The sequence below is a fragment of the Procambarus clarkii genome, unplaced genomic scaffold (assembly GCF_040958095.1).
Source record: "Procambarus clarkii isolate CNS0578487 unplaced genomic scaffold, FALCON_Pclarkii_2.0 HiC_scaffold_318, whole genome shotgun sequence".
Lineage (NCBI taxonomy): Eukaryota > Metazoa > Arthropoda > Malacostraca > Decapoda > Cambaridae > Procambarus > Procambarus clarkii.
In genome coordinates this window covers 5,552-148,402 of record NW_027189351.1, presented here as the reverse complement: position 1 = coordinate 148,402, position 142,851 = coordinate 5,552, and the positions used below count along the sequence as shown (strand labels likewise).

The following is a 142,851-nucleotide window of genomic DNA, read 5'->3' as shown; positions in this document are numbered from 1 at the left end:
CACAGGAAGGGTATGGGGTCCAATACCACCCACAGGATGAGTATGGCGTCCACTACAACCCACAGGATGGGTATGGGGCTCCAACCACCCATAGAATGGGTATGGGGCTCCAACCACAAATAAAATGGGTATAGGGTCCAATAACACCCACTGGATGTTTAAGGCGTCCATTGCCGCGCGTCGAGCTCGAAAACCGCAGCATTCATCTCAGAACCATGCCTATTTCACACAGATTCCTTAATAAACGTAAGAGTTTTATATGTCACAAGAAAGATAGAAATATAAGCTTCATTCTAAATACCTTACCATGGGCATATTTAAATTTAAAGCGAAGATACGTGTACTTTTATAATAGCCGAGCTTTAACCCCGGACAGATTGATCGACCGAGCAACTCTCTCTCAGAACAATGTTTATTTCACGTGAATTCGTTAATAAACATATATGTTTTATATGTCTCAAGAAAGGCAGACATATAAGCTTCACTTTAAACACTTTACCATAGACATATTTAAAGTTCTAATGAAGATACATGTATTTTAAAAATTACGGAGCTCCCACCCCGTACAGACTGAACGACAGAGCAACTCTCTCTCAGATCAATGTTTATTTCACGTAAATTCGTTAATAAACACAAATGTTTTATATGTCTTAAGCAAGATAGAAATAAGAGCTTCATTTTCAATACATTACAATAGACATATTTATAGCTCAAGTGAAGATACATATGTTTTTATAGTAGCGCTCAGTAGCTAGTCGGGCATGGAGTGCAGACGCCTACGCACTTGCCGATATATTGTATAATTATCAAAGATACGCTAATAAAGCCTAAAATCTTATATGCCTCCAGAAAGACCGATATATGAACATTATTATGATTTCACCAAATGAAATATATCATGTTCGAGAACAAAGATATATCAATTTTAAATTAAGTTTCGACTCTTGCTCGGGCGAGAGAGAGGGAGCGACTCTCGCCCCATCTATTGGAGATTCTGTCCACTAAAGACCCAAAGCTACTCAAACCCTCCTAGCATTATTTAAGTAATGAAGTAATATGGTATATTTACTATAATGTGGGTGCTGAATGCAGAACATGAGAAAACATATATTTACTCCAAACTAAAATAATTTCATTATGAAATAAGTAAATAAGTAGCATCAAAGGAAGTCGACGGTCCAAGCGTCAATGTTGTGGAACGACTTATCCAAGATATATCGTTGTTTGGAAAGTGTTTGTTGGCATATCCAGTTGTCGCACTTCTCTGCACAAATTATCACAAATTTAAATTATAATGTTAACAAGTAGAATACGTATTTTTAATAAAATCTAACATAGCTAGCCAGAAAACATTTAACATTTATTAAAAAAATATATGTTTGGAAGTTAAATCGACTTCATAGGACAATAGTGTTGTTATATATACTCGTTATTCGTTGACATGCGTTCGCTACTTAAATTACCATGTACTGTACTTATGTGAAATCTCCCATGTCTCTTCGCTCATCTCACCGAACCCTACAGGCTCTGTGATATATTGCTTAATTAATTGAGATTCACAAATAAAGCTTATAATTGTATATGTTATAAAAAAGGCAGAGCTTATTTTAGTTCATTTATTATGCACCCCATACCCATCCTATGGGCGATAGTGGAGTGTTACAGAGGCGCATAATGGGCTCAGGGACTGAGCCCCACAATTCATATAGCCAAGGAAGTTATAATCTTGATAAGCTAGTTACAAAAGTCAATGCACATTGTCACATCAACAATGGGCTCGAGACCGACCACAAGTACAGTTTATAATTTAAGCAACTGACATATATGGAGGGCTAGTGTCACAATTGATTTGTTTATCCTACACATAACCCCCTCTCCCCCATCCAATGGGCAGCGGTGGATAGGTTACAATCAAGTCGTTTTTTGCGTTTTATTCAGAGATTAGATCTTATTGGGTGAGGAAAGATATTCATATTTTAAAGAAGGCTTCTTGGCTGATGCTCTCCATTGATGGAAAATATACATCCTTTTGAAAATCAATGTTAGTTTGATCTAGATATTGTAATTAACGAAAGTATTTATGTCATCTGAAAGGTAGAAATATAGGCTACATCTAAAATCCTTTGTCATAAATATAACTGAAGTGAAAACGAAGATATATGCGTTTTGATAGTTACTTGATGGCTAGCTCTGAGAGTGTGAAGCCCTGCACACCAGCCAATAAATTGTATAATTAGTTTCCATATATTTTAATTAATCTTAAAAATCTATATGTCAGAAGAAAGGAAGATGTAGCCGTTAATGTGACAACATTTAAAAATATATATATCTTAAGTTAAATAAATAATATCACCTTATCGCCGGTGTCCGGACACATAAAAATTACCTAGGTATCAGTATCCAGCCAGGCGGGGATCACAGGCTGCACAATACTGATAAATTATGTAATGCACTACTTGTGGTACATCTCGAACCCATTTATGATGTGACGACTTATAGTGAATTTTGTAACTAGCTCATCAAGATTGTAACTTGCTTAGCTAAATGATTTGTGGGGTTCGGTCCATTCATTTTCTTTCTTTATTATGCACCCCATAATACACATCCCGTGGGCGGTGGTGTAAAGGATTACAGAGGCACATAATCGGTTCAGGAACTGAACCCTCTAGTTCGTTTAGCTAAGCAAATAACAATCTTTTGACGCTAGTTACAAAATTATTAATGTACACATACTTATGCATACATGTACATATTCATACGTATACATATATACATACACATACATATTTAATCACCACCACAAATACACACATCAGTAATCTTTTGTGTCACAAGTGATTCAACAAGAGGCTCACAACAGTCACTATACAAGGTACTTTACATTTATGGTGAGTCACACAGTTACTAGTCTTGCTCCACACCCACCCAACTGGGCGGCAGCTTTACAGTCATGTGCTCCACACCCACCCAACTGGGCGGCAGCTTTACAGTCATGTGCTCCACACCCACCCAACTGGGCGGCAGCTTTACAGTCATGTGCTCCACACCCACCCAACTGGGCGGCAGCTTTACAGTCATGTACTCCACACCCACCCAACTGGGCGGCAGCTTTACAGTCATGTGCTCCACACCCACCCAACTGGGCGGCTGCTTTACAGTCATGTGCTCCACACCCACCCAACTGGGCGGCTGCTTTACAGTCATGTGCTCGACACCCACCCAACTGGGCGGCAGCTTTACAGTCATGTGCTCAACACCCACCCAACTGGGCGGCAGCTTTACAGTCATGTGTATGCATTACCTACAGTATTTCGCTAAGATTTCGGGCAGCGCATCATTATGAATGAAGTACTTACACATTTCATGGACACTATTGATGTTGTTATCTTTAAATTCCGCTATTTTTCACATTCCATTATATAATGACTCAAAGTATGCGAATAGTTCTGCTGACAGAGTTTACATTTAGTCAAATCTAGATCATCAGATGTTACAAACTTCCAGAGGTACTTGTAGCCGAGCCTAAACCTAGCAGTGGTAACATCTAGAAGTCTGCTAACATTATTGGATGACCCATAGACGAGCGGTTCATCAAAGTTTATACAATATTGTGAAATTGAGGGTCAGTGTAGTAACATAAATTGGTAAATAATAAATATTGTAAGTTAAGAATCTGATGCATGTGTGTGTGTTGGGGGGGGCGGGGGTTATACCCTTGGTAAGCGAGAGTGGAAAGTAACCTTAGACGTACTGTGGTCAATGTGGAGGGGGAGGGGGAGGGAGGGTGGGAGAGTCAAATCCACCCTCCAACATCTGGACATAGTACCAGCAGCCTCCACAACACTCCATCAGCCTCCAGCTGATGCTTGTAGATGCCTCATCTAACCTCACCTATGTCACACATTAACCTACAGTTCCTGTGATATTTAAACTCCTCATCACAGTGGCGTCTCACCAATATAAACTGTATTGGATTTTGTCCCGAAATAGCTATATGCTGACTGGATGTGTATGTATGTATGTATGTATGTATGTATGTATGTATGTATGTATGTATGTATGTATGTATGTATGTATGTATGTATGCATGTATGTATGTATGTATGTATGTATGTATGTATGTATGTATGTATGTATGTATGTATGTATGCATGTATGAATGGATAGATGTATGTATGTACGTATGCATGCATGTATGTATGCATGCATGTATGTATGTATGCATGCATGTATGTATGTATGTATGTATGTATGTATGTATGTATGTATGCATGTATGTATGGATAGATGGATGGATGTATGTATGTACGCATGCATGTATGTATGTATGTATGTATGTATGTATGTATGCATGTATGTATAGATGGATGGATGCATGTATGTATGTATTTATATATGCATGTATATACGCATGTATGTATGTATTTATATACGCATGTATATATGCATGTATTTATATACGCATGTATGTATGTATGTATGTACGCATGCATGTATGTATGGATGTATGTATGGATGTATGCATGTATGTACACATGTATGTACGCATGTATGTACGCATGTATGTACGCATGTATGTACGCATGTATGTATGTATGTATATATGTATGTATGTACGCATGCATGTATGTATGCATGTATGTATGTATGTATGTATGTATGTATGTACGTACGTACGTACGTATGGATGGATGGATGTATGTATGCACGCATGCATGTATGTATGTATGTATGTATGTATGTATGTATGTATGTATGTATGTATGTATGTATGTACGCATGTATGTATGTATGTATGTATGTATGTATGTATGTATGTATGTATGTATGTATGTATGTATGTATGTATGTATGTATGTATGTATGTATGCATGTGTGTATGTATGTATGTATGTATGCATGTGTGTATGTATGTATGTATGTATGTATGTATGTATGTATGTATGTATGTATGTATGTATGTATGTATGCATGTGTGTATGTATGTATTCCCAATCACGTTAAAGACTCCCCCTCTATCATCCAGTTAAAGAGAAAAACAACTATACTAAATAATCAACTCCTTGTAACTTTAATTATGCTGACCTTCCTGTCTGTATTCAGACTGAGCCTACCATCATTAAAGGTGATTATAACGCTAGACATAGGAATATTGGTAATTCGCAGTTCAGTAATCGTAACGGCAGCCAACTGGTGTCACTATTAGGTAGTCACGATGATGCACAGATTGTGGGTGACCTTGAACCAACGCATATCTACGGAGGTATTCTTGGTCTATGTCTCGGTGTCAACGTCTCCCACACCGTGTGTGCCTCGTCAATAGTGCCAGATATGGCGTCTGATCATCTGCCCATATTAGCCACTGTAAGCATTGGCAGCTCTATCCTCCCTGGTGGAGTGTTCAAGCGGAAGAGGCTGGCTGTGCCCATCGATCAACGAGACAATCTTGTTGCTCATGTGTCAGATTGGTGCAGTTCATCTGAGCCTTCATCAGTTGAAGATTTTAACAATGAGCTCACAGGTACTATCGAGCAGTTTATAGAATCACTTGATTCATCGTCCAGGCCACGTAACCCAAATTACACTGGTCATAGCACTTATGTTTATTATAATGATTCTAAATTGCATGCACTAAAACGCACTGCCAGAATAATTGGACTAGCTTGTAGAAGGACCCGCACTGCTGAAATGCTTCGGCTCTTTCAAGCGGCTCTGGCTAAGGCCAGGGAACGTATGGTGGAGCTGAGGCAGACAGACTGGGAAACTTTTGTCCGTGGTCTCAATTCTCACACGCCACTAAGTCGAGCATGGAAGGATATCAACAAGATCAAAGGGAAAAATGCTGCAGAGATCTCGTACCCTAATCCTCTGCACAGAGCAAATGATCTTGTTGATGCTTGGGCCACGACTTCCAGCTTTGACAGTCTTCCTCTACCCTCACAGAATGAATTAAATGATAGATATACTGATAGGGCAAGGTTCCTTGACTTCATGCGTCATCAAGAGGATGACTGTGACATGCTTTTTACTGAATACAAACTAGATTCTGCTCTACATAAAGGCAAAGCTACATCACCCGGGGAGGATGGAGTTACTTACGGCATACTGCTTATGCTTCTGCTAGTTCCAAGGAATACCTTTCTTCAATTGTATAATATGAGCTATGTAACTGGGGAGCTTCCTAAGTCATGGACCAACAGTGTTATTATTCCCATTCCTAAACCTCACCAGCCGAGTGCTTTATGCCCAGTCTCCCTCACTAGTTGTCTCTATAAGTGTCTTGAGAAGATGGTTCTCAACCGTCTCCTTTACAAAATTAATAATATGTTGTCTCCCCAGATATATGGCTTTATGCATGGAAAGAGTGTACATCACTGTATTACCACATTCCTCACCCTGCATACTGATAGGTCATATACCACTTTCCTAGATCTTAAGTCAGCCTTTGACATTGCTAACCCACACGTCATTATGAGAGAACTTGCTAAAATGAATGTTGGAATGTTAATGTTAAAAATTGTTCAAACTGAAATAAATATATAACACTGTACGGTACAGTTGTGTTTAATTATATTTTGCGATTCCTATGGAAAAGGTATTTGTGCACCAAGTACTACTAGGTCATTATGAGATATGCTGAATGTTGTCAATATACTATCTGAATACGCTTCACTTTGCGTTAATCATTGGACGTCCTAATGATTAAGGTCCCCAAAAGGACTTAATCAGACCTCAGTGGATAATTTTACTCTCCCTCTCTCTCTCTCTCTCTCTCCCTCTCTCTCTCTCTCTCTCTCTCTCTCTCTCTCTCTCTCTCTCTCTCTCTCTCTCTCTCTCTCTCTCTCTCTCTCTCTCTCTCTCTCTCTCTCTCTCTCTCTCTCTCTCTCTCTCTCTCTCTCTCTCTCTCTCTCTCTCAGAGCATCCCCTTATGTGTTGTATGTGGGTGCTGAAGTTCAGTCTCTTGTCTATGTATAGGTGAAGGAACTTTCCATAATTGTTATTGCTAATGTATACTTGTAATACTGGGTATACATCCGGTGTTCTTACCCTCGACCGCGGCGAGGGTAAGCCGCGGCCGTATGGTCTGAAACCCACAAATATTTACAATGGGGGGTGGGGGGGGGGGGATAACATTTCCTCTTCAAGCACGGGCACACAAATGAACTATGTTACTTAACTGGAAGCACTCGTACAACATAATTTACACGATTTCTCAGGATAATTATACTTCTTACCAGCATATATACAGTATAGTACCTAGGAGGTTCTCTTCAATGATATCTAAGATAATTAAAAGAACCCAAGCAAACCACTGTGGAAATGTGCAGGACAAACATATCAATTGTGACACTAGCTCTCCACTTATGGCATTTGCTTAATTTAGAAACTGTACTTGTGGTCGATCTCGAACCCATGTTGTTGATGTGACGATGTGTTATGAATTTTGTGGCTAGCTCCTCAAGATTGTAACTTGCTTAGATAAATAAATTGTGTGTTCAGTCCCTGAACCCATTATGTGATAAATTAACTAAACTAAAAACTATAGTCTGGCGACGAAGCCTGAACTGCATAATGTAAATAGGGATTAACCAGAAAAAGATATAGGTGAAGAATAACATCAGGTAACTGCGTTAATTACAATATTAGATCAAACTAACATTGATTTTCAAAAGGTTGTATATTTTCCACCAATGGAGAGCATCAGCCAAGAAGCCTTCTTTAAAATATGAATATCTTTCCTCACCCAATAAGATCTAATCTCTGAATAAAACGCAAAAAACGACTTGATTGTAACCTATCCACCGCTGCCCATTGGATGGGGGAGAGGGGGTTATGTGTAGGATAAACAAATCAATTGTGACACTAGCCCTCCATATATGTCAGTTGCTTAAATTATAAACTGTACTTGTGGTCGGTCTCGAGCCCATTGTTGATGTGACAATGTGCATTGACTTTTGTAACTAGCTTATCAAGATTATAACTTCCTTGGCTATATGAATTGTGGGGCTCAGTCCCTGAGCCCATTATGCGCCTCTGTAACACTCCACTATCGCCCATAGGATGGGTATGGGGTGCATAATAAATGAACTAAAATAAGCTCTGCCTTTTTTATAACATATACAATTATAAGCTTTATTTGTGAATCTCAATTAATTAAGCAATATATCACAGAGCCTGTAGGGTTCGGTGAGATGAGCGAAGAGACATGGGAGATTTCACATAAGTACAGTACATGGTAGTTTAAGTAGTGAACGCATGTCAACGAATAACGAGTATATATAACAACACTATTGTCCTATGAAGTCGATTTAACTTCCAAACATATATTTTTTTAATAAATGTTAAATGTTTTCTGGCTAGCTATGTTAGATTTTATTAAAAATACGTATTCTACTTGTTAACATTATAATTTAAATTTGTGATAATTTGTGCAGAGAAGTGCGACAACTGGATATGCCAACAAACACTTTCCAAACAACGATATATCTTGGATAAGTCGTTCCACAACATTGACGCTTGGACCGTCGACTTCCTTTGATGCTACTTATTTACTTATTTCATAATGAAATTATATTAGTTTGGAGTAAATATATGTTTTCTCATGTTCTGCATTCAGCACCCACATTATAGTAAATATACCATATTACTTCATTACTTAAATAATGCTAGGAGGGTTTGAGTAGCTTTGGGTCTTTAGTGGACAGAATCTCCAATAGATGGGGCGAGAGTCGCTCCCTCTCTCTCGCCCGAGCAAGAGTCGAAACTTAATTTAAAATTGATATATCTTTGTTCTCGAACATGATATATTTCATTTGGTGAAATCATAATAATGTTCATATCTCGGTCTTTCTGGAGGCATATAAGATTTTAGGCTTTATTAGCGTATCTTTGATAATTATACAATATATCGGCAAGTGCGTAGGCGTCTGCACTCCATGCCCGACAAGCTTCTGAGCGCTACTATAAAAACATATGTATCTTCACTTGAGCTATAAATATGTCTATTGTAATGTATTGAAAATGAAGCTCTTATTTCTATCTTGCTTAAGACATATAAAACATTTGTGTTTATTAACGAATTTACGTAAAATTAACATTGATCTGAGAGAGAGTTGCTCTGTCGTTCAGTCTGTACGGGGTGGGAGCTCCGTAATTTTTAAAATACATATATCTTCATTAGAACTTTAAATATGTCTATGGTAAAGTGTTTAAAGTGAAGCTTATATGTCTGCCTTTCTTGAGACATATAAAACATATATGTTTATTAACGAATTCACGTGAAATAAACATTGTTCTGAGAGAGAGTTGCTCGGTCGATCAATCTGTCCGGGGTTAAAGCTCGGCTATTATAAAAGTACACGTATCTTCGCTTTAAATTTAAATATGCCCATGGTAAGGTATTTAGAATGAAGCTTATATTTCTATCTTTCTTGTGACATATAAAACTCTTACGTTTATTAAGGAATCTGTGTGAAATAGGCATGGTTCTGAGATGAATGCTGCGGTTTTCGAGCTCGACGCGCGGCAATGGACGCCTTAAACATCCAGTGGGTGTTATTGGACCTTATACCCATTTTATTTGTGGTTGGAGCCCCATACCCATTCTATGGGTGGTTGGAGCCCCATACCCATCCTGTGGGTTGTAGTGGACGCCATACTCATCCTGTGGGTGGTATTGGACCCCATACCCTTCCTGTGGGTGGATGTGATCTCCATACTCATCCTGTGGGTGGATGTGACCCTCATACCCATCCTGTGGGTGGTATTGGACCCCTTTCCCACCTAACAGGCGGTAGGTGACAATATACCCATCCTAGCTATAGTTGGTATAGTAGACACAATACCGTCCTGTTTGCAGTAGTTTACCCTATAGACATTCAAATGTAACATCGTTTTCTGTTAGCGTTCCTACAAAACATTCTTTAAAGATTTTTAAAGCCAAACTATGGTATATAATATTGATTGGTGAAGCACTGTTATTCTATGTAATAATTTATAGTGCTTATTATAATTTACTAAGAACAACTAATATTTCTCAAAACAAAACTACGAGCCTTCAATAGGATATAGCTGATCTGTAATATTATAAGAGCATGGACAACAGTAGGTAAATTTCACAACCCATGTGGGACCTGAAAACTACAATTTTCCTTATAATTGAACCAATCACGAATATTCTGCTATCTATGTTGACGGACGGGTACTGTGACACGTAAATTGGTACGTGAGGAAGAGTTTGGGCCTTGGTAAAAAAAGTAACTGGGAATATATCACATATTTACTAATTCATATACAACATATTGACTTTAAGCATTAAGTCATTTATGTGCTGTCTTGTGTGAGAACGGGTTGCATACAAGACACCATCATTCATGCAGCAAACATCTCCATTCCTAAAACAGCACACAAACCACATTTCACTTTCACCCCCTCCATTCGCTCCAAACGCCTCTTAGCTTGCTATCACACTAGATTCTTACAAAACATACATCGACATGGACAAATACTATGGGACCTAACAGCATTAAAAAACCATATCCTTAACAGCCTAGATGAAGATCACACAAAACATTGGAAACACCTTATAGAACAAGCAGAACAATACAGAAAACTGACACCTCAAGAATTCTGGAAACGAATCAAACGATTACAAGGATCAACTCACACACCGTTTAAATACCTTCTACATAATAACAACAAAATCACTGATCCTGAAGCAGTTCTCAACATTTTTAAACACCACTGGGAACAAATCTTTCACCCACATCCTCCTGAACCATTTGCACGCCCCAACATTGAAATAGTCGAAGACTGGATACACCAAAATAGACAAGCAACTACACCAGACGACCTCATTCACCTTGAAAATCTCAATTCAAACACTGAACTACAGACTCCCCTAACTCTAGCTGATGTCAAGACAGCTCTCATGGGCACTCGTCGTAGAGCCCCTGGTGCGTCTGGCATTGGACATATCCTTCTTAGACAACTCCCTGCCTCTATCATTACTGCTATCACTAACCTATTCAACGCCTCCCTTGCCTCTGGATACTTTCCACTCAACTTTAAGTCTGCCACAGCCGTTCTTATTCCAAAACCTGGGAAACCCCACACTGACCCAAAGAACTATAGACCCATCAGCCTTCTAGAGACACTTGGCAAAGTCTTTGAAAGGCTGATCAACCAGAGACTTAGAACCCACCTTGAACACAATGACTTACTCACTAACAAACAGTTTGGATTTCGGCCTCACCGGTCCACTCACGACGCCTTAAACATCATGACTAACTACCTCAGTATCAATCAGCACCAAAGACTTAAGACTGCACTCATCACTAAGGACGTTGAGAAGGCCTTTGACACTGTTTGGCATGACGGCTTAAAATTCAAACTATGCAACAACTTTAATCTTCCTCTTATCACCACCAAACTTCTTTCGAACTACTTAGACAATAGGACAATGAGAATTAAGTTCCTCCAACAACACTCTGACTACTTCAACTTACACGCCGGTGTTCCCCAAGGCTCTGTTCTTGCCCCAACACTCTACATCCTATACATAAACGACATTCCTGACCCTGTTCATCACACTTCATTAACCATATGTTATGCTGATGATGTCTCTCACCTTGTCACCAGCAACACCATTGATACACTAACAAACAGAGCACAAACAGAACTTGATGTTGTCACTGAGTGGGAGTACAAATGGCGTATAAAAACCAACTCCAGCAAATCTAAAATCACCTACTTTTTCTGTAAAAGAACTATTCGCCCAATTCCTCTCAAACTCTATTCATACACTCAAAATCCTACTTATATCTCTGTATCTCCCTCCTCCACAGTCCCGGGACTCACATTTGATCGACAACTACTCTTTCACACACACATAACACAGAAACATGCGATAGCTCTTCAAGCCATGAAGAAACTATACAGACTTAGATTTGCAAAACCTGACACAAAAATGCACCTTTACAAAGCACTTATTAGACCTCTCCTAACATACGCTCCACTAGCTCTTTCTCTATCTGCACGCACTAACAAAATAAAACTTCAAAGAATACAGAACAGAGCACTAAGATGGGTACTCAACACCCGATGGCAAGAGTTAAATACCAGTCAAAGTCTCCATGAAAGTACTAACATTCCTGCCCTAAATACCTACTGGAAAACTCTATCAGACAAACAAATCGATAGACTACTCACTCATCATGAACAACATATTGATTTTCTCCTACACACTCTCAGACTACCACGAAACAATCATGACCTCTTCTCTACCATCCATGATCCTCTTCCTAACTCTGTATTTCGTTAAACTTTAGCTCTCAACACCCAGCATCCACTATCATTACATATTCAGCTCTCAACAACCAGCACAAACAATCCGTAAAAAAGTTCAGCCCTGACGCTCTTGAGCCAATCACTGTGATGTTGTGAGTTTGTGATGTCCCGATGTTGTCACTGAAAACACCCGACTGAGTCCCTGCCTCGAAAGCCGCAACCTAACGACACGCAGCTGGGTTTAGCCCTGGCACTTTTTCTCTTACAAATCTTCTTCCTCTCACCCCCCCTTATCTTCTTCTGTCCCCACTTCCAAGCTCGCCCCTATGGGCATCTTCTCCTGTATTATTCTGATTCTGGCCCCAAAACGTGTCTTTCTCAGCCAAGAGGACTAACACCTCCCCAGACCACTCCCTCACCCCTACACCAAAACTTCCTAAATTCATACCAGACACCATGCAAAACGGACGCCATACATATCTCCTACCCAAATCTATAATTACCAAATCTGTCTACACAACGAATCAATCCACAAAGGAGAACCCCTCCGGTTCAAATGCCACAAACACTCCCCCAACAAGTCAATAAATATGAAAATCACACAATTTAACGTTAGAGCATATTACAACATCAGACACCTAATTGCTAACTTTGTGGAGAATGAAAGACCGGATGTGCTGCTACTAAACAGCACATGCGTGACGAACTCTCACAAAATTAGACATTTTGGCTTCACAACATACCAATCTCCTGATGAAGCTTACGAAGGGGTTGCTATTCTAATAAAGAACACCTATAAACATGACCTCCTCACTACCAACTGGCAACACAAACACTTCCTAGCAGTCCGCATTCACACTCAACACGGGCAGATGATCATTGGAACCACATACATTCGTCCAAACTTGGGTCTCCCCCTCCAGGACCTAAACACTCTCTTCAACCACACACACATACCAGTCTTCCTCCTAGCAGACCTAAATGCAAAACACCAAACATTCAACCATCGCCAACACAACATGCACGGTCAACAACTACACCAACTCCACCAAAACAAACACCTCACCTTCCTTGGCCCTGACTTCCAAACAACCTACACACACAATGGAACTGGGAGACCAGATCTAATCCTCACCAACAGAGCAGGCACTCACCTACAACACTACATCACACCCGGACCCCTCACTGGCTCAGATCACATACCCATATCACTCACACTCTCCAGCAACCCCATACTCATCCCAGCCACCCCACAATATGACTATCAAAATGCAGACTGGGAAGCCTTCAAACAACACCTAACTGCCAGCACACAGCCCTATAACTTCCAAGACAAACCACACACAGACATAGATTCCCAAGTCCTCACCATCCAGAATAACATCATACAAGCAGCTGATGCTACCATTCCAAAAACAACCCACAAAACTAGATACTCCTTTTTTCCTTCGATCAGAACAAAAAGGCTACTCTCCTGCTATCACAACAGATTCACCCACAACCTTCACAGATACAATCAAGTAAACACAGACCTCACTATACTCAAAAACCACATACTCAACAGCCTTGACCAAGACCATGCTAACAACTGGGAGAAACTCATACATAAAGCTGAAATACAAAGAAAAACAACTCCACAACAATTCTGGAACTTCATAAAGAGGATCAGAGGAAACTCCTCCTCTTCTGCCTTTACATACATCACTCACAACAATCAAAACTACACCGATCCCTCAGAAGTAATAGGCATATTCAAACAACACTGGCAGGACATCTTCAGTCCCCACCCCCCACAACCAACAGCAATACAAAACATAAACAGAGTAGAAACATGGATACGACACAACCCTCATGCCATCACACACTACCCTACCATTGACCTCACGACACTAGACGACTTAGAAAGTGACCTCACAGAATCAATACTACCTGAGGAAGTTAAACTCATGCTCAAGAACACCAGACGTAAAGCCCCAGGAGCCTCTGGCATTGGCCAAGCTCTCCTCAAGCAACTTCCAGACCCCCTAATCTTTGCACTCACAGACGTCTACAACGCCTCACTAGCATCAGGATATTTCCCAAGCCCATTCAAAGAAGCCACAGCAATCCTCATTCCAAAACCCCAAAAATCCCCGACAGACCCTAAGAACTACAGACCGATCAGCTTACTAGAGACATTAGGAAAAGTATACGAAAAACTCATTAATCATAAACTCAGGAATCACCTAGAACACAAAAACATATTGACAGACAAACAATTTGGCTTCAGACAACACCGCTCAACACAAGACGCACTGAACATAATAACAAACTACCTCTCCATAAATAAACACCAAAGGGCCAAGACGGCCCTCATTGCAAAGGACGTCGAAAAAGCTTTTGACACCGTATGGCACGACGGCCTGCGTTACAAACTCTGCACTCTGTTTCAACTATCTGATAACATGCAGAGGCTACTTTGCAGCTTTCTAACAAATAGAAAGATGCAGATCAAGTTCCTCAGCAAGCTGTCGGGTTATTTCAACCTAAATGCAGGTGTCCCTCAGGGCTCAGTTCTTTCACCAACCTTATACATACTCTATATAAACGACATCCCTGACCCAGTATACTGGACATCAATGACCCTTTGCTACGCTGACGACGTAACCCAACTGATCACAGACTATACGATTAACGCCCTCACACGGAAAGCACAACAAGAAATAGACAAAGTCACCCTCTGGGAACACGACTGGCGAATAAAAACAAACCCCAACAAGTCAAAAATAACATACTTTTTCTACAACAAACGACGTAACCCTGACCCAGTAAAACTCTACTCTCAATCACCAGATGCAACCCAGATCCCAAGAGTCAACAAAACCACAGTACTTGGACTCACACTAGACTTTAACCTTCGCTTTCACACACACATAACACCCAAGAAAGCTATAGCCTCAAACGCCCTATCAAAACTCTACCCACTTAAACATGCCTCCCAAGCCACCAAGCTCTACTTATACAAAACACTTATTCTCCCACTCCTAACATATGCACCGATCCCACTCACACTTGCAGCACCAACAAATAGGAAGAAACTCCAGCGTACCCAGAACAGGGCTCTGAGATGGGTGTTCGATACCCATTGGCAGGACTTCACCACCAGTGAGGCCCTGCATGAGAGGGCGAACATCCCACCTCTGAACATAACCTGGGATACTATGGGGAAGAAACAGATTGACAGAATTCTCACCTATCATGACAACTACGACACGTTCCTCAGAAACGTCCTAAGCAGACCCAGACATACGCACAACCTCTTTAACCTGATCGACGATCCACCTCCTGCTCCGTCCTTTACATAACCCCTCTCCTATAATATCACTACTCAAATCACCAAACTTCCAACTATAACCTCCTAACTCTTCTCCCCCCTCTTTAGGGGGGGACCAACTAGCTCCCGTTTTCTGGTGCCTTGGGTGGGCCGCGATGCTGATTAACAGATCAAAGACCACATCTGGTGTGAGCCTCCAGGGCACACCCAGCTGAGGACTGCTGTCTCCGTGGGTGCTCAGAAAAGACGAAATGTTGTCACAGATCCGATTCCTTGCCTTCACTGCCTAGTCTGGTCATAACGATTTCAATGCCATGCAGCTGGGTCTAGCCCTGGCACTTTACCTCATACTGAAAACCCTTCCTCTCACCCCCACTAATTCTTCCCCTATCCCCACTTCCACGCTCACCCATTAGGGTATCTTGACCTATATTTAAATGAATGAATGAATGCATTCGTCGTCAATTCGATTCACACAACTACAACACCATGACTGGACGCGGCAAGGGAGGCAAGGGACTCGGAAAGGGTGGCGCCAAGCGTCATCGTAAGGTGCTACGTGACAACATCCAGGGCATCACCAAGCCCGCTATTCGTCGCTTAGCTCGTCGTGGCGGCGTCAAGCGTATTTCGGGTCTCATCTACGAAGAGACCCGTGGCGTCCTGAAGGTGTTCCTCGAGAACGTCATCCGTGATGCTGTAACCTACACGGAACACGCCAAGAGGAAGACCGTCACTGCCATGGACGTGGTGTACGCTCTGAAGCGCCAGGGTCGTACCCTCTACGGATTCGGCGGATAAGAGCTTGGCTAATCCATCGATTCCACCCACCACCACCTCAAAACGGGACCTAATTAGGTCCCTATACTTTTTTACTGAAGGGCTTAATAGACGATAACATAAATTGTTTTGATATCAGCTAGCACATTGGGTCTTATGAAATCTATTTTTTATCCTCGCATGCTTAAAGGGACTCTGATTGGGGAGGGGGGGGGGGAAGGTTTGTTACGTTATATACTAGCAGAGCAGGATCATTGGTGGGGGGGGGGGGGTGTGAGGGGGAGAGAGAGAGAGAGAGATCTTTCCCAACTCTTCCTTTTTACATGAGTGAGCTACCCGTTTTATTCATTTTATCCTTCTCAGAGCTGTTTTGATAGTATCCAAATGATGGTAAATGAAAAGGGAGGACACGAATATCTACCCAGAATTCAGGACTGGCAATCGATATGCATGTTTGAGTGAGAATCTTTTTCTCTCTCAACTTAGGTATACGTTTATGTCGTACCTAAAAGCGAGAACCACACTATTGGGACAAGTATGCAAGGCCCAATTTTCCTAACAAGCACAGTTAATTTTGTTATTTTCGAACATTTCTTTCCAAATTGGTTTATCCAATTAACAGTATTATATTAAGATCATGAATTGCTGGGTTAGGTTAGGTTAGCTTAGCTTAGGTTAGGTTAGGTTAGCTTAGCTTAGCTTAGCTTGGGTTAGCTTAGGTTTGGTTAGGTTAGCTAAGCTTGGGTTAGCATAGGTTAGGTTAGGTTTGATTACATTTCTATGTTAGATTTAACTCAAATTCAAAACAATTGCCAGTCATTCGGCTTGTTAGTCAACTTGCCTCTAATAGGGGCAATTTGTCTAACAAGACTATTTAGTTTTGTGTGCATATATATATATATATATATATATATATATATATATATATATATATTATAGCTTCAAGACTCCGAACCAATATAGAAGCATCAAGAGGAAGTGCTTGTGTTATGGGCCAATAGGCCTTCTGCAGTTACTTCCATTCTTATGTTTTTATTCCCATTGGTTCGTGTTTTATCTTGTGTAAATGTCAATCACCTTACCCAAAACTTTGGTACCATATCACCTCACCCATGTGTATATATAAATATATATATATATATATATATATATATATATATATATATATATATATATATATATATATATATATATATATATATATAATATACAGAGTAAATCTACCCCAAAAGTAATGATTTATTTGTCTACAAAACTAAACTCTTTTTGGAATCATATGAGGCCCCTCCACTGAGGGGGGAGGCCTGGATGTTTATTGTCATGTGTATTCATGCTGCTTGCATGTCGTCGTTTATTTTGCCTTTGTTGTTTTTTTGACAGCTTTCTTTGCCTTGGGTGGTTTGGGAGATTTTGAAGCTCTCTTTATTTTGGGCTTTTTGTTCCCAACAACAAGCTGCTGCTGCTGCTTCTTTTTCAAGGCTGTTGGTGGTTTGTTGCTTGTGGCGGCTTTCTTGGGAGTTACCACGGCCTTCTTTGCTGCTGTAGATGGTTTCTTGGTTGTGGTGGCTTTCTTGGGAGTTAGAACGGCCCTCTTCTCTGCTACGGCCAGCTTGAATGATCCACTAGCTCCACTTCCCTTGGTCTGAACAAGAATGCCGTCAGCCACTGCTTTCTTGAGAAATCTTCGGATGTAAATGGCGATCTTGGCAGCCTCGACTTTGTTGTTGGCAACAACGTACTTCTTGATTGCTTGTAGAGACGAGCCCTTACGGTCTTTGAGTGCTGCGACCGCGGCTAGAACCATTTGACTAGTTTTCGGGTGAGCAACCTGGACGCGAGGTTTCCTGGTGGTGGCCACCACAGCAGCAGCAGCCGCAGCCTTCTTGGTAGGCTTTGCTTCTACCATGATGATGATGATGAACCAACCAAGGTGATGAGAGACGCTCAGACAGTCACGGGGGAATGATGCTGCCGCCGCTTGAGCCGAACCTATTTATGTGCCGGCACGGTACAGAAGCTGCAACCTGGCAACTCGTCCACCAATCACGACGGTTGGTTTTACGGCTCCGAAACCTGGATCCCATATCTTCTCTAAAATAGAAGCATTTGTTCATGTTCTTTGTAAAAGTATCATAAAGCAGGACAGATGAGACAAATATCATAAAAACTGAAGAGCAGATGAGCACACACATGTTTGTATTACAAAAGAAAATCCACAAATTCATTAGAAATTGGCAGGGCAGGCTGAGGAAGTAGGTAGATGTAAAATGTCTGTAAATGGCGAAAGAACATAAACCCAAGACTGAATAAACGATGTTAAATATCCATGCCAAGGAGACAAAAATATGTTAGGATACAATTACCATTAAGACACCACAAGCAGGTCCGTATCCTGCCGCGATGACTTAAAAGAGTTGGTTATTAGCCACAATGTGTAGGCAGTCTCATGCCAACGGCCATACCACGTTGAGAACACCGCTTCTCGTCCGATCAGCGAAGTTAAGCAACGTTGGGTTTGGTTAGTACTTGGATGGGTGACCGCCTGGGAACACCAAATGCTGTTGGCAATAATGTTTTTTTGTTTTGTTTTGTTTTGTTTCGTTTGTTTTTGTTTGAATGGCTGGCTCCACGGGAAATTCACGGAGTTGTGTGGAATAAGGCCTGGTAAAATGAATTAATATGTATGTCATGTTTAAAACAAACTCGCTTAATATAGATATTGTGTGAGGCTTTATACAAAAACAAACAACCAAAACAAAACATGTTGTATATATATAGCTTAATCCGGGTTTGAACTCGCAACTCCAAGAATACGCATCACTTATATACACTTTACCACTGGACCACTGCTGCAGGACACTAGCTTGATGCTGAGGTATCAATTTAATGACGTAAATGCCATTTCCACAAATAAATGATAATTAAAAAGTATTTGTATGTACAAATCTTTACTGTTTAAAAGGCTACAATATCAGTTACTGATATAATTTGTGTTAATGTTTCTATACCCACAAGAAGGCATATTTTTGCTTATATGTAAAGGGTACGGAGAAGGAATCCACAGACCATCATTCCCCTCCCCTTCCCTCCCCCCCCCCAACTCCCACCTACTACCACCACCACCACCACTCACCACCAATCACCACCAATCACCACCACCACCAATCACCACCACCAATCACCACCACCACATCTAACCGAAAACCCCCTAACACATCAACCCTCCCCCCAATCAACAGGCGAAATAATAACCCTCAAATGCCTGCCTGCCTGCAAGCCAATACTAACGGTCTTCTCAGAAAGAAAATCTCTTTGTATCTGTATTACTTGATGAAATGTATGATTCTAATAATGAAAATAAATTTTGATGTCGGTTGTATGAGCATAATGACCAATATGCACATGATATGAATGAATTAAATAGTGTAGTTTTAAGTAATTAGGTTGTAGACACATTAAGCGGATATGATATTTGACGCGTCCAGAACTGGTGATTTTTGGTTTAGTTTTAAATGCACCACCACCACCACCACCACCACCACCACCACCACCACCACCATTGCTTCCCCAGAGCCTAATTAAGGACCGGTAAAAGGAGTCAATATGTATGTCATCTATAAAACCAAAGAATGAATAAAAAAACACACACACAAACCTACATAATAGTATTAGGAAGATTGTATGGCAAAAAAAAAAAAAATTATTATTCCCATTGGGTCGTTTGAACTCGCGACTTCCAAAACACCAGCCACACACCTTACCACCCAGCCACCATAGAGTTGGTATAATTGTGCAACTTTAGTTATAAAAATAAAGTTTTCTCACATTGTATTGATAACTTAAAGGTTTTGTTTTTTTTTGCTTGTACAAATCTTATTGTCTGTTCTATGAAAAGGCTTGATGTAAATTATGTATTTTTTTTTTAATGATTGAATTGTAGGCACATTAAGTGGATTCGATATTTGATATATCCAGAAAAGGCGATTTATGTTCAGTTTTAAAATGCATCACCGTTAACGCTAAAGGACTGGTAAAATGACTCGATGTTTGTCATTTTTAAAATAAACACTAAAACAAGGCCCTTAACATATATAATGTTTGAATATAAATTGAATGCATATAAATACAAAGTGGGAGTGGCTGGCTGGCTGGCTGGCTGGCTGGCTGGCTGGCTGGCTGGCTGCCTGCCTGCCTGCCTGCCTGCCTGCCTGCCTGCCTGGCTGCCTGCCTGGCTGCCTGCCTGCCTTGCCTTGCCTGGCCTGGCCTGGCCTGTCCTGTCCTGTCCTGTTATTGCCTTGCCTTGCCTTGCCTTGCCTTGCCTTGCCTTGCCTTGCCTTGCCCTGCCTTGGCTGCAGCTGGCTGGCTGGCTGGCCGGCCGTAAATCAACTCTTAACAACACCACACCATCACTCATCACCCATCACCCACCACCGGCTCCAGAATCAGAAGAATCAGAATAATACAGGAGAAGATGCCCATAGGGGCGAGCTTGGAAGTGGGGACAGAAGAAGATAAGGGGGGGTGAGAGGAAGAAGATTTGTAAGAGAAAAAGTGCCAGGGCTAAACCCAGCTGCGTGTCGTTAGGTTGCGGCTTTCGAGGCAGGGACTCAGTCGGGTGTTTTCAGTGACAACATCGGGACATCACAAACTCACAACATCACAGTGATTGGCTCAAGAGCGTCAGGGCTGAACTTTTTTACGGATTGTTTGTGCTGGTTGTTGAGAGCTGAATATGTAATGATAGTGGATGCTGGGTGTTGAGAGCTAAAGTTTAACGAAATACAGAGTTAGGAAGAGGATCATGGATGGTAGAGAAGAGGTCATGATTGTTTCGTGGTAGTCTGAGAGTGTGTAGGAGAAAATCAATGTGTTGTTCATGATGAGTGAGTAGTCTATCGATTTGTTTGTCTGATAGAGTTTTCCAGTAGGTATTTAGGGCAGGAATGTTAGTACTTTCATGGAGACTTTGATTGGTATTTAACTCTTGCCATCGGGTGTTGAGTACCCATCTTAGTGCTCTGTTCTGTATTCTTTGAAGTTTTATTTTGTTAGTGAGTGCAGATAGAGAAAGAGCTAGTGGAGCGTATGTTAGGAGAGGTCTAATAAGTGCTTTGTAAAGGTGCATTTTTGTGTCAGGTTTTGCAAATCTAAGTCTGTATAGTTTCTTCATGGCTTGAAGAGCTATTGCATGTTTCTGTGTTATGTGTGTGTGAAAGAGTAGTTGTCGATCAAATGTGAGTCCCAGGACTGTGGAGGAGGGAGATACAGAGATGTAAGTAGGATTTTGAGTGTATGAATAGAGTTTGAGAGGAATTGGGCGAATAGTTCTTTTACAGAAAAAGTAGGTGATTTTAGATTTGCTGGAGTTGGTTTTTATACGCCATTTGTACTCCCACTCAGTGACAACATCAAGTTCTGTTTGTGCTCTGTTTGTTAGTGTATCAATGGTGTTGCTGGTGACAAGGTGAGAGACATCATCAGCATAACATATGGTTAATGAAGTGTGATGAACAGGGTCAGGAATGTCGTTTATGTATAGGATGTAGAGTGTTGGGGCAAGAACAGAACCTTGGGGAACACCGGCGTGTAAGTTGAAGTAGTCAGAGTGTTGTTGGAGGAACTTAATTCTCATTGTCCTATTGTCTAAGTAGTTCGAAAGAAGTTTGGTGGTGATAAGAGGAAGATTAAAGTTGTTGCATAGTTTGAATTTTAAGCCGTCATGCCAAACAGTGTCAAAGGCCTTCTCAACGTCCTTAGTGATGAGTGCAGTCTTAAGTCTTTGGTGCTGATTGATACTGAGGTAGTTAGTCATGATGTTTAAGGCGTCGTGAGTGGACCGGTGAGGCCGAAATCCAAACTGTTTGTTAGTGAGTAAGTCATTGTGTTCAAGGTGGGTTCTAAGTCTCTGGTTGATCAGCCTTTCAAAGACTTTGCCAAGTGTCTCTAGAAGGCTGATGGGTCTATAGTTCTTTGGGTCAGTATGGGGTTTCCCAGCCGGCTCCAGTCTCCCAGCCTCTCTTATATACCCGAGCAGGCCCTTTAAATTATTTGAATTGTTGCACTTCGGCCAATGGCACGATCGCTGCTGCTCAAACATATTCTGGTTCACAAGTATTAAAATATATATATTATAATATATATATATATATATATATATATATATATATATATATATATATATATATATATATATTCATGAAACACATTAAAACCTTGATCATTTATTCATTTATTACGTCTAGTGAAGAATTGCTTTTGTTCATTTGTATGATTAAAAATTGATAGAATAAGAATTCCTCGCTTAAAGTAAAATATAAAATATATATTGGATTTATATGATTGGTTAATATTCCAAGTGATGCTGAATATCCCCTATAATTTTGTTTTGTTTGTTTGTTTGTTATGTACACATTCCAAATGAAATCAATATAAATGTTATTATTAATGTTTGAAAGTTGATTGTCTACTTGAATCTCTCTATTAAAGTGTGTGTGGCTCCGGATGGAGCCTGGTTATGGTATTTGTCGTGGTGGGTGGCAGAAGTGCTTACTTCTTCTCTGTCTTCTTTGGCAAAAGAACTGCCTGAATGTTTGGAAGAACACCTCCCTGTGCAATGGTTACGCCAGACAGAAGTTTGTTGAGTTCTTCGTCGTTGCGGATGGCCAACTGCAAGTGACGTGGGATGATACGGGTCTTCTTGTTGTCACGTGCGGCGTTACCGGCGAGCTCCAGAACTTCGGCAGCGAGGTATTCCATGACGGCTGCCAGGTAGACAGGAGCGCCAGCACCGACGCGTTCGGCGTAGTTGCCCTTACGCAGCAGACGGTGAATTCTGCCCACGGGGAACTGAAGTCCGGCCCTGCTGGAGCGAGACTTTGACTTGCCCTTCACTTTGCCTCCCTTGCCGCGTCCTGACATTGCTGCTGCTGTTGTGGGTTTGTGGTGTTTAATAATAATGCCGCTTTGCTTTGATGTCCATAGGGAATGGAAATGATGGGGGAGGTAGAGGGATGGGGAGATGAAATTCAGGAAGAGGATGCGGGTGTAGAGAGAGAGGAGGTTTGAAAGTTCGGTGGCCTGTCCACCATGGGTTGACATTTTTGTATGTGTTGTTTGTTTGCGTGTGTGTTATGTTGGGTTGTCAGTACATTGGCTGGGGGGGCTAGTGTTTGTGACCTTGTTGGTGTCCTAAAGCACTAGAGCCGATGGAGTTGGCTGAAGGAGGCTAATCTTAGAAACATCAGGGTAGTTACACTTCTGACGCCACGACAAATGGTTTTTTGGTTTTATATTTTTTTGTAGGTGTTTTATTTATATATATATATATATATATATATATATATATATATATATATATATATATATATATATATATATATATATATATATATTTTTTTTTTTTTTTTTTTTTTTTTTTTTTATTTATTTATTTTTTTTTTTTTTTTATTTATTATTATTTTTTTTCTTTCTTTCTTTATTCTTCATATGGTGTAGATTGGGTCCGGGATGGGCCACTCATCTGGATCGTCTGGCAGACCGCTTAGTATCTGAGGGCTTGGGAAGGCCTCATCATGGATATGTCTGATCACTTTTTGTTGGAGAGTGATTCTTCTGGTTCTGTGTGGTGGTTCGTGGATCTCGTAGTCGCTGGTGGTGTTTTCTGCTACGAAGGGATCTTCTGGGTCTGGGACATACATGTTCTTCATACGGTACAGCTGTCTTCTGGCCAGGTAGCTGAGCCTAATGTTCATTGGCTTCATGTTGAGCCATCCAGAGGCAGAGGTATCCAGAGGCATGGATCAGGTCGGTTCTCACCCTGTCTCTCAGAGTCAGGCCCTCTGCAAAGAGAAGTGCTTTGTTTTGTACTCGTTGAATCTTCAACATGTTGGATTTGTTGGTGAGGTTCAGGGGAACGTATGGGTATTCCAAGCTAGGCCTTATGATCATTCTGTACAGGTGGAGCTTGATGTGGGATGGGGCTTGGTTGAAACGGAAGAGCCTCGCCAGTGAGCCCCGGGCCATCGCTGTCTTCTGGGATACGTACTGGGAGGAGTTGAGTAGCCTGTTGAAGTTGTAACCGAGCACTGTGTTGGAGTTTGAGATGGCTATGGGTTCACCCCTGATTCTTATTCCCCCCTCATTTTCAATTGAGAAGGCCATACAGCCGACAGTGCTTAATTGAATCTTTTCACTGTCGGCTGTATGGCCTATAAGAGGAAGATTAAAGTTGTTGCATAGTTTGAATTTTAAGCCGTCATGCCAAACAGTGTCAAAGGCCTTCTCAACGTCCTTAGTGATGAGTGCAGTCTTAAGTCTTTGGTGCTGATTGATACTGAGGTAGTTAGTCATGATGTTTAAGGCGTCGTGAGTGGACCGGTGAGGCCGAAATCCAAACTGTTTGTTAGTGAGTAAGTCATTGTGTTCAAGGTGGGTTCTAAGTCTCTGGTTGATCAGCCTTTCAAAGACTTTGCCAAGTGTCTCTAGAAGGCTGATGGGTCTATAGTTCTTTGGGTCAGTGTGGGGTTTCCCAGGTTTTGGAATAAGAACGGCTGTGGCAGACTTAAAGTTGAGTGGAAAGTATCCAGAGGCAAGGGAGGCGTTGAATAGGTTAGTGATAGCAGTAATGATAGAAGCAGGGAGTTGTCTAAGAAGGATATGTCCAATGCCAGACGCACCAGGGGCTCTACGACGAGTGCCCATGAGAGCTGTCTTGACATCAGCTAGAGTTAGGGGAGTCTGTAGTTCAGTGTTTGAATTGAGATTTTCAAGGTAAATGAGGTCGTCTGGTGTAGTTGCTTGTCTATTTTGGTGTATCCAGTCTTCGACTATTTCAATGTTGGGGCGTGCAAATGGTTCAGGAGGATGAGTGTGAAAGATTTGTTCCCAGTGGTGTTTAAAAATGTTGAGAACTGCTTCAGGATCAGTGATTTTGTTGTTATTATGTAGAAGGTATTTAAACGGTGTGTGAGTTGATCCTTGTAGTCGTTTGATTCGTTTCCAGAATTCTTGAGGTGTCAGTTTTCTGTATTGTTCTGCTTGTTCTATAAGGTGTTTCCAATGTTTTGTGTGATCTTCATCTAGGCTGTTAAGGATATGGTTTTTTAATGCTGTTAGGTCCCATAGTATTTGTCCATGACGATGTATGTTTTGTAAGAATCTAGTGTGATAGCAAGCTAAGAGGCGTTTGGAGCGAATGGAGGGGGTGAAAGTGAAATGTGGTTTGTGTGCTGTTTTAGGAATGGAGATGTTTGCTGCATGAATGATGGTGTCTTGTATGTTGCGTGCTTGTGTGTCGATGTCAGTGTGATGTTTGTCATTGTATTCATAAGTGAGATCAGTGTCATCAATGTGTTGTTTGAACATGTCCCAGTTTGCCCTATGGTATGAGAATTGAGGAGTGCTGGGGATGAGAATAGGATTTGTGGAGACTGTGAGAATTAAGGGAATATGATCAGAGCCCGTAATGGGCCCTGGTGAAATGAAGTGTTGCAAGTTGCTGCCGTGTCTGTTGGTGAATATGAGATCAGGCCGGCCAGAACCTGTATGTGTGAAACAAGTGGGGAAATCAGGGCCAAGAAAGAATAGATGTTTTTGGGTGTATATTTGGTGAATCTGTCTGCCACGCTGATTTGTGGTATTGTGGTGGAATGTAGGGTGTTGTGCATTGAGGTCTGCAAGCAGAAAAACAGGCAAGTGAGAGTTGTTGAAGAGAGTTATGAAATCTTGCATGGGAATGTCAATGTTAGGACGGGTGTAGGTTGTGCAGATGATGAGAGACCCCATTTGTGTATGAACTTTAATGGCTAGGAAATGTTTGTGAAGCCAATGAGTGTGTAAGAGTTCGTGTTTGTATGAAGAACGGATGAGTATTGCAACTCCTTCATGTGCTTCATCTGGTGACTGGTAAGAGGAGTAGCCATAATGTTTGATTTTATATGAGTTCGTAATGTATGTGCTATTTAATAATAGCACATCAGGTCTCTCGATCTCAATAAAATCTGACACCATGTGTCTAATGTTGAAATATGCCTGCACATTAAACTGTATGATCTTTATGAATTTTTAGGTTTTGATGGGGTGCTGGTGGGGTTTTGTGCATGTACAAGAGCATGAGGGTTGCGTGATTCAATGAGTAGGGCAGTTATTGAGGAGGGTGCATCTTGAAGGAGGGTGGTAGGAATTGTAGCATATTTACAGCGGGAGGTGGGAGTAAGACAACGGGTTGCTGAACGGGCTCGGGACGAGACAAGATGAGTTACAGAAGAAATGACTGAAGTTGTTGGGGGATGGAGGGAGACAGGCTTGTTGACAGGGACCGGGTGAGAGGTATCAGAGGTTGTAGTGTTAGTAGTCAGATTGGAAGTGGAGAGGACAATGTTGGGAGAAGAGGTTGAAAGTGCCTTTGACATGGATGCTTCAGTTTGGGATAGTCCAGGATGTGCTGTTTGGTCAGTGGCACCGTTTTCTGTAGCAGTCAGGAGTGGGTTGGTAGGAGATTGTGGGGGAACTGTAGTATTTTCTTCAGCTGAAGTCATGGTGTTTTGTGGAGTGAGGACTGTAGGCGAGAATGGAGCAGAGCGCAATAGTTGAGTAGGAGGAACAGAAATACTAGGAAGGCCGTTATGAGTGAGAAAGATTGGAAGATAGTCAGCAAAGTCACGGCCATCGTCCTTGGCCTTCAAGTAAGCAGCTTGTACACAGGCAGTGACTCGTTCATATGCAAGGTTCTGAAGAGGAGAATAAGGTGGAGGTGGTGGGTGAGGGAAGAGAGGTGGAGAGGACTGAGTTTGTTGTGCAGTATTATGATGATGTTGCTGGTGAAGTGAAGCATTAAGGACACTGGCATAGGACATTGAGGTGGCTGATGCTGTTTGGTGATGAGATAGGTTATGGGAGGTTGACGAAGAGGAATGAGGTTGTGCTTGAGTGCGAGGTTGGTTATTTCGAAGAGATTTTAGGGTTTGCTTTCTCAAAGGGCAAGATTTGTCAACTGCTGAGTGAGCACCTTGGCAATTGGTGCATTTTAAGATAGGGGCAGAGCACTGAGTATAGAAATGACCTTCAGCAGAGCATTTGGAGCAAATTTGTGGGCTTTTGCATTTTCTTGTTTCGTGATTATACTTATAACACTTGAAACATTGTAGTAAAGGAAGATAGTCAACTGGACTAATGAGATAGGGAGGAGTGCTGGTGTTGAGGATTTTAATTCCATGGTGCAAGAGTTTTTGAGCTTCTGTAGGGGAGGAACATTGGATCTTGAGGTGTTTTGTATTGGGCACTGGGTATATCTCCATTACAGTAATAGCATTCCTGTGAGAGATGTCTTGAGAGAGATTGATAGTATTAGGTGCTGAAAGGACAGAGCTGTCGACATTCTTTACAAGTACAGAGCATTTAGTTTTTTGTTCAATAGTGAGAACAGGAGTAAGTGAAGCTTGTGTGAGTTTTCTGAAAGTAGGTTCCTTGAAACAGGCAAAAAGGTCGTCTTCAGAGGCAATGAGAAATTTGATGGTGTTTGTGTTGGCGTGTTTGATATGGTTAGTGGCTGGTGTGCCAGTGGCATTGTAGAAGGTAATGATGCAGTCAATAGTGTCTATGGGTGTATTCCCAGTGTAGGTCATCCGTAGACAGTGAGCCATTGTGACTCACTATCTACTGACAGTCCCGTGTCTTGTGCCAATCACTGTGATTCCATAAGCTCAGTGGGGGTCAGTGTGTAGGCCAGGTCTAAGACCTGGCCTAAGGGTCTCACCACGAACAAACACCGTGTTCCGGAAGGTTGCACCCCCAGTTATGGTGGGCTCGCACGATCACGAGATTCCACAACTGGCTCGGCAGTGTCAGAAACGGAAGAATTTTAGGAGAGGAGAAAAAGAATGCACCTATGCCATGACGCAACTGCAAAAGGTGAACTTCCGTCTTCTCATCTGGGCCTGTTCTGGCTCGAAGTGGGGCTGTTCACCTAAATGCAGTCCGACCTGGACACAAGCACATTGGACAACACACAGAAGATGCCACGAGGAAGATGTCACTGCTTAGGACTAGATGCTGGCTGGGAAGCGCCTGGTTCTGCTCCAATAACTGCTGGCTGGAACTGGTTTTTGGCTGCACCGAAGTGCTCGTCGAGGCTGGAGATAACAGCTGCTGTAGTGACAGCGAGACGATGCTGGCTTGCTTTATGGCTGGCGAGCTGATCGATCCATCCACTCACGCACTCTAAGGAATCAGACGTTGGTAGAGTGAGGTGCGTAGCGCTCAAGCAGAGGGCCGCCTAAGTCACACTGCGAGCGAGACGATGCTACTCTTGCAACGATGCTGATTGGTTTTGAAATTTCGGCAGAAGAAGAAGAATAATACAGGAGAAGATGCCCATAGGGGCGAGCTTGGAAGTGGGGACAGAAGAAGATAAGGGGGGGTGAGAGGAAGAAGATTTGTAAGAGAAAAAGTGCCAGGGCTAAACCCAGCTGCGTGTCGTTAGGTTGCGGCTTTCGAGGCAGGGACTCAGTCGGGTGTTTTCAGTGACAACATCGGGACATCACAAACTCACAACATCACAGTGATTGGCTCAAGAGCGTCAGGGCTGAACTTTTTTACGGATTGTTTGTGCTGGTTGTTGAGAGCTGAATATGTAATGATAGTGGATGCTGGGTGTTGAGAGCTAAAGTTTAACGAAATACAGAGTTAGGAAGAGGATCATGGATGGTAGAGAAGAGGTCATGATTGTTTCGTGGTAGTCTGAGAGTGTGTAGGAGAAAATCAATGTGTTGTTCATGATGAGTGAGTAGTCTATCAATTTGTTTGTCTGATAGAGCTTTCCAGTAGGTATTTAGGGCAGGAATGTTAGTACTTTCATGGAGACTTTGACTGGTATTTAACTCTTGCCATCGGGTGTTGAGTACCCATCTTAGTGCTCTATTCTGTATTCTTTGAAGTTTTATTTTGTTAGTACGTGCAGATAGAGAAAGAGCTAGTGGAGCGTATGTTAGGAGAGGTCTAATAAGTGCTTTGTAAAGGTGCATTTTTGTGTCAGGTTTTGCAAATCTAAGTCTGTATAGTTTCTTCATGGCTTGAAGAGCTATTGCATGTTTCTGTGTTATGTGTGTGTGAAAGAGTAGTTGTCGATCAAATGTGAGTCCCAGGACTGTGGAGGAGGGAGATACAGAGATATAAGTAGGATTTTGAGTGTATGAATAGAGTTTGAGAGGAATTGGGCGAATAGTTCTTTTACAGAAAAAGTAGGTGATTTTAGATTTGCTGGAGTTGGTTTTTATACGCCATTTGTACTCCCACTCAGTGACAACATCAAGTTCTGTTTGTGCTCTGTTTGTTAGTGTATGATGCCCGAAACGCTTTGCGTAATAGTGGCTTTAGGCATTGTATGTACTAGCTCTACCTATAAGTCAAACAATCCTTGTAAATATTTATTGTATGTATGTACCTTACCTAAATAAAATTGTATTGTATTGTATTGTTGTATCAATGGTGTTGCTGGTGACAAGGTGAGAGACATCATCAGCATAACATATGGTTAATGAAGTGTGATGAACAGGGTCAGGAATGTCGTTTATGTATAGGATGTAGAGTGTTGGGGCAAGAACAGAACCTTGGGGAACACCGGCGTGTAAGTTGAAGTAGTCAGAGTGTTGTTGGAGGAACTTAATTCTCATTGTCCTATTGTCTAAGTAGTTCGAAAGAAGTTTGGTGGTGATAAGAGGAAGATTAAAGTTGTTGCATAGTTTGAATTTTAAGCCGTCATGCCAAACAGTGTCAAAGGCCTTCTCAACGTCCTTAGTGATGAGTGCAGTCTTAAGTCTTTGGTGCTGATTGATACTGAGGTAGTTAGTCATGATGTTTAAGGCGTCGTGAGTGGACCGGTGAGGCCGAAATCCAAACTGTTTGTTAGTGAGTAAGTCATTGTGTTCAAGGTGGGTTCTAAGTCTCTGGTTGATCAGCCTTTCAAAGACTTTGCCAAGTGTCTCTAGAAGGCTGATGGGTCTATAGTTCTTTGGGTCAGTGTGGGGTTTCCCAGGTTTTGGAATAAGAACGGCTGTGGCAGACTTAAAGTTGAGTGGAAAGTATCCAGAGGCAAGGGAGGCGTTGAATAGGTTAGTGATAGCAGTAATGATAGAAGCAGGGAGTTGTCTAAGAAGGATATGTCCAATGCCAGACGCACCAGGGGCTCTACGACGAGTGCCCATGAGAGCTGTCTTGACATCAGCTAGAGTTAGGGGAGTCTGTAGTTCAGTGTTTGAATTGAGATTTTCAAGGTAAATGAGGTCGTCTGGTGTAGTTGCTTGTCTATTTTGGTGTATCCAGTCTTCGACTATTTCAATGTTGGGGCGTGCAAATGGTTCAGGAGGATGAGTGTGAAAGATTTGTTCCCAGTGGTGTTTAAAAATGTTGAGAACTGCTTCAGGATCAGTGATTTTGTTGTTATTATGTAGAAGGTATTTAAACGGTGTGTGAGTTGATCCTTGTAGTCGTTTGATTCGTTTCCAGAATTCTTGAGGTGTCAGTTTTCTGTATTGTTCTGCTTGTTCTATAAGGTGTTTCCAAAGTTTTGTGTGATCTTCATCTAGGCTGTTAAGGATATGGTTTTTTAATGCTGTTAGGTCCCATAGTATTTGTCCATGACGATGTATGTTTTGTAAGAATCTAGTGTGATAGCAAGCTAAGAGGCGTTTGGAGCGAATGGAGGGGGTGAAAGTGAAATGTGGTTTGTGTGCTGTTTTAGGAATGGAGATGTTTGCTGCATGAATGATGGTGTCTTGTATGTTGCGTGCTTGTGTGTCGATGTCAGTGTGATGTTTGTCATTGTATTCATAAGTGAGATCAGTGTCATCAATGTGTTGTTTGAACATGTCCCAGTTTGCCCTATGGTATGAGAATTGAGGAGTGCTGGGGATGAGAATAGGATTTGTGGAGACTGTGAGAATTAAGGGAATATGATCAGAGCCCGTAATGGGCCCTGGTGAAATGAAGTGTTGCAAGTTGCTGCCGTGTCTGTTGGTGAATATGAGATCAGGCCGGCCAGAACCTGTATGTGTGAAACAAGTGGGGAAATCAGGGCCAAGAAAGAATAGATGTTTTTGGGTGTATATTTGGTGAATCTGTCTGCCATGCTGATTTGTGGTATTGTGGTGGAATGTAGGGTGTTGTGCATTGAGGTCTGCAAGCAGAAAAACAGGCAAGTGAGAGTTGTTGAAGAGAGTTATGAAATCTTGCATGGGAATGTCGGTGTTAGGACGGGTGTAGGTTGTGCAGATGATGAGAGACCCCATTTGTGTATGAACTTTAATGGCTAGGAAATGTTTGTGAAGCCAATGAGTGTGTAAGAGTTCGTGTTTGTATGAAGAACGGATGAGTATTGCAACTCCTTCATGTGCTTCATCTGGTGACTGGTAAGAGGAGTAGCCATAATGTTTGATTTTATATGAGTTCGTAATGTATGTGCTATTTAATAATAGCACATCAGGTCTCTCGATCTCAATAAAATCTGACACCATGTGTCTAATGTTGAAATATGCCTGCACATTAAACTGTATGATCTTTATGAATTTTTAGGTTTTGATGGGGTGCTGGTGGGGTTTTGTGCATGTACAAGAGCATGAGGGTTGCGTGATTCAATGAGTTGGGCAGTTATTGAGGAGGGTGCATCTTGAAGGAGGGAGGTAGGAATTGTAGCATATTTACAGCGGGAGGTGGGAGTAAGACAACGGGTTGCTGAACGGGCTCGGGACGAGACAAGATGAGTTACAGAAGAAATGACTGAAGTTGTTGGGGGATGGAGGGAGACAGGCTTGTTGACAGGGACCGGGTGAGAGGTATCAGAGGTTGTAGTGTTAGTAGTCAGATTGGAAGTGGAGAGGACAATGTTGGGAGAAGAGGTTGAAAGTGCCTTTGACATGGATGCTTCAGTTTGGGATAGTCCAGGATGTGCTGTTTGGTCAGTGGCACCGTTTTCTGTAGCAGTCAGGAGTGGGTTGGTAGGAGATTGTGGGGGAACTGTAGTATTTTCTTCAGCTGAAGTCATGGTGTTTTGTGGAGTGAGGACTGTAGGCGAGAATGGAGCAGAGCGCAATAGTTGAGTAGGAGGAACAGAAATACTAGGAAGGCCGTTATGAGTGAGAAAGATTGGAAGATAGTCAGCAAAGTCACGGCCATCGTCCTTGGCCTTCAAGTAAGCAGCTTGTACACAGGCAGTGACTCGTTCATATGCAAGGTTCTGAAGAGGAGAATAAGGTGGAGGTGGTGGGTGAGGGAAGAGAGGTGGAGAGGACTGAGTTTGTTGTGCAGTATTATGATGATGTTGCTGGTGAAGTGAAGCATTAAGGACACTGGCATAGGACATTGAGGTGGCTGATGCTGTTTGGTGATGAGATAGGTTATGGGAGGTTGAAGAAGAGGAATGAGGTTGTGCTTGAGTGCGAGGTTGGTTATTTCGAAGAGATTTTAGGGTTTGCTTTCTCAAAGGGCAAGATTTGTCAACTGCTGAGTGAGCACCTTGGCAATTGGTGCATTTTAAGATAGGGGCAGAGCACTGAGTATAGAAATGACCTTCAGCAGAGCATTTGGAGCAAATTTGTGGGCTTTTGCATTTTCTTGTTTCGTGATTATACTTATAACACTTGAAACATTGTAGTAAAGGAAGATAGTCAACTGGACTAATGAGATAGGGAGGAGTGCTGGTGTTGAGGATTTTAATTCCATGGTGCAAGAGTTTTTGAGCTTCTGTAGGGGAGGAACATTGGATCTTGAGGTGTTTTGTATTGGGCACTGGGTATATCTCCATTACAGTAATAGCATTCCTGTGAGAGATGTCTTGAGAGAGATTGATAGTATTAGGTGCTGAAAGGACAGAGCTGTCGACATTCTTTACAAGTACAGAGCATTTAGTTTTTTGTTCAATAGTGAGAACAGGAGTAAGTGAAGCTTGTGTGAGTTTTCTGAAAGTAGGTTCCTTGAAACAGGCAAAAAGGTCGTCTTCAGAGGCAATGAGAAATTTGATGGTGTTTGTGTTGGCGTGTTTGATATGGTTAGTGGCTGGTGTGCCAGTGGCATTGTAGAAGGTAATGATGCAGTCAATAGTGTCTATGGGTGTATTCCCAGTGTAGGTCATCCGTAGACAGTGAGCCATTGTGACTCACTATCTACTGACAGTCCCGTGTCTTGTGCCAATCACTGTGATTCCATAAGCTCAGTGGGGGTCAGTGTGTAGGCCAGGTCTAAGACCTGGCCTAAGGGTCTCACCACGAACAAACACCGTGTTCCGGAAGGTTGCACCCCCAGTTATGGTGGGCTCGCACGATCACGAGATTCCACAACTGGCTCGGCAGTGTCAGAAACGGAAGAATTTTAGGAGAGGAGAAAAAGAATGCACCTATGCCATGACGCAACTGCAAAAGGTGAACTTCTGTCTTCTCACCTGGGCCTGTTCTGGCTCGAAGTGGGGCTGTTCACCTAAATGCAGTCCGACCTGGACACAAGCACATTGGACAACACACAGAAGATGCCACGAGGAAGATGTCACTGCTTAGGACTAGATGCTGGCTGGGAAGCGCCTGGTTCTGCTCCAATAACTGCTGGCTGGAACTGGTTTTTGGCTGCACCGAAGTGCTCGTCGAGGCTGGAGATAACAGCTGCTGTAGTGACAGCGAGACGATGCTGGCTTGCTTTATGGCTGGCGAGCTGATCGATCCATCCACTCACGCACTCTAAGGAATCAGACGTTGGTAGAGTGAGGTGCGTAGCGCTCAAGCAGAGGGCCGCCTAAGTCACACTGCGAGCGAGACGATGCTACTCTTGCAACGATGCTGATTGGTTTTGAAATTTCGGCAGAAGAAGAAGAATAATACAGGAGAAGATGCCCATAGGGGCGAGCTTGGAAGTGGGGACAGAAGAAGATAAGGGGGGGTGAGAGGAAGAAGATTTGTAAGAGAAAAAGTGCCAGGGCTAAACCCAGCTGCGTGTCGTTAGGTTGCGGCTTTCGAGGCAGGGACTCAGTCGGGTGTTTTCAGTGACAACATCGGGACATCACAAACTCACAACATCACAGTGATTGGCTCAAGAGCGTCAGGGCTGAACTTTTTTACGGATTGTTTGTGCTGGTTGTTGAGAGCTGAATATGTAATGATAGTGGATGCTGGGTGTTGAGAGCTAAAGTTTAACGAAATACAGAGTTAGGAAGAGGATCATGGATGGTAGAGAAGAGGTCATGATTGTTTCGTGGTAGTCTGAGAGTGTGTAGGAGAAAATCAATGTGTTGTTCATGATGAGTGAGTAGTCTATCAATTTGTTTGTCTGATAGAGTTTTCCAGTAGGTATTTAGGGCAGGAATGTTAGTACTTTCATGGAGACTTTGACTGGTATTTAACTCTTGCCATCGGGTGTTGAGTACCCATCTTAGTGCTCTATTCTATATTCTTTGAAGTTTTATTTTGTTAGTACGTGCAGATAGAGAAAGAGCTAGTGGAGCGTATGTTAGGAGAGGTCTAATAAGTGCTTTGTAAAGGTGCATTTTTGTGTCAGGTTTTGCAAATCTAAGTCTGTATAGTATCTTCATGGCTTGAAGAGCTATTGCATGTTTCTGTGTTATGTGTGTGTGAAAGAGTAGTTGTCGATCAAATGTGAGTCCCAGGACTGTGGAGGAGGGAGATACAGAGATATAAGTAGGATTTTGAGTGTATGAATAGAGTTTGAGAGGAATTGGGCGAATAGTTCTTTTACAGAAAAAGTAGGTGATTTTAGATTTGCTGGAGTTGGTTTTTATACGCCATTTGTACTCCCACTCAGTGACAACATCAAGTTCTGTTTGTGCTCTGTTTGTTAGTGTATGATGCCCGAAACGCTTTGCGTAAAAGTGGCTTTAGGCATTGTATGTACTAGCTCTACCTATAAGTCAAACAATCCTTGTAAATATTTATTGTATGTATGTACCTTACCTAAATAAAATTGTATTGTATTGTATTGTTGTATCAATGGTGTTGCTGGTGACATGGTGAGAGACATCATCAGCATAACATATGGTTAATGAAGTGTGATGAACAGGGTCAGGAATGTTGTTTATGTATAGGATGTAGAGTGTTGGGGCAAGAACAGAACCTTGGGGAACACCGGCGTGTAAGTTGAAGTAGTCAGAGTGTTGTTGGAGGAACTTAATTCTCATTGTCCTATTGTCTAAGTAGTTCGAAAGAAGTTTGGTGGTGATAAGAGGAAGATTAAAGTTGTTGCATAGTTTGAATTTTAAGCCGTCATGCCAAACAGTGTCAAAGGCCTTCTCAACGTCCTTAGTGATGAGTGCAGTCTTAAGTCTTTGGTGCTGATTGATACTGAGGTAGTTAGTCATGATGTTTAAGGCGTCGTGAGTGGACCGGTGAGGCCGAAATCCAAACTGTTTGTTAGTGAGTAAGTCATTGTGTTCAAGGTGGGTTCTAAGTCTCTGGTTGATCAGCCTTTCAAAGACTTTGCCAAGTGTCTCTAGAAGGCTGATGGGTCTATAGTTCTTTGGGTCAGTGTGGGGTTTCCCAGGTTTTGGAATAAGAACGGCTGTGGCAGACTTAAAGTTGAGTGGAAAGTATCCAGAGGCAAGGGAGGCGTTGAATAGGTTAGTGATAGCAGTAATGATAGAAGCAGGGAGTTGTCTAAGAAGGATATGTCCAATGCCAGACGCACCAGGGGCTCTACGACGAGTGCCCATGAGAGCTGTCTTGACATCAGCTAGAGTTAGGGGAGTCTGTAGTTCAGTGTTTGAATTGAGATTTTCAAGGTAAATGAGGTCGTCTGGTGTAGTTGCTTGTCTATTTTGGTGTATCCAGTCTTCGACTATTTCAATGTTGGGGCGTGCAAATGGTTCAGGAGGATGAGGGTGAAAGATTTGTTCCCAGTGGTGTTTAAAAATGTTGAGAACTGCTTCAGGATCAGTGATTTTGTTGTTATTATGTAGAAGGTATTTAAACGGTGTGTGAGTTGATCCTTGTAGTCGTTTGATTCGTTTCCAGAATTCTTGAGGTGTCAGTTTTCTGTATTGTTCTGCTTGTTCTATAAGGTGTTTCCAATGTTTTGTGTGATCTTCATCTAGGCTGTTAAGGATATGGTTTTTTAATGCTGTTAGGTCCCATAGTATTTGTCCATGACGATGTATGTTTTGTAAGAATCTAGTGTGATAGCAAGCTAAGAGGCGTTTGGAGCGAATGGAGGGGGTGAAAGTGAAATGTGGTTTGTGTGCTGTTTTAGGAATGGAGATGTTTGCTGCATGAATGATGGTGTCTTGTATGTTGCGTGCTTGTGTGTCGATGTCAGTGTGATGTTTGTCATTGTATTCATAAGTGAGATCAGTGTCATCAATGTGTTGTTTGAACATGTCCCAGTTTGCCCTATGGTATGAGAATTGAGGAGTGCTGGGGATGAGAATAGGATTTGTGGAGACTGTGAGAATTAAGGGAATATGATCAGAGCCCGTAATGGGCCCTGGTGAAATGAAGTGTTGCAAGTTGCTGCCGTGTCTGTTGGTGAATATGAGATCAGGCCGGCCAGAACCTGTATGTGTGAAACAAGTGGGGAAATCAGGGCCAAGAAAGAATAGATGTTTTTGGGTGTATATTTGGTGAATCTGTCTGCCATGCTGATTTGTGGTATTGTGGTGGAATGTAGGGTGTTGTGCATTGAGGTTTGCAAGCAGAAAAACAGGCAAGTGAGAGTTGTTGAAGAGAGTTATGAAATCTTGCATGGGAATGTCGGTGTTAGGACGGGTGTAGGTTGTGCAGATGATGAGAGACCCCATTTGTGTATGAACTTTAATGGCTAGGAAATGTTTGTGAAGCCAATGAGTGTGTAAGAGTTCGTGTTTGTATGAAGAACGGATGAGTATTGCAACTCCTTCATGTGCTTCATCTGGTGACTGGTAAGAGGAGTAGCCATAATGTTTGATTTTATATGAGTTCGTGATGTATGTGCTATTTAATAATAGCACATCAGGTCTCTCGATCTCAATAAAATATGACACCATGTGTCTAATGTTGAAATATGCCCGCACATTAAACTGTATGATCTTTATGAATTTTTAGGTTTTGATGGGGTGCTGGTGGGGTTTTGTGCATGTACAAGAGCATGAGGGTTGCGTGATTCAATGAGTTGGGCAGTTATTGAGGAGGGTGCATCTTGGAGGAGGGTGGTAGGAAATGTAGGATATTTACAGCGGGAGGTGGGAGTAAGACAACGGGTTGCTGAACGGGCTCGGGACGAGACAAGATGAGTTACAGAAGAAATGACTGAAGTTGTTGGGGGATGGAGGGAGACAGAAGGCTTGTTGACAGGGACCGGGTGAGAGGTATCAGAGGTTGTAGTGTTAGTAGTCAGATTGGAAGTGGAGAGGACAATGTTGGGAGAAGAGGTTGAAAGTGCCTTTGACATGGATGCTTCAGTTTGGGATAGTCCAGGATGTGCTGTTTGGTCAGTGGCACCGTTTTCTGTAGCAGTCAGGAGTGGGTTGGTAGGAGATTGTGGGGGAACTGTAGTATTTTCTTCAGCTGAAGTCATGGTGTTTTGTGGAGTGAGGACTGTAGGCGAGAATGGAGCAGAGCGCAATAGTTGAGTAGGAGGAACAGAGATACTAGGAAGGCCGTTATGAGTGAGAAAGATTGGAAGATAGTCAGCAAAGTCACGGCCATCGTCCTTGGCCTTCAAGTAAGCAGCTTGTACACAGGCAGTGACTCGTTCATATGCAAGGTTCTGAAGAGGAGAATAAGGTGGAGGTGGTGGGTGAGGGAAGAGAGGTGGAGAGGACTGAGTTTGTTGTGCAGTATTATGATGATGTTGCTGGTGAGGTGAAGCATTAAGGACACTGGCATAGGACATTGAGGTGGCTGATGCTGTTTGGTGATGAGATAGGTTATGGGAGGTTGAAGAAGAGGAATGAGGGTGTGCTTGAGTGCGAGGTTGGTTATTGCGAAGAGATTTTAGGGTTTGCTTTCTCAAAGGGCAAGATTTGTCAACTGCTGAATGACCTCCTTGGCAATTGATGCATTTTAAAGTGTTGGCAGAGCACTGAGTGTAAAAATGGCCTTCTGCAGAACATTTTGAACAAATTTGTGGGCTTTTACATTTCCGGGTTTCATGACTGTATTTGTAGCATTTAAAGCATTGCAGCAAAGGAAGATAGTCAACTGGACTAATGAGATAGGGAGGAGTGCTGGTGTTGAGGATTTTTATCCCATGATGCAAGAGTTTTTGAGCTTCTGTAGGGGAGGAACACTGGATCTTAAGGTGTTTTGTGTTGGGCGCTGGGTATATTTCCATGACAGTAATAGCATTCCTGTGTGAGATGTCTTGGGAGAGATTGATAGTGTTAGGTGCTGATAGGACAGAGCTGTCGACATTTCTTACAAGGATGGAGCATTTAGTTTTTTGTTCAATTGTGAGGACAGGAGTCAGTGAAGCTTGTGTGAGTTTTGATAAAGCAGGTTCCCTGAAACAGGCAAAAAGGTCGTCTTCTGAGGCAATGAGAAATTTGATGGTGTTTGTGTTGGCATGTTTTATATGGTTAGTGGCTGGTGTGCCAGTGGCATTGTAAAAGGTAGTGATGCAGTCAACTGTGTCTATGGGTGTATTCCCAGTGTAGGTCATCCGTAGACAGTGAGCCATTGTGACTCACTATCTACTGACAGTCCCGTGTCTTGTGCCAATCACTGCGATTCCATTAGCTCAGTGGGGGGCTCAGTGTGCTCGTGAGCTGTGGGTTGGAGCTCGGTTGTCAGAGGCGTAATTCCGGGTTCCTAGCAGGCTAATTGAACCCGGTTCGGCACAAATACAAAGTATTCGTGAGCCCTGAAGGTGTTACTCAAGGGCAACCCCCACTGCTAGTTGACTCGCACTATCACGAGGTTCTAGCAGTGGATCGGCATAGCAAACAAGCCAGGCAGGGAACACAGGGCGCAAGCACGTGCTGTGACCCCACCTGGGAGGAAAGGACGAATACCCCACTGCACTTTCACCGCACAGGGGGTAGGTCCCGGCCTGAAGAGGAAGAAATGTTTAGCAGAGGAGAGAAAGAGTGCTATACACGGCAATACACATTACGTAAGTTAGGCCATCCAGCTGTCCCTGGTTTTATTCAGGGTGGCAGTACGGGTTGGCCCACTAGGGTAATGTATCTTTGCACGTTATATCACTGATAGAGCTGTAAAATAAACCGTGAACACGCCGAGAGGAAGAGCCGTCGTTGCCTGAAAAAGAGGTGTGTGCCAGTTTGCCTGGGTGTTGCCTTGGATGGAAGATGGCTGTGATAAGGATGTGGCCCCAGGTAGGGTTACCACGTTCCCAGTCATTCATTCATTCATTTAAATATAGGTCAAGATACCCTAATGGGTGAGCGTGGAAGTGGGGATAGGGGAAGAATTAGTGGGGGTGAGAGGAAGGGTTTTCAGTATGAGGTAAAGTGCCAGGGCTAGACCCAGCTGCATGGCATTGAAATCGTTATGACCAGACTAGGCAGTGAAGGCAAGGAATCGGATCTGTGACAACATTTCGTCTTTTCTGAGCACCCACGGAGACAGCAGCCCTCAGCTGGGTGTGCCCTGGAGGCTCACACCAGATGTGGTCTTTGATCTGTTAATCAGCATCGCGGCCCACCCAAGGCACCAGAAAACGGGAGCTAGTTGGTCCCCCCCTAAAGAGGGGGGAGAAGAGTTAGGAGGTTATAGTTGGAAGTTTGGTGATTTGAGTAGTGATATTATAGGAGAGGGGTTATGTAAAGGACGGAGCAGGAGGTGGATCGTCGATCAGGTTAAAGAGGTTGTGCGTATGTCTGGGTCTGCTTAGGACGTTTCTGAGGAACGTGTCGTAGTTGTCATGATAGGTGAGAATTCTGTCAATCTGTTTCTTCCCCATAGTATCCCAGGTTATGTTAAGAGGTGGGATGTTCGCCCTCTCATGCAGGGCCTCACTGGTGGTGAAGTCCTGCCAATGGGTATCGAACACCCATCTCAGAGCCCTGTTCTGGGTACGCTGGAGTTTCTTCCTATTTGTTGGTGCTGCAAGAGTGAGTGGGATCGGTGCATATGTTAGGAGTGGGAGAATAAGTGTTTTGTATAAGTAGAGCTTGGTGGCTTGGGAGGCATGTTTAAGTGGGTAGAGTTTTGATAGGGCGTTTGAGGCTATAGCTTTCTTGGGTGTTATGTGTGTGTGAAAGCGAAGGTTAAAGTCTAGTGTGAGTCCAAGTACTGTGGTTTTGTTGACTCTTGGGATCTGGGTTGCATCTGGTGATTGAGAGTAGAGTTTTACTGGGTCAGGGTTACGTCGTTTGTTGTAGAAAAAGTATGTTATTTTTGACTTGTTGGGGTTTGTTTTTATTCGCCAGTCGTGTTCCCAGAGGGTGACTTTGTCTATTTCTTGTTGTGCTTTCCGTGTGAGGGCGTTAATCGTATAGTCTGTGATCAGTTGGGTTACGTCGTCAGCGTAGCAAAGGGTCATTGATGTCCAGTATACTGGGTCAGGGATGTCGTTTATATAGAGTATGTATAAGGTTGGTGAAAGAACTGAGCCCTGAGGGACACCTGCATTTAGGTTGAAATAACCTGACAGCTTGCTGAGGAACTTTATCTGCATCTTTCTATTTGTTAGAAAGCTGCAAAGTAGCCTCTGCATGTTATCAGATAGTTGAAACAGAGTGCAGAGTTTGTAACGTAGGCCGTCGTGCCATACGGTGTCAAAAGCTTTTTCGACGTCCTTTGCAATGAGGGCCGTCTTGGCCCTTTGGTGTTTATTTATGGAGAGGTAGTTTGTTATTATGTTCAGTGCTTCTTGTGTTGAGCGGTGTTGTCTGAAGCCAAATTGTTTGTCTGTCAATATGTTTTTGTGTTCTAGGTGATTCCTGAGTTTATGATTAATGAGTTTTTCGTATACTTTTCCTAATGTCTCTAGTAAGCTGATCGGTCTGTAGTTCTTAGGGTCTGTCGGGGATTTTTGGGGTTTTGGAATGAGGATTGCTGTGGCTTCTTTGAATGGGCTTGGGAAATATCCTGATGCTAGTGAGGCGTTGTAGACGTCTGTGAGTGCAAAGATTAGGGGGTCTGGAAGTTGCTTGAGGAGAGCTTGGCCAATGCCAGAGGCTCCTGGGGCTTTACGTCTGGTGTTCTTGAGCATGAGTTTAACTTCTTCAGGTAGTATTGATTCTGTGAGGTCACTTTCTAAGTCGTCTAGTGTCGTGAGGTCAATGGTAGGGTAGTGTGTGATGGCATGAGGGTTGTGTCGTATCCATGTTTCTACTCTGTTTATGTTTTGTATTGCTGTTGGCTGTGGGGGGTGGGGATTGAAGATGTCCTGCCAGTGTTGTTTGAATATGCCTATTACTTCTGAGGGATCGGTGTAGTTTTGATTATTGTGAGTGATGTATGTAAAGGCAGAAGAGGAGGAGTTTCCTCTGATCCTCTTTATGAAGTTCCAGAATTGTTGTGGAGTTGTTTTTCTTTGTATTTCAGCTTTATGTATGAGTTTCTCCCAGTGGTTAGCATGGTCTTGGTCAAGGCTGTTGAGTATGTGGTTTTTGAGTATAGTGAGGTCTGTGTTTACTTGATTGTATCTGTGAAGGTTGTGGGTGAATCTGTTGTGATAGCAGGAGAGTAGCCTTTTTGTTCTGATCGAAAGAAAAAAGGAGTATCTGGTTTTGTGGGTTGTTTTTGGAATGGTAGCATCAGCTGCTTGTATGATGTTATTCTGGATGGTGAGGACTTGGGAATCTATGTCTGTGTGTGGTTTGTCTTGGAAGTTGTAGGGCTGTGTGCTGGCAGTTAGGTGTTGTTTGAAGGCTTCCCAGTCTGCATTTTGATAGTCATATTGTGGGGTGGCTGGGATGAGTATGGGGTTGCTGGAGAGTGTGAGTGATATGGGTATGTGATCTGAGCCAGTGAGGGGTCCGGGTGTGATGTAGTGTTGTAGGTGGGTGCCTGCTCTGTTGGTGAGGATTAGATCTGGTCTCCCAGTTCCATTGTGTGTGTAGGTTGTTTGGAAGTCAGGGCCAAGGAAGGTGAGGTGTTTGTTTTGGTGGAGTTGGTGTAGTTGTTGACCGTGCATGTTGTGTTGGCGATGGTTGAATGTTTGGTGTTTTGCATTTAGGTCTGCTAGGAGGAAGACTGGTATGTGTGTGTGGTTGAAGAGAGTGTTTAGGTCCTGGAGGGGGAGACCCAAGTTTGGACGAATGTATGTGGTACCAATGATCATCTGCCCGTGTTGAGTGTGAATGCGGACTGCTAGGAAGTGTTTGTGTTGCCAGTTGGTAGTGAGGAGGTCATGTTTATAGGTGTTCTTTATTAGAATAGCAACCCCTTCGTAAGCTTCATCAGGAGATTGGTATGTTGTGAAGCCAAAATGTCTAATTTTGTGAGAGTTCGTCACGCATGTGCTGTTTAGTAGCAGCACATCCGGTCTTTCATTTTCCACAAAGTTAGCAATTAGGTGTCTGATGTTGTAATATGCTCTAACGTTAAATTGTGTGATTTTCATATTTACTGACTTGTTGGGGGAGTGTTTGTGGCATTTGAACCGGAGGGGTTCTCCTTTGTGGATTGATTCGTTGTGTAGACAGATTTGGTAATTATAGATTTGGGTAGGAGATATGTATGGCGTCCGTTTTGCATGGTTTCTGGTATGAATTTAGGAAGTTTTGGTGTAGGGGTGAGGGAGTGGTCTGGGGAGGTGTTAGTCCTCTTGGCTGAGAAAGATACGTTTTGGGGCAAATTTTGTGGGATTTTGGGCTTTGTACCTGTGTGGTATTGGGTTAGGGGCGTGAGGTTGGCTAGCGTGTTGGGCGTGAGGTGAGTAGACGTGTTGGGCGTGTGGGCTAAGGTGAGGGAGGTTACATGTTTCTTGGTATCTGATGTCCTTTTTATTGATGGGTTGGTTTTCTTGTGTATTGGGGTTGTTCGTCTTGCATGCAGAAATTTTTTGTTTTGTTTTGGTGAGTTTGTTCTTTTCACTTGGAGAGTTCTTTTGTGTTTTGGTGAGCCAGTTCATTCATTCATTTAAATATAGGTCAAGATACCTTAATGGGTGAGCGTGGAAGTGGGGATAGGGGAAGAATTAGTGGGGGTGAGAGGAAGGGTTTTCAGTATGAGGTAAAGTGCCAGGGCTAGACCCAGCTGCATGGCATTGAAATCGTTATGACCAGACTAGGCAGTGAAGGCAAGGAATCGGATGTGTGACAACATTTCGTCTTTTCTGAGCACCCACGGAGACAGCAGCCCTCAGCTGGGTGTGCCCAGGAGGCTCACACCAGATGTGGTCTTTGATCTGTTAATCAGCATCGCGGCCCACCCAAGGCACCAGAAAACGGGAGCTAGTTGGTCCCCCCCTAAAGAGGGGGGAGAAGAGTTAGGAGGTTATAGTTGGAAGTTTGGTGATTTGAGTAGTGATATTATAGGAGAGGGGTTATGTAAAGGACGGAGCAGGAGGTGGATCGTCGATCAGGTTAAAGAGGTTGTGCGTATGTCTGGGTCTGCTTAGGACGTTTCTGAGGAACGTGTCGTAGTTGTCATGATAGGTGAGAATTCTGTCAATCTGTTTCTTCCCCATAGTATCCCAGGTTATGTTCAGAGGTGGGATGTTCGCCCTCTCATGCAGGGCCTCACTGGTGGTGAAGTCCTGCCAATGGGTATCGAACACCCATCTCAGAGCCCTGTTTTGGGTACGCTGGAATTTCTTCCTATTTGTTGGTGCTGCAAGTGTGAGTGGGATCGGTGCATATGTTAGGAGTGGGAGAATAAGTGTTTTGTATAAGTAGAGCTTGGTGGCTTGGGAGGCATGTTTAAGTGGGTAGAGTTTTGATAGGGCGTTTGAGGCTATAGCTTTCTTGGGTGTTATGTGTGTGTGAAAGCGAAGGTTAAAGTCTAGTGTGAGTCCAAGTACTGTGGTTTTGTTGACTCTTGGGATCTGGGTTGCATCTGGTGATTGAGAGTAGAGTTTTACTGGGTCAGGGTTACGTCGTTTGTTGTAGAAAAAGTATGTTATTTTTGACTTGTTGGGGTTTGTTTTTATTCGCCAGTCGTGTTCCCAGAGGGTGACTTTGTCTATTTCTTGTTGTGCTTTCCGTGTGAGGGCGTTAATCGTATAGTCTGTGATCAGTTGGGTTACGTCGTCAGCGTAGCAAAGGGTCATTGATGTCCAGTATACTGGGTCAGGGATGTCGTTTATATAGAGTATGTATAAGGTTGGTGAAAGAACTGAGCCCTGAGGGACACCTGCATTTAGGTTGAAATAACCTGACAGCTTGCTGAGGAACTTTATCTGCATCTTTCTATTTGTTAGAAAGCTGCAAAGTAGCCTCTGCATGTTATCAGATAGTTGAAACAGAGTGCAGAGTTTGTAACGTAGGCCGTCGTGCCATACGGTGTCAAAAGCTTTTTCGACGTCCTTTGCAATGAGGGCCGTCTTGGCCCTTTGGTGTTTATTTATGGAGAGGTAGTTTGTTATTATGTTCAGTGCGTCTTGTGTTGAGCGGTGTTGTCTGAAGCCAAATTGTTTGTCTGTCAATATGTTTTTGTGTTCTAGGTGATTCCTGAGTTTATGATTAATGAGTTTTTCGTATACTTTTCCTAATGTCTCTAGTAAGCTGATCGGTCTGTAGTTCTTAGGGTCTGTCGGGGATTCTTGGGGTTTTGGAATGAGGATTGCAAAAAATAGAGCAAAATCAGCGATAATAGTGATTGAGGTGAGCCGCCTGTTGGCTGCAGCCAGAGGAAGGAGGGGAGGGGCAACGGGGTGACGTAGGCGAGTCGAGCAGCCAATGGCGCTCGAGCAAGCGCCTCGAGACGGCGTATATAAGCAAAAAAAAATTTTTCGGACTGTGATGTTGTGGCCAGCTCTTCTCTCTCGCACCTAGTACTGCAGGGTGGATAAACAATTGGCAGCAGACTTGCGTCTCTCTAGATGGTCAGACCCCACTCCTAACTTGGTATTTTATGCCGGGTAGAGACGGGAGGCCATCTTCAGTGACGTGTAGTCTTTGAGAGAGATCCATCGGCCTCCAGGAAGCTCATCATGCGTCACAAACGCTTCAAGATCAGGGGTACGCCCCTCAACGAACAACCATTCTCCAAGACATCTCTCCTGAAGCTCTTTAAAGACGTTGCAGGAGTAACACCCAACGACATCAAACAGGAAGGCACGGACATCCTTTTCTTCTTTTATAGTGAGGAGGAAGTCGACAAACTGCTGTCTTTCAGCACTAACTTCTCCAACCAACACCTTCGTCTCAACTTCCCACGCCAGTACCTGGCTGAACACTCTGTCGTTATTCACGATCTCAGTCAATGGATCGTGGAACAAGATGACGCTGATGATAGAGCGTTCATGCGCGACTTCAAGGCATCAAACCCGGACCTAGGGCTTCGCCAAGCTCAATTCTTCAATTCAAGTCGCTCCCTGAAGCTGACCTTCGAGACGGCTACTATGGCTACCAGAAATGGAGTTTACAGCTTTGGAATTCACATTCCGCCTTTCCGTGTGAAGATGGAACGTTTTCACATCGTCAACCAGTGCCTCCGGTGCTACGAGTACACCCACTCCACCAGCAAATGTACCCAGCGGATTCAGAAGTGTAGCCTCTGCTCAGCTGACCACCATTACTCCATCTGCAAGTCTGAAACACTATGCTGCTTGCTGTGCAAAGGCGATCATCCAGCAATCTCCATACATTGTCCTCACAGACAAAACGTCATTAAAAACATGGAGAAATCCACATCTTCAACCGGAGCCAGTACCTCTGAAGCAACAAGCCAATCAGCGACCACCTCTACTTCAGGTTTCAACGCCCAAGCCGCCATCTTCCCGGAGCTCCCGGGAGGACGTCCCACTGCTACTACCAGCCAATGGGGAGCCAGCTCCCAAACGCCAACCAGCGATTCGTCGAGCCAGCCATCGCCACCGGCCCAACCAAAGACAAAGCTAATTGGGCAGAGCACAGTAAAAGCTCTGATATCAACAGCCAGAATGACTGCTGGCAATAACCCACGAGAATTTGTGAGGCTTCTGAAAATTCTGTACAAGGCGAACGGTCTCCCTACCTTCATTGTTCCTGAGGAAGTTTTCAACGCTCCGCGTTCATCTCCAACAACTGACCCTGTAGAGGAGGATGCTGACTCTACATCCGACGACGACGATTCCGCCACTGCAATGCAGCCCTCAGCTCCTGTTCGGGTACCTACAGCTCACAAGACTCTGCCTCCTGCGACCCCCACTTCTGCATCAGTTCCAGTTACCAACCATGACATCACTGTGTACGCAGCCACGCTTTCTGACATACTGTCAGCTCCTGCTCCACACGCTTCTCCAGCTGCTGTTGTCCCTTCACCCGTCTCAGTGGCGAATTTCGCTGCTATAGACCCTTGGTGTGACCCTATAGAGGGTACCGACTATGCAGCACCTTATGCTGCAGTACCTACCGCTGTTACACACCCTCCGAGAACTCTACCTTCAAGATATCAACCCTCAAGAACCCAACCTTCAAGAAATCTACCCCAGCGTGTCAACACCCCTGCTCCTCACTCATCTGATGAATCGGATGAGGACGTATCTGTCGGTACACCATCACCCCCAAGGAAAGATCACCTCCAAGCATCAACACGAACCGTGACCACCAAGACCGACAAGCCCAAAAAAAAGAACAACGATCAAAGTTTGGTGAAATCAACAAGAAAGAAGACTACTAACGAACTGACTTAACATCAAACCTCCACTGCCAGCTGCTTGCGTTCCCGGCCTCTGTGTGTACTGCAAATGACACCCCACTCAATTCTACTTTCATCTGATCAAGCTCAAATCCACGGTGTTTGGGCCACCGATCTTTCATCTCCCCTCTTCACCTCATCCCCGGATCCTTGCTCAAGATTTCTGCAGCCTCGCCCCGTTCTTCCATCCCCTACTTGCCAGCTCTATGGACATTTTCGTTTCGTTTGTGATGTTGTGAGTTTGTGATGTCCCGATGTTGTCACTGAAAACACCCGACTGAGTCCCTGCCTCGAAAGCCGCAACCTAACGACACGCAGCTGGGTTTAGCCCTGGCACTTTTTCTCTTACAAATCTTCTTCCTCTCACCCCCCCTTATCTTCTTCTGTCCCCACTTCCAAGCTCGCCCCTATGGGCATCTTCTCCTGTATTATTCTGATTCTGATTCTGCGCCGGCCATCACAAACCACAGTTGTTCACCATGGCTCGCACCAAGCAGACTGCTCGCAAGTCCACGGGAGGCAAGGCTCCTCGTAAGCAGCTGGCCACCAAGGCAGCACGCAAGTCTGCTCCTGCCACAGGGGGTGTGAAGAAGCCTCACCGTTACAGGCCCGGAACGGTCGCCCTGCGTGAGATCCGTCGTTACCAGAAGAGCACCGAGTTGCTCATCAGGAAACTTCCCTTCCAGCGTCTGGTGCGCGAGATTGCCCAGGACTTCAAGACCGATCTTCGCTTCCAGTCGTCTGCCGTCATGGCTTTACAGGAGGCATCCGAGGCTTACCTGGTCGGTCTCTTCGAGGACACTAACCTCTGTGCCATCCACGCCAAGCGTGTCACCATCATGCCAAAGGACATTCAGCTTGCTCGCCGTATCCGTGGAGAGCGTGCATAAGCTAAATCGACCACCCTAGTATACACCAAACTCGGCCCTTCTCAGGGCCAAAATATCCTTCTAAGGAGATTTCAGACATTCCTAGCATCAGTCATATGAATTAACCTTCATCTACACATATAATAAAAAAATAAATAAATAAATAAATAAATAAATACACTAATTTAGGTGTCATACATACACTGTACACGTGATATCAATAAATCAAGTCATTTGTAGTACAACCTGTTCTCTTACAAACAAAACGCCGTCGCTTTTCGCTCTTATGCACTGTCAAGGATCACCCCCCCCCCAAAAATAAAAATTGTCATACTGTACTAGAAATAAAAGCAGCTTGTATAAGTGACATACTGTCCAGTCCTGTTTTATTCTGTTTTCGGTCCTCTGGCTTAATCTGTTAAGTTAGGAGATGACATTTTAAATTAACCGTTTTCTTGACATTTTCAAACCTAAGAGGGTGGCCTGCATAGTAATCCTAATGTGGAACATAACAATGAATCTCTAATCTCTAGAAAAAAGATACCGAGTGCTTATATGTGTTGAGAGAGAGAGAGAGAGAGAGAGAGAGAGAGAGAGAGAGAGAGAGAGAGAGAGAGAGAGAGAGAGAGAGAGAGAGAGAGAGAGAGAGAGAGAGAGAGACAGACAGACAGACAGACAGACAAGGCAGACAGACAGACAGACAGAAAGACAGACAGACAGACAGACAGACAGACAGACAGACAGACAGAGACTGAGAGAGAGAAACACACACAGACAGTTTCATAAATATTCTCATTTTATAGCTATTTGCTTTCAGTGACAGAGGTTTTTGTTATAATAGTATTGGTGTCTAACACTCACAATCTCTTTAGAAATTAAAGTGTGGCTCCAATGGAGCCGAGTTTGTTGGTTTGAGGCCAAGCCATCACCACAGGGCAGTAAGTAAGCCGTTTACTTGGAGGAGGTGTACTTGGTGACGGCCTTAGTGCCCTCAGAGACGGCGTGCTTGGCCAGTTCTCCGGGCAACAGGAGCCTTACAGCCGTCTGGATCTCCCGACTGGTAATGGAACGCTTGTTGTAGTGGGCCAGGCGAGAAGCCTCGGCGGCGATGCGCTCGAAGATGTCGTTCACGAACGAGTTCATGATCGACATGGCTTTGGAAGAGATACCAGTGTCGGGGTGGACCTGCTTCAGCACTTTGTAGATGTAGATGCTGTAGCTCTCCTTCCTCCTGCGCTTCTTTTTCTTATCGCCCTTGGCAATGGCCTTCTGGGCCTTTCCGGCCTTCTTGGCAGCCTTTCCAGATGCCTTGGGTGGCATGATGATGCTCGTGCTGGCTGGCGTTGCGATACAATAATGAACTTTTGCGCGCTTTCGCTTTCGCTTTGATGTCCAAAGAGCTTGGAAAGGATGTGGGAGGAAGAAGGATGGGGCGATGAAATTCTTGGAAGAGGATTTGGATGTGGAGAGAGGAGGCTTGAAAGTTCGGTGGCCCGTCCACCTTGGATTGGATATGTTTTTTCAGTCAAAGCCTGTAGCTTAAGTTCTTCTTGGGCGGCAGGAGGCTAGTGGTGGGGCAGGGTGATGTCGTCCTGGTTCACTTGAGGTGGTCTGTCTGGCTTGGAGGAGGCGTCTTCCTTATTGAGGTGGTGAGAGGTAAGTTCACTGTTGCTTGGTGGTGTCTACACTTACTAAACTTTTGCGCGAGTCAAGCTTTCCTTTTATATCCCTTACTAAACTTTTGCGCGAGTCGAGCTTTCCTTTTATATCCCGCTCGCGACTCAGCTCAGAGCGGGTCGCGTGGCGGAGCGCGCTGATTGGTCAGTGGCGGGCTCCCTTGATCCTGAGCGGGGTATATAACACGAAGCTCGATCTGCGGGGCGGCATTATTATTAAACACCACAAACCCACAACAGCAGCAGCAATGTCAGGACGCGGCAAGGGAGGCAAAGTGAAGGGCAAGTCAAAGTCTCGCTCCAGCAGGGCCGGACTTCAGTTCCCCGTGGGCAGAATTCACCGTCTGCTGCGTAAGGGCAACTACGCCGAACGCGTCGGTGCTGGCGCTCCTGTCTACCTGGCAGCCGTCATGGAATACCTCGCTGCCGAAGTTCTCGAGCTCGCCGGTAACGCCGCACGTGACAACAAGAAGACCCGTATCATCCCACGTCACTTGCAGTTGGCCATCCGCAACGACGAAGAACTCAACAAACTTCTGTCTGGCGTAACCATTGCACAGGGAGGTGTTCTTCCAAACATTCAGGCAGTTCTTTTGCCAAAGAAGACAGAGAAGAAGTAAGCACTTCTGCCACCCACCACGACAAATACCATAACCAGGCTCCATCCGGAACCACACACACTTTAATAGAGAGATTCAAGTAGACAATCAACTTTCAAACATTAATAATAACATTTATATTGATTTCATTTGGAATGTGTACATAACAAACAAACAAACAAAACAAAATTATAGGGGATATTCAGCATCACTTGGAATATTAACCAATCATATAAATCCAATATATATTTTATATTTTACTTTAAGCGAGGAATTCTTATTCTATCAATTTTTAATCATACAAATGAACAAAAGCAATTCTTCACTAGACGTAATAAATGAATAAATGATCAAGGTTTTAATGTGTTTCATGAATATATATATATATATATATATATATATATATATATATATATATATATATATATATATATATATATATATATATTGTGACGATAATCTCCTTCAAGAGATTGAGCCTGCTCTTCCCTCCACAAATACGTCGCAACAAATATATATAACTACTATGGAAGAAATGTCCAACAACGACAACAACACCAGCAAGGTTTGCCAGCGAGCAAAACGTATGCAGCCAGAGACACCTGCTCAGACTCAAACCGCCAAACTACCTGTCTTACTACCGGCTCCGCTGATTGGTCGCCGGTCTGGCTGCAACTGCACTCGCTCCCCCCCCCCATACTACTTGATGTCTGGGGTCGCCACGACCTCAGACCTCAGAATATTCAGTGCTTCCACAGTTAACACTTCTCCCGGCTAGACGTTAGCGTGTACTGAGAGAGGTGGTAGCTTAAAGCCAATATTCCAGCACCTCACATTTTGTTTTGTATTGCACTTCTTGTTATTTTGTCTTAACGTAACTTTTCATTGTGTCATTTAATTATTCTTATTATTTTGATTGATTGATTTTATTATACAAATTTGTTTGTCCATTTTTTCATGTTTTGATTTATTTAACGTAATTAAAATTTCATTGTTAAAGTTTACTTGTGTTTTGTGTGTCTTCTCCTTACCTTACCACAGACGAAGTTCCAGTTTTTCTATTTTTTTTTATAACTATGTGACGAGGCCATACCCCTAGCCTTAAACAGCCGAACACCAACGCGTTACCGTCACAAGTTATATGGGGGCCTGTCCGGGATCTTCACTCAGGTACTGGTGCCAAGTGGTAATTTATGGTAAGCGTATCTAACTTTGTTAACATAGCTTTACTATTTTTCATATTCAATTTCATTTTTTATAAGGTGCGGTGTATTGTGCATTACGAGAGTAACATATGGTGAAGGTGAGACAACTTTGGATTACGTGGTGACTGTAGGCCGCAGTCATACTCTTAATTGGTCATCTCTCCCTCCTTGTTATTACTCGTGTTTACCATCTATGTCCCTTGAATATTTCTCATTTTGACAGATCATCATATTGGTACCCTGGTACTGTGGTCTGCCCCGGGTCAAGAGTACCCAATCTTCTGCAATCTGACTGTAGGAGGACAAAGAGGGCCATAGTTCCTCTAGCTCGAACTTTAGTTGCTGAATTGGGACCTCAGCAGCAGTTCTCGTCACCAGTTGACACCTCGCACCCCTACACGTCAGTCAGAGATGATGATACATACAACGGTAGGGAATTAGCTTACTTTTTCAGAGCACAAAAGTTCGCTAATTCTGTAAGTATCATATTAAATTCAGTAGGAAAAACTTGCTTTATGTCCTATAGAGACGTGGCAAGGTATGCCTACATCCTTGGACTACCAATTTTACTTTTGAAGCATTTAACTGTTTCATTTGTTTTCGAAACTCTGTTTCATTTGTTAGTAGGATTTTCTTGCCCTTATTCTCTTACATGAGTACCGGGTACAAGATTTCCTGCGCCCTTGATTTAATTTAATCATTTAACATCTTTTACTTAACTTTAATTGTTAAAGATCTCACAGGATAGGTACCAGTTGCCACGTTGTCCTGTTTCTGACATTCACTATTGAATATTCGTGTACCTTTATTTGCTAATTTCACCATGTTTCGTCTCCAAGCTTTCCGTACAAATCCAGCAGGTGAAATAGGGACTTTAAGTCGTGCCAAGAAGACTGAATTACAAACTCTTGCACATGAGTATCAACTAGAAGTTCCCTATCAAGCCAACAAAAATGACCTACACAACCTGTTGCTGGATTACTATTTAGAGCAAGGTAAGATAGACTCTGAAACTCATGAAACTTACTATATTGCAGATAAATCTGATTTGGCAACGCTGAAACTCAAACTAGAGCTGGCCAAGATTGAGCGTGAGCAGCAAAGGGAAGCAGCTGCCATAAGAAGGGAAGAACAAGAACGCGAAGCTGCCTTGAAGAGAGACGAACAAGAACGTGAAACTGCTTTGAGGAGGGAAGAACAAGAACGAGAAATCACCCTCAGAGAACGCGAAGCTGCCTTGAGAAGAGAAGAACACGAACGTGGACTCGCCCTCCACGAACGTGAGGTCGCATTACTCCGTGAACGTGAACGAGTACAGCTTGAAACACTCCAGGAGCGGGAACGCTTACAGCTTGAAACCAAACAACGCGAGTTGGAGATTGTTACGGCCCTCTCGGGACGCAACGGGGTTCTTACTCTGATGTAGTTAGAGGAAGATATATATCCGGCCCCAAGCCAGTAGAGGCTATCAAGGGATGCGATCCGTGACGCAAGTAACTTAAAGGGAGTAGGGAAAGAAAGGTAAGAAATTAATATAATATAATTTTCACCATCACCATTTAAATATATAGAAATAAAACGTACACAAGGGGGAGGGGTATTAACACTTCACAAAGGGGATCAACACTGTAGTCTTCTGCTGGAGACTATGGATCCTCGAAGCTAGATGCTGAGTCCGCGGCGCTTTCTTCGTGGCCTCAAGACGTGTCCTCTGAGAACGCCGAGTCTACCCTGGCCACAGGTCAGCCACAACACAGGTCCACTGGGGGCACCGCCGTGGAGGCCGTCAACCACACGTCCAGCAGGTCTGCTGGTAGGTACTGAGCCACCAAGGCTGGTACGGCCACTCCACGAACGATAAAAGGGGTACGCCCTAGACAGGAGTCTCGTGTGATATCACCAATCACCCTCCTGTCCTCAATACCCCAGTGGATTATCGTCTCCAACCGTCGGTCCCGGGTAAATCCTTCCACTGCCACTCCACTGGCAGGCTTAACACACCACAGTGTTCTTCCGGGGGACGACGTCACAACAGCTGCAGCAAACTTCACAGTATGGAGACTGGCTGCCTCGGGTAGACTGACTCCACCTTCAACACAGTGGTCCCAGGTCGGCTCTGTAAGCAGACACGTCATTAATAACCGGGACACTAATACACCACACTCACAGGCTCAGATACAAACGCCCGACATATCCACTCCATAGATGGCGCTGTCGTCGGAGCACCACCTCACCAGAGGTCAGGAGCGGCGGTGTTGAGCGCTGAACCAGACTGGAAACTGGTCCTCGAGGCCAGTACACGCTGTCCTCACTAGGTGTCGTCGTTCGTTTGGCGGGGGTTTCGGGAGCTGACCCACAGATGGCGTGTTTGTCACTGCTCCAGGCACGGACGCTGGATCCGGGTTCGTAACAGAGATACAACGTGAACATGACAAGCAACAAGCGACTCTGGCTCTTGAGTGTCGTCAACGGGAATACACGTTGGAAACTTCACACCTCGCTCAACGCCAGCAAGCTACTGCCAATCTTCCCGTCAGTTTTAATATATCACATGCAAGTAAGTTAATGCCATCCTTTGTAGAAGCAGAAGTTGATGTGTTTTTCACCACCTTTGAAACCCTTGCTAATCAACTCAGTTGGCCTGTCGACCAATGGGCCACACTTCTCAGAGTCCATCTTACAGGTAGAGCTGCAGTCACACTCAGTACTTTGGCGTCTGAGAATGACTACCACACTCTGAAACAAGCAGTGTTGGACGCCTACCTACTTTCCACAGAAAGTTATAGAAGGAAATTCCGTGACCACCTGAAGGCAAATGCCACTACCTTCCTTGAGTTTGCTAACACGAAACGGAGGTATTTCATGAAATGGCTGGAAGCAGCACATGTCTCTACTTTTACAGAACTCGTCAACCTGATGCTTGTTGAAGAATTCTTGAGACGTGTGCCGCCTCTTGTCCGCCTCTACTTAGCAGATAAAGAAGAAACCGACTACCTGAAGTGTGCTAAGTCGGCTGACACTTACAGCCCCATCCACCGGCTGACACCCGAACCATCCTCCAGTAAGAAGTCGTGGTACAGTTACGAGAAGGTGAGCCCCGATCAAGCTGGTTCACAACTGTACTGCAAGTATTGTAGACTCTATGGACATACCATAGACAAGTGTGGTAAGTCTCAATACAAGGGAATCACTGACCAACAAAAACCCAAACCAACTCCTCCTAAGTCCGGTAAGCCTGTGATGAATGTTGGTGTTAATGTTAATGATCTTTCTCTTTTCAGTAACCACCTGTATACTGGAACTGTCTCTGCCAACGGTTCAGATCCGGAGGGACGTTTCAAATTGAAGATCTTGAGGGACACAGCGGCTCTTCAATCGATCATCTTGAAGTCGGCTGTGCCCAACATCACCTACACCGGAGAAACTGTCTTCATCACTGACCTCACTGCTACCACTCCATACCCTCTCGCCAGAGTCCACCTGGATTGTCCCTACGTGAACGGGGAAGTCCAAGTCGCCGTCAGGGAAAAGCCTTTTCCCATGCCTGGAGTGCAACTTCTCCTAGGCAACGACTTGGCACCCAATTGCACCTGCAACCGACCAACCTGATCGTCATGGACAAACCCCAGGTGTGTAACTCTGTGCCAAGTAACCCTATTCTAGAGTATGTTCCAGCAGAGGTTCAAGAGAGTGATGAAGTTTCTCCTCCGGTTCTCGTGACCACCCGTGCACAAGCCGCACGTCCACAGCCAGCTGACTCTACTGCTACCGCTGTCCCTCAAGACCCTCAGAAACTCCCCCCGCATCTGACCAAGTTGGAGTTCCGTAAGTTGCAGAGGGAAGATCTTACTTTAACACCATTGTTTTTCCAGGCTGAGACTCAACCCGACAGTATTCCTGGGTTCTTCCTAGAGAACGACTTGCTCTACCGCAGATATAGACCCAGTAAACTGAAGGAGGAGGACGATTGGGCCAACATCGAACAACTTGTGATTCCCACCAGCCTGCGGCCCACTATTCTACACCTGGCCCACGGAGCATTCTCCCACTACGGCTTCAACAAGACTTACCATGGGATTCGTCAAGACTACTACTGGCCAGGTATGGTAAATAACGTCAAACAGTACGTAAAACAGTGTCATACATGTCAGATGGCAGGCAAACCGAACATCTCCATTCCCAGAGCGCCACTGATTCCCATACAGGTGCCTTCGGAACCTTTCCACAGACTCATAATAGACTGTGTTGGTCCTTTACCTCGGACCAGTTCAGGTAACGCCTACATCCTAACCATCCTGTGTCCTACCACCAGATTTCCCATAGCAGTTCCAGTGAAGAACATCACGGCTGCTACGGTTATAAAACATCTATTGAAGATCTTCACTCAATACGGATTTCCCAGGGAGATTCAAAGTGACTGTGGTACCAACTTCACCAGTGATCTCTTCAAAAGGACACTGGAGGAGTTCAACATCAAACAGGTATTGTCCAGCCCCTATCATCCTGCTTCACAGGGTTCTCTTGAACGTAGTCATCAGACCATCAAAGCACTCTTGAAAAAGTTTTGTAGTGAAACCTCGAAGGATTGGGATAAGCAGATTGACCTTATAATGTGTATTTTCAGAAGTCTCCCCAATGAGTCCCTAGGAGTATCTCCTTATGAGATGCTCTACGGCCGTAAGTGCCGTACTCCCCTTAAGGCTTTCAAAGACTCTCTCAGAGATGCCACCTTCAGTGAGCATCAGAATGTGCCCCAGTTTCTTCAAAACCTTCAACACATTCTAGAGAGAGTCCACCGTTTTGCCCATGATAATCTATTGAAAGCCCAGGTGAGAATGAAGACTCATTACGACCAGACCAGCAAAGTAAGAAAATTCAAGCCGGGAGACTTCATCCTTGCATATTTCCCTATCCCAGGTTCACCTTTACAAAACAGGTTTTCAGGACCCTACTGCGTCAAAGAGTGCAGGAATAATAACAACTACGTAATAGAGACTCCAGATAGGCGGCGGAAGACCCAGCTGTGCCACGTCAACCTCCTGAAGCAATATAATGGTACTCCTCCCACTGTCCTGACTAACTATTCCACCTTCATAGAACCCTACATCCACAGTGAGACCATCCCAGCTTCTCCTCCCGAAAGCACTGACAAGGAGTCAGCGCTTTCTAATTCCGAAATCCTTAATGATCTTCCCAAATGCTTTCAGGATAATAATCGTGCTCCTTTGCCCTATTCTAATTCCACTCTCACCTCGTCAGATAAGCCCTTCATCCTCCATGTCGACGCCAATGGTACCGACGTTGGTGGTGTCGAGATGCAGCAACGAGGCGAGAAGAATACACCTGTCAGCGACTACTGCTACAAGGAACGACGGAACAATTGGCAAGGAGCTACTCTTCCTCATCCTGAAGCTTCAGCACTTCACTCCACACCTGAAAAGTTCTCGGTCCACCATCAATACGGACCACACCACCCTACACCTCCTGCAGCATGCCCACTTCTCATCTCAACGTCTTCTACTATGGGCTTGCTAACTGCAGAAATTCAACCTGGAGACACGCTATACCAAGAGTCTGACAACATCTTAGCCCATGATCTCTCCAGAGTTTATGAAGTAGAAGCGACTCCATCCATTACTCCACTACATAACGACGTACTTCTTCCACATTAGCAAAATGGCTGGAAAACGCACAGCAAGCAACACTGGACCAGTCAGCAGTAAACCCAGAATGGTTAATCGCAACAATGGGACACTACGACACTATGAGACCAGGAGATAGAAAAGCATTTACAATACATCCTGATAATGCTTCATGGTACAAAATAGCAAATGCAAGTGGAGTGGAATCAAACAAATGGAACTACTTACCACTCTGGGGAGGAGCACGAGCATGGACACGACCATCATCGGGCGTACTTCGCTACAATCCAATGCGAGCAGACCAAACACATGGGATCTTCATGCGCATGACACCTGTAAAGGATACTAATGGAGCCTTAATAAAATTTAGAGCTAGGATTACTATGGAACATTTCATTAATATAACTATAAGACTACCGCCTGACGGCATGGAGACAGGACCATCGTCCGTATATAATCAACACCTCCAAGCCCTCATGGCCCAAAATAATGTAACTGAGTATATTGTTAACCACCCATTCTAAACAAAAAATACAAAATGTAAAAAATGTAAAAAAAATACCGAAAATAAAAAAACAACCCAACAAAGTTTATAATTATCCACACATACGAGGAGTACTATGAATTGTCAATGTGAAGGGGTGAAGTAAATCCTCCTACCTCACATAGCCAAAATACAGCCCTTCACTCAGTCATCGGCATTGGGGCCTTCGGCCCCTTGTCCACCCTCGGACCCCCGAAGGGGGATTTTCAGGTCCTCTGATTGGCCAAAAGGGTGACGTGGCCAATCAGAGGACCTGAAAATCCCCCTTCGGGGGACCGAGGGTGGGACCTATCTCCTGACGAATACCTACAACTCGGAGGACAATACTTCTGCTACAGGCATTCTAAAGTGTGGTGTAAACAGTGCAAAGTGCCAATTGATTATTGTAGTGCAGATAAATACAGAGAGGAAAATATACAATCGTGTGCTGACTGTAAACTAGACGAGTGGCTATCAGATCTCTTTGAACTACAGAAATACGCAGACCAAAATGACACCAGAACTACCGAAAACAGAGAAAGGATTCTACATCTATCCAAGATCATACATGATAGTGGGGATAAGCAGCAGCAAGAGAATTCAGGAATTGATAGAGAATTGGTACCAGAAACTCCCAATAGAACACGAGTTTCTGAAACAGTGGACACCTCAGATTCTCCTGTACGAAATCCAGAGTGGACACAACATTCTCTTGGAGCTACAGAATGTGAGCAGCTTGTCGCTCAGGAAAGCATTTCTCGAACTCCTACACCTACTGATGAAAGAAAAACTCTTCTTACCGCGAGAAGGGCTCTTTCTAAATCACCATCCTTCAACACAACCAAACGAAACATTCCTACTCCGGGAGCAGAAAGTATGGACAGCACTCCACCTAGGCTCGAAGAAGGAAAGGGAGAAACACCATGCAGAAGTAAATCACGATCCAGCAGCATCGAGAAAAGTCATTTATCAAGAATTCTTCAACGTCCAAACAAGAGACGAAATAGAAGAAGCTCTACTTCTCCAAGCCCTAAACGACATCGACACACAAACCCCTATAACTCCGATAGTGACACCTCAATCGAATGGATCGAAGAGACAGATCGACAGCCTAGAAAATCCTCAACCTGGTCCCTCAAAGAGGCCAACAACAGAAAAGGACATACTGCAAACACTAATGGAGGAAATAAACTGGAACTCACAGATGACAGTGGAAGACATAGAAGAAATGCCGCCACCACAGGAGAGGACAAAGAAAACGACAGCACTCCCAACACTCCTAAAAGGACTACCAGCAGACCGGACGAAATGGACGGAAGGAGACTGGAAAAGGATACAAATGATAAACAAATGGAAGAAACATACTACACATTCGTCACAAGAACAAAACCAAAACCAAGAGGAGGAGCAAAACCACCAAGCTTCATCATGGCTGATCACAACGACCATTGGCACATTACCTTCCGATGCACCACAAACAATCTCAGCAGACAACGCAAGGCAATCCTCAATTACCTTGGACTTACCGGCACAGCCAGACTCGAAGCAACAGCAAGCACAATACTTGTCCAAATGCTCAAAAAATGGATTCTCTATCTTATCAGATATGGAGTTAACAAACTGCACTATTTTGGTTTTGTGTCTGCCCAAATAAAAAACATAATCAGATACTTCACGCACAACAAAATACCATCAGATGAAATTGACGGACCATGCCCATATATGGAAAAGAAAAGACAAGAAAGGAAACCTAAAACAAACAAAAATAATGAATACGAATTCATCTTGGAAATGATTGAGAAGCATAACGTCATAAGTGTCAATGACCTACTCCATAAACAAACACAAGAAGAGTTTGCTTTAATGTACAAAACATTAGGCACAGGATATAAAGACAAAATCCGTTCCATATTGGCATTTACAATTAAGAAAAAACAACAGGAAAGCAATGCACAACCAGTAATGATTCAACTACAAAAGACAACCAGAGACACATATCAAGACAGAAATGATGCATGGTTAAAATACCTATTCCAAAAGAACAATATAAATATAGTAGAATTCCTCTCCTGGTTCATCATGATAGCAGACAAAAGGTTCAATAAGATTAACACACTGGTAATAGAAGGGCCAACCGGAACAGGCAAAACACTGACGCTCGGAGCACTCCTTAACACATTGAACACAGGAACCATAACAAGAGGAGGTGACAACAACCAATTCCACTTCCAAAACCTATTGAACCGCAACTTTGCACTCTTCGAGGAACCAAGAATAAACCATGCCACAGTGGATGAATACAAACTACGGTTAGAAGGTTCCACATTTGAGATTAATGTCAAAAACAGTGACATGGAACCATTGAAAAGGATACCAATATTCATTTCCACTAATAAACCAATAGACTATTGGGTAGCACCAGCAGATGGCGCAGCATTGCAATCAAGAACAAAAACATTCCAATTCAACATAGAGATAAAAGGAATGAGCGACAGAATGCCAGCTCATAACAGCTTAGACCCGCCACCAGGACGGATCACCACAGCAGACTTCTTGTACTTATACTACAGGAACAAACAGAAAATAAATGAGTTCATTACCGTAAGTATTAATTATATTACAATTTTATATTTTATACTTATATAATATATATAAAACTAAATATATACAAATATATATAAATATATATATATATATATATATATATATATATATATATATATATATATATATATATATATATATATATATATATATATATATATATATATATCATTTCATTACAGAACACCACCACCAACACCCAAGCGTAAAAGAGAGGAAGATGAACCACGAAGGAGAGTAAGACGAATGGCAGACGATGAACATATGGAAGAAGGTGAACACGGCGAAGGAGGAGGAGGAGGAGAAGGAAATCCACATAAGGCAATCCAATTCAAAACAGAAACATTAACATTTGAAATGCACGGGAGAAGATATATTGAAATAGAAACACTGTCAGACAGCAAAAGTTGTTACTTTCAACCACTAGACATACTGGAATTCTATACACATGGACTAGACCAAACAGGTGAGGCGATTGCCAAAAAAAGATGGGCAACACTAAGGTCTACTGCCTTCGGATACGGAATGAAAATCAATGAAGCAGGATTCTTACTTCACTCTATGAAACCACTTCAAGACATCCTCAAAAACGAAGCAGGAACATCAATAGAACAAACAACACCAAATATTCAAACATTTATGGAAATTTTCAAAGACACAAATTACAGCTATGGAAAAGTGACATTCCCATCTACAACAACATTAGCAAAATGGCTGGAAAACGCACAGCAAGCAACACTGGACCAGTCAGCAGTAAACCCAGAATGGTTAATCGCAACAATGGGACACTACGACACTATGAGACCAGGAGATAGAAAAGCATTTACAATACATCCTGATAATGCTTCATGGTACAAAATAGCAAATGCAAGTGGAGTGGAATCAAACAAATGGAACTACTTACCACTCTGGGGAGGAGCACGAGCATGGACACGACCATCATCGGGCGTACTTCGCTACAATCCAATGCGAGCAGACCAAACACATGGGATCTTCATGCGCATGACACCTGTAAAGGATACTAATGGAGCCTTAATAAAATTTAGAGCTAGGATTACTATGGAACATTTCATTAATATAACTATAAGACTACCGCCTGACGGCATGGAGACAGGACCATCGTCCGTATATAATCAACACCTCCAAGCCCTCATGGCCCAAAATAATGTAACTGAGTATATTGTTAACCACCCATTCTAAACAAAAAATACAAAATGTACAAAATGTAAAAAAAATACCGAAAATAAAAAAACAACCCAACAAAGTTTATAATTATCCACACATACGAGGAGTACTATGAATTGTCAATGTGAAGGGGTGAAGTAAATCCTCCTACCTCACATAGCCAAAATACAGCCCTTCATTCAGTCATCGGCATTGGGGCCTTCGGCCCCTTGTCCACCCTCGGACCCCCGAAGGGGGATTTTCAGGTCCTCTGATTGGCCAAAAGGGTGACGTGGCCTCACGTGATTGGTTGTTGGGGAATGCGAAGCGCTTCGCATTCCCCAACAACCAATCACGTGAGGCCACGTCACCCTTTTGGCCAATCAGAGGACCTGAAAATCCCCCTTCGGGGGTCCGAGGGTGGACCCTCGGATAGAACTAATAGGCTCGTGGGGTCCTCCCTCTTATATACCCCACGCGAACGCTTCGCATTCCCCAACAACCAATCACGTGAGGCCACGTCACCCTTTTGGCCAATCAGAGGACCTGAAAATCCCCCTTCGGGGGACCGAGGCGCTTCGCGTGGGGTATATAAGAGGGAGGACCCCACGAGCCTATTAGTTCTATCCGAGGGTGGACAAGAGCAAGGCACTGTAGAAGGAGTGAAGACCTTCTTCTATGTCGACATCATCACAAAGTAAGTATATGAAGATATTTACATTTGTTAATGTGAAGGGTGAAGTAAAACCTCCTACCTCACATAGCCAAATATACTAACCTTCATCTCTTTCTTTACAGAACACGAATGGGACCTATCTCCTGACGAATACCTACAACTCGGAGGGCAATACTTCTGCTACAGGCATTCTAAAGTGTGGTGTAAACAGTGCAAAGTGCCAATTGATTATTGTAGTGCAGATAAATACAGAGAGGAAAATATACAATCGTGTGCTGACTGTAAACTAGACGAGTGGCTATCAGATCTCTTTGAACTACAGAAATACGCAGACCAAAATGACACCAGAACTACCGAAAACAGAGAAAGGATTCTACATCTATCCAAGATCATACCTGATAGTGGGGATAAGCAGCAGCAAGAGAATTCAGGAAGTGATAGAGAATTGGTACCAGAAACTCCCAATAGAACACGAGTTTCTGAAACAGTGGACACCTCAGATTCTCCTGTACGAAATCCAGAGTGGACACAACATTCTCTTGGAGCTACAGAATGTGAGCAGCTTGTCGCTCAGGAAAGCATTTCTCGAACTCCTACACCTACTGATGAAAGAAAAACTCTTCTTACCGCGAGAAGGGCTCTTTCTAAATCACCATCCTTCAACACAACCAAACGAAACATTCCTACTCCGGGAGCAGAAAGTATGGACAGCACTCCTCCTAGGCTCGAAGAAGGAAAGGGAGAAACACCATGCAGAAGTAAATCACGATCCAGCAGCATCGAGAAAAGTCATTTATCAAGAATTCTTCAACGTCCAAACAAGAGACGAAATAGAAGAAGCTCTACTTCTCCAAGCCCTAAACGACATCGACACACAAACCCCTATAACTCCGATAGTGACACCTCAATCGAATGGATCGAAGAGACAGATCGACAGCCTAGAAAATCCTCAACCTGGTCCCTCAAAGAGGCCAACAACAGAAAAGGACATACTGCAAACACTAATGGAGGAAATAAACTGGAACTCACAGATGACAGTGGAAGACATAGAAGAAATGCCGCCACCACAGGAGAGGACAAAGAAAACGACAGCACTCCCAACACTCCTAAAAGGACTACCAGCAGACCGGACGAAATGGACGGAAGGAGACTGGAAAAGGATACAAATGATAAACAAATGGAAGAAACATACTACACATTCGTCACAAGAACAAAACCAAAACCAAGAGGAGGAGCAAAACCACCAAGCTTCATCATGGCTGATCACAACGACCATTGGCACATTACCTTCCGATGCACCACAAACAATCTCAGCAGACAACGCAAGGCAATCCTCAATTACCTTGGACTTACCGGCACAGCCAGACTCGAAGCAACAGCATGCACAATACTTGTCCAAATGCTCAAAAAATGGATTCTCTATCTTATCAGATATGGAGTTAACAAACTGCACTATTTTGGTTTTGTGTCTGCCCAAATAAAAAACATAATCAGATACTTCACGCACAACAAAATACCATCAGATGAAATTGACGGACCATGCCCATATATGGAAAAGAAAAGACAAGAAAGGAAACCTAAAACAAACAAAAATAAAGAATACGAATTCATCTTGGAAATGATTGAGAAGCATAATGTCATAAGTGTCAATGACCTACTCCATAAACAAACACAAGAAGAGTTTGCTTTAATGTACAAAACATTAGGCACAGGATATAAAGACAAAATCCGTTCCATATTGGCATTTACAATTAAGAAAAAACAACAGGAAAGCAATGCACAACCAGTAATGATTCAACTACAAAAGACAACCAGAGACACATATCAAGACAGAAATGATGCATGGTTAAAATACCTATTCCAAAAGAACAATATAAATATAGTAGAATTCCTCTCCTGGTTCATCATGATAGCAGACAAAAGGTTCAATAAGATTAACACACTGGTAATAGAAGGGCCAACCGGAACAGGCAAAACACTGACGCTCGGAGCACTCCTTAACACATTGAACACAGGAACCATAACAAGAGGAGGTGACAACAACCAATTCCACTTCCAAAACCTATTGAACTGCAACTTTGCACTCTTCGAGGAACCAAGAATAAACCATGCCACAGTGGATGAATACAAACTACTGTTAGAAGGTTCCACATTTGAGATTAATGTCAAAAACAGTGACATGGAACCATTGAAAAGGATACCAATATTCATTTCCACTAATAAACCAATAGACTATTGGGTAGCACCAGCAGATGGCGCAGCATTGCAATCAAGAACAAAAACATTCCAATTCAACATAGAGATAAAAGGAATGAGCGACAGAATGCCAGCTCATAACAGCTTAGACCCGCCACCAGGACGGATCACCACAGCAGACTTCTTGTACTTATACTACAGGAACAAACAGAAAATAAATGAGTTCATTACCGTAAGTATTAATTATATTACAATTTTATATTTTATACTTATATAATATATATAAAACTAAATATATACAAATATATATAAATATATATATATATATATATATATATATATATATATATATATATATATATATATATATATATATATATATATATATATATATATATATATATATATATATATATATCATTTCATTACAGAACACCACCACCAACACCCAAGCGTAAAAGAGAGGAAGATGAACCGCGAAGGAGAGTAAGACGAATGGCAGACGATGAACATATGGAAGAAGGTGAACACGGCGAAGGAGGAGGAGGAGGAGAAGGAAATCCACATAAGGCAATCCAATTCAAAACAGAAACATTAACATTTGAAATGCACGGGAGAAGATATATTGAAATAGAAACACTGTCAGACAGCAAAAGTTGTTACTTTCAACCACTAGACATACTGGAATTCTATACACATGGACTAGACCAAACAGGTGAGGCGATTGCCAAAAAAAGATGGGCAGCACTATGGTCTACTGCCTTCGGATACGGAATGAAAATCAATGAAGCAGGATTCTTACTTCACTCTATGATACCACTTCAAGACATCCTCAAAAACGAAGCAGGAACACCAATAGAACAAACAACACCAAATATTCAAACATTTATGGAAATTTTCAAAGACACAAATTACAGCTATGGAAAAGTGACATTCCCATCTACAACAACATTAGCAAAATGGCTGGAAAACGCACAGCAAGCAACACTAGACCAGTCAGCAGTAAACCCAGAATGGTTAATCGCAACAATGGGACACTACGACACTATGAGACCAGGAGATAGAAAAGCATTTACAATACATCCTGATAATGCTTCATGGTACAAAATAGCAAATGCAAGTGGAGTGGAATCAAACAAATGGAACTACTTACCACTCTGGGGAGGAGCACGAGCATGGACACGACCATCATCGGGCGTACTTCGCTACAATCCAATGCGAGCAGACCAAACACATGGGATCTTCATGCGCATGACACCTGTAAAGGATACTAATGGAGCCTTAATAAAATTTAGAGCTAGGATTACTATGGAACATTTCATTAATATAACTATAAGACTACCGCCTGACGGCATGGAGACAGGACCATCGTCCGTATATAATCAACACCTCCAAGCCCTCATGGCCCAAAATAATGTAACTGAGTATATTGTTAACCACCCATTCTAAACAAAAAATACAAAATGTACAAAATGTAAAAAAAATACCGAAAATAAAAAAACAACCCAACAAAGTTTATAATTATCCACACATACGAGGAGTACTATGAATTGTCAATGTGAAGGGGTGAAGTAAATCCTCCTACCTCACATAGCCAAAATACAGCCCTTCACTCAGTCATCGGCATTGGGGCCTTCGGCCCCTTGTCCACCCTCGGACCCCCGAAGGGGGATTTTCAGGTCCTCTGATTGGCCAAAAGGGTGACGTGGCCTCACGTGATTGGTTGTTGGGGAATGCGAAGCGCTTCGCATTCCCCAACAACCAATCACGTGAGGCCACGTCACCCTTTTGGCCAATCAGAGGACCTGAAAATCCCCCTTCGGGGGTCCGAGGGTGGACCCTCGGATAGAACTAATAGGCTCGTGGGGTCCTCCCTCTTATATACCCCACGCGAACGCTTCGCATTCCCCAACAACCAATCACGTGAGGCCACGTCACCCTTTTGGCCAATCAGAGGACCTGAAAATCCCCCTTCGGGGGTCCGAGGCGCTTCGCGTTGGGTATATAAGAGGGAGGACCCCACGAGCCTATTAGTTCTATACGAGGGTGGACAAGAGCAAGGCACTGTAGAAGGAGTGAAGACCTTCTACTATGTCGACATCATCACAAAGTAAGTATATGAAGATATTTACATTTGTTAATGTGAAGGGTGAAGTAAAACCTCCTACCTCACATAGCCAAATATACTAACCTTCATCTCTTTCTTTACAGAACACGAATGGGACCTATCTCCTGACGAATACCTACAACTCGGAGGACAATACTTCTGCTACAGGCATTCTAAAGTGTGGTGTAAACAGTGCAAAGTGCCAATTGATTTTTGTAGTGCAGATAAATACAGAGAGGAAAATATACAATCGTGTGCTGACTGTAAACTAGACGAGTGGCTATCAGATCTCTTTGAACTACAGAAATACGCAGACCAAAATGACACCAGAACTACCGAAAACAGAGAAAGGATTCTACATCTATCCAAGATCATACCTGATAGTGGGGATAAGCAGCAGCAAGAGAATTCAGGAAGCGATAGAGAATTGGTACCAGAAACTCCCAATAGAACACGAGTTTCTGAAACAGTGGACACCTCAGATTCTCCTGTACGAAATCCAGAGTGGACACAACATTCTCTTGGAGCTACAGAATGTGAGCAGCTTGTCGCTCAGGAAAGCATTTCTCGAACTCCTACACCTACTGATGAAAGAAAAACTCTTCTTACCGCGAGAAGGGCTCTTTCTAAATCACCATCCTTCAACACAACCAAACGAAACATTCCTACTCCGGGAGCAGAAAGTATGGACAGCACTCCTCCTAGGCTCGAAGAAGGAAAGGGAGAAACACCATGCAGAAGTAAATCACGATCCAGCAGCATCGAGAAAAGTCATTTATCAAGAATTCTTCAACGTCCAAACAAGAGACGAAATAGAAGAAGCTCTACTTCTCCAAGCCCTAAACGACATCGACACACAAACCCCTATAACTCCGATAGTGACACCTCAATCGAATGGATCGAAGAGACAGATCGACAGCCTAGAAAATCCTCAACCTGGTCCCTCAAAGAGGCCAACAACAGAAAAGGACATACTGCAAACACTAATGGAGGAAATAAACTGGAACTCACAGATGACAGTGGAAGACATAGAAGAAATGCCGCCACCACAGGAGAGGACAAAGAAAACGACAGCACTCCCAACACTCCTAAAAGGACTACCAGCAGACCGGACGAAATGGACGGAAGGAGACTGGAAAAGGATACAAATGATAAACAAATGGAAGAAACATACTACACATTCGTCACAAGAACAAAACCAAAACCAAGAGGAGGAGCAAAACCACCAAGCTTCATCATGGCTGATCACAACGACCATTGGCACATTACCTTCCGATGCACCACAAACAATCTCAGCAGACAACGCAAGGCAATCCTCAATTACCTTGGACTTACCGGCACAGCCAGACTCGAAGCAACATCAAGCACAATACTTGTCCAAATGCTCAAAAAATGGATTCTCTATCTTATCAGATATGGAGTTAACAAACTGCACTATTTTGGTTTTGTGTCTGCCCAAATAAAAAACATAATCAGATACTTCACGCACAACAAAATACCATCAGATGAAATTGACGGACCATGCCCATATATGGAAAAGAAAAGACAAGAAAGGAAACCTAAAACAAACAAAAATAATGAATACGAATTCATCTTGGAAATGATAGAGAAGCATAACGTCATAAGTGTCAATGACCTACTCCATAAACAAACACAAGAAGAGTTTGCTTTAATGTACAAAACATTAGGCACAGGATATAAAGACAAAATCCGTTCCATATTGGCATTTACAATTAAGAAAAAACAACAGGAAAGCAATGCACAACCAGTAATGATTCAACTACAAAAGACAACCAGAGACACATATCAAGACAGAAATGATGCATGGTTAAAATACCTATTCCAAAAGAACAATATAAATATAGTAGAATTCCTCTCCTGGTTCATCATGATAGCAGACAAAAGGTTCAATAAGATTAACACACTGGTAATAGAAGGGCCAACCGGAACAGGCAAAACACTGACGCTCGGAGCACTCCTTAACACATTGAACACAGGAACCATAACAAGAGGAGGTGACAACAACTAATTCCACTTCCAAAACTTATTGAACCGCAACTTTGCACTCTTCGAGGAACCAAGAATAAACCATGCCACAGTGGATGAATACAAACTACTGTTAGAAGGTTCCACATTTGAGATTAATGTCAAAAACAGTGACATGGAACCATTGAAAAGGATACCAATATTCATTTCCAATAATAAACCAATAGACTATTGGGTAGCACCAGCAGATGGCGCAGCATTGCAATCAAGAACAAAAACATTCCAATTCAACATAGAGATAAAAGGAATGAGCGACAGAATGCCAGCTCATAACAGCTTAGACCCGCCACCAGGACGGATCACCACAGCAGACTTCTTGTACTTATACTACAGGAACAAACAGAAAATAAATGAGTTCATTACCGTAAGTATTAATTATATTACAATTTTATATTTTATACTTATATAATATATATAAAACTAAATACATACAAATATATATAAATATATATATATATATATATATATATATATATATATATATATATATATATATATATATATATATATATATCATTTCATTACAGAACACCACCACCAACAACCAAGCGTAAAAGAGAGGAAGATGAACCGCGAAGGAGAGTAAGACGAATGGCAGACGATGAACATATGGAAGAAGGTGAACACGGCGAAGGAGGAGGAGGAGGAGAAGGAAATCCACATAAGGCAATCCAATTCAAAACAGAAACATTAACATTTGAAATGCACGGGAGAAGATATATTGAAATAGAAACACTGTCAGACAGCAAAAGTTGTTACTTTCAACCACTAGACATACTGGAATTCTATACACATGGACTAGACCAAACAGGTGAGGCGATTGCCAAAAACAGATGGGCAACACTAAGGTCTACTGCCTTCGGATACGGAATGAAAATCAATGAAGCAGGATTCTTACTTCACTCTATGATACCACTTCAAGACATCCTCAAAAACGAAGCAGGAACACCAATAGAACAAACAACACCAAATATTCAAACATTTATGGAAATTTTCAAAGACACAAATTACAGCTATGGAAAAGTGACATTCCCATCTACAACAACATTAGCAAAATGGCTGGAAAACCCACAGCAAGCAACACTGGACCAGTCAGCTGTAAACCCAGAATGGTTAATCGCAACAATGGGACACTACGACACTATGAGACCAGGAGATAGAAAAGCATTTACAATACATCCTGATAATGCTTCATGGTACAAAATAGCAAATGCAAGTGGAGTGGAATCAAACAAATGGAACTACTTACCACTCAGGGGAGGAGCACGAGCATGGACACGACCATCATCGGGCGTACTTCGCTACAATCCAATGCGAGCAGACCAAACACATGGGATCTTCATGCGCATGACACCTGTAAAGGATACTAATGGAGCCTTAATAAAATTTAGAGCTAGGATTACTATGGAACATTTCATTAATATAACTATAAGACTACCGCCTGACGGCATGGAGACAGGACCATCGTCCGTATATAATCAACACCTCCAAGCCCTCATGGCCCAAAATAATGTAACTGAGTATATTGTTAACCACCCATTCTAAACAAAAAATACAAAATGTACAAAATGTAAAAAAAATACCGAAAATAAAAAAACAACCCAACAAAGTTTATAATTATCCACACATACGAGGAGTACTATGAATTGTCAATGTGAAGGGGTGAAGTAAATCCTCCTACCTCACATAGCCAAAATACAGCCCTTCACTCAGTCATCGGCATTGGGGCCTTCGGCCCCTTGTCCACCCTCGGACCCCCGAAGGGGGATTTTCAGGTCCTCTGATTGGCCAAAAGGGTGACGTGGCCTCACGTGATTGGTTGTTGGGGAATGCGAAGCGCTTCGCATTCCCCAACAACCAATCACGTGAGGCCACGTCACCCTTTTGGCCAATCAGAGGACCTGAAAATCCCCCTTCGGGGGTCCGAGGGTGGACAAGGGGCCGAAGGCCCCAATGCCGATGACTGAGTGAAGGGCTGTATTTTGGCTATGTGAGGTAGGAGGATTTACTTCACCCCTTCTCATTGACAATTCATAGTACTCCTCGTATGTGTGGATAATTATAAACTTTGTTGGGTTGTTTTTTTATTTTCGGTATTTTTTTTACATTTTGTACATTTTGTATTTTTTGTTTAGAATGGGTGGTTAACAATATACTCAGTTACATTATTTTGGGCCATGAGGGCTTGGAGGTGTTGATTATATACGGACGATGGTCCTGTCTCCATGCCGTCAGGCGGTAGTCTTATAGTTATATTAATGAAATGTTCCATAGTAATCCTAGCTCTAAATTTTATTAAGGCTCCATTAGTATCCTTTACAGGTGTCATGCGCATGAAGATCCCATGTGTTTGGTCTGCTCGCATTGGATTGTAGCGAAGTACGCCCGATGATGGTCGTGTCCATGCTCGTGCTCCTCCCCAGAGTGGTAAGTAGTTCCATTTGTTTGATTCCACTCCACTTGCATTTGCTATTTTGTACCATGTAGCATTATCAGGATGTATTGTAAATGCTTTTCTATCTCCTGGTCTCATAGTGTCGTAGTGTCCCATTGTTGCGATTAACCATTCTGGGTTTACAGCTGACTGGTCCAGTGTTGCTTGCTGTGGGTTTTCCAGCCATTTTGCTAATGTTGTTGTAGATGGGAATGTCACTTTTCCATAGCTGTAATTTGTGTCTTTGAAAATTTCCATAAATGTTTCAATATTTGGTGTTGTTTGTTCTATTGGTGTTCCTGCTTCGTTTTTGAGGATGTCTTGAAGTGGTATCATAGAGTGAAGTAAGAATCCTGCTTCATTGATTTTCATTCCGTATCCGAAGGCAGTAGACCTTAGTGTTGCCCATCTTTTTTTGGCAATCGCCTCACCTGTTTGGTCTAGTCCATGTGTATAGAATTCCAGTATGTCTAGTGGTTGAAAGTAACAACTTTTGCTGTCTGACAGTGTTTCTATTTCAATATATCTTCTCCCGTGCATTTCAAATGTTAATGTTTCTGTTTTGAATTGGATTGCCTTATGTGGATTTCCTTCTCCTCCTCCTCCTCCTTCGCCGTGTTCACCTTCTTCCATATGTTCATCGTCTGCCATTCGTCTTACTCTCCTTCGCGGATCACCACAGCAGACTTCTTGTACTTATACTACAGGAACAAACACAAAATAAATGAGTTCATTACCGTAAGTATTAATTATATTACAATTTTATATTTTATACTTATATAATATATATAAAACTAAATATATACAAATATATATAAATATATATATATATATATATATATATATATATATATATATATATATATATATATATATATATATATATATATATATATATATATATATATATATATATATATATATATATATATATATATATATATATATCATTTCATTACAGAACACCACCACCAACACCCAAGCGTAAAAGAGAGGAAGATGAACCGCGAAGGAGAGTAAGACGAATGGCAGACGATGAACATATGGAAGAAGGTGAACACGGCGAAGGAGGAGGAGGAGAAGGAAATCCACATAAGGCAATCCAATTCAAAACAGAAACATTAACATTTGAAATGCACGGGAGAAGATATATTGAAATAGAAACACTGTCACACAGCAAAAGTTGTTACTTTCAACCACTAGACATACTGGAATTCTATACACATGGACTAGACCAAACAGGTGAGGCGATTTCGGCCCCAATGCCGATGACTGAGTGAAGGGCTGTATTTTGGCTATGTGAGGTAGGAGGATTTACTTCACCCCTTCACATTGACAATTCATAGTACTCCTCGTATGTGTGGATAATTATAAACTTTGTTGGGTTGTTTTTTTATTTTCGGTATTTTTTTTACATTTTGTACATTTTGTATTTTTTGTTTAGAATGGGTGGTTAACAATATACTCAGTTACATTATTTTGGGCCATGAGGGCTTGGAGGTGTAAACAATATACTCAGTTACATTATTTTGGGCCATGAGGGCTTGGAGGTGTTGATTATATACGGACGATGGTCCTGTCTCCATGCCGTCAGGCGGTAGTCTTATAGTTATATTAATGAAATGCTCCATAGTAATCCTAGCTCTAAATTTTATTAAGGCTCCATTAGTATCCTTTACAGGTGTCATGCGCATAAAGATCCCATGTGTTTGGTCTGCTCGCATTGGATTGTAGCGAAGTACGCCCGATGATGGTCGTGTCCATGCTCGTGCTCCTCCCCAGAGTGGTAAGTAGTTCCATTTGTTTGATTCCACTCCACTTGCATTTGCTATTTTGTACCATGAAGCATTATCAGGATGTATTGTAAATGCTTTTCTATCTCCTGGTCTTATAGTGTCGTAGTGTCCCATTGTTGCGATTAACCATTCTGGGTTTACAGCTGACTGGTCCAGTGTTGCTTGCTGTGGGTTTTCCAGCCATTTTGCTAATGTTGTTGTAGATGGGAATGTCACTTTTCCATAGCTGTAATTTGTGTCTTTGAAAATTTCCATAAATGTTTGAATATTTGGTGTTGTTTGTTCTATGGGTGTTCCTGCTTCGTTTTTGAGGATGTCTTGAAGTGGTATCATAGAGTGAAGTAAGAATCCTGCTTCATTGATTTTCATTCCGTATCCGAAGGCAGTAGACCTTAGTGTTGCCCATCTTTTTTTGGCAATCGCCTCACCTGTTTGGTCTAGTCCATATGTATAGAATTCCAGTATGTCTAGTGGTTGAAAGTAACAACTTTTGTTGTCTGACAGTGTTTCTATTTCAATATATCTTCTCCCGTGCATTTCAAATGTTAATGTTTCTGTTTTGAATTGGATTGCCTTATGTGGATTTCCTTCTCCTCCTCCTCCTCCTTCGCCGTGTTCACCTTCTTCCATATGTTCATCGTCTGCCATTCGTCTTACTCTCCTTCGCGGTTCATCTTCCTCTCTTTTACGCTTGGGTGTTGGTGGTGGTGTTCTGTAATGAAATGATATATATATATATATATATATATATATATATATATATATATATATATATATTTATATATATTTGTATATATTTAGTTTTATATATATTATATAAGTATAAAATATAAAATTGTAATATAATTAATACTTACAGTAATGAACTCATTTATTTTCTGTTTGTTCCTGTAGTATAAGTACAAGAAGTGTGCTGTGGTGATACGCGAAGGAGAGTAAGACGAATGGCAGACGATGAACATATGGAAGAAGGTGAACACGGCGAAGGAGGAGGAGGAGGAGAAGGAAATCCACATAAGGCAATCCAATTCAAAACAGAAACATTAACATTTGAAATGCACGGGAGAAGATATATTGAAATAGAAACACTGTCAGACAGCAAAAGTTGTTACTTTCAACCACTAGACATACTGGAATTCTATACACATGGACTAGACCAAACAGGTGAGGCGATTGCCAAAAAAAGATGGGCAACACTAAGGTCTACTGCCTTCGGATACGGAATGAAAATCAATGAAGCAGGATTCTTACTTCACTCTATGATACCACTTCAAGACATCCTCAAAAACGAAGCAGGAACACCAATAGAACAAACAACACCAAATATTCAAACATTTACGGAAATTTTCAAAGACACAAATTACAGCTATGGAAAAGTGACATTCCCATCTACAACAACATTAGCAAAATGGCTGGAAAACCCACAGCAAGCAAAACTGGACCAGTCAGCTGTAAACCCAGAATGGTTAATCGCAACAATGGGACACTACGACACTATGAGACCAGGAGATAGAAAAGCATTTACAATACATCCTGATAATGCTTCATGGTACAAAATAGCAAATGCAAGTGGAGTGGAATCAAACAAATGTAACTACTTACCACTCTGGGGAGGAGCACGAGCATGGACACGACCATCATCGGGCGTACTTCGCTACAATCCAATGCGAGCAGACCAAACACATGGGATCTTCATGCGCATGACACCTGTAAAGGATACTAATGGAGCCTTAATAAAATTTAGAGCTAGGATTACTATGGAACATTTCATTAATATAACTATAAGACTACCGCCTGACGGCATGGAGACAGGACCATCGTCCGTATATAATCAACACCTCCAAGCCCTCATGGCCCAAAATAATGTAACTGAGTATATTGTTAACCACCCATTCTAAACAAAAAATACAAAATGTACAAAATGTAAAAAAAATACCGAAAATAAAAAAACAACCCAACAAAGTTTATAATTATCCACACATACGAGGAGTACTATGAATTATCAATGTGAAGGGGTGAAGTAAATCCTCCTACCTCACATAGCCAAAATACAGCCCTTCACTCAGTCATCGGCATTGGGGCCTTCGGCCCCTTGTCCACCCTCGGACCCCCGAAGGGGGATTTTCAGGTCCTCTGATTGGCCAAAAGGGTGACGTGGCCTCACGTGATTGGTTGTTGGGGAATGCGAAGCGCTTCGCATTCCCCAACAACCAATCACGTGAGGCCACGTCACCCTTTTGGCCAATCAGAGGACCTGAAAATCCCCCTTCGGGGGTCCGAGGGTGGACAAGGGGCCGAAGGCCCCAATGCCGATGACTGAGTGAAGGGCTGTATTTTGGCTATGTGAGGTAGGAGGATTTACTTCACCCCTTCACATTGACAATTCATAGTACTCCTCGTATGTGTGGATAATTATAAACTTTGTTGGGTTGTTTTTTTATTTTCGGTATTTTTTTTACATTTTGTACATTTTGTATTTTTTGTTTAGAATGGGTGGTTAACAATATACTCAGTTACATTATTTTGGGCCATGAGGGCTTGGAGGTGTTGATTATATACGGGCGATGGTCCTGTCTCCATGCCGTCAGGCGGTAGTCTTATAGTTATATTAATGAAATGTTCCATAGTAATCCTAGCTCTAAATTTTATTAAGGCTCCATTAGTATCCTTTACAGGTGTCATGCGCATGAAGATCCCATGTGTTTGGTCTGCTCGCATTGGATTGTAGCGAAGTACGCCCGATGATGGTCGTGTCCATGCTCGTGCTCCTCCCCAGAGTGGTAAGTAGTTCCATTTGTTTGATTCCACTCCACTTGCATTTGCTATTTTGTACCATGAAGCATTATCAGGATGTATTGTAAATGCTTTTCTATCTCCTGGTCTCATAGTGTCGTAGTGTCCCATTGTTGCGATTAACCATTCTGGGTTTACAGCTGACTGGTCCAGTGTTGCTTGCTGTGGGTTTTCCAGCCATTTTGCTAATGTTGTTGTAGATGGGAATGTCACTTTTCCATAGCTGTAATTTGTGTCTTTGAAAATTTCCATAAATGTTTGAATATTTGGTGTTGTTTGTTCTATTGGTGTTCCTGCTTCGTTTTTGAGGATGTCTTGAAGTGGTATCATAGAGTGAAGTAAGAATCCTGCTTCATTGATTTTCATTCCGTATCCGAAGGCAGTAGACCTTAGTGTTGCCCATCTTTTTTTGGCAATCGCCTCACCTGTTTGGTCTAGTCCATGTGTATAGAATTCCAGTATGTCTAGGGGTTGAAAGTAACAACTTTTGCTGTCTGACAGTGTTTCTATTTCAATATATCTTCTCCCGTGCATTTCAAATGTTAATGTTTCTGTTTTGAATTGGATTGCCTTATGTGGATTTCCTTCTCCTCCTCCTCCTCCTTCGCCGTGTTCACCTTCTTCCATATGTTCATCGTCTGCCATTCGTCTTACTCTCCTTCGCGGATCACCACAGCAGACTTCTTGTACTTATACTACAGGAACAAACAGAAAATAAATGAGTTCATTACCGTAAGTATTAATTATATTACAATTTTATATTTTATACTTATATAATATATATAAAACTAAATATATACAAATATATATAAATATATATATATATATATATATATATATATATATATATATATATATATATATATATATATATATATATATATACATATATATATATATATATCATTTCATTACAGAACACCACCACCAACACCCAAGCGTAAAAGAGAGGAAGATGAACCGCGAAGGAGAGTAAGACGAATGGCAGACGATGAACATATGGAAGAAGGTGAACACGGCGAAGGAGGAGGAGGAGGAGAAGGAAATCCACATAAGGCAATCCAATTCAAAACAGAAACATTAACATTTGAAATGCACGGGAGAAGATATATTGAAATAGAAACACTGTCACACAGCAAAAGTTGTTACTTTCAACCACTAGACATACTGGAATTCTATACACATGGACTAGACCAAACAGGTGAGGCGATTTCGGCCCCAATGCCGATGACTGAGTGAAGGGCTGTATTTTGGCTATGTGAGGTAGGAGGATTTACTTCACCCCTTCACATTGACAATTCATAGTACTCCTCGTATGTGTGGATAATTATAAACTTTGTTGGGTTGTTTTTTTATTTTCGGTATTTTTTTTACATTTTGTACATTTTGTATTTTTTGTTTAGAATGGGTGGTTAACAATATACTCAGTTACATTATTTTGGGCCATGAGGGCTTGGAGGTGTAAGCAATATACTCAGTTACATTATTTTGGGCCATGAGGGCTTGGAGGTGTTGATTATATACGGACGATGGTCCTGTCTCCATGCCGTCAGGCGGTAGTCTTATAGTTATATTAATGAAATGCTCCATAGTAATCCTAGCTCTAAATTTTATTAAGGCTCCATTAGTATCCTTTACAGGTGTCATGCGCATAAAGATCCCATGTGTTTGGTCTGCTCGCATTGGATTGTAGCGAAGTACGCCCGATGATGGTCGTGTCCATGCTCGTGCTCCTCCCCAGAGTGGTAAGTAGTTCCATTTGTTTGATTCCACTCCACTTGCATTTGCTATTTTGTACCATGAAGCATTATCAGGATGTATTGTAAATGCTTTTCTATCTCCTGGTCTTATAGTGTCGTAGTGTCCCATTGTTGCGATTAACCATTCTGGGTTTACAGCTGACTGGTCCAGTGTTGCTTGCTGTGGGTTTTCCAGCCATTTTGCTAATGTTGTTGTAGATGGGAATGTCACTTTTCCATAGCTGTAATTTGTGTCTTTGAAAATTTCCATAAATGTTTGAATATTTGGTGTTGTTTGTTCTATGGGTGTTCCTGCTTCGTTTTTGAGGATGTCTTGAAGTGGTATCATAGAGTGAAGTAAGAATCCTGCTTCATTGATTTTCATTCCGTATCCGAAGGCAGTAGACCTTAGTGTTGCCCATCTTTTTTTGGCAATCGCCTCACCTGTTTGGTCTAGTCCATATGTATAGAATTCCAGTATGTCTAGTGGTTGAAAGTAACAACTTTTGTTGTCTGACAGTGTTTCTATTTCAATATATCTTCTCCCGTGCATTTCAAATGTTAATGTTTCTGTTTTGAATTGGATTGCCTTATGTGGATTTCCTTCTCCTCCTCCTCCTCCTTCGCCGTGTTCACCTTCTTCCATATGTTCATCGTCTGCCATTCGTCTTACTCTCCTTCGCGGTTCATCTTCCTCTCTTTTACGCTTGGGTGTTGGTGGTGGTGTTCTGTAATGAAATGATATATATATATATATATATATATATATATATATATATATATATATATATATATATATATTTATATATATTTGTATATATTTAGTTTTATATATATTATATAAGTATAAAATATAAAATTGTAATATAATTAATACTTACAGTAATGAACTCATTTATTTTCTGTTTGTTCCTGTAGTATAAGTACAAGAAGTGTGCTGTGGTGATACGCGAAGGAGAGTAAGACGAATGGCAGACGATGAACATATGGAAGAAGGTGAACACGGCGAAGGAGGAGGAGGAGGAGAAGGAAATCCACATAAGGCAATCCAATTCAAAACAGAAACATTAACATTTGAAATGCACGGGAGAAGATATATTGAAATAGAAACACTGTCAGACAGCAAAAGTTGTTACTTTCAACCACTAGACATACTGGAATTCTATACACATGGACTAGACCAAACAGGTGAGGCGATTGCCAAAAAAAGATGGGCAACACTAAGGTCTACTGCCTTCGGATACGGAATGAAAATCAATGAAGCAGGATTCTTACTTCACTCTATGATACCACTTCAAGACATCCTCAAAAACGAAGCAGGAACACCAATAGAACAAACAACACCAAATATTCAAACATTTATGGAAATTTTCAAAGACACAAATTACAGCTATGGAAAAGTGACATTCCCATCTACAACAACATTAGCAAAATGGCTGGAAAACCCACAGCAAGCAAAACTGGACCAGTCAGCTGTAAACCCAGAATGGTTAATCGCAACAATGGGACACTACGACACTATGAGACCAGGAGATAGAAAAGCATTTACAATACATCCTGATAATGCTTCATGGTACAAAATAGCAAATGCAAGTGGAGTGGAATCAAACAAATGTAACTACTTACCACTCTGGGGAGGAGCACGAGCATGGACACGACCATCATCGGGCGTACTTCGCTACAATCCAATGCGAGCAGACCAAACACATGGGATCTTCATGCGCATGACACCTGTAAAGGATACTAATGGAGCCTTAATAAAATTTAGAGCTAGGATTACTATGGAACATTTCATTAATATAACTATAAGACTACCGCCTGACGGCATGGAGACAGGACCATCGTCCGTATATAATCAACACCTCCAAGCCCTCATGGCCCAAAATAATGTAACTGAGTATATTGTTAACCACCCATTCTAAACAAAAAATACAAAATGTACAAAATGTAAAAAAAATACCGAAAATAAAAAAACAACCCAACAAAGTTTATAATTATCCACACATACGAGGAGTACTATGAATTATCAATGTGAAGGGGTGAAGTAAATCCTCCTACCTCACATAGCCAAAATACAGCCCTTCACTCAGTCATCGGCATTGGGGCCTTCGGCCCCTTGTCCACCCTCGGACCCCCGAAGGGGGATTTTCAGGTCCTCTGATTGGCCAAAAGGGTGACGTGGCCTCACGTGATTGGTTGTTGGGGAATGCGAAGCGCTTCGCATTCCCCAACAACCAATCACGTGAGGCCACGTCACCCTTTTGGCCAATCAGAGGACCTGAAAATCCCCCTTCGGGGGTCCGAGGGTGGACAAGGGGCCGAAGGCCCCAATGCCGATGACTGAGTGAAGGGCTGTATTTTGGCTATGTGAGGTAGGAGGATTTACTTCACCCCTTCACATTGACAATTCATAGTACTCCTCGTATGTGTGGATAATTATAAACTTTGTTGGGTTGTTTTTTTATTTTCGGTATTTTTTTTACATTTTGTACATTTTGTATTTTTTGTTTAGAATGGGTGGTTAACAATATACTCAGTTACATTATTTTGGGCCATGAGGGCTTGGAGGTGTTGATTATATACGGGCGATGGTCCTGTCTCCATGCCGTCAGGCGGTAGTCTTATAGTTATATTAATGAAATGTTCCATAGTAATCCTAGCTCTAAATTTTATTAAGGCTCCATTAGTATCCTTTACAGGTGTCATGCGCATGAAGATCCCATGTGTTTGGTCTGCTCGCATTGGATTGTAGCGAAGTACGCCCGATGATGGTCGTGTCCATGCTCGTGCTCCTCCCCAGAGTGGTAAGTAGTTCCATTTGTTTGATTCCACTCCACTTGCATTTGCTATTTTGTACCATGAAGCATTATCAGGATGTATTGTAAATGCTTTTCTATCTCCTGGTCTCATAGTGTCGTAGTGTCCCATTGTTGCGATTAACCATTCTGGGTTTACAGCTGACTGGTCCAGTGTTGCTTGCTGTGGGTTTTCCAGCCATTTTGCTAATGTTGTTGTAGATGGGAATGTCACTTTTCCATAGCTGTAATTTGTGTCTTTGAAAATTTCCATAAATGTTTGAATATTTGGTGTTGTTTGTTCTATTGGTGTTCCTGCTTCGTTTTTGAGGATGTCTTGAAGTGGTATCATAGAGTGAAGTAAGAATCCTGCTTCATTGATTTTCATTCCGTATCCGAAGGCAGTAGACCTTAGTGTTGCCCATCTTATTTTGGCAATCGCCTCACCTGTTTGGTCTAGTCCATGTGTATAGAATTCCAGTATGTCTAGGGGTTGAAAGTAACAACTTTTGCTGTCTGACAGTGTTTCTATTTCAATATATCTTCTCCCGTGCATTTCAAATGTTAATGTTTCTGTTTTGAATTGGATTGCCTTATGTGGATTTCCTTCTCCTCCTCCTCCTCCTTCGCCGTGTTCACCTTCTTCCATATGTTCATCGTCTGCCATTCGTCTTACTCTCCTTCGCGGATCACCACAGCAGACTTCTTGTACTTATACTACAGGAACAAACAGAAAATAAATGAGTTCATTACCGTAAGTATTAATTATATTACAATTTTATATTTTATACTTATATAATATATATAAAACTAAATATATACAAATATATATAAATATATATATATATATATATATATATATATATATATATATATATATATATATATATATATCATTTCATTACAGAACACCACCACCAACACCCAAGCGTAAAAGAGAGGAAGATGAACCGCGAAGGAGAGTAAGACGAATGGCAGACGATGAACATATGGAAGAAGGTGAACACGGCGAAGGAGGAGGAGGAGGAGAAGGAAATCCACATAAGGCAATCCAATTCAAAACAGAAACATTAACATTTGAAATGCACGGGAGAAGATATATTGAAATAGAAACACTGTCAGACAGCAAAAGTTGTTACTTTCAACCACTAGACATACTGGAATTCTATACACATGGACTATACCAAACAGGTGAGGCGATTTCGGCCCCAATGCCGATGACTGAGTGAAGGGCTGTATTTTGGCTATGTGAGGTAGGAGGATTTACTTCACCCCTTCACATTGACAATTCATAGTACTCCTCGTATGTGTGGATAATTATTAACTTTGTTGGGTTGTTTTTTTATTTTCGGTATTTTTTTTACATTTTGTACATTTTGTATTTTTTGTTTAGAATGGGTGGTTAACAATATACTCAGTTACATTATTTTGGGCCAAGAGGGCTTGGAGGTGTAAACAATATACTCAGTTACATTATTTTGGGCCATGAGGGCTTGGAGGTGTTGATTATATACGGACGATGGTCCTGTCTCCATGCCGTCAGGCGGTAGTCTTATAGTTATATTAATGAAATGCTCCATAGTAATCCTAGCTCTAAATTTTATTAAGGCTCCATTAGTATCCTTTACAGGTGTCATGCGCATGAAGATCCCATGTGTTTGGTCTGCTCGCATTGGATTGTAGCGAAGTACGCCCGATGATGGTCGTGTCCATGCTCGTGCTCCTCCCCAGAGTGGTAAGTAGTTCCATTTGTTTGATTCCACTCCACTTGCATTTGCTATTTTGTACTATGAAGCATTATCAGGATGTATTGTAAATGCTTTTCTATCTCCTGGTCTCATAGTGTCGTAGTGTCCCATTGTTGCGATTAACCATTCTGGGTTTACAGCTGACTGGTCCAGTGTTGCTTGCTGTGGGTTTTCCAGCCATTTTGCTAATGTTGTTGTAGATGGGAATGTCACTTTTCCATAGCTGTAATTTGTGTCTTTGAAAATTTCCATAAATGTTTGAATATTTGGTGTTGTTTGTTCTATTGGTGTTCCTGCTTCGTTTTTGAGGATGTCTTGAAGTGGTATCATAGAGTGAAGTAAGAATCCTGCTTCATTGATTTTCATTCCGTATCCGAAGGCAGTAGACCTTAGTGTTGCCCATCTTTTTTTGGCAATCGCCTCACCTGTTTGGTCTAGTCCATGTGTATAGAATTCCAGTATGTCTAGGGGTTGAAAGTAACAACTTTTGCTGTCTGACAGTGTTTCTATTTCAATATATCTTCCGTGCATTTCAAATGTTAATGTTTCTGTTTTGAATTGGATTGCCTTATGTGGATTTCCTTCTCCTCCTCCTCCTCCTTCGCCGTGTTCACCTTCTTCCATATGTTCATCGTCTGCCATTCGTCTTACTCTCCTTCGCGGATCACCACAGCAGACTTCTTGTACTTATACTACAGGAACAAACAGAAAATAAATGAGTTCATTACCGTAAGTATTAATTATATTACAATTTTATATTTTATACTTATATAATATATATAAAACTAAATATATGCAAATATATATAAATATATATATATATATATATATATATATATATATATATATATATATATATATATATATATATATATATATATATATATATATATATATATCATTTCATTACAGAACACCACCACCAACACCCAAGCGTAAAAGAGAGGAAGATGAACTGCGAAGGAGAGTAAGACGAATGGCAGACGATGAACATATGGAAGAAGGTGAACACGGCGAAGGAGGAGGAGGAGGAGAAGGAAATCCACATAAGGCAATCCAATTCAAAACAGAAACATTAACATTTGAAATGCACGGGAGAAGATATATTGAAATAGAAACACTGTCAGACAGCAAAAGTTGTTACTTTCAACCACTAGACATACTGGAATTCTATACACATGGACTAGACCAAACAGGTGAGGCGATTTCGGCCCCAATGCCGATGACTGAGTGAAGGGCTGTATTTTGGCTATGTGAGGTAGGAGGATTTACTTCACCCCTTCACATTGACAATTCATAGTACTCCTCGTATGTGTGGATAATTATAAACTTTGTTGGGTTGTTTTTTTATTTTCGGTATTTTTTTTACATTTTGTACATTTTGTATTTTTTGTTTAGAATGGGTGGTTAACAATATACTCAGTTACATTATTTTGGGCCATGAGGGCTTGGAGGTGTTGATTATATACGGACGATGGTCCTGTCTCCATGCCGTCAGGCGGTAGTCTTATAGTTATATTAATGAAATGCTCCATAGTAATCCTAGCTCTAAATTTTATTAAGGCTCCATTAGTATCCTTTACAGGTGTCATGCGCATGAAGATCCCATGTGTTTGGTCTGCTCGCATTGGATTGTAGCGAAGTACGCCCGATGATGGTCGTGTCCATGCTCGTGCTCCTCCCCAGAGTGGTAAGTAGTTCCATTTGTTTGATTCCACTCCACTTGCATTTGCTATTTTGTACTATGAAGCATTATCAGGATGTATTGTAAATGCTTTTCTATCTCCTGGTCTCATAGTGTCGTAGTGTCCCATTGTTGCGATTAACCATTCTGGGTTTACAGCTGACTGGTCCAGTGTTGCTTGCTGTGGGTTTTCCAGCCATTTTGCTAATGTTGTTGTAGATGGGAATGTCACTTTTCCATAGCTGTAATTTGTGTCTTTGAAAATTTCCATAAATGTTTGAATATTTGGTGTTGTTTGTTCTATTGGTGTTCCTGCTTCGTTTTTGAGGATGTCTTGAAGTGGTATCATAGAGTGAAGTAAGAATCCTGCTTCATTGATTTTCATTCCGTATCCGAAGGCAGTAGACCTTAGTGTTGCCCATCTTTTTTTGGCAATCGCCTCACCTGTTTGGTCTAGTCCATGTGTATAGAATTCCAGTATGTCTAGGGGTTGAAAGTAACAACTTTTGCTGTCTGACAGTGTTTCTATTTCAATATATCTTCCGTGCATTTCAAATGTTAATGTTTCTGTTTTGAATTGGATTGCCTTATGTGGATTTCCTTCTCCTCCTCCTCCTCCTTCGCCGTGTTCACCTTCTTCCATATGTTCATCGTCTGCCATTCGTCTTACTCTCCTTCGCGGATCACCACAGCAGACTTCTTGTACTTATACTACAGGAACAAACAGAAAATAAATGAGTTCATTACCGTAAGTATTAATTATATTACAATTTTATATTTTATACTTATATAATATATATAAAACTAAATATATGCAAATATATATAAATATATATATATATATATATATATATATATATATATATATATATATATATATATATATATATATATATATATATATATATATATATATATCATTTCATTACAGAACACCACCACCAACACCCAAGCGTAAAAGAGAGGAAGATGAACTGCGAAGGAGAGTAAGACGAATGGCAGACGATGAACATATGGAAGAAGGTGAACACGGCGAAGGAGGAGGAGGAGGAGAAGGAAATCCACATAAGGCAATCCAATTCAAAACAGAAACATTAACATTTGAAATGCACGGGAGAAGATATATTGAAATAGAAACACTGTCAGACAGCAAAAGTTGTTACTTTCAACCACTAGACATACTGGAATTCTATACACATGGACTAGACCAAACAGGTGAGGCGATTTCGGCCCCAATGCCGATGACTGAGTGAAGGGCTGTATTTTGGCTATGTGAGGTAGGAGGATTTACTTCACCCCTTCACATTGACAATTCATAGTACTCCTCGTATGTGTGGATAATTATAAACTTTGTTGGGTTGTTTTTTTATTTTCGGTATTTTTTTTACATTTTGTACATTTTGTATTTTTTGTTTAGAATGGGTGGTTAACAATATACTCAGTTACATTATTTTGGGCCATGAGGGCTTGGAGGTGTTGATTATATACGGACGATGGTCCTGTCTCCATGCCGTCAGGCGGTAGTCTTATAGTTATATTAATGAAATGCTCCATAGTAATCCTAGCTCTAAATTTTATTAAGGCTCCATTAGTATCCTTTACAGGTGTCATGCGCATGAAGATCCCATGTGTTTGGTCTGCTCGCATTGGATTGTAGCGAAGTACGCCCGATGATGGTCGTGTCCATGCTCGTGCTCCTCCCCAGAGTGGTAAGTAGTTCCATTTGTTTGATTCCACTCCACTTGCATTTGCTATTTTGTACCATGAAGCATTATCAGGATGTATTGTAAATGCTTTTCTATCTCCTGGTCTCATAGTGTCGTAGTGTCCCATTGTTGCGATTAACCATTCTGGGTTTACAGCTGACTGGTCCAGTTTTGCTTGCTGTGGGTTTTCCAGCCATTTTGCTAATGTTGTTGTAGATGGGAATGTCACTTTTCCATAGCTGTAATTTGTGTCTTTGAAAATTTCCATAAATGTTTGAATATTTGGTGTTGTTTGTTCTATTGGTGTTCCTGCTTCGTTTTTGAGGATGTCTTGAAGTGGTATCATAGAGTGAAGTAAGAATCCTGCTTCATTGATTTTCATTCCGTATCCGAAGGCAGTAGACCTTAGTGTTGCCCATCTTTTTTTGGCAATCGCCTCACCTGTTTGGTCTAGTCCATATGTATAGAATTCCAGTATGTCTAGTGGTTGAAAGTAACAACTTTTGCTGTCTGACAGTGTTTCTATTTCAATATATCTTCTCCCGTGCATTTCAAATGTTAATGTTTCTGTTTTGAATTGGATTGCCTTATGTGGATTTCCTTCTCCTCCTCCTCCTCCTTCGCCGTGTTCACCTTCTTCCATATGTTCATCGTCTGCCATTCGTCTTACTCTCCTTCGCGGTTCATCTTCCTCTCTTTTACGCTTGGGTGTTGGTGGTGGTGTTCTGTAATGAAATGATATATATATATATATATATATATATATATATATATATATATATATATATATATATATATATATATATATATATATATATATATATATATATATATATATATATATATATGTCGTACCTAGTAGCCAGAACGCACTTCTGAGCCTACTATGCAAGGCCCGATTTGCCTAATAAGCCAAGTTTTCATGAATTAATTGTTTTTCGGCTACCTAACCTACCTAACCTAACCTAACCTAACTTTTTCGGCTACCTAACCTAACCTAACCTATAAAGATAGGTTAGGTTAGGTTAGGTAGGGTTGGTTAGGTTCGATCATATATCTACGTTAATTTTAACTCCAATAAATAAAAATTGACCTCATACATAATGAAATAGGTAGCTTTATCATTTCATAAGAAAAAAATTATAGAAAATATATTAATTCATGAAAACTTGGCTTATTAGGCAAATCGGGCCTTGCATAGTAGGCTGAGAAGTGCGTTCTGGCTACTAGGTACGACATATATATATATATATATATATATATATATATATATATATATATATATATATATATATATATATATTTATATATTTATATATATTTGTATATATTTAGTTTTATATATATTATATAAGTATAAAATATAAAATTGTAATATAATTAATACTTACGGTAATGAACTCATTTATTTTCTGTTTGTTCCTGTAGTATAAGTACAAGAAGTCTGCTGTGGTGATCCGTCCTGGTGGCGGGTCTAAGCTGTTATGAGCTGGCATTCTGTCGCTCATTCCTTTTATCTCTATGTTGAATTGGAATGTTTTTGTTCTTGATTGCAATGCTGCGCCATCTGCTGGTGCTACCCAATAGTCTATTGGTTTATTAGTGGAAATGAATATTGGTATCCTTTTCAATGGTTCCATGTCACTGTTTTTGACATTAATCTCAAATGTGGAACCTTCTACCAGTAGTTTGCATTCATCCACTGTGGCATGGTTTATTCTTGGTTCCTCGAAGAGTGCAAAGTTGCGGTTCAATAGGTTTTGGAAGTGGAATTGGTTGTTGTCACCTCCTCTTGTTATGGTTCCTGTGTTCAGTGTGTTAAGGAGTGCTCCGAGCGTCAGTGTTTTGCCTGTTCCGGTTGGCCCTTCTATTACCAGTGTGTTAATCTTATTGAACCTTTTGTCTGCTATCATGATGAACCAGGAGAGGAATTCTACTATATTTATATTGTTCTTTTGGAATAGGTATTTTAACCATGCATCATTTCTGTCTTGATATGTGTCTCTGGTTGTCTTTTGTAGTTGAATCATTACTGGTTGTGCATTGCTTTCCTGTTGTTTTTTCTTAATTGTAAATGCCAATATGGAACGGATTTTGTCTTTATATCCTGTGCCTAATGTTTTGTACATTAAAGCAAACTCTTCTTGTGTTTGTTTATTGAGTAGGTCATTGACACTTATGACGTTATGCTTCTCTATCATTTCCAAGATGAATTCGTATTCATTATTTTTGTTTGTTTTAGGTTTCCTTTCTTGTCTTTTCTTTTCCATATATGGGCATGGTCCGTCAATTTCATCTGATGGTATTTTGTTGTGCGTGAAGTATCTGATTATGTTTTTTATTTGGGCAGACACAAAACCAAAATAGTGCAGTTTGTTAACTCCATATCTGATAAGATAGAGAATCCATTTTTTGAGCATTTGGACAAGTATTGTGCTTGCTGTTGCTTCGAGTCTGGCTGTGCCGGTAAGTCCAAGGTAATTGAGGATTGCCTTGCGTTGTCTGCTGAGATTGTTTGTGGTGCATCGGAAGGTAATGTGCCAATGGTCGTTGTGATCAGCCATGATGAAGCTTGGTGGTTTTGCTCCTCCTCTTGGTTTTGGTTTTGTTCTTGTGACGAATGTGTAGTATGTTTCTTCCATTTGTTTATCATTTGTATCCTTTTCCAGTCTCCTTCCGTCCATTTCGTCCGGTCTGCTGGTAGTCCTTTTAGGAGTGTTGGGAGTGCTGTCGTTTTCTTTGTCCACTCCTGTGGTGGCGGCATTTCTTCTATGTCTTCCACTGTCATCTGTGAGTTCCAGTTTATTTCCTCCATTAGTGTTTGCAGTATGTCCTTTTCTGTTGTTGGCCTCTTTGAGGGACCAGGTTGAGGATTTTCTAGGCTGTCGATCTGTCTCTTCGATCCATTCGATTGAGGTGTCACTATCGGAGTTATAGGGGTTTGTGTGTCGATGTCGTTTAGGGCTTGGAGAAGTAGAGCTTCTTCTATTTCGTCTCTTGATTGGACGTTGAAGAATTCTTGATAAATGACTTTTCTCGATCCTGCTGGATCGTGATTTACTTCTGCATGGTGTTTCTCCCTTTCCTTCTTCGAGCCTAGGAGGAGTGCTGTCCATACTTTCTGCTCCCGGAGTAGGAATGTTTCGTTTAGTTGTGTTGAAATATGGTGATTTAGAAAGAGCTCTTCTCGCGGTAAGAAGAGTTTTTCTTTCATCAGTAGGTGTAGGAGTTCGAGAAATGCTTTCCTGAGCGACAAGCTGCTCACATTCTGTAGCTCCAAGAGAATGTTGTGTCCACTCTGGATTTCGTACAGGAGAATCTGAGGTGTCCACTGTTTCAGAAACTCGTGTTCTATTGGGAGTTTCTGGTACCAATTCTCTATCACTTCCTGAATTCTCTTGCTGCTGCTTATCCCCACTATCAGGTATGATCTTGGATAGATGTAGAATCCTTTCTCTGTTTGCGTTAGTTCTGGTGTCATTTTGGTCAACGTATTTCTGTAGTTCAAAGAGATCTGATAGCCACTCGTCTAGTTTACAGTCAGCACTCGATTGTATATTTTCCTCTCTGTATTTATCTGCACTACAATAATCAATTGGCACTTTGCACTGTTTACACCACACTTTAGAATGCCTGAAGCAGAAGTATTGTCCTCCGAGTTGTAGGTATTCGTCAGGAGATAGGTCCCATTCGTGTTCTGTAAAGAAAGAGATGAAGGTTAGTATATTTGGCTATGTGAGGTAGGAGGTTTTACTTCACCCTTCACATTAACAAATGTAAATATCTTCATATACTTACTTTGTGATGATGTCGACATAGTAGAAGGTCTTCACTCCTTCTACAGTGCCTTGCTCTTGTCCACCCTCGGATAGAACTAATAGGCTCGTGGGGTCCTCCCTCTTATATACCCCACGCGAAGCGCTTCGCATTCCCCAACAACCAATCACGTGAGGCCACGTCACCCTTTTGGCCAATCAGAGGACCTGAAAATCCCCCTTCGGGGGTCCGAGGGTGGACAAGGGGCCGAAGGCCCCAATGCCGATGACTGAGTGAAGGGCTGTATTTTGGCTATGTGAGGTAGGAGGATTTACTTCACCCCTTCACATTGACAATTCATAGTACTCCTCGTATGTGTGGATAATTATAAACTTTGTTGGGTTGTTTTTTTATTTTCGGTATTTTTTTTACATTTTGTGCATTTTGTATTTTTTGTTTAGAATGGGTGGTTAACAATATACTCAGTTACATTATTTTGGGCCATGAGGGTTTGGAGGTGTTGATTATATACGGACGATGGTCCTGTCTCCATGCCGTCAGGCGGTAGTCTTATAGTTATAATAATGAAATGTTCCATATTAATCCTAGCCCTAAATTTTATTAAGGCTCCATTAGTATCCTTTACAGGTGTCATGCGCATGAAGATCCCATGTGTTTGGTCTGCTTGCATTGGATTGTAGCGAAGTACGCCCGATGATGGTCGTGTCCATGCTCGTGCTCCTCCCCAGAGTGGTAAGTAGTTCCATTTGTTTGATTCCACTCCACTTGCATTTGCTATTTTGTACCATGAAGCATTATCAGGATGTATTGTAAATGCTTTTCTATCTCCTGGTCTCATAGTGTCGTAGTGTCCCATTGTTGCGATTAACCAATTCTGGGTTTACAGCTGACTGGTCCAGTGTTGCTTGCTGTGGGTTTTCCAGCCATTTTGCTAATGTTGTTGTAGATGGGAATGTCACTTTTCCATAGCTGTAATTTGTGTCTTTGAAAATTTCCATAAATGTTTGAATATTTGGTGTTGTTTGTCCTATTGGTGTTCCTGCTTCGTTTTTGAGGATGTCTTGAAGTGGTATCATAGAGTGAAGTAAGAATCCTGCTTCATTGATTTTCATTCCGTATCCGAAGGCAGTAGACCTTAGTGTTGCCCATCTTTTTTTGGCAATCGCCTCACCTGTTTGGTCTAGTCCATGTGTATAGAATTCCAGTATGTCTAGTGGTTGAAAGTAACAACTTTTGCTGTCTGACAGTGTTTCTATTTCAATATATCTTCTCCCGTGCATTTCAAATGTTAATGTTTCTGTTTTGAATTGGATTGCCTTATGTGGATTTCCTTCTCCTCCTCCTCCTCCTTCGCCGTGTTCACCTTCTTCCATATGTTCATCGTCTGCCATTCGTCTTACTCTCCTTCGCGGTTCATCTTCCTCTCTTTTACGCTTGGGTGTTGGTGGTGGTGTTCTGTAATGAAATGATATATATATATATATATTTATATATATTTGTATATATTTAGTTTTATATATATTATATAAGTATAAAATATAAAATTGTAATATAATTAATACTTACGGTAATGAACTCATTTATTTTGTGTTTGTTCCTGTAGTATAAGTACAAGAAGTCTGCTGTGGTGATCCGTCCTGGTGGCGGGTCTAAGCTGTTATGAGCTGGCATTCTGTCGCTCATTCCTTTTATCTCTATGTTGAATTGGAATGTTTTTGTTCTTGATTGCAATGCTGCGCCATCTGCTGGTGCTACCCAATAGTCTATTGGTTTATTAGTGGAAATGAATATTGGTATCCTTTTCAATGGTTCCATGTCACTGTTTTTGACATTAATCTCAAATGTGGAACCTTCTAACAGTAGTTTGTATTCATCCACTGTGGCATGGTTTATTCTTGGTTCCTCGAAGAGTGCAAAGTTGCGGTTCAATAGGTTTTGGAAGTGGAATTGGTTGTTGTCACCTCCTCTTGTTATGGTTCCTGTGTTCAATGTGTTAAGGAGTGCTCCGAGCGTCAGTGTTTTGCCTGTTCCGGTTGGCCCTTCTATTACCAGTGTGTTAATCTTATTGAACCTTTTGTCTGCTATCATGATGAACCAGGAGAGGAATTCTACTATATTTATATTGTTCTTTTGGAATAGGTATTTTAACCATGCAACATTTCTGTCTTGATATGTGTCTCTGGTTGTCTTTTGTAGTTGAATCATTACTGGTTGTGCATTGCTTTCCTGTTGTTTTTTCTTAATTGTAAATGCCAATATGGAACGGATTTTGTCTTTATATCCTGTGCCTAATGTTTTGTACATTAAAGCAAACTCTTCTTGTGTTTGTTTATGGAGTAGGTCATTGACACTTATGACGTTATGCTTCTCTATCATTTCCAAGATGAATTCGTATTCATTATTTTTGTTTGTTTTAGGTTTCCTTTCTTGTCTTTTCTTTTCCATATATGGGCATGGTCCGTCAATTTCATCTGATGGTATTTTGTTGTGCGTGAAGTATCTGATTATGTTTTTTATTTGGGCAGACACAAAACCAAAATAGTGCAGTTTGTTAACTCCATATCTGATAAGATAGAGAATCCATTTTTTGAGCATTTGGACAAGTATTGTGCTTGCTGTTGCTTCGAGTCTGGCTGTGCCGGTAAGTCCAAGGTAATTGAGGATGTCTGCTGAGATTGTTTGTGGTGCATCGGAAGGTAATGTGCCAATGGTCGTTGTGATCAGCCATGATGAAGCTTGGTGGTTTTGCTCCTCCTCTTGGTTTTGGTTTTGTTCTTGTGACGAATGTGTAGTATGTTTCTTCCATTTGTTTATCATTTGTATCCTTTTCCAGTCTCCTTCCGTCCATTTCGTCCGGTCTGCTGGTAGTCCTTTTAGGAGTGTTGGGAGTGCTGTCGTTTTCTTTGTCCTCTCCTGTGGTAGCGGCATTTCTTCTATGTCTTCCACTGTCATCTGTGAGTTCCTGTTTATTTCCTCCATTAGTGTTTGCAGTATGTCCTTTTCTGTTGTTGGCCTCTTTGAGGGACCAGGTTGAGGATTTTCTAGGCTGTCGATCTGTCTCTTCGATCCATTCGATTGAGGTGTCACTATCGGAGTTATAGGGGTTTGTGTGTCGATGTCGTTTAGGGCTTGGAGAAGTAGAGCTTCTTCTATTTCGTCTCTTGTTTGGACGTTGAAGAATTCTTGATAAATGACTTTTCTCGATGCTGCTGGATCGTGATTTACTTCTGCATGGTGTTTCTCCCTTTCCTTCTTCGAGCCTAGGAGGAGTGCTGTCCATACTTTCTGCTCCCGGAGTAGGAATGTTTCGTTTGGTTGTGTTGAAGGATGGTGATTTAGAAAGAGCTCTTCTCGCGGTAAGAAGAGTTTTTCTTTCATCAGTAGGTGTAGGAGTTCGAGAAATGCTTTCCTGAGCGACAAGCTGCTCACATTCTGTAGCTCCAAGAGAATGTTGTGTCCACTCTGGATTTCGTACAGGAGAATCTGAGGTGTCCACTGTTTCAGAAACTCGTGTTCTATTGGGAGTTTCTGGTACCAATTCTCTATCACTTCCTGAATTCTCTTGCTGCTGCTTATCCCCACTATCAGGTATGATCTTGGATAGATGTAGAATCCTTTCTCTGTTTTCGGTAGTTCTGGTGTCATTTTGGTCTGCGTATTTCTGTAGTTCAAAGAGATCTGATAGCCACTCGTCTAGTTTACAGTCAGCATACGATTGTATATTTTCCTCTCTGTATTTATCTGCACTACAATAATCAATTGGCACTTTGCACTGTTTACACCACACTTTAGAATGCCTGTAGCAGAAGTATTGTCCTCCGAGTTGTAGGTATTCGTCAGGAGATAGGTCCCATTCGTGTTCTGTAAAGAAAGAGATGAAGGTTAGTATATTTGGCTATGTGAGGTAGGAGGTTTTACTTTACCCTTCACATTAACAAATGTAAATATCTTCATATACTTACTTTGTGATGATGTCGACATAGTAGAAGGTCTTCACTCCTTCTACAGTGCCTTGCTCTTGTCCACCCTCGGATAGAACTAATAGGCTCGTGGGGTCCTCCCTCTTATATACCCCACGCGAAGCGCTTCGCTTTCCCCAACAACCAATCACGTGAGGCCACGTCACCCTTTTGGCCAATCAGAGGACCTGAAAATCCCCCTTCGTGGGTCCGAGGGTGGACAAGGGGCCGAAGGCCCCAATGCCGATGACTGAGTGAAGGGCTGTATTTTGGCTATGTGAGGTAGGAGGATTTACTTCACCCCTTCACATTGACAATTCATAGTACTCCTCGTATGTGTGGATAATTATAAACTTTGTTGGGTTGTTTTTTTATTTTCGGTATTTTTTTTACATTTTGTGCATTTTGTATTTTTTGTTTAGAATGGGTGGTTAACAATATACTCAGTTACATTATTTTGGGCCATGAGGGCTTGGAGGTGTTGATTATATACGGACGATGGTCCTGTCTCCATGCCGTCAGGCGGTAGTCTTATAGTTATAATAATGAAATGTTCCATATTAATCCTAGCTCTAAATTTTATTAAGGCTCCATTAGTATCCTTTACAGGTGTCATGCGCATGAAGATCCCATGTGTTTGGTCTGCTCGCATTGGATTGTAGCGAAGTACGCCCGATGATGGTCGTGTCCATGCTCGTGCTCCTCCCCAGAGTGGTAAGTAGTTCCATTTGTTTGATTCCACTCCACTTGCATTTGCTATTTTGTACCATGAAGCATTATCAGGATGTATTGTAAATGCTTTTCTATCTCCTGGTCTCATAGTGTCGTAGTGTCCCATTGTTGCGATTAACCAATTCTGGGTTTACAGCTGACTGGTCCAGTGTTGCTTGCTGTGGGTTTTCCAGCCATTTTGCTAATGTTGTTGTAGATGGGAATGTCACTTTTCCATAGCTGTAATTTGTGTCTTTGAAAATTTCCATAAATGTTTGAATATTTGGTGTTGTTTGTCCTATTGGTGTTCCTGCTTCGTTTTTGAGGATGTCTTGAAGTGGTATCATAGAGTGAAGTAAGAATCCTGCTTCATTGATTTTCATTCCGTATCCGAAGGCAGTAGACCTTAGTGTTGCCCATCTTTTTTTGGCAATCGCCTCACCTGTTTGGTCTAGTCCATGTGTATAGAATTCCAGTATGTCTAGTGGTTGAAAGTAACAACTTTTGCTGTCTGACAGTGTTTCTATTTCAATATATCTTCTCCCGTGCATTTCAAATGTTAATGTTTCTGTTTTGAATTGGATTGCCTTATGTGGATTTCCTTCTCCTCCTCCTCCTCCTTCGCCGTGTTCACCTTCTTCCATATGTTCATCGTCTGCCATTCGTCTTACTCTCCTTCGCGGTTCATCTTCCTCTCTTTTACGCTTGGGTGTTGGTGGTGGTGTTCTGTAATGAAATGATATATATATATATATATATATATATATATATATATATATATATATATATATATATATATATATATATATATATATATATATATATATATATATATATATATATATATATTTATATATATTTGTATATATTTAGTTTTATATATATTATATAAGTATAAAATATAAAATTGTAATATAATTAATACTTACGGTAATGAACTCATTTATTTTCTGTTTGTTCCTGTAGTATAAGTACAAGAAGTCTGCTGTGGTGATCCGTCCTGGTGGCGGGTCTAAGCTGTTATGAGCTGGCATTCTGTCGCTCATTCCTTTTATCTCTATGTTGAATTGGAATGTTTTTGTTCTTGATTGCAATGCTGCGCCATCTGCTGGTGCTACCCAATAGTCTATTGGTTTATTAGAGGAAATGAATATTGGTATCCTTTTCAATGGTTCCATGTCACTGTTTTTGACATTAATCTTAAATGTGGAACCTTCTAACAGTAGTTTGTATTCATCCACTGTGGCATGGTTTATTCTTGGTAGCTCGAAGAGTGCAAAGTTGCGGTTCAATAGGTTTTGGAAGTGGAATTGGTTGTTGTCACCTCCTCTTGTTATGGTTCCTGTGTTCAATGTGTTAAGGAGTGCTCCGAGCGTCAGTGTTTTGCCTGTTCCGGTTGGCCCTTCTATTACCAGTGTGTTAATCTTATTGAACCTTTTGTCTGCTATCATGATGAACCAGGAGAGGAATTCTACTATATTTATATTGTTCTTTTGGAATAGGTATTTTAACCATGCAACATTTCTGTCTTGATATGTGTCTCTGGTTGTCTTTTGTAGTTGAATCATTACTGGTTGTGCATTGCTTTCCTGTTGTTTTTTTCTTAATTGTAAATGCCAATATGGAACGGATTTTGTCTTTATATCCTGTGCCTAATGTTTTGTACATTAAAGCAAACTCTTCTTGTGTTTGTTTATGGAGTAGGTCATTGACACTTATGACGTTATGCTTCTCTATCATTTCCAAGATGAATTCGTATTCATTATTTTTGTTTGTTTTAGGTTTCCTTTCTTGTCTTTTCTTTTCCATATATGGGCATGGTCCGTCAATTTCATCTGATGGTATTTTGTTGTGCGTGAAGTATCTGATTATGTTTTTTATTTGGGCAGACACAAAACCAAAATAGTGCAGTTTGTTAACTCCATATCTGATAAGATAGAGAATCCATTTTTTGAGCATTTGGACAAGTATTGTGCTTGCTGTTGCTTCGAGTCTGGCTGTGCCGGTAAGTCCAAGGTAATTGAGGATGTCTGCTGAGATTGTTTGTGGTGCATCGGGAGGTAATGTGCCAATGGTCGTTGTGATCAGCCATGATGAAGCTTGGTGGTTTTGCTCCTCCTCTTGGTTTTGGTTTTGTTCTTGTGACGAATGTGTAGTATGTTTCTTCCATTTGTTTATCATTTGTATCCTTTTCCAGTCTCCTTCCGTCCATTTCGTCCGGTCTGCTGGTAGTCCTTTTAGGAGTGTTGGGAGTGCTGTCGTTTTCTTTGTCCACTCCTGTGGTGGCGGCATTTCTTCTATGTCTTCCACTGTCATCTGTGAGTTCCAGTTTATTTCCTCCATTAGTGTTTGCAGTATGTCCTTTTCTGTTGTTGGCCTCTTTGAGGGACCAGGTTGAGGATTTTCTAGGCTGTCGATCTGTCTCTTCGATCCATTCGATTGAGGTGTCACTATCGGAGTTATAGGGGTTTGTGTGTCGATGTCGTTTAGGGCTTGGAGAAGTAGAGCTTCTTCTATTTCGTCTCTTGTTTGGACGTTGAAGAATTCTTGATAAATGACTTTTCTCGATGCTGCTGGATCGTGATTTACTTCTGCATGGTGTTTCTCCCTTTCCTTCTTCGAGCCTAGGAGGAGTGCTGTCCATACTTTCTGCTCCCGGAGTAGGAATGTTTCGTTTGGTTGTGTTGAAGGATGGTGATTTAGAAAGAGCCCTTCTCGCGGTAAGAAGAGTTTTTCTTTCATCAGTAGGTGTAGGAGTTCGAGAAATGCTTTCCTGAGCGACAAGCTGCTCACATTCTGTAGCTCCAAGAGAATGTTGTGTCCACTCTGGATTTCGTACAGGAGAATCTGAGGTGTCCACTGTTTCAGAAACTCGTGTTCTATTGGGAGTTTCTGGTACCAATTCTCTATCACTTCCTGAATTCTCTTGCTGCTGCTTATCCCCACTATCAGGTATGATCTTGGATAGATGTAGAATCCTTTCTCTGTTTTCGGTAGTTCTGGTGTCATTTTGGTCTGCGTATTTCTGTAGTTCAAAGAGATCTGATAGCCACTCGTCTAGTTTACAGTCAGCACACGATTGTATATTTTCCTCTCTGTATTTATCTGCACTACAATAATCAATTGGCACTTTGCACTGTTTACACCACACTTTAGAATGCCTGTAGAAGAAGTATTGTCCTCCGAGTTGTAGGTATTCGTCAGGAGATAGGTCCCATTCGTGTTCTGTAAAGAAAGAGATGAAGGTTAGTATATTTGGCTATGTGAGGTAGGAGGTTTTACTTCACCCTTCACATTAACAAATGTAAATATCTTCATATACTTACTTTGTGATGATGTCGACATAGTAGAAGGTCTTCACTCCTTCTACAGTGCCTTGCTCTTGTCCACCCTCGGATAGAACTAATAGGCTCGTGGGGTCCTCCCTCTTATATACCCCACGCGAAGCGCTTCGCATTCCCCAACAACCAATCACGTGAGGCCACGTCACCCTTTTGGCCAATCAGAGGACCTGAAAATCCCCCTTCGGGGGTCCGAGGGTGGACAAGGGGCCGAAGGCCCCAATGCCGATGACTGAGTGAAGGGCTGTATTTTGGCTATGTGAGGTAGGAGGATTTACTTCACCCCTTCACATTGACAATTCATAGTACTCCTCGTATGTGTGGATAATTATAAACTTTGTTGGGTTGTTTTTTTATTTTCGGTATTTTTTTTACATTTTGTACATTTTGTATTTTTTGTTTAGAATGGGTGGTTAACAATATACTCAGTTACATTATTTTGGGCCATGAGGGCTTGTAGGTGTTGATTATATACGGACGATGGTCCTGTCTCCATGCCGTCAGGCGGTAGTCTTATAGTTATATTAATGAAATGTTCCATAGTAATCCTAGCTCTAAATTTTATTAAGGCTCCATTAGTATCCTTTACAGGTGTCATGCGCATGAAGATCCCATGTGTTTGGTCTGCTCGCATTGGATTGTAGCAAAGTACGCCCGATGATGGTCGTGTCCATGCTCGTGCTCCTCCCCAGAGTGGTAAGTAGTTCCATTTGTTTGATTCCACTCCACTTGCATTTGCTATTTTGTACCATGAAGCATTATCAGGATGTATTGTAAATGCTTTTCTATCTCCTGGTCTCATAGTGTCGTAGTGTCCCATTGTTGCGATTAACCATTCTGGGTTTACAGCTGACTGGTCCAGTGTTGCTTGCTGTGGGTTTTCCAGCCATTTTGCTAATGTTGTTGTAGATGGGAATGTCACTTTTCCATAGCTGTAATTTGTGTCTTTGAAAATTTCCATAAATGTTTGAATATTTGGTGTTGTTTGTTCTATTGGTGTTCCTGCTTCGTTTTTGAGGATGAATTGAAGTGGTATCATAGAGTGAAGTAAGAATCCTGCTTCATTGATTTTCATTCCGTATCCGAAGGCAGTAGACCTTAGTGTTGCCCATCTTTTTTTGGCAATCGCCTCACCTGTTTGGTCTAGTCCATGTGTATAGAATTCCAGTATGTCTAGTGGTTGAAAGTAACAACTTTTGCTGTCTGACAGTGTTTCTATTTCAATATATCTTCTCCCGTGCATTTCAAATGTTAATGTTTCTGTTTTGAATTGGATTGCCTTATGTGGATTTCCTTCTCCTCCTCCTCCTTCGCCGTGTTCACCTTCTTCCATATGTTCATCGTCTGCCATTCGTCTTACTCTCCTTCGCGGTTCATCTTCCTCTCTTTTACGCTTGAGTGTTGGTGGTGGTGTTCTGTAATGAAATGATATATATATATATATATATATATATATATATATATATATATATATATATATATATCTCGTCCTGAACCCTTCCAAGTGTGAAGTAGTCTCCTCCAACCCAGACATCGTAGCTAGAATAAGGTCTGCCTTGCCTGGAGCCCATGTCATTAGGGCCGAGAACAGCACCCTCCTTGGAGCTCCCCTCGGGTCTAACGCCATTGAGGAGATCCTCGACAAGAAAATCGCAGACCTTAGGAGGATGGAAGACAGAATAGGTGACATCGATGCCCACGATGCTTTTTATCTCCTCACCAAATGCCTATCCCTTCCGAGGCTAACCTACTTTCTGAGGTGCGCCCCATCTTACAACAACCCAAAGCTTGACGAGTATGACCTCCTACTGAAGACCATGCTGGAAAAAGTTGTTAACCTCTCTCTCAACGAATGCCAGTGGAAACAAGCCACTCTTCCTGTCAGGCTCGGTGGCTTGGGTGTCCGCACCGCCACCCAAATTGCAGTCCCAGCCTTCCTGTCTTCCTCCTCAGCATCAGATGACCTGGTTAAGGAAATTCTACCTGACACCCTGAGTGATGTAGCGGGGATACAGGACCCCCACTACACGGAATGTGACACGAAATGGGGTGCCATGACGGACCCAGCACTCAGACCAGCCATGCCGAAAGCCAAGAAACAATCCAGTTGGGACAGCCCCATTGTAGACAAAGAAGCCACAGCTTTGCTGGAGGCAGCAACAACCCCCAGTGATCGTGCACGCCTCACAGCTGTGCAGGCTCCCCATGCAGGGGACTTCCTTCTGGCAGTCCCTATGTCTGCGACAGGCACACGTCTTGATCCGCAGGAGCTCCGTATTGCAGTCGCTCTCCGCCTTGCTGCCCCTATCCACACTGTTCACAGGTGTATTTGCGGCGAGGCAGATGCTGACGAATATGGATTGCATGGCCTGCACTGTGGAAAATCGGGTGGTTGGCACACTAGACACGACGAAGTCAACGACATCATTAAAAGAAGCCTTGCCTCTGCTCAGTGTCCAGCGGAGAGAGAGCCCCGCAACCTACTGAACCGTGACTCTGTTAGCTTTGCCGGCCGACCAGACGGAATCACACTGCGTCCGTGGAAGGGTGGCAGGCAGTTAGCATGGGACTATACTTGCGTATCCACCCTGGCAACGACATACATCACCCTCTCTGCCGGCACGGCAGGAGCCGCAGCGACACACAGAGAAAAACAAAAGTCAGTCAAGTACAGGCAATTAGATCAAAGGTACAATTTCGTTCCAATAGGGTCTGAGACCCTAGGCCCATGGGGTGAGAGTGCAAGAAGGTTTCTTAAGGATCTTGGTTCCAAGCTCATTGACACCACAAGAGACCCTAGAGCAGCAAGTTTTCTCTTTCAGCGCCTCAGTGTCGCGATCCAGAGGGGAAATGCCCGCTGCATCCTCGGTTCCTGCCCGGCGTCGGAGGAGTTCGAGGAAATCTACAGCCTCTAGGAAGCGAACTTTTTCTTGTGTCCTCTTAATGTTCATTTTTTGTATAAAATCAGATATGTAACTGTATAACCTTGCATAATAAAGTGTACATCATAATAATAAAAAAAAAAGGGGGTGGTAGGAGAAGTGAACACTCTTTCGTATTCAGAGTTAAATGTCAAGTTTTTCCCTGAGTGCTCTGTGTTCCCTTCTCTGAGGCTGTGGGTCCCTATAATTACACCAGTGGTGGTACCCCCCTATATATATATATATATATATATATATATATATATATATATATATATATATATATATTTATATATATTTGTATATATTTAGTTTTATATATATTATATAAGTATAAAATATAAAATTGTAATATAATTAATACTTACGGTAATGAACTCATTTATTTTCTGTTTGTTCCTGTAGTATAAGTACAAGAAGTCTGCTGTGGTGATCCGTCCTGGTGGCGGGTCTAAGCTGTTATGAGCTGGCATTCTGTCGCTCATTCCTTTTATCTCTATGTTGAATTGGAATGTTTTTGTTCTTGATTGCAATGCTGCGCCATCTGCTGGTGCTACCCAATAGTCTATTGGTTTATTAGTGGAAATGAATATTGGTATCCTTTTCAATGGTTCCATGTCACTGTTTTTGACATTAATCTCAAATGTGGAACCTTCTAACAGTAGTTTGTATTCATCCACTGTGGCATGGTTTATTCTTGATTCCTCGAAGAGTGCAAAGTTGCGGTTCAATAGGTTTTGGAAGTGGAATTGGTTGTTGTCACCTCCTCTTGTTATGGTTCCTGTGTTCAATGTGTTAAGGAGTGCTCCGAGCGTCAGTGTTTTGCCTGTTCCGGTTGGCCCTTCTATTACCAGTGTGTTAATCTTATTGAACCTTTTGTCTGCTATCATGATGAACCAGGAGAGGAATTCTACTATATTTATATTGTTCTTTTGGAATAGGTATTTTAACCATGCAACATTTCTGTCTTGATATGTGTCTCTGGTTGTCTTTTGTAGTTGAATCATTACTGGTTGTGCATTGCTTTCCTGTTGTTTTTTCTTAATTGTAAATGCCAATATGGAACGGATTTTGTCTTTATATCCTGTGCCTAATGTTTTGTACATTAAAGCAAACTCTTCTTGTGTTTGTTTATGGAGTAGGTCATTGACACTTATGACGTTATGCTTCTCTATCATTTCCAAGATGAATTCGTATTCATTATTTTTGTTTGTTTTAGGTTTCCTTTCTTGTCTTTTCTTTTCCATATATGGGCATGGTCCGTCAATTTCATCTGATGGTATTTTGTTGTGCGTGAAGTATCTGATTATGTTTTTTATTTGGGCAGACACAAAACCAAAATAGTGCAGTTTGTTAACTCCATATCTGATAAGATAGAGAATCCATTTTTTGAGCATTTGGACAAGTATTGTGCTTGCTGTTGCTTCGAGTCTGGCTGTGCCGGTAAGTCCAAGGTAATTGAGGATGTCTGCTGAGATTGTTTGTGGTGCATCGGAAGGTAATGTGCCAATGGTCGTTGTGATCAGCCATGATGAAGCTTGGTGGTTTTGCTCCTCCTCTTGGTTTTGGTTTTGTTCTTGTGACGAATGTGTAGTATGTTTCTTCCATTTGTTTATCATTTGTATCCTTTTCCAGTCTCCTTCCGTCCATTTCGTCCGGTCTGCTGGTAGTCCTTTTAGGAGTGTTGGGAGTGCTGTCGTTTTCTTTGTCCACTCCTGTGGTGGCGGCATTTCTTCTATGTCTTCCACTGTCATCTGTGAGTTCCAGTTTATTTCCTCCATTAGTGTTTGCAGTATGTCCTTTTCTGTTGTTGGCCTCTTTGAGGGACCAGGTTGAGGATTTTCTAGGCTGTCGATCTGTCTCTTCGATCCATTCGATTGAGGTGTCACTATCGGAGTTATAGGGGTTTGTGTGTCGATGTCGTTTAGGGCTTGGAGAAGTAGAGCTTCTTCTATTTCGTCTCTTGTTTGGACGTTGAAGAATTCTTGATAAATGACTTTTCTCGATGCTGCTGGATCGTGATTTACTTCTGCATGGTGTTTCTCCCTTTCCTTCTTCGAGCCTAGGAGGAGTGCTGTCCATACTTTCTGCTCCCGGAGTAGGAATGTTTCGTTTGGTTGTGTTGAAGGATGGTGATTTAGAAAGAGCCCTTCTCGCGGTAAGAAGAGTTTTTCTTTCATCAGTAGGTGTAGGAGTTCGAGAAATGCTTTCCTGAGCGACAAGCTGCTCACATTCTGTAGCTCCAAGAGAATGTTGTGTCCACTCTGGATTTCGTACAGGAGAATCTGAGGTGTCCACTGTTTCAGAAACTCGTGTTCTATTGGGAGTTTCTGGTACCAATTCTCTATCACTTCCTGAATTCTCTTGCTGCTGCTTATCCCCACTATCAGGTATGATCTTGGATAGATGTAGAATCCTTTCTCTGTTTTCGGTAGTTCTGGTGTCATTTTGGTCTGCGTATTTCTGTAGTTCAAAGAGATCTGATAGCCACTCGTCTAGTTTACAGTCAGCACACGATTGTATATTTTCCTCTCTGTATTTATCTGCACTACAATAATCAATTGGCACTTTGCACTGTTTACACCACACTTTAGAATGCCTGTAGAAGAAGTATTGTCCTCCGAGTTGTAGGTATTCGTCAGGAGATAGGTCCCATTCGTGTTCTGTAAAGAAAGAGATGAAGGTTAGTATATTTGGCTATGTGAGGTAGGAGGTTTTACTTCACCCTTCACATTAACAAATGTAAATATCTTCATATACTTACTTTGTGATGATGTCGACATAGTAGAAGGTCTTCACTCCTTCTACAGTGCCTTGCTCTTGTCCACCCTCGGATAGAACTAATAGGCTCGTGGGGTCCTCCCTCTTATATACCCCACGCGAAGCGCTTCGCATTCCCCAACAACCAATCACGTGAGGCCACGTCACCCTTTTGGCCAATCAGAGGACCTGAAAATCCCCCTTCGGGGGTCCGAGGGTGGACGAGGGGCCGAAGGCCCCAATGCCGATGACTGAGTGAAGGGCTGTATTTTGGCTATGTGAGGTAGGAGGATTTACTTCACCCCTTCACATTGACAATTCATAGTACTCCTCGTATGTGTGGATAATTATAAACTTTGTTGGGTTGTTTTTTTATTTTCGGTATTTTTTTTACATTTTGTACATTTTGTATTTTTTGTTTAGAATGGGTGGTTAACAATATACTCAGTTACATTATTTTGGGCCATGAGGGCTTGTAGGTGTTGATTATATACGGACGATGGTCCTGTCTCCATGCCGTCAGGCGGTAGTCTTATAGTTATATTAATGAAATGTTCCATAGTAATCCTAGCTCTAAATTTTATTAAGGCTCCATTAGTATCCTTTACAGGTGTCATGCGCATGAAGATCCCATGTGTTTGGTCTGCTCGCATTGGATTGTAGCGAAGTACGCCCGATGATGGTCGTGTCCATGCTCGTGCTCCTCCCCAGAGTGGTAAGTAGTTCCATTTGTTTGATTCCACTCCACTTGCATTTGCTATTTTGTACCATGAAGCATTATCAGGATGTATTGTAAATGCTTTTCTATCTCCTGGTCTCATAGTGTCGTAGTGTCCCATTGTTGCGATTAACCATTCTGGGTTTACTGCTGACTGGTCCAGTGTTGCTTGCTGTGCGTTTTCCAGCCATTTTGCTAATGTTGTTGTAGATGGGAATGTCACTTTTCCATAGCTGTAATTTGTGTCTTTGAAAATTTCCATAAATGTTTGAATATTTGGTGTTGTTTGTTCTATTGGTGTTCCTGCTTCGTTTTTGAGGATGTATTGAAGTGGTATCATAGAGTGAAGTAAGAATCCTGCTTCATTGATTTTCATTCCGTATCCGAAGGCAGTAGACCTTAGTGTTGCCCATCTTTTTTTGGCAATCGCCTCACCTGTTTGGTCTAGTCCATGTGTATAGAATTCCAGTATGTCTAGTGGTTGAAAGTAACAACTTTTGCTGTCTGACAGTGTTTCTATTTCAATATATCTTCTCCCGTGCATTTCAAATGTTAATGTTTCTGTTTTGAATTGGATTGCCTTATGTGGATTTCCTTCTCCTCCTCCTCCTCCTTCGCCGTGTTCACCTTCTTCCATATGTTCATCGTCTGCCATTCGTCTTACTCTCCTTCGCGGTTCATCTTCCTCTCTTTTACGCTTGGGTGTTGGTGGTGGTGTTCTGTAATGAAATGATATATATATATATATATATATATATATATATATATATATATATATATATATATATATATATATTTATATATATTTGTATATATTTAGTTTTATATATATTATATAAGTATAAAATATAAAATTGTAATATAATTAATACTTACGTTAATGAACTCATTTATTTTCTGTTTGTTCCTGTAGTATAAGTACAAGAAGTCTGCTGTGGTGATCCGTCCTGGTGGCGGGTCTAAGCTGTTATGAGCTGGCATTTTGTCGCTCATTCCTTTTATCTCTATGTTGAATTGGAATGTTTTTGTTCTTGATTGCAATGCTGCGCCATCTGCTGGTGCTACCCAATAGTCTATTGGTTTATTAGTGGAAATGAATATTGGTATCCTTTTCAATGGTTCCATGTCACTGTTTTTGACATTAATCTCAAATGTGGAACCTTCTAACAGTAGTTTGTATTCATCCACTGTGGCATGGTTTATTCTTGGTTCCTCGAAGAGTGCAAAGTTGCGGTTCAATAGGTTTTGGAAGTGGAATTGGTTGTTGTCACCTCCTCTTGTTATGGTTCCTGTGTTCAATGTGTTAAGGAGTGCTCCGAGCGTCAGTGTTTTGCCTGTTCCGGTTGGCCCTTCTATTACCAGTGTGTTAATCTTATTGAACCTTTTGTCTGCTATCATGATGAACCAGGAGAGGAATTCTACTATATTTATATTGTTCTTTTGGAATAGGTATTTTAACCATGCAACATTTCTGTCTTGATATGTGTCTCTGGTTGTCTTTTGTAGTTGAATCATTACTGGTTGTGCATTGCTTTCCTGTTGTTTTTTCTTAATTGTAAATGCCAATATGGAACGGATTTTGTCTTTATATCCTGTGCCTAATGTTTTGTACATTAAAGCAAACTCTTCTTGTGTTTGTTTATGGAGTAGGTCATTGACACTTATGACGTTATGCTTCTCTATCATTTCCAAGATGAATTCGTATTCATTATTTTTGTTTGTTTTAGGTTTCCTTTCTTGTCTTTTCTTTTCCATATATGGGCATGGTCCGTCAATTTCATCTGATGGTATTTTGTTGTGCGTGAAGTATCTGATTATGTTTTTTATTTGGGCAGACACAAAACCAAAATAGTGCAGTTTGTTAACTCCATATCTGATAAGATAGAGAATCCATTTTTTGAGCATTTGGACAAGTATTGTGCTTGCTGTTGCTTCGAGTCTGGCTGTGCCGGTAAGTCCAAGGTAATTGAGGATTGCCTTGCGTTGTCTGCTGAGATTGTTTGTGGTGCATCGGAAGGTAATGTGCCAATGGTCGTTGTGATCAGCCATGATGAAGCTTGGTGGTTTTGCTCCTCCTCTTAGTTTTGGTTTTGTTCTTGTGACGAATGTGTAGTATGTTTCTTCCATTTGTTTATCATTTGTATCCTTTTCCAGTCTCCTTCCGTCCATTTCGTCCGGTCTGCTGGTAGTCCTTTTAGGAGTGTTGGGAGTGCTGTCGTTTTCTTTGTCCTCTCCTGTGGTGGCGGCATTTCTTCTATGTCTTCCACTGTCATCTGTGAGTTCCAGTTTATTTCCTCCATTAGTGTTTGCAGTATGTCCTTTTCTGTTGTTGGCCTCTTTGAGGGACCAGGTTGAGGATTTTCTAGGCTGTCGATCTGTCTCTTCGATCCATTCGATTGAGGTGTCACTATCGGAGTTATAGGGGTTTGTGTGTCGATGTCGTTTAGGGCTTGGAGAAGTAGAGCTTCTTCTATTTCGTCTCTTGTTTGGACGTTGAAGAATTCTTGATAAATGACTTTTCTCGATGCTGCTGGATCGTGATTTACTTCTGCATGGTGTTTCTCCCTTTCCTTCTTCGAGCCTAGGAGGAGTGCTGTCCATACTTTCTGCTCCCGGAGTAGGAATGTTTCGTTTGGTTGTGTTGAAGGATGGTGATTTAGAAAGAGCCCTTCTCGCGGTAAGAAGAGTTTTTCTTTCATCAGTAGGTGTAGGAGTTCGAGAAATGCTTTCCTGAGCGACAAGCTGCTCACATTCTGTAGCTCCAAGAGAATGTTGTGTCCACTCTGGATTTCGTACAGGAGAATCTGAGGTGTCCACTGTTTCAGAAACTCGTGTTCTATTGGGAGTTTCTGGTACCAATTCTCTATCACTTCCTGAATTCTCTTGCTGCTGCTTATCCCCACTATCAGGTATGATCTTGGATAGATGTAGAATCCTTTCTCTGTTTTCGGTAGTTCTGGTGTCATTTTGGTCTGCGTATTTCTGTAGTTCAAAGAGATCTGATAGCCACTCGTCTAGTTTACAGTCAGCACACGATTGTATATTTTCCTCTCTGTATTTATCTGCACTACAATAATCAATTGGCACCTTGCACTGTTTACACCACACTTTAGAATGCCTGTAGCAGAAGTATTGTCCTCCGAGTTGTAGGTATTCGTCAGGAGATAGGTCCCATTCGTGTTCTGTAAAGAAAGAGATGAAGGTTAGTATATTTGGCTATGTGAGGTAGGAGGTTTTACTTCACCCTTCACATTAACAAATGTAAATATCTTCATATACTTACTTTGTGATGATGTCGACATAGTAGAAGGTCTTCACTCCTTCTACAGTGCCTTGCTCTTGTCCACCCTCGGATAGAACTAATAGGCTCGTGGGGTCCTCCCTCTTATATACCCCACGCGAAGCGCTTCGCATTCCCCAACAACCAATCACGTGAGGCCACGTCACCCTTTTGGCCAATCAGAGGACCTGAAAATCCCCCTTCGGGGGTCCGAGGGTGGACAAGGGGCCGAAGGCCCCAATGCCGATGACTGAGTGAAGGGCTGTATTTTGGCTATGTGAGGTAGGAGGATTTACTTCACCCCTTCACATTGACAATTCATAGTACTCCTCGTATGTGTGGATAATTATAAACTTTGTTGGGTTGTTTTTTTATATTCGGTATTTTTTTTACATTTTGTACATTTTGTATTTTTTGTTTAGAATGGGTGGTTAACAATATACTCAGTTACATTATTTTGGGCCATGAGGGCTTGGAGGTGTTGATTATATACGGACGATGGTCCTGTCTCCATGCCGTCAGGCGGTAGTCTTATAGTTATATTAATGAAATGTTCCATAGTAATCCTAGCTCTAAATTTTATTAAGGCTCCATTAGTATCCTTTACAGGTGTCATGCGCATGAAGATCCCATGTGTTTGGTCTGCTCGCATTGGATTGTAGCGAAGTACGCCCGATGATGGTCGTGTCCATGCTCGTGCTCCTCCCCAGAGTGGTAAGTAGTTCCATTTGTTTGATTCCACTCCACTTGCATTTGCTATTTTGTACCATGAAGCATTATCAGGATGTATTGTAAATGCTTTTCTATCTCCTGGTCTCATAGTGTCGTAGTGTCCCATTGTTGCGATTAACCATTCTGGGTTTACAGCTGACTGGTCCAGTGTTGCTTGCTGTGCGTTTTCCAGCCATTTTGCTAATGTTGTTGTAGATGGGAATGTCACTTTTCCATAGCTGTAATTTGTGTCTTTGAAAATTTCCATAAATGTTTGAATATTTGGTGTTGTTTGTTCTATTGGTGTTCCTGCTTCGTTTTTGAGGATGTCTTGAAGTGGTATCATAGAGTGAAGTAAGAATCCTGCTTCATTGATTTTCATTCCGTATCCGAAGGCAGTAGACCTTAGTGTTGCCCATCTTTTTTTGGCAATCGCCTCACCTGTTTGGTCTAGTCCATGTGTATAGAATTCCAGTATGTCTAGTGGTTGAAAGTAACAACTTTTGCTGTCTGACAGTGTTTCTATTTCAATATATCTTCTCCCGTGCATTTCAAATGTTAATGTTTCTGTTTTGAATTGGATTGCCTTATGTGGATTTCCTTCTCCTCCTCCTCCTTCGCCGTGTTCACCTTCTTCCATATGTTCATCGTCTGCCATTCGTCTTACTCTCCTTCGTGGTTCATCATCCTCTCTTTTACGCTTGGGTGTTGGTGGTGGTGTTCTGTAATGAAATGATATATATATATATATATATATATATATATATATATATATATATATATATATATATATATATATATATATATATATGTCGTACCTAGTAGCCAGAACTCACTTCTCAGCCTACTATTCAAGGCCCGATTTGCCTAATAAGCCAAGTTTTCCTGAATTAATATATTTACTATAATTTTTTTCTTATGAAATGATAAAGCTACCCTTTTCACTATGTATGAGGTCAATTTTTTTTTATTGGAGTTAAAATTAACGTAGATATATGACCGAACCTAACCAACCCTACCTAACCTAACCTAACCTATATATATAGGTAAGGTTAGGTTAGGTAGCCAAAAAAAGCTAGGTTAGGTTAGGTTAGGTAGGTTAGGTAGACGAAAAAACATTAATTCATGAAAACTTGGCTTATTAGGCAAATCGGGCCTTGCATAGTAGGCTGAGAAGTGAGTTCTGGCTACTAGGTACGACATATATATATATATATATATATATATATATATATATATATATATATATATATATATATATATATATATATATATATATATATATATATATATATATATATATATATATATATATATATATTTATATATATTTGTATATATTTAGTTTTATATATATTATATAAGTATAAAATATAAAATTGTAATATAATTAATACTTACGGTAATGAACTCATTTATTTTCTGTTTGTTCCTGTAGTATAAGTACAAGAAGTCTGCTGTGGTGATCCGTCCTGGTGGCGGGTCTAAGCTGTTATGAGCTGGCATTCTGTCGCTAATTCCTTTTATCTCTATGTTGAATTGGAATGTTTTTGTTCTTGATTGCAATGCTGCGCCATCTGCTGGTGCTACCCAATAGTCTATTGGTTTATTAGTGGAAATGAATATTGGTATCCTTTTCAATGGTTCCATGTCACTGTTTTTGACATTAATCTCAAATGTGGAACCTTCTAACAGTAGTTTGTATTCATCCACTGTGGCATGGTTTATTCTTGGTTCCTCGAAGAGTGCAAAGTTGCGGTTCAATAGGTTTTGGAAGTGGAATTGGTTGTTGTCACCTCCTCTTGTTATGGTTCCTGTGTTCAATGTGTTAAGGAGTGCTCCGAGCGTCAGTGTTTTGCCTGTTCCGGTTGGCCCTTCTATTACCAGTGTGTTAATCTTATTGAACCTTTTGTCTGCTATCATGATGAACCAGGAGAGGAATTCTACTATATTTATATTGTTCTTTTGGAATAGGTATTTTAACCATGCAACATTTCTGTCTTGATATGTGTCTCTGGTTGTCTTTTGTAGTTGAATCATTACTGGTTGTGCATTGCTTTCCTGTTGTTTTTTCTTAATTGTAAATGCCAATATGGAACGGATTTTGTCTTTATATCCTGTGCCTAATGTTTTGTACATTAAAGCAAACTCTTCTTGTGTTTGTTTATGGAGTAGGTCATTGACACTTATGACGTTATGCTTCTCTATCATTTCCAAGATGAATTCGTATTCATTATTTTTGTTTGTTTTAGGTTTCCTTTCTTGTCTTTTCTTTTCCATATATGGGCATGGTCCGTCAATTTCATCTGATGGTATTTTGTTGTGCGTGAAGTATCTGATTATGTTTTTTATTTGGGCAGACACAAAACCAAAATAGTGCAGTTTGTTAACTCCATATCTGATAAGATAGAGAATCCATTTTTTGAGCATTTGGACAAGTATTGTGCTTGCTGTTGCTTCGAGTCTGGCTGTGCCGGTAAGTCCAAGGTAATTGAGGATTGCCTTGCGTTGTCTGCTGAGATTGTTTGTGGTGCATCGGAAGGTAATGTGCCAATGGTCGTTGTGATCAGCCATGATGAAGGTTGGTGGTTTTGCTCCTCCTCTTGGTTTTGGTTTTGTTCTTGTGACGAATGTGTAGTATGTTTCTTCCATTTGTTTATCATTTGTATCCTTTTCCAGTCTCCTTCCGTCCATTTCGTCCGGTCTGCTGGTAGTCCTTTTAGGAGTGTTGGGAGTGCTGTCGTTTTCTTTGTCCTCTCCTGTGTGGCGGCATTTCTTCTATGTCTTCCACTGTCATCTGTGAGTTCCAGTTTATTTCCTCCATTAGTGTTTGCAGTATGTCCTTTTCTGTTGTTGGCCTCTTTGAGGGACCAGGTTGAGGATTTTCTAGGCTGTCGATCTGTCTCTTCGATCCATTCGATTGAGGTGTCACTATCGGAGTTATAGGGGTTTGTGTGTCGATGTCGTTTAGGGCTTGGAGAAGTAGAGCTTCTTCTATTTCGTCTCTTGTTTGGACGTTGAAGAATTCTTGATAAATGACTTTTCTCGATGCTGCTGGATCGTGATTTACTTCTGCATGGTGTTTCTCCCTTTCCTTCTTCGAGCCTAGGAGGAGTGCTGTCCATACTTTCTGCTCCCGGAGTAGGAATGTTTCGTTTGGTTGTGTTGAAGGATGGTGATTTAGAAAGAGCCCTTCTCGCGGTAAGAAGAGTTTTTCTTTCATCAGTAGGTGTAGGAGTTCGAGAAATGCTTTCCTGAGCGACAAGCTGCTCACATTCTGTAGCTCCAAGAGAATGTTGTGTCCACTCTGGATTTCGTACAGGAGAATCTGAGGTGTCCACTGTTTCAGAAACTCGTGTTCTATTGGGAGTTTCTGGTACCAATTCTCTATCACTTCCTGAATTCTCTTGCTGCTGCTTATCCCCACTATCAGGTATGATCTTGGATAGATGTAGAATCCTTTCTCTGTTTTCGGTAGTTCTGGTGTCATTTTGGTCTGCGTATTTCTGTAGTTCAAAGAGATCTGATAGCCACTCGTCTAGTTTACAGTCAGCACACGATTGTATATTTTCCTCTCTGTATTTATCTGCACTACAATAATGAATTGGCACTTTGCACTGTTTACACCACACTTTAGAATGCCTGTAGCAGAAGTATTGTCCTCCGAGTTGTAGGTATTCGTCAGGAGATAGGTCCCATTCGTGTTCTGTAAAGAAAGAGATGAAGGTTAGTATATTTGGCTATGTGAGGTAGGAGGTTTTACTTCACCCTTCACATTAACAAATGTAAATATCTTCATATACTTACTTTGTGATGATGTCGACATAGTAGAAGGTCTTCACTCCTTCTACAGTGCCTTGCTCTTGTCCACCCTCGGATAGAACTAATAGGCTCGTGGGGTCCTCCCTCTTATATACCCCACGCGAAGCGCTTCGCATTCCCCAACAACCAATCACGTGAGGCCACGTCACCCTTTTGGCCAATCAGAGGACCTGAAAATCCCCCTTCGTGGGTCCGAGGGTGGACAAGGGGCCGAAGGCCCCAATGCCGATGACTGAGTGAAGGGCTGTATTTTGGCTATGTGAGGTAGGAGGATTTACTTCACCCCTTCTCATTGACAATTCATAGCACTCCTCGTATGTGTGGATAATTATAAACTTTGTTGGGTTGTTTTTTTATTTTCGGTATTTTTTTTACATTTTGTACATTTTGTATTTTTTGTTTAGAATGGGTGGTTAACAATATACTCAGTTACATTATTTTGGGCCATGAGGGCTTGGAGGTGTTGATTATATACGGACGATGGTCCTGTCTCCATGCCGTCAGGCGGTAGTCTTATAGTTATATTAATGAAATGTTCCATAGTAATCCTAGCTCTAAATTTTATTAAGGCTCCATTAGTATCCTTTACAGGTGTCATGCGCATGAAGATCCCATGTGTTTGGTCTGCTCGCATTGGATTGTAGCGAAGTACGCCCGATGATGGTCGTGTCCATGCTCGTGCTCCTCCCCAGAGTGGTAAGTAGTTCCATTTGTTTGATTCCACTCCACTTGCATTTGCTATTTTGTACCATGAAGCATTATCAGGATGTATTGTAAATGCTTTTCTATCTCCTGGTCTCATAGTGTCGTAGTGTCCCATTGTTGCGATTAACCATTCTGGGTTTACAGCTGACTGGTCCAGTGTTGCTTGCTGTGCGTTTTCCAGCCATTTTGCTAATGTTGTTGTAGATGGGAATGTCACTTTTCCATAGCTGTAATTTGTGTCTTTGAAAATTTCCATAAATGTTTGAATATTTGGTGTTGTTTGTTCTATTGGTGTTCCTGCTTCGTTTTTGAGGATGTCTTGAAGTGGTATCATAGAGTGAAGTAAGAATCCTGCTTCATTGATTTTCATTCCGTATCCGAAGGCAGTAGACCTTAGTGTTGCCCATCTTTTTTTGGCAATCGCCTCACCTGTTTGGTCTAGTCCATGTGTATAGAATTCCAGTATGTCTAGTGGTTGAAAGTAACAACTTTTGCTGTCTGACAGTGTTTCTATTTCAATATATCTTCTCCCGTGCATTTCAAATGTTAATGTTTCTGTTTTGAATTGGATTGCCTTATGTGGATTTCCTTCTCCTCCTCCTCCTTCGCCGTGTTCACCTTCTTCCATATGTTCATCGTCTGCCATTCGTCTTACTCTCCTTCGTGGTTCATCTTCCTCTCTTTTACGCTTGGGTGTTGGTGGTGGTGTTCTGTAATGAAATGATATATATATATATATATATATATATATATATATATATATATATATATATATATATATATATATATATATTTATATATATTTGTATATATTTAGTTTTATATATATTATATAAGTATAAAATATAAAATTGTAATATAATTAATACTTACGGTAATGAACTCATTTATTTTCTGTTTGTTCCTGTAGTATAAGTACAAGAAGTCTGCTGTGGTGATCCGTCCTGGTGGCGGGTCTAAGCTGTTATGAGCTGGCATTCTGTCGCTCATTCCTTTTATCTCTATGTTGAATTGGAATGTTTTTGTTCTTGATTGCAATGCTGCGCCATCTGCTGGTGCTACCCAATAGTCTATTGGTTTATTAGTGGAAATGAATATTGGTATCCTTTTCAATGGTTCCATGTCACTGTTTTTGACATTAATCTCAAATGTGGAACCTTCTAACAGTAGTTTGTATTCATCCATTGTGGCATGGTTTATTCTTGGTTCCTCGAAGAGTGCAAAGTTGCGGTTCAATAGGTTTTGGAAGTGGAATTGGTTGTTGTCACCTCCTCTTGTTATGGTTCCTGTGTTCAATGTGTTAAGGAGTGCTCCGAGCGTCAGTGTTTTGCCTGTTCCGGTTGGCCCTTCTATTACCAGTGTGTTAATCTTATTGAACCTTTTGTCTGCTATCATGATGAACCAGGAGAGGAATTCTACTATATTTATATTGTTCTTTTGGAATAGGTATTTTAACCATGCAAAATTTCTGTCTTGATATGTGTCTCTGGTTGTCTTTTGTAGTTGAATCATTACTGGTTGTGCATTGCTTTCCTGTTGTTTTTTCTTAATTGTAAATGCCAATATGGAACGGATTTTGTCTTTATATCCTGTGCCTAATGTTTTGTACATTAAAGCAAACTCTTCTTGTGTTTGTTTATGGAGTAGGTCATTGACACTTATGACGTTATGCTTCTCTATCATTTCCAAGATGAATTCGTATTCATTATTTTTGTTTGTTTTAGGTTTCCTTTCTTGTCTTTTCTTTTCCATATATGGGCATGGTCCGTCAATTTCATCTGATGGTATTTTGTTGTGCGTGAAGTATCTGATTATGTTTTTTATTTGGGCAGACACAAAACCAAAATAGTGCAGTTTGTTAACTCCATATCTGATAAGATAGAGAATCCATTTTTTGAGCATTTGGACAAGTATTGTGCTTGCTGTTGCTTCGAGTCTGGCTGTGCCGGTAAGTCCAAGGTAATTGAGGATTGCCTTGCGTTGTCTGCTGAGATTGTTTGTGGTGCATCGGAAGGTAATGTGCCAATGGTCGTTGTGATCAGCCATGATGAAGCTTGGTGGTTTTGCTCCTCCTCTTGGTTTTGGTTTTGTTCTTGTGACGAATGTGTAGTATGTTTCTTCCATTTGTTTATCATTTGTATCCTTTTCCAGTCTCCTTCCGTCCATTTCGTCCGGTCTGCTGGTAGTCCTTTTAGGAGTGTTGGGAGTGCTGTCGTTTTCTTTGTCCTCTCCTGTGGTGGCGGCATTTCTTCTATGTCTTCCACTGTCATCTGTGAGTTCCAGTTTATTTCCTCCATTAGTGTTTGCAGTATGTCCTTTTCTGTTGTTGGCCTCTTTGAGGGACCAGGTTGAGGATTTTCTAGGCTGTCGATCTGTCTCTTCGATCCATTCGATTGAGGTGTCACTATCGGAGTTATAGGGGTTTGTGTGTCGATGTCGTTTAGGGCTTGGAGAAGTAGAGCTTCTTCTATTTCGTCTCTTGTTTGGACGTTGAAGAATTCTTGATAAATGACTTTTCTCGATGCTGCTGGATCGTGATTTACTTCTGCATGGTGTTTCTCCCTTTCCTTCTTCGAGCCTAGAAGGAGTGCTGTCCATACTTTCTGCTCCCGGAGTAGGAATGTTTCGTTTGGTTGTGTTGAAGGATGGTGATTTAGAAAGAGCCCTTCTCGCGGTAAGAAGAGTTTTTCTTTCATCAGTAGGTGTAGGAGTTCGAGAAATGCTTTCCTGAGCGACAAGCTGCTCACATTCTGTAGCTCCAAGAGAATGTTGTGTCCACTCTGGATTTCGTACAGGAGAATCTGAGGTGTCCACTGTTTCAGAAACTCGTGTTCTATTGGGAGTTTCTGGTACCAATTCTCTATCACTTCCTGAATTCTCTTGCTGCTGCTTATCCCCACTATCAGGTATGATCTTGGATAGATGTAGAATCCTTTCTCTGTTTTCGGTAGTTCTGGTGTCATTTTGGTCTGCGTATTTCTGTAGTTCAAAGAGATCTGATAGCCACTCGTCTAGTTTACAGTCAGCACACGATTGTATATTTTCCTCTCTGTATTTATCTGCACTACAATAATCAATTGGCACTTTGCACTGTTTACACCACACTTTAGAATGCCTGTAGCAGAAGTATTGTCCTCCGAGTTGTAGGTATTCGTCAGGAGATAGGTCCCATTCGTGTTCTGTAAAGAAAGAGATGAAGGTTAGTATATTTTGCTATGTGAGGTAGGAGGTTTTACTTCACCCTTCACATTAACAAATGTAAATATCTTCATATACTTACTTTGTGATGATGTCGACATAGTAGAAGGTCTTCACTCCTTCTACAGTGCCTTGCTCTTGTCCACCCTCGGATAGAACTAATAGGCTCGTGGGGTCCTCCCTCTTATATACCCCACGTGAAGCGCTTCGTCACCCCGTTGCCCCTCCCCTCCTTCCTCTGGCTGCAGCCAACAGGCGGCTCACCTCAATCACTATTATCGCTGATTTTGCTCTATTTTTTTGGATTTGTGCAAAAGTCATTTCACAGGGACGTGAAACAGACGAGTAGGCAACTGCAGTTTTGAAAGCGTTGTGAGAAAGCCGTGTCTACTCGACCACAAGCGTAAAGTAAGGGCAGGCAGGAGTTGCAATGCTACTAGTACGTCCGCTTGATGGGATATAGTCGGGAAATCGTGATGCTGTATAAACTGTGGTGAAAACCATCCTGTAACGGGGGGTGGGGGAAATAGCTCTATCTGTCCATTATTCCACCCCCCAGTTAACTAACGAAGCCGGGGGAAACAGCTCTCTCTAGTCCGTTATCCCGTCTCCAGTTAGCTAACTATTCTAGAGCACCTCCAGAGTTCCTAAGGCAACCTCTCTCGTTCAACACCTTGTAACCTAGGTATTTGACTACCTAGGTGCTAAGACTACAAGGCGCCGTAACTTGATCAGTTACCCGAAACTCTAGAGAGAACTCTAGAATACAGAATCATTGCCACAAACGTATAAGAGGAAACGAAAGGAAAGAAATGAAAAGTGAAGTAATTAGTGAGGGTTTGGGGTGAGAGGTAGAGAGGTGGGAGGAGCGAGGAGGGTCATTAGTTGAAAGTGAGAGTTTAAAGAGGGGGTGGAGGGAGAGGTGTAGATAGGTAGAAGTAGAAGAGTAGATAGTAGAAGTAAAAATGCTGCCACCATCCATTCTAGACCATTACATACAAGACAAGGAATGGAACTTGCCTGTATCACAAAGTTCTCAAAAGATGTTATCATGAGTTCATTATTAGTATGTTCCCTCTGTACCATGTATCAACTCCAAACATGTACTCATTAAAATCTTGAAACCACAGAGGCTTTCTCACCTCAACTCAAAGCTCTAGGGAACAAAGTTAAACACAACTTAAATAATAAATTCATAATTATATTTCACATGAAGTATCATAATTTAGCAATTCAATTAAAATGTTCCAGTTTAATATGCAAAGTGAGTCATCATCCAAGAATTCGAGAACCCTACAACTTGACTGCCCCTGATCATCACACAACACTTGTAAAACACGACCAAGTCACCTTAATGTTCACTCACCGAGGACTGAGTCTAAGTTGAATAGAGAGGGGGGGGGGGGTCTGTAGCTTGACAGAGACTGTCTCGCCCCCTGCCGGCCGACAACCTCCCTGCTAGGGACGTCGTCTCAGCTCTCCTGGTTCGTGTGCTGTTCTGTCTCGTTAATGCTCTATGCTGGATAGCTCTCCGAGTTTATATTGGGGAACCTAGTAGCTAACTCCGCCCACAAGTAGATAGCCTCCGGCACTACCAAGCCACTCCTTAAACGTCGGCATGTTTGAAGGCTACCCGGCTCCAATTATACGCTTAGCGGAAGCAAGGTGAAATTATCATGATCTGACCTCAGGTCACTTGGGGTCATTAACGGTTAGAGGTGTGAGATCTCAGGCAGACAACTGGCGCCTCTCAGATCCTTGTCTGTGACTCGTGTACTCTATATATATTTTAAATAAACTAACCCAAACACTTTTACAGTGTTACATCTCCCCTTCTCCCCGAAATAAAGTTTTTGCAACACTGCTAAAGCAAGCTAGCTGTGTGCAACAACTTTATTAACGAAAAAAAAATACATCCTAGCTAAACAAATATACATCATCCTACTCTAAAAAAATGAAATATGTAGACAGACGTCCATTGTCTCTGGCTGGGCGACGTCACTGCTTGGTCTTGTAGATAATCCTGTACCACATTTCTTCAACACAACTGCCTCCGTCGCTTCTCCGTCGTTAACGCACAACAACCCTTGGTCAACCCGAAAGCCGTTACTACTTGAACTGCGCACAGGACCGTGGAATTCGGTTGTCCCAGCTGATCTGTAATTGGCCCTACGTCAGTCACCATGAGAGACGTATATTGGGGTTCTTCACAGCTATAGGGACTACAAGTTTCGAGACCTTCATATAGTTGCCAACAGTAGAAATCCCATCCTACTCTTCTTCCTCCCTGTTGCTCCAGCACGCCTCCTTCAGAGAGCTACTTCTGACAGCCACATCAAGTCTGCATGACACAGGAAGAATCACTCAACAGAGCTACCTGCTTGCAGGAGGGGCGGCCAGTTAAGGCAAACGATCCTGTCTTGCAATTACGCTCCATGCAATGATGCTGACACCAGCAAGGGACACGAGGCATCGTGTCTCACTCAGCTTGTCTTATCTTCTTCTTCTTCTTTCTTCCTTCTTCTCTCTTTCTTCTCTCTTCTTTCTTCTCTCTTCCTCCTCCCATGGGTCTTTGACAAGCGACCTGGGGTCCATTGGGGTCCGTCCGTCCTGGGGTCCATCCTGGGTAGACCGGTGTTGGTGGGACAGACTGGAGTCGTTGTTGTTCCTCTTCCATCTTTACTGGGTCGTCTGCAGAACGACCTGGGGTCCACTGGGGGTCCGTAAATCTTGGGGTCCACTGGGGTCCGTCCGTCCTGGGGTCCACTGGGTAGACCAATGTTGACCGACCGAGAGGGCTGCATCTTGGGGTCCCCTGGGGTGGTGGTGGTGGTGGAGCCATGACCTCCAGGTAGTGGGCTGGTCGTGGTGGTGGTGATAAACGCCCGTGAGTATGGTACACAGCAGTCGTCTCCCTCTTTTGTATGTGCGTCTCTCCTCTCTTCTGGCTCCCACCTGTGGGTGAACAGAAAGACGACAATACCCGTGTTCCATCTTGTTGTGTGACCCTGTAGTTTGTATAGGGTTCACACAGTCCAATTATAAGCTCTCCTCCTGGCAACAACTACACTTAAATTTTAATAATCCAATTAACTCTGAATGATACTGACTTGGTGGAACATAAAACAGTAACAGAGTAAAGTTAGAGAAGAGAGAATAAGGTCATCACTACTTTTAACCTGTCACAAAAAAAAATCAACACTAATAGACAAAACACTAGCCTAAACTTAACTGTACCGTTCCTAATCTTAAGTACATAATTAACCATTACTCCCACCCTTAACCTACAGCCACCTACGTGACTCAGAGTGTCTCCCTAGCTTCTTCGCCGGTCAACAACTCCAAACTGTTGCCACCCCTGTGACCAGACTATCTAACGTCGAGCGTCCCCAACGTGAAGTCTACTGACATACTAAGCCTCCCCCTAGCATGCTGTACAAGACCAGTACACCTCGGGTTATTGCGTTCAAATGGAGTAAAACAGTCGATCGCAATAATCTGAGCAGAACCACTACTTAAAAACTACACCTGCCACTCCCCACTGACCTGGAGACCAGCGGTGGCTGGGTGTCCCCGTGGGACATGCGAGGTCACCTGTCACACTCAGCTGACCTGCACTACCAACACCGCTAAGTTCCCAAATCGCCAAATCTTATTACTAACATAAATCACTACACACGCAAGTTCTGGTGAACATTCCCTGAATACCACAAAACTCACAAAATCACTAAACACAACACCAGAGAATCACCATCTCCTAGCCTGAAAAAACTCGCTAAATCGCGAAAGTAAAACACCTGTCAAGATCTCCCTGATAGCGCCTGAGCGGCAAAAGACACGTGGGACTGAACAATGTTAAAAGAACACCAACTACCTACAACATTGTTCAACACCGCTGCCATCATTGTAACGGGGGGTGGGGGAAATAGCTCTATCTGTCCATTATTCCACCCCCCAGTTAACTAACGAAGCCGGGGGAAACAGCTCTCTCTAGTCCGTTATCCCGTCTCCAGTTAGCTAACTATTCTAGAGCACCTCCAGAGTTCCTAAGGCAACCTCTCTCGTTCAACACCTTGTAACCTAGGTATTTGACTACCTAGGTGCAAAGACTACAAGGCGCCGTAACTTGATCAGTTACCCGAAACTCTAGAGAGAACTCTAGAATACAGAATCATTGCCACAAACGTATAAGAGGAAACGAAAAGAAAGAAATGAAAAGTGAAGTAATTAGTGAGGGTTTGGGGTGAGAGGTAGAGAGGTGGGAGGAGCGAGGAGGGTCATTAGTTGAAAGTGAGAGTTTAAAGAGGGGGTGGAGGGAGAGGTGTAGATAGGTAGAAGTAGAAGAGTAGATAGTAGAAGTAGAAATGCTGCCACCATCCATTCTAGACCATTACATACAAGACAAGGAATGGAACTTGCCTGTATCACAAAGTTCTCAAAAGATGTTATCATGAGTTCATTATTAGTATGTTCCCTCTGTACCATGTATCAACTCCAAACATGTACTCATTAAAATCTTGAAACCACAGAGGCTTTCTCACCTCAACTCAAAGCTCTAGGGAACAAAGTTAAACACAACTTAAATAATAAATTCATAATTATATTTCACATGAAGTATCATAATTTAGCAATTCAATTAAAATGTTCCAGTTTAATATGCAAAGTGAGTCATCATCCAAGAATTCGAGAACCCTACAACTTGACTGCCCCTGATCATCACACAACACTTGTAAAACACGACCAAGTCACCTTAATGTTCACTCACCGAGGACTGAGTCTAAGTTGAATAGAGAGGGGGGGGGGGGGTCTGTAGCTTGACAGAGACTGTCTCGCCCCCTGCCGGCCGACAACCTCCCTGCTTGGGACGTCGTCTCAGCTCTCCTGGTTCGTGTGCTGTTCTGTCTCGTTAATGCTCTATGCTGGATAGCTCTCCGAGTTTATATTGGGGAACCTAGTAGCTAACTCCGCCCACAAGTAGATAGCCTCCGGCACTACCAAGCCACTCCTTAAACGTCGGCATGTTTGAAGGCTACCCGGCTCCAATTATACGCTTAGCGGAAGCAAGGTGAAATTATCATGATCTGACCTCAGGTCACTTGGGGTCATTAACGGTTAGAGGTGTGAGATCTCAGGCAGACAACTGGCGCCTCTCAGATCCTTGTCTGTGACTCGTGTACTCTATATATATTTTAAATAAACTAACCCAAACACTTTTACAGTGTTACAATCCTGCCACCCACCACAATTGCAAAATCAGGGTGCAACTCATCAAGGCAATGAAGAATAAGACCCAAAACACACTACCCCAATATCATGCCCAGACAGCACGCCAGCTCTATCCCCAAAACCTCACTAACCAGCTTCACCGCCCCAACACACTTCCCCAAAATGCTCAAACAATACCCATCAACCCCCAAGGTAGAGGTGCCCTGCTCCCCACCCCCCCAGGTTTCCCACCTCTCCAAACCCACACCACCAACGGACACCATCTCGCAAACCACCATACTCAGGCCCCCCCTCCCCCCCTCACCCACCAACAGACGACACCCCGAGAATAGTGGCAGCTATCATAATAGCACAGATATCAGCACAAGGAGACACGAGGAAGGCAATCTCCAACATCCAACAAATCCTAATAGCAAACAACCTCCCTCCAATAGTCATCCCTCCCAGCTTGGCGTCACAAACAGTACAACCCCTAACACCTCCCCCCATCACCCCACAAGCACTTACACCACCACCCCTTATTACTCCCCAGACACCAAACCCAGTATCACCCCCACCCCCTATCACACTCCAGGCATCAAACCCAGTGCCACCCCTACCCCTCATCACCTCCCAGACAAAAAACCCAGCACCACCCCTACCCCCTTCCCCACCCCCTATCACAACCCAGGCAACAAACCCAGTACAACCCCCACCTCTCATCACCTCCCAGACAAAAAACCCAGCACCACCCCCAATCTCTTCCCCACCCCCCACCACCCCCCAGGCATCAAACCCAGTACCACCCCTACACTCGCCCCCACCCCTCACCACCTCCCAGACAACAAAACCAACACCACCCCCTCCCCCCATCACCCCCCAAACACCAAACCCAGAACCATCTACACCCTCCCCTGACACCCAGGCCTCTAACTGCTTCTCACAGACCATGCTCCCCATGACAGCTACCCCTCTTCAGTCAAAAAGATCAAGCCCACCAAAACACAAAACAACTCTTCAAGTGAAAAGAACAAACTCACCAAAACAAAACAAAAAATTTCTGCATGCAAGACGAACAACCCCAATACACAAGAAAACCAACCCATCAATAAAAAGGACATCAGATACCAAGAAACATGTAACCTCCCTCACCTTAGCCCACACGCCCAACACGTCAACTCACCTCACGCCCAACACGCTAGCCAACCTCACGCCCCTAACGCAATACCACACAGGTACAAAGCCCAAAATCCCACAAAATTTGCCCCAAAACGTGTCTTTCTCAGCCAAGAGGACTAACACCTCCCCAGACCACTCCCTCACCCCTACACCAAAACTTCCTAAATTCATACCAGAAACCATGCAAAACGGACGCCATACATGTCTCCTACCCAAATCTATAATTACTAAATCTGTCTACACAACGAATCAATCCACAAAGGAGAACCCCTCCGGTTCAAATGCCACAAACACTCCCCCAACAAGTCAATAAATATGAAAATCACACAATTTAACGTTAGAGCATATTACAACATCAGACACCTAATTGCTAACTTTGTGGAGAATGAAAGACCGGATGTGCTGCTACTAAACAGCACATGCGTGACGAACTCTCACAAAATTAGACATTTTGGCTTCACAACATACCAATCTCCTGATGAAGCTTACGAAGGGGTTGCTATTCTAATAAAGAACACCTATAAACATGACCTCCTCACTACCAACTGGCAACACAAACACTTCCTAGCAGTCCGCATTCACACTCAACACGGGCAGATGATCATTGGTACCACATACATTCGTCCAAACTTGGGTCTCCCCCTCCAGGACCTAAACACTCTCTTCAACCACACACACATACCAGTCTTCCTCCTAGCAGACCTAAATGCAAAACACCAAACATTCAACCATCGCCAACACAACATGCACGGTCAACAACTACACCAACTCCACCAAAACAAACACCTCACCTTCCTTGGCCCTGACTTCCAAACAACCTACACACACAATGGAACTGGGAGACCAGATCTAATCCTCACCAACAGAGCAGGCACCCACCTACAACACTACATCACACCCGGACCCCTCACTGGCTCAGATCACATACCCATATCACTCACACTCTCCAGCAACCCCATACTCATCCCAGCCACCCCACAATATGACTATCAAAATGCAGACTGGGAAGCCTTCAAACAACACCTAACTGCCAGCACACAGCCCTACAACTTCCAAGACAAACCACACACAGACATAGATTCCCAAGTCCTCACCATCCAGAATAACATCTTACAAGCAGCTGATGCTACCATTCCAAAAACAACCCACAAAACCAGATACTCCTTTTTTCCTTCGATCAGAACAAAAAGGCTACTCTCCTGCTATCACAACAGATTCACCCACAACCTTCACAGATACAATCAAGTAAACACAGACCTCACTATACTCAAAAACCACATACTCAACAGCCTTGACCAAGACCATGCTAACCACTGGGAGAAACTCATACATAAAGCTGAAATACAAAGAAAAACAACTCCACAACAATTCTGGAACTTCATAAAGAGGATCAGAGGAAACTCCTCCTCTTCTGCCTTTACATACATCACTCACAACAATCAAAACTACACCGATCCCTCAGAAGTAATAGGCATATTCAAACAACACTGGCAGGACATCTTCAATCCCCACCCCCCACAGCCAACAGCAATACAAAACATAAACAGAGTAGAAACATGGATACGACACAACCCTCATGCCATCACACACTACCCTACCATTGACCTCACGACACTAGACGACTTAGAAAGTGACCTCACAGAATCAATACTACCTGAAGAAGTTAAACTCATGCTCAAGAACACCAGACGTAAAGCCCCAGGAGCCTCTGGCATTGGCCAAGCTCTCCTCAAGCAACTTCCAGACCCCCTAATCTTTGCACTCACAGACGTCTACAACGCCTCACTAGCATCAGGATATTTCCCAAGCCCATTCAAAGAAGCCACAGCAATCCTCATTCCAAAACCCCAAAAATCCCCGACAGACCCTAAGAACTACAGACCGATCAGCTTACTAGAGACATTAGGGAAAGTATACGAAAAACTCATTAATCATAAACTCAGGAATCACCTAGAACACAAAAACATATTGACAGACAAACAATTTGGCTTCAGACAACACCGCTCAACACAAGACGCACTGAACATAATAACAAACTACCTCTCCATAAATAAACACCAAAAGGCCAAGACGGCCCTCATTGCAAAGGACGTCGAAAAAGCTTTTGACACTGTATGGCACGACGGCCTACGTTACAAACTCTGCACTCTGTTTCGACTATCTGACAACATGCAGAGGCTACTCTGCAGCTTTCTAACAAATAGAAAGATGCAGATCAAGTTCCTCAGCAAGCTGTCAGGTTATTTCAACCTAAATGCAGGTGTCCCTCAGGGCTCAGTTCTTTCACCAACCTTATACATACTCTATATAAACGACATCCCTGACCCAATATACTGGACATCAATGACCCTTTGCTACGCTGACGACGTAACCCAACTGATCACAGACTATACGATTAACGCCCTCACACGGAAAGCACAACAATAAATAGACAAAGTCACCCTCTGGGAACACGACTGGCGAATAAAAACAAACCCCAACAAGTCAAAAATTACATACTTTTTCTACAACAAACGACGTAACCCTGACCCAGTAAAACTCTACTCTCAATCACCAGATGCAACCCAAAACCCAAGAGTCAACAAAACCACAGTACTTGGACTCACACTAGACTTCAACCTTCGCTTTCACACACACATAACACCCAAGAAAGCTATAGCCTCAAACGCTCTATCAAAACTCTACCCACTCAAACATGCCTCCCAAGCCACCAAGCTCTATTTATACAAAACACTTATTCTCCCACTCCTAACATATGCACCGATCCCACTCACACTTGCAGCACCAACAAATAGGAAGAAACTCCAGCGTACCCAGAACAGGGCTCTGAGATGGGTGTTCAATACCCACTGGCAGGACTTCACCACCAGTGAGGCCCTGCATGAGTGGGCGAACATCCCACCTCTGAACATAACCTGGGATACTATGGGGAAGAAACAGATTGACAGAATTCTCACCTATCATGACAACTACGACACGTTCCTTAGAAACGTCCTAAGCAGACCCAGACATACGCACAACCTCTTTAACCTGATCGACGATCCACCTCCTGCTCCGTCCTTTACATAACCCCTCTCCTATAATATCACTACTCAAATAACCAAACTTCCAACTATACCCTCCTAACTCTTCTCCCCCCTCTTTAGGGGGGACCAACTAGCTCCCGTTTTCTGGTGCCTTGGGTGGGGCGCGATGCTGATTAGCAGATCTAAGACCACATCTGGAGTGAGCCTCCAGGGCACACCCAGCTGAGGGCTGCTGTCTCCGTGGGTGCTCAGAAAAGACGAAATGTTGTCACAGAGATCCGATTCCTTGCCTTCACTGCCTAGTCTGGTCATAACGATTTCAATGCCATGCAGCTGGGTCTAGCCCTGGCAATTTACCTCATACTGAAAACCCTTCCTCTCACCCCCACTAATTCTTCCCCAATCCCCACTTCCACGCTCACCCATCAGGGTATCTTGACCTATATTTAAATGAATGAATGAATGGCATTCGTCAATTCGATTCACACAACTTCAACACCATGACTGGACGCGGCAAGGGAGGCAAGGGACTCGGAAAGGGTGGCGCCAAGCGTCATCGTAAGGTGCTACGTGACAACATCCAGGGCATCACCAAGCCCGCTATTCGTCGCTTAGCTCGTCGTGGCAGCGTCAAGCGTATTTCGGGTCTCATCTACGAAGAGACCCGTGGCGTCCTGAAGGTGTTCCTCGAGAACGTCATCCGTGATGCTGTAACCTACACGGAACACGCCAAGAGGAAGACCGTCACTGCCATGGACGTGGTGTACGCTCTGAAGCGCCAGGGTCGTACCCTCTACGGATTCGGCGGATAAGAGCTTGGCTAATCCATCGACTCCACCCACCACCACCTCAAAACGGGACCAAATTAGGTCCCTATACTTTTTTACTGAAGGGCTTAATAGACGATAACATAAATTGTTTTGATATCAGCTAGCACATTGGGTCTTATGAAATCTATTTTTTATCCTCGCATGCTTAAAGGGACTCTGATTGGGGAGGGAGGGGGGGGGGGGAAGGTTTGTTACGTTATATACTAGCAGAGCAGGATCATTGGTGGGGGGGGGGGGTGAGGGAGAGAGAGAGAGAGAGAGAGAGAGAAGAGAGAGAGAGAGATCTTTCCCAACTCTTCCTTTTTACATGAGTGAGCTACCCGTTTTATTCATTTTATCCTTCTCAGAGCTGTTTTGATAGTATCCAAATGATGGTAAATGAAAAGGGAGGACACGAATATCTACCCAGAATTCAGGACTGGCAATCGATATGCATGTTTGAGTGCGAATCTTTTTCTCTCTCAACTTAGGTATACGTTTATGTCGTACCTAAAAGCGAGAACCACACTATTGGGACAAGTATGCAAGGCCCAATTTTCCTAACAAGCACAGTTAATTTTGTTATTTTCGAACATTTCTTTCCAAATTGGTTTATCCAATTAACAGCATTATATTAAGATCATGAATTGCTAGGTTAGGTTAGGTTAGGTTAGCTTAGCTTAGGTTAGGTTAGGTTAGGTTAGGTTAGCTTAGCTTGGGTTAGCTTAGGTTAGGTTAGGTTAGCTTCGCTTGGGTTAGCATAGGTTAGGTTAGGTTTGATTACATTTCTATGTTAGATTTAACTCAAATTCAAAACAATTGCAGTCATTCGGCTTGTTAGTCAACTTGCCTCTAATAGGGGCAATTTGTCTAACAAGACTATTTAGTTTTGTGTGCATATATATATATATATATATATATATATATATATATATATATATATATATATATATATATATATATATATATATATATATATATATATATATATATATATATATATATATATATATGTCGTACCTAGTAGCCAGAACGCACTTCTCAGCCTACTATGCAAGGCCCGATATATATATATATATATATATATATATATATATATATATATATATATATATATATATATATATATATATATATATATATATATATATATATATACATATATATATATATACATATATATATATATATATATATATATATATATATATATATATATATATATATATATACATATATATATATATATATATATATATATATATATATATATATATATGCGAACAAGCCTGAATGGTCCCCAGGACAATATGCAACTGAAAACTCACACCCCAGAAGTGACTCGAAACCCATACTCCCAGAAGCAACACAACTGGTATGTACAAGACGCCTTAATCCACTTGACCATCACGACCGGACATAATGAGGTGATAGCCTAAGCTATTTGAACCACCCCACCGCCGGCACTCGGATAGTAATCTTGGGCATAGCATTTTACCAAATCACCTCATTCTTTGGGGCACACGTGAGGAACACAAATGCGAACAAGCCTGAATGGTCCCCAGGACAATATGCAACTGAAAACTCACACCCCAGAAGTGACTCGAACCCATACTCCCAGAAGCAACACAACTGGTATGTACAAGACGCCTTAATCCACTTGACCATCACGACCGGACATAATGAGGTGATAGCCTAAGCTATTTGAACCACCCCACCGCCGGCACTCGGATAGTAATCTTGGGCATAGCATTTTACCAAATCACCTCATTCTTTGGGGCACACGTGAGGAACACAAATGCGAACAAGCCTGAATGGTCCCCAGGACAATATGCAACTGAAAACTCACACCCCAGAAGTGACTCGAACCCATACTCCCAGAAGCAACACAACTGGTATGTACAAGACGCCTTAATCCACTTGACCATCACGACCGGACATAATGAGGTGATAGCCTAAGCTATTTGATGGTCAAGTGGATTAAGGCGTCTTGTACATACCAGTTGTGTTGCTTCTGGGAGTATGGGTTCGAGTCACTTCTGGGGTGTGAGTTTTCAGTTGCATATTGTCCTGGGGACCATTCAGGCTTGTTCGCATTTGTGTTCCTCACGTGTGCCCCAAAGAATGAGGTGATTTGGTAAAATGCTATGCCCAAGATTACTATCCGAGTGCCGGCGGTGGGGTGGTTCAAATAGCTTAGGCTATCACCTCATTATGTCCGGTCGTGATGGTCAAGTGGATTAAGGCGTCTTGTACATACCAGTTGTGTTGCTTCTGGGAGTATGGGTTCGAGTCACTTCTGGGGTGTGAGTTTTCAGTTATATATATATATATATATATATATATATATATATATATATATATATATATATATATATATATATATATATATATATATATATATATATATATATATATATATTATAGCTTCAAGACTCCGAACCAATATAGAAGCATCAAGAGGAAGTGCTTGTGTTATGGGCCAATAGGCCTTCTGCAGTTACTTCCATTCTTATGTTTTTATTCCCATTGGTTCGTGTTTTATCTTGTGTAAATGTCAATCACCTTACCCAAAACTTTGGTACCATATCACCTCAACCATTTATATATATATATATATATATATATATATATATATATATATATATATATATATATATATATATATATATATATATATATATATATTTATATATATATATATATATATTTATATATATATATATATATATATATATATATATATATATTTATATATATATATATATATATATATATATATATATATATATATATATATATATATATATATAATATACAGAGTAAATCTACCCCAAAAGTAATGATTTATTTGTCTACAAAACTAAACTCTTTTTGGAATCATATGAGGCCCCTCCACTGAGGGGGGAGGCCTGGATGTTTATTGTCATGTGTATTCATGCTGCTTGCATGTCGTCGTTTATTTTGCCTTTGTTGTTTTCTTGACAGCTTTCTTTGCCTTGGGTGGTTTGGGAGATTTTGAAGCTCTCTTTATTTTGGGCTTTTTGTTCCCAACAACAAGCTGATGCTGCTGCTTCTTTTTCAAGGCTGTAGGTGGTTTGTTGCTTGTGGCGGCTTTCTTGGGAGTTACCACGGCCTTCTTTGCTGCTGTAGATGGATTCTTGGTTGTGGTGGCTTTCTTGGGAGTTAGAACGGCCCTCTTCTCTGCTACGGCCAGCTTGAATGATCCACTAGCTCCACTTCCCTTGGTCTGAACAAGAATGCCGTCAGCCACTGCTTTCTTGAGAAATCTTCGGATGTAAATGGCGATCTTGGCAGCCTCGACTTTGTTGTTGGCAACAACGTACTTCTTGATTGCTTGTAGAGACGAGCCCTTACGGTCTTTGAGTGCTGCGACCGCGGCTAGAACCATTTGACTAGTTTTCGGGTGAGCAACCTGGACGCGAGGTTTCCTGGTGGTGGCCACCACAGCAGCAGCAGCCGCAGCCTTCTTGGTAGGCTTTGCTTCTACCATGATGATGATGAACCAACCAAGGTGATGAGAGACGCTCAGACAGTCACGGGGGAATGATGCTGCCGCCGCTTGAGCCGAACCTATTTATGTGCCGGCACGGTACAGAAGCTGCAACCTGGCAACTCGTCCACCAATCACGACGGTTGGTTTTACGGCTCCGAAACCTGGATCCCATATCTTCTCTAAAATAGATGCATTTGTTCATGTTCTTTGTAAAAGTATCATAAAGCAGGACAGATGAGACAAATATCATAAAAACTGAAGAGCAGATGAGCACACACATGTTTGTATTACAAAAGAAAATCCACAAATTCATTAGAAATTGGCAGGGCAGGCTGAGGAAGTAGGTAGATGTAAAATGTCTGTAAATGGCGAAAGAACATAAACCCAAGACTGAATAAACGATGTTAAATATCCATGCCAAGGAGACAAAAATATGTTAGGATACAATTACCATTAAGACACCACAAGCAGGTCCGTATCCTGCCGCGATGACTTAAAAGATTTGGTTATTAGCCACAATGTGTAGGCAGTGTCATGCCAACGGCCATACCACGTTGAGAACACCGCTTCTCGTCCGATCAGCGAAGTTAAGCAACGTTGGGTTTGGTTAGTACTTGGATGGGTGACCGCCTGGGAACACCAAATGCTGTTGGCAATAATGTTTTTTGTTTTGTTTTGTTTTGTTTCGTTTGTTTTTGTTTGAATGGCTGGCTCCACGGGAAATTCACGGAGTTGTGTGGAATAAGGCCTGGTAAAATGAATTAATATGTATGTCATGTTTAAAACAAACTCGCTTAATATAGATATTGTGTGAGGCTTTATACAAAAACAAACAACCAAAACAAAACATGTTGTATATATATATAGCTTAATCCGGGTTTGAACTCGCAACTCCAAGAATACGCATCACTTATATACACTTTACCACTGGACCACTGCAGGACACTAGCTTGATGCTGAGGTATCAATTTAATGACGTAAATGCCATTTCCACAAATAAATGATAATTAAAAAGTATTTGTATGTACAAATCTTTTCTGTTTAAAAGGCTACAATATCAGTTACTGATATAATTTGTGTTAATGTTTCTATACCCACAGGAAGGCATATTTTTGCTTATATGTAAAGGGTACGGAGAAGGAATCCACAGACCATCATTCCCCTCCCCTTCCCTCCCCCCCCCCCCCCCCAACTCCCACCTACTACCACCACCACCACCACCACCACTCACCACTACTCACCACCAATCACCACCACCACCAATCACCACCAATCACCACCACCACACCTAACCGAAAACCCCCTAACACATCAACCCTCCCCCCAATCAACAGGCGAAATAATAACCCTCAAATGCCTGCCTGCCTGCCTGCCAGCCAATACTAACGGTCTTCTCAAAAAGAAAATCTCTTTGTATCTGTATTACTTGATGAAATGTATGATTCTAATAATGAAAATAAATTTTGATGTCGATTGTATGAGCATAATGACCAATATGCACATGATATGAATGAATTAAATAGTGTAGTTTTAAGTAATTAGGTTGTAGACACATTAAGCGGATATGATATTTGACGCGTCCAGAACTGGTGATTTTTGGTTTAGTTTTAAATGCACCACCACCACCACCACCATTGCTTCCCCAGAGCCTAATTAAGGACCGGTAAAAGGAGTCAATATGTATGTCATCTATAAAACCAAAGAATGAATAAAAAAACACACACACAAACCTACATAATAGTATTAGGAAGATTGTATGGCAAAAAAAAAAAGTATTATTCCCATTGGGTCGTTTGAACTCGCGACTTCCAAAACACCAGCCACACACCTTACCACCCAGCCACCATAGAGTTGGTTTAATTGTGCAACTTTAGTTATAAAAGTAAAGTTTTCTCACATTGTATTGATAACTTAAAGGATTTTTTTTTTTTGCATGTACAAATCTTATTGTCTGTTCTATGAAAAGGCTTGATGTAAATTATGTATTTTTTGAATGATTGAATTGTAGGCACATTAAGCGGATTCGATATTTGATATATCCAGAAAAGGCGATTTATGTTCAGTTTTAAAATGCATCACCGTTAACGCTAAAGGACTGGTAAAATGACTCGATGTTTGTCATTTTTAAAATAAACACTAAAACTAGGCCCTTAACATATATAATGTTTGAATATAAATTGAATGCATATAAATACAAAGTGGGAGTGGCTGGCTGGCTGGCTGGCTGGCTGGCTGGCTGGCTGGCTGGCTGGCTGGCTGGCTGGCTGGCTGGCTGCCTGCCTGCCTGCCTGCCTGCCTGCCTGCCTGCCTGGCTGCCTGCCTTGCCTTGCCTTGCCTTGCCTTGCCTTACCTGGCCTGTCCTGTTATTGCCTTGCCTTGCCTTGCCTTGCCCTGCCTTGGCTGCAGCTGGCTGGCTGGCTGGCTGGCTGGCTGGCTGGCTGGCTGGCTGGCTGGCCGGCCGTAAATCAACTCTTAACAACACCACACCATCACTCATCACCCATCACCCACCACCGGCCCCAGTCTCCCAGCCTCTCTTATATACCCGAGCAGGCCCTTTAAATTATTTGAATTGTTGCACTTCGGCCAATGGCACGATCGCTGCTGCTCAAACATATTCTGGTTCACAAGTATTAAAATATATATATTATAATATATATATATATATATATATATATATATATATATATATATATATATATAAATGACAAAATACTTAAATAATATATACTTAAATGACAAAATGAAAAGTTACGTTAAGGCAAAATAACAAGAAGTGCAATACAACAGTAAGTGGGAGGTGCTGGAATATTGGCTTAAAGCCACCACCTCTCTCAGTACACTCTAGAGTCTAGCTGGGAGGAGTGCTGGCTACGAAAGCACGGAACATTCTCCCACTACGGCTTCAACAAGACTTACCATGGGATTCGTCAAGACTACTACTGGCCAGGTATGGTAAATAACGTCAAACAGTACGTAAAACAGTGTCATACATGTCAGATGGCAGGCAAACCGAACGTCTCCATTCCCAGAGCACCACTGATTCCCATACAGGTGCCTGCGGAACCTTTCCACAGACTCATAATAGACTGTGTCGGTCCTTTACCTCGGACCAGTTCAGGTAACGCCTACATCCTAACCATCCTGTGTCCTACCACCAGATTTCCCATAGCAGTTCCAGTGAAGAACATCACGGCTGCTACGGTTATCAAACATCTACTGAAGATCTTCACTCAATACGGATTTCCCAGGGAGATTCAAAGTGACTGTGGCACCAACTTCACCAGTGATCTCTTCAAAAGAACACTGGAGGAGTTCAACAGCAACAGGTTGTGTAGGTCATTTTTGTTGGCTTGGTAGGGAACTTCTAGTTGATACTCATGTGCAAGAGTTTGTAGTTCAGTCCTCTTGGCACGACTTAAAGTCCCTATTTCACCTGCTGGATTTGCACGGAAAGTTTGGAGACGAAACATGGTGAAATTAGCAAATAAAGGTACACGAATATTCAATAATGAAATGTCAGAAACAGGACAACGTGGCAACTGGCACCTATCCTGTGTGATCTTTAACAATTAACGTTAAGTGAAAGATATTAAATGATTAAATGAAATCAAGGGCGCAGGAAATCTTGTACCCGGTACTCATGTAAGAGAATAAGGGCAAGAAAATCCTACTAACAAATGAAACAAAGTTTCGAAAACAAATGAAACAGTTAAATGCTTCAAAAGTAAAATTGGTAGTCCAAGGATGTAGGCATACCTTGCCAAGTCTCTATAGGACATAAAGCAAGTTTTTCCTACTGAATTTAATATGATACTTACAGAATTAGCGAACTTTTGTGCTCTGAAAAAATAAGCTAATTCCCTACCGTTGTATGTATCATCATCTCTGACTGACGTGTAGGGGTGCGAGGTGTCAACTGGTGACGAGAACTGCTGCTGAGGTCCCAATTCAGCAACTAAAGTTCGAGCTAGAGGAACTATGGCCCTCTTTGTCCTCCTACAGTCAGATTGCAGAAGATTGGGTACTCTTGACCCGGGGCAGACCACAGTACCAGGGTACCAATATGATGATCTGTCAGAATGAGAAATATTCAAGGGACATAGATGGTAAATACGAGTAATAACATGGAGGGAGAGATGACCAATTAAGAGTATGACTGCGGCCTACAGTCACCACGTAATCCAAAGTTGTCTCACCTTCACTATATGTTACTCTCGTAATGCACAATACACCGCACCTTATAAAAAATGAAATTGAATGAAAAATAGTAAAGCTACGTTAACAGAGTTAAATACGCTTACCATAAATTACCACTTGGCACCAGTACCTGAGTGAGGCTCCTAGGACAGGCCCCCATATAACTTGGGGTATGTACTTGTACGCAACAAGCGTATTTAACTCTGTTAACGTAGCTTTACTATTTTTCATTCAATTTCATTTTTTATAAGGTGCGGTGTATTGTGCATTACGAGAGTAACATATAGTGAAGGTGAGACAACTTTGGATTACGTGGTGACTGTAGGCCTCAGTCATACTCTTAATTGGTCATCTCTCCCTCCATGTTATTACTCGTATTTACCATCTATGTCCCTTGAATATTTCTCATTCTGACAGATCATCATATTGGTACCCTGGTACTGTGGTCTGCCCCGGGTCAAGAGTACCCAATCTTCTGCAATCTGACTGTAGGAGGACAAAGAGGGCCATAGTTCCTCTAGCTCGAACTTTAGTTGCTGAATTGGGACCTCAGCAGCAGTTCTCGTCACCAGTTGACACCTCGCACCCCTACACGTCAGTCAGAGATGATGATACATACAACGGTAGGGAATTAGCTTATTTTTTCAGAGCACAAAAGTTCGCTAATTCTGTAAGTATCATATTAAATTCAGTGGGAAAAACTTGCTTTATGTCCTATAGAGACTTGGCAAGGTATGCCTACATCCTTGGACTACCAATTTTACTTTTGAAGCATTTAACTGTTTCATTTGTTTTCGAAACTTTGTTTCATTTGTTAGTAGGATTTTCTTGCCCTTATTCTCTTACATGAGTACCGGGTACAAGATTTCCTGCGCCCTTGATTTAATTTAATCATTTAATATCTTTCACTTAACGTTAATTGTTAAAGATCACACAGGATAGGTGCCAGTTGCCACGTTGTCCTGTTTCTGACATTTCATTATTGAACATTCGTGTACCTTTATTTGCTAATTTCACCATGTTTCGTCTCCAAACTTTCCGTGCAAATCCAGCAGGTGAAATAGGGACTTTGAGTCGTGCCAAGAGGACTGAACTACAAACTCTTGCACATGAGTATCAACTAGAAGTTCCCTACCAAGCCAACAAAAATGACCTACACAACCTGTTGCTGGATTACTATTTAGAGCAAGGTAAGATAGACTCTGAAACTCATGAAACTTACTATATTGCAGATAAAACTGACTTGGCAACGATGAAACTTAAACTAGAGCTGGCTAAGATTGAACGTGAGCAGCAAAAGGAAGCCCGCGAACAGCAAAGGGAAGCAGCTGCTTTAAGAAGGGAAGAACAAGAACGCGAAGCTGCTTTGAGAAGGGAAGAGATCGCCCTCAAGGAACGTGAGTTTGCAATGCTCCGTGAACGTGAACGCTTACAGCTTGAAACCAAACAACGCGAGTTGGAAATGCAACGTGAACATGACAAGCAACAAGCGACTCTGGCTCTTGAGTGTCGTCAACGGGAATACACGTTGGAAACTTCACACCTCGCTCAACGCCAGCAAGCTACTGCCAATCTTCCCGTCAGTTTTAATATATCACATGCAAGTAAGTTAATGCCATCCTTTGTAGAAGCAGAAGTTGATGTGTTCTTTACCACCTTTGAAACCCTTGCTAATCAACTCAGTTGGCCTGTCGACCAATGGGCCACACTTCTCAGAGTCCATCTTACAGGTAGAGCTGCAGTCACACTCAGTACTTTGGCGTCTGAGAATGACTACTACACTCTGAAACAAGCAGTGTTGGACGCCTACCTCCTCTCTACTGAAAGTTATAGAAGGAAATTCCGTGACCACCTGAAGGCAAGTACCACTACCTTCCTCGAGTTTGCTAACACGAAACGGAGGTATTTCATGAAATGGCTGGAAGCAGCACATGTCTCTACTTTTACAGAACTCGTGAACCTGATGCTTGTTGAAGAATTCTTGAGACGTGTGCCGCCTCCTGTCCGCCTCTACTTAGCAGATAAAGAAGAAACCGACTACCTGAAGTGTGCTAAGTCGGCTGACACTTACAGCCTCATCCACCGGCTGACACCTGAACCATCCTCCAGTAAGAAGTCGTGGTACAGTTACGAGAAGGTGAGCCCCGATCAAGCTGGTTCACAACTGTACTGCAAATATTGTAGACTCTATGGACATACCATAGACAAGTGTGGTAAGTCTCAATACAAAGGAACCACTGACCAACAACGACCCAAACCAACTCCTCCTAAGTCCGGTAAGCCTGTGATGAATGTTGGTGTTGATGTTAATGATCTTTCTCTTTTCAGTAACCACCTGTATACTGGAACTGTCTCTGCCAACGGTTCAAATCCGGAGGGACGTTTCAAATTGAAGATCTTGAGGGACACAGCGGCTCTACAATCGATCATCTTGAAGTCGGCTGTGCCCAACATAGTCTACACCGGGGAAACGGTCTTCATCACTGACCTCACTGCTACTACTCCATACCCTCTCGCCAGAGTCCACCTGGATTGTCCCTACGTGAACGGGGAAGTCCAAGTCGCCGTCAGGGAAAAGCCTTTTCCCATGCCTGGAGTGGAACTTCTCCTAGGCAACGACTTGGCAGAAGACCTGCAACCAACCAACCTGATCGTCATGGACAAACCCCAGGTGTGTAACTCTGTGCCAAGTAATCCTATTCTCGAGTATGTTCCAGCAGAGGTTCAAGAGAGTGATGAAGTTTCTCCTCCGGTTCTCGTGACCACCCGTGCACAAGCCGCACGTCCACAGCCAGCTGACTCTACTGCTACCGCTGTCCCTCAAGACCCTCAGAAACTACCCCCGCATCTGACCAAGTTGGAGTTCCGTAAGTTGCAGAGGGAAGATCTTACTTTAACACCATTGTTTTTCCAGGCTGAGACTCAACCCGACAGTATTCCTGGGTTCTTCCTAGAGAACGACTTGCTCTACCGCAGATATAGACCCAGTAAACTGAAGGAGGAGGACGATTGGGCCAACACCGAACAACTTGTGATTCCCACCAGCCTGCGGCCCACTATTCTACACCTGGCCCATGGAGCATTCTCCCACTACGGCTTCAACAAGACGTACCATGGGATTCGTCAAGACTACTACTGGCCAGGTATGGTAAACAACGTCAAACAGTACGTAAAACAGTGTCATACATGTCAGATGGCAGGCAAACCGAACGTCTCCATTCCCAGAGCACCACTGATTCCCATACAGGTGCCTGCGGAACCTTTCCACAGACTCATAATAGACTGTGTTGGTCCTTTACCTCGGACCAGTTCAGGTAACGCCTACATCCTAACCATCCTGTGTCCTACCACCAGATTTCCCATAGCAGTTCCAGTGAAGAACATCACGGCTGCTACGGTTATCAAACATCTACTGAAGATCTTCACTCAATACGGATTTCCCAGGGAGATTCAAAGTGACTGTGGCACCAACTTCACCAGTGATCTCTTCAAAAGAACACTGGAGGAGTTCAACATCAAACAGGTATTGTCCAGCCCCTATCATCCTGCTTCACAGGGTTCTCTTGAACGTAGTCATCAGACCATCAAAGCACTCTTGAAAAAGTTTTGTAGTGAAACCTCAAAGGATTGGGATAAGCAGATTGACCTAATAATGTGTATTTTCAGAAGTCTCCCCAATGAGTCCCTAGGAGTATCTCCTTATGAGATGCTCTACGGCCGTAAGTGCCGTACTCCCCTTAAGGCTTTCAAAGACTCTCTCAGAGATGCCACCTTCAGTGAGCATCAGAATGTGCCCCAGTTTCTTCAAAACCTTCAGCACATTCTAGAGAGAGTCCACCGCTTTGCCCATGATAATCTATTGAAAGCCCAGGTGAGAATGAAGACTCATTACGACCAGACCAGCAAAGTAAGAAAATTCAAGCCGGGAGACTTCGTCCTTGCTTATTTCCCTATCCCAGGTTCACCTTTACAAAACAGATTTTCAGGACCCTACTGCGTCAAAGAGTGCAGGAATAATAATAATTATGTGATAGAGACTCCAGATAGGCGGCGGAAGACCCAGCTGTGCCACGTCAACCTCCTGAAGCAATATAATGGTACTCCTCCCACTGTCTTGACTAATTATTCCACATTCACAGAACCCTACATCCACAGTGAGACCATCCCGGCTTCTTCTCCCGAAAGCACTGACAAGGAGTCGGCGCCTTCTAATTCCAAAATCCTTAATGATCTTCCCAAATGCTTTCAGGATAATACTCGTGCTCCTATGCCCTCTTCTAATTCCACTCTCACCTCGTCAGATAAGCCCTTCATCCTCCATGTCGACGCCAATGGTACCGACGTGGGTGGTGTCGTGATGCAGCAACGAGGCGAGAAGAATACACTTGTCAGCGACTACTGCTACAAGGATCTACGGAACAATTGGCAAGGAGCTACTCTTCCTCATCCTGAAGCTTCAGCACTTCACTCCACACCTGAAAAGTGCTCGGTCCACCATCAATACGGACCACACCACCCTACACCTCCTGCAGCACGCCCACTTCTCATCTCAACGTCTTCTACTATGGGCTTGCTACCTGCAGAAATTCAACCTGGAGACACGCTATACCAAGAGTCTGACAACATCTTAGCCCATGATCTCTCCAGAGTTTATGAAGTAGAAGCGACTCCATCCATTACTCCACCACATAACGACGTACTTCTTCCAGAACCGCAGGCTTCGGGGGAGAGTTGTGACGATAATCTCCTTCAAGAGATTGAGCCTGCTCTTCCCTCCAAAATTACGTCTTCACAATTATATAAAAAGACTATGGAAGAAATGTCCAACAACGACAACAACACCAGCACCAGCAAGGCTTGCAAGGGTGAGCAGAAACGTATGCAGCCCGCCACCTGTTCGGACCCAAATCACCAAACTACCCGTTGATCGCTACGGCTCCGCTGATTGGTCGCCGGTCTGGCTGCACCTGCACTCGCCCCCCAATACTACCCGATGTCTGGGGTCGCCCCAACATCAGTCTTCAGAATGTTCCGTGCTTTCGTAGCCAGCACTCCTCCCAGCTAGACTCTAGAGTGTACTGAGAGAGGTGGTGGCTTTAAGCCAATATTCCAGCACCTCCCACTTACTGTTGTATTGCACTTCTTGTTATTTTGCCTTAACGTAACTTTTCATTTTGTCATTTAAGTATTCTTATTATTTTGATTCATTGATTTTATTATACATATTTGTTTGTGCATTATTTTCATGTTTTGATTTATTTAACGTAATTAAAATTTCATTGTTAAAGTTTACTTGTGTTTTGTGTGTCTTCTCCTTACCTTACCACAGACGAAGTTCCAGTTTTTCTATTTTTTTTTATAACTATGTGACGAGGCCATACCCCTAGCCTTAAACAGCCGAACACCAACGCGTTACCGTCACAATATATATATATATATATATATATATATATATATATATATATATATATATATATATATATATATATATATATATATATATATATATATATTCATGAAACACATTAAAACCTTGATCATTTATTCATTTATTACGTCTAGTGAAGAATTGCTTTTGTTCATTTGTATGATTAAAAATTGATAGAATAAGAATTCCTCGCTTAAAGTAAAATATAAAATATATATTGGATTTATATGTTTTATATAATTTTGTTTTGTTTGTTTGTTATGTACACATTCCAAATGAAATCAATATAAATGTTATTATTAATGTTTGAAAGTTGATTGTCTACTTGAATCTCTCTATTAAAGTGTGTGTGGCTCAGGATGGAGCCTGGTTATGGTATTTGTCGTGGTGGGTGGCAGAAGTGCTTACTTCTTCTCTGTCTTCTTTGGCAAAAGAACTGCCTGAATGTTTGGAAGAACACCTCCCTGTGCAATGGTTACGCCAGACAGAAGTTTGTTGAGTTCTTCGTCGTTGCGGATGGCCAACTGCAAGTGACGTGGGATGATACGGGTCTTCTTGTTGTCACGTGCGGCGTTACCGGCGAGCTCCAGAACTTCGGCAGCGAGGTATTCCATGACGGCTGCCAGGTAGACAGGAGCGCCAGCACCGACGCGTTCGGCGTAGTTGCCCTTACGCAGCAGACGGTGAATTCTGCCCACGGGGAACTGAAGTCCGGCCCTGCTGGAGCGAGACTTTGACTTGCCCTTCACCTTGCCTCCCTTGCCGCGTCCTGACATTGCTGCTGCTGTTGTGGGTTTGTGGTGTTTTATGCGGGCTTTCGCTTTCGCTTTGATGTCCAAAGAGCTTGGAAAGGATGTGGGAGGAAGAAGGATGGGGCGATGAAATTCTTGGAAGAGGATTTGGATGTGGAGAGAGGAGGCTTGAAAGTTCGGTGGCCCGTCCACCTTGGATTGGAGATGTTTTTTCAGTCAAAGCCTGTAGCTTAAGTTCTTCTTTGGCGGCAGGAGGCTAGTGGTGGGGCAGGGTGATGTCGTCCTGGTTCACTTGAGGTGGTCTGTCTGGCTTGGAGGAGGCGTCTTCCTTATTGAGGTGGTGAGAGGTAAGTTCACTGTTGCTTGGTGGTGCCTTGGCCAGGAGGTATTCGCATGTACTTCCCAAATGATAGCTTTGGTATTGGTGTTCCTGTCGGGTCTTCATCTTCTTCCAGGAAGGTCACTTGTCCCCTCTTGAAGTCGAATTTAGGGTCGATGTATTCACTCTCCAGGGCGCAGAGGTCTACATAATGTTCCACGGTCTCGTGGTGGACAAACACAGGGTAAGGAATGCTGGTCCTGAGCTGGTTGATGATCCTGTTGCATTCTAAGGCAATGACCATTCTTGTGCTTCGATTGCCGTTGAAAGTGCCACCGTGATTGAGGTAAAGTCCATAGCAGGGCACTTTCTTGCTTGATTTGCTTGGGTTTAGGTCGAAGTCTGGGGCCTCATATGTGAAGGTCTCAGCCAAGGCTTCTTGGAACTCTGGATCTGAATCTGATTCTGATTCCACTTGCTGACTTTTTGCTCTCCTTTTCTTCCGTCTCCGGCTGGTGGGGGCAGGTGATGAGGTTGACTGGTCTGCTGTGGAGGTAGTCTGGGTGGATGCTGTTGCCTGGGTGACTTGTGCTGGGTTCGACTCCGGTGGTGGTGGTTGCGGTATGACTGCGGTTACTGTTGGTGTTGGAATTTCGTCTGTTTGGGTTGAAGCAGCGTTGTGATGTTGAAATAGGTCTGCTGGTATCAACATTGTAGGCAGGTTGTTCTGGGCGAGCAGCCTGTTCAGTACTCTCACGTATTTTGCGTTGTCTGTTCCCGCCTCTCTCTCAGCTACACTGATCAGGCATGGGATGAGAGTGGTGTTGGTCGAGGCCGCTGATTGGTTGACAGTCAAGTTGGTTGGCTGAGCTGCAGTCGCCTGTGTCCTGGGTCCCCATTGGGGGTGGTCTGGCCTGGTGTGGACGTCTGTGTAGCAGGAGCAGAAGCGTTGGGAAGCACTGGAAACGATGTAGCTTGGATATTGAAGCTCGCCGGCTGATTGGTTGTTGGGTTGGCAGTTACTGTTTTATTTATTTCATCTAGTCGTACTTGGCAGTCCATGGAGACGGCGATGTGAGCTCCTCCACAATTGAGGCACAGTTTGGTGGTTGACCGGCAGGTTTTGAAGTGATGATCCTGGGTACAAATGCTGCATTTAACCTCTGCTTGTTGGCAGTTCTTGGTATCATGATCGTACTTGTAGCACTTAAAGCACTGGCGAATGTTGTAGTACCGTTCCTTCTTTACAGTGTCAGGTGTGATGGAAATATCCAGACATCTAAATCCATTTTCCACAGCTTGGGTCGCTGCAGCAGCTGTTGTGAAGGTGACCTTGAGAGTAGGCCTAGGGTTGTCGTTGTTCTTGATGACCTTGACTGTAGCAGCAGTCAGAGCCGGGTTTCTGGTGTTGATACTATCAAGTATGGTACCAGGGTCTTGGGTGGCGATGTAGACACTCGTGTGGCTGACGAAGATGGTTCGTTCAGCCAAGTAGCGACGGTTAGGAGTGATGATCAGGTTGGAGTTTCGTAGGGCGTCCTGGTGTTCTGGTGCAAACAGTTGCTCCAGAGCTTGCTCGCTTGAATAAAGAAGTACAGCGCCGTCAGCATCGTCACGGATGTCCAACGGGGCTGCATTCGTGATGTCAACGATTTTCCTTAGTAATTGGGGTCCGGTGTAAGTGGTTTCGTCACGAAACCGGACCTTTATGCGGTAAATCATGGTTCTACGTTGCTGCCTAATGTTTACCCACCCGGCAGTGCTGGGTGCAGAGAGCCTGATCTAGGTTTTCGGTCTTGGTTGGTTTTTGTTCCTTGTGGTCTGTGGTCTTTGTCTTTTTATCTTTTTCCATTTATGCGGGATTCGGATTGATGTCCATAGGGAATGGAAAGGATGGGGGAGGTAGAGGGATGGGGAGATGAAATTCAGGAAGAGGATACGGGTGTAGAGAGAGAGGAGGTTTGAAAGTTCGGTGGCCTGTCCACCATGGGTTGACATTTTTGTATGTGTTGTTTGTTTGCGTATGTGTTATGTTGGGTTGTCAGTACATTGGCTGGGGGGGCTGGTGTTTGTGACCTTGTTGGTGTCCTAAAGCACTAGAGCCGATGGAGTTGGCTGAAGGAGGCTAATCTTAGAAACATCAGGGTAGTTACACTTCTGACGCCACGACAAATGGTTTTTTGGTTTTATATTTTTTTGTAGGTGTTTTATTTATTTATATATTTTTTTTTTTTATTATTATTTTTTTTTTATTTATTTATTTTTTTTTTTATTTTTTTATTTTTTATTTTTTTTTTTTTCTTTCTTTCTTTATTCTTCATTTGGTGTAGATTGGGTCCGGGATGGGCCACTCATCTGGATCGTCTGGCAGACCGCTTAGTATCTGAGGGCTTGGGAAGGCCTCATCATGGATATGTCTGATCACTTTTTGTTGGAGAGTGATTCTTCTGGTTCTGTGTGGTGGTTCGTGGATCTCGTAGTCGCTGGTGGTGTTTTCTGTTACGAAGGGATCTTCTGGGTCTGGGACATACATGTTCTTCATACGGTACAGCTGTCTTCTGGCCAGGTAGCTGAGCCTAATGTTCATTGGCTTCATGTTGAGCGTCTCATGGATCAGGTCAGTTCTTACCCTGTCCCTCAGAGTCAGGCCCTCTGCAAAGCGAAGTGCTTTGTTTTGTACTCGTTGAATCTTCAACATGTTGGATTTGTTGGTGAGGTTCAGGGGAACGTAGGGGTATTCCAAGCTAGGCCTTATGATCATTCTGTACAGGTGGAGCTTGATGTGGGATGGGGCTTGGTTGAAACGGAAGAGCCTCGCCAGTGAGCCCCGGGCCATCGCTGTCTTCTGGGATACGTACTGGGAGGAGTTGAGTAGCCTGTTGAAGTTGTACCCGAGCACTGTGTTGGAGTTTGAGATGGCTATGGGTTCACCCCTGATTCTTATTCCCCCCCCCATTTTCAATAGAGAAGGCCATACAGCCGACAGTGCTTAATTGGATCTTTTCTGGGTTAGTGGTGATCCTCCATTTCCTTTCCCAGTTAGCAGTCCTTGCTAGTTCTACGTTTGCCTTACGGGTTACAGTTGCATGCTTGGCCGCTTGGATGCTAGGGTTAGATGTTATTACGTGTGTTACGTCGTCCGCAAATTGTACGATAATGGTGTCCCTATACTCTGGTTGGGGTAGGTCATTTACAAAGATGTTGAAGAGAACCGGGCTCAAGCATGATCCTTGGGGGACTCCAGCTGTTGGGGTGAAGGCTGCGGCCTCTTTTGCCTTGAAGCTGGGGGTAACTTGTCTATTCTTAAGGAAATTTCTGATCAGCCTGAGGAGGGTCCAGTTTTGCGCTGGTAAGTCTGCTAATTTGTACACAAGACCATCGTGCCACAAGCTGTCGAAGGCCTTGTGTACGTCCCTC

The 142,851-nt window shown here is 42.2% G+C and overlaps 22 protein-coding genes and 2 non-coding genes across 24 annotated transcripts; 7 read left to right on the top strand and 17 right to left on the bottom strand.

Moving 5' to 3' along the window:
* The first annotated feature begins 18,829 nt into the window (after positions 1-18,829).
* Positions 18,830-18,948, top strand: LOC123752923 (5S ribosomal RNA). Its single transcript, XR_006772245.1, has one exon. It is a non-coding gene; the product is annotated as a 5S ribosomal RNA (ribosomal RNA).
* Positions 18,949-64,743: 45,795 nt separating this feature from the next.
* LOC138361358 (uncharacterized) lies at positions 64,744-65,697 on the top strand. Its single transcript, XM_069320726.1, has one exon. It carries the CDS (start codon positions 64,744-64,746, stop codon positions 65,695-65,697), a length of 954 nt encoding a protein of 317 aa, XP_069176827.1.
* Positions 65,698-66,339: 642 nt separating this feature from the next.
* On the top strand, positions 66,340-68,384 carry LOC138361357 (uncharacterized). The gene is made up of 2 exons (XM_069320725.1): positions 66,340-66,358; positions 66,460-68,384. Exons 1-2 carry the CDS (start codon positions 66,340-66,342, stop codon positions 68,382-68,384), a joined length of 1,944 nt encoding a protein of 647 aa, XP_069176826.1.
* A 608-nt stretch (positions 68,385-68,992) lies between these two features.
* Positions 68,993-69,946, top strand: LOC123771187 (uncharacterized). Its single transcript, XM_045763638.2, has one exon. It carries the CDS (start codon positions 68,993-68,995, stop codon positions 69,944-69,946), a length of 954 nt encoding a protein of 317 aa, XP_045619594.2.
* Positions 69,947-70,532: 586 nt separating this feature from the next.
* On the bottom strand, positions 70,533-71,486 carry LOC138361356 (uncharacterized). The gene has a single exon (XM_069320724.1). It carries the CDS (start codon positions 71,484-71,486, stop codon positions 70,533-70,535), a length of 954 nt encoding a protein of 317 aa, XP_069176825.1.
* An 818-nt stretch (positions 71,487-72,304) lies between these two features.
* On the bottom strand, positions 72,305-73,279 carry LOC138361355 (uncharacterized). The gene has a single exon (XM_069320723.1). The coding sequence runs from the start codon at positions 73,277-73,279 to the stop codon at positions 72,305-72,307; it is 975 nt and encodes a 324-aa protein (XP_069176824.1).
* A 296-nt stretch (positions 73,280-73,575) lies between these two features.
* On the top strand, positions 73,576-74,529 carry LOC138361354 (uncharacterized). The gene has a single exon (XM_069320722.1). The coding sequence runs from the start codon at positions 73,576-73,578 to the stop codon at positions 74,527-74,529; it is 954 nt and encodes a 317-aa protein (XP_069176823.1).
* Positions 74,530-75,115: 586 nt separating this feature from the next.
* On the bottom strand, positions 75,116-76,069 carry LOC138361353 (uncharacterized). Its single transcript, XM_069320720.1, has one exon. It carries the CDS (start codon positions 76,067-76,069, stop codon positions 75,116-75,118), a length of 954 nt encoding a protein of 317 aa, XP_069176821.1.
* A 783-nt stretch (positions 76,070-76,852) lies between these two features.
* LOC138361352 (uncharacterized) lies at positions 76,853-77,827 on the bottom strand. Its single transcript, XM_069320719.1, has one exon. It carries the CDS (start codon positions 77,825-77,827, stop codon positions 76,853-76,855), a length of 975 nt encoding a protein of 324 aa, XP_069176820.1.
* A 304-nt stretch (positions 77,828-78,131) lies between these two features.
* LOC138361351 (uncharacterized) lies at positions 78,132-79,085 on the top strand. The gene has a single exon (XM_069320718.1). It carries the CDS (start codon positions 78,132-78,134, stop codon positions 79,083-79,085), a length of 954 nt encoding a protein of 317 aa, XP_069176819.1.
* Positions 79,086-79,671: 586 nt separating this feature from the next.
* On the bottom strand, positions 79,672-80,625 carry LOC138361350 (uncharacterized). The gene has a single exon (XM_069320717.1). It carries the CDS (start codon positions 80,623-80,625, stop codon positions 79,672-79,674), a length of 954 nt encoding a protein of 317 aa, XP_069176818.1.
* Positions 80,626-84,803: 4,178 nt separating this feature from the next.
* LOC138361349 (uncharacterized) lies at positions 84,804-85,757 on the bottom strand. The gene has a single exon (XM_069320716.1). The coding sequence runs from the start codon at positions 85,755-85,757 to the stop codon at positions 84,804-84,806; it is 954 nt and encodes a 317-aa protein (XP_069176817.1).
* Positions 85,758-86,442: 685 nt separating this feature from the next.
* LOC138361348 (uncharacterized) lies at positions 86,443-88,913 on the bottom strand. The gene is made up of 2 exons (XM_069320715.1): positions 88,895-88,913; positions 86,443-88,793 (listed from the first exon to the last, which is right to left on the bottom strand). Exons 1-2 carry the CDS (start codon positions 88,911-88,913, stop codon positions 86,443-86,445), a joined length of 2,370 nt encoding a protein of 789 aa, XP_069176816.1.
* Positions 88,914-89,737: 824 nt separating this feature from the next.
* On the bottom strand, positions 89,738-91,318 carry LOC138361347 (uncharacterized). The gene is made up of 2 exons (XM_069320714.1): positions 90,440-91,318; positions 89,738-89,842 (listed from the first exon to the last, which is right to left on the bottom strand). The coding sequence occupies exons 1-2, from the start codon at positions 91,316-91,318 to the stop codon at positions 89,738-89,740; spliced, it is 984 nt and encodes a 327-aa protein (XP_069176815.1).
* Positions 91,319-93,678: 2,360 nt separating this feature from the next.
* LOC138361346 (uncharacterized) lies at positions 93,679-94,994 on the bottom strand. The gene is made up of 2 exons (XM_069320713.1): positions 94,473-94,994; positions 93,679-93,783 (listed from the first exon to the last, which is right to left on the bottom strand). The coding sequence occupies exons 1-2, from the start codon at positions 94,992-94,994 to the stop codon at positions 93,679-93,681; spliced, it is 627 nt and encodes a 208-aa protein (XP_069176814.1).
* A 2,290-nt stretch (positions 94,995-97,284) lies between these two features.
* LOC138361345 (uncharacterized) lies at positions 97,285-98,235 on the bottom strand. Its single transcript, XM_069320712.1, has one exon. The coding sequence runs from the start codon at positions 98,233-98,235 to the stop codon at positions 97,285-97,287; it is 951 nt and encodes a 316-aa protein (XP_069176813.1).
* A 1,893-nt stretch (positions 98,236-100,128) lies between these two features.
* Positions 100,129-101,052, bottom strand: LOC123771186 (uncharacterized). Its single transcript, XM_045763637.2, has one exon. The coding sequence runs from the start codon at positions 101,050-101,052 to the stop codon at positions 100,129-100,131; it is 924 nt and encodes a 307-aa protein (XP_045619593.2).
* A 1,932-nt stretch (positions 101,053-102,984) lies between these two features.
* On the bottom strand, positions 102,985-103,938 carry LOC138361344 (uncharacterized). Its single transcript, XM_069320710.1, has one exon. The coding sequence runs from the start codon at positions 103,936-103,938 to the stop codon at positions 102,985-102,987; it is 954 nt and encodes a 317-aa protein (XP_069176811.1).
* A 176-nt stretch (positions 103,939-104,114) lies between these two features.
* Positions 104,115-106,585, bottom strand: LOC138361343 (uncharacterized). The gene is made up of 2 exons (XM_069320709.1): positions 106,567-106,585; positions 104,115-106,465 (listed from the first exon to the last, which is right to left on the bottom strand). The coding sequence occupies exons 1-2, from the start codon at positions 106,583-106,585 to the stop codon at positions 104,115-104,117; spliced, it is 2,370 nt and encodes a 789-aa protein (XP_069176810.1).
* Positions 106,586-106,981: 396 nt separating this feature from the next.
* Positions 106,982-107,932, bottom strand: LOC138361342 (uncharacterized). The gene has a single exon (XM_069320708.1). The coding sequence runs from the start codon at positions 107,930-107,932 to the stop codon at positions 106,982-106,984; it is 951 nt and encodes a 316-aa protein (XP_069176809.1).
* A 698-nt stretch (positions 107,933-108,630) lies between these two features.
* LOC138361340 (uncharacterized) lies at positions 108,631-111,100 on the bottom strand. The gene is made up of 3 exons (XM_069320707.1): positions 111,082-111,100; positions 109,777-110,980; positions 108,631-109,672 (listed from the first exon to the last, which is right to left on the bottom strand). Exons 1-3 carry the CDS (start codon positions 111,098-111,100, stop codon positions 108,631-108,633), a joined length of 2,265 nt encoding a protein of 754 aa, XP_069176808.1.
* Positions 111,101-111,496: 396 nt separating this feature from the next.
* On the bottom strand, positions 111,497-112,447 carry LOC138361339 (uncharacterized). The gene has a single exon (XM_069320706.1). The coding sequence runs from the start codon at positions 112,445-112,447 to the stop codon at positions 111,497-111,499; it is 951 nt and encodes a 316-aa protein (XP_069176807.1).
* Positions 112,448-112,629: 182 nt separating this feature from the next.
* LOC138361338 (uncharacterized) lies at positions 112,630-115,100 on the bottom strand. The gene is made up of 2 exons (XM_069320705.1): positions 115,082-115,100; positions 112,630-114,980 (listed from the first exon to the last, which is right to left on the bottom strand). Exons 1-2 carry the CDS (start codon positions 115,098-115,100, stop codon positions 112,630-112,632), a joined length of 2,370 nt encoding a protein of 789 aa, XP_069176806.1.
* Positions 115,101-129,271: 14,171 nt separating this feature from the next.
* On the top strand, positions 129,272-129,390 carry LOC138361359 (5S ribosomal RNA). The gene has a single exon (XR_011226926.1). It is a non-coding gene; the product is annotated as a 5S ribosomal RNA (ribosomal RNA).
* The last annotated feature ends 13,461 nt before the right edge of the window (positions 129,391-142,851 follow it).

What these genes read in the sequence shown, in the direction of transcription:
- LOC138361352 (XM_069320719.1), bottom strand. Translation starts at nt 77,827, where the DNA reads ATGGCAGACGATGAACATATGGAAGAAGGTGAACACGGCGAAGGAGGA.
- LOC138361356 (XM_069320724.1), bottom strand. Translation starts at nt 71,486, where the DNA reads ATGGCAGACGATGAACATATGGAAGAAGGTGAACACGGCGAAGGAGGA.
- LOC138361350 (XM_069320717.1), bottom strand. Translation starts at nt 80,625, where the DNA reads ATGGCAGACGATGAACATATGGAAGAAGGTGAACACGGCGAAGGAGGA.
- LOC138361345 (XM_069320712.1), bottom strand. Translation starts at nt 98,235, where the DNA reads ATGGCAGACGATGAACATATGGAAGAAGGTGAACACGGCGAAGGAGGA.
- LOC138361355 (XM_069320723.1), bottom strand. Translation starts at nt 73,279, where the DNA reads ATGGCAGACGATGAACATATGGAAGAAGGTGAACACGGCGAAGGAGGA.
- LOC138361344 (XM_069320710.1), bottom strand. Translation starts at nt 103,938, where the DNA reads ATGGCAGACGATGAACATATGGAAGAAGGTGAACACGGCGAAGGAGGA.
- LOC138361346 (XM_069320713.1), bottom strand. Translation starts at nt 94,994, where the DNA reads ATGATAGCAGACAAAAGGTTCAATAAGATTAACACACTGGTAATAGAA. An exon ending in AAATAAATGAGTTCATTACC is followed by an intron (nt 93,784 to 94,472) that starts GTAAGTATTAAT and finishes CACAAATTACAG; the next exon opens with CTATGGAAAAGTGACATTCC.
- LOC138361349 (XM_069320716.1), bottom strand. Translation starts at nt 85,757, where the DNA reads ATGGCAGACGATGAACATATGGAAGAAGGTGAACACGGCGAAGGAGGA.
- LOC138361339 (XM_069320706.1), bottom strand. Translation starts at nt 112,447, where the DNA reads ATGGCAGACGATGAACATATGGAAGAAGGTGAACACGGCGAAGGAGGA.
- LOC138361340 (XM_069320707.1), bottom strand. An exon ending in ATCTCAGCAGACAACGCAAG is followed by an intron (nt 109,673 to 109,776) that starts GCAATCCTCAAT and finishes CTATCTTATCAG; the next exon opens with ATATGGAGTTAACAAACTGC.
- LOC138361342 (XM_069320708.1), bottom strand. Translation starts at nt 107,932, where the DNA reads ATGGCAGACGATGAACATATGGAAGAAGGTGAACACGGCGAAGGAGGA.
- LOC138361351 (XM_069320718.1), top strand. Translation starts at nt 78,132, where the DNA reads ATGGCAGACGATGAACATATGGAAGAAGGTGAACACGGCGAAGGAGGA.
- LOC138361347 (XM_069320714.1), bottom strand. Translation starts at nt 91,318, where the DNA reads ATGGAAAAGAAAAGACAAGAAAGGAAACCTAAAACAAACAAAAATAAT. An exon ending in AAATAAATGAGTTCATTACC is followed by an intron (nt 89,843 to 90,439) that starts GTAAGTATTAAT and finishes CACAAATTACAG; the next exon opens with CTATGGAAAAGTGACATTCC.
- LOC138361358 (XM_069320726.1), top strand. Translation starts at nt 64,744, where the DNA reads ATGGCAGACGATGAACATATGGAAGAAGGTGAACACGGCGAAGGAGGA.
- LOC138361354 (XM_069320722.1), top strand. Translation starts at nt 73,576, where the DNA reads ATGGCAGACGATGAACATATGGAAGAAGGTGAACACGGCGAAGGAGGA.
- LOC123771187 (XM_045763638.2), top strand. Translation starts at nt 68,993, where the DNA reads ATGGCAGACGATGAACATATGGAAGAAGGTGAACACGGCGAAGGAGGA.
- LOC123771186 (XM_045763637.2), bottom strand. Translation starts at nt 101,052, where the DNA reads ATGGAAAAGAAAAGACAAGAAAGGAAACCTAAAACAAACAAAAATAAT.
- LOC138361353 (XM_069320720.1), bottom strand. Translation starts at nt 76,069, where the DNA reads ATGGCAGACGATGAACATATGGAAGAAGGTGAACACGGCGAAGGAGGA.